This window comes from Capra hircus, chromosome 19 (genome assembly GCF_001704415.2).
Source record: "Capra hircus breed San Clemente chromosome 19, ASM170441v1, whole genome shotgun sequence".
NCBI lineage: Eukaryota > Metazoa > Chordata > Mammalia > Artiodactyla > Bovidae > Capra > Capra hircus.
This window is the reverse complement of record NC_030826.1, coordinates 31,243,378-31,387,556: the sequence shown is the minus strand read 5'-3', so window position 1 is coordinate 31,387,556 and position 144,179 is coordinate 31,243,378.

The following is a 144,179-nucleotide window of genomic DNA, read 5'->3' as shown; positions in this document are numbered from 1 at the left end:
CTTACAGACTCCTCTGAAGGTTATCTAGCCCGCCTATATAGGTTCGTCTGGCCACATGTGATTGTTTGCAGCCTCCCAACCTGAGAGGCACGAGATGTTTTAGACTTACTAAAGGCAAATTCCTTTGGGAAGTTGGAAATTGTCAGTATAGTGGGTTGGTTAGGAATTATATTGGTGAAGGTTTTTTTTCATTTGTTGTGCCAATAATTGCTGCTAATTCCCTGCCCTGGGTGTGACAAGGATGTCTCAGGTCAAACCTCTCTGCTGACAGACTAGCTTGTGTGACAGGATTATCCATACTCCTGCCACTAGGAACATGATTGTTTACTACCTCTCAACCATAAACAGCACAGAGAGTTTGGAGTATTTTGAAAGTCTTAATTAGCATAGGGCTTTTCTCATTGTTGAGTTAATGATTGCCGCCAGGCCTCCATATCCTTAGGCACTTGGGAATATATTAATCAATGTATTTGGAATATAGAAAAGGAAATATAGTAGTTTTTAAGGTTAGCAATACTAGACTTTTTGAGTTAATGAATTTTCTCTTTTGTAATAGATCACTGTACTTTGTTATAAATCGCTGTGTCCTTGCTATGTAAAAATATAACTATATCACTATCTTAAGACTAAATAGATCTTAAGGGGAACATTGGTGAAAGGATTTTCATTTGTTGGGCTGATGTTTGCTGCTAAATCTCCATGTTCCCTGCCCTTATAATGAATATAACTAACATATAGGAGAAATAAGTATTAACCTTTAAGCATATAGGAGAAATAAGTATTAACCTTTAAGATTAATCATGTTAACCTTGGGTTAAATAAATTCCTTTCTTGATTGTAACTCATTACACTCACCCTATAGGAATGCAACTTTATTTGGAGGGTGGTGCCTGGCTCAAGAAAAAACACCCTTGGAAAAAATGAGTTTTTTGGTTATCAGAAAGAAAGGGTTGTAAAATGTCAGCAGGTCTCATGGCCAGAAGATGATGTAAAACCCCTAAGACCTTTTTTAAAAATATACATGTATGTGAAGCACCTGATTTTGATAAAGGTCAGGACTGCTGACCCCCGCGTGACTCTGTATTCATCCCTATGTGTAACAAAAGGTATATAAGCAAACCCCAAAATAAAGAAATCGGATCAGTTTCCGGAAAGACTGATTCCCTCATGTCATTCTTTCTTGCTCCCTCTTTCTGCTAATTTTCTAATCCCTCTCTATCTGTAACTAAATAAGTTATTTCCAAGGACGCCGACTCCGTCTCCACCTTCGAATCACCCTGGATCCACCGGGGTTGGACCCCGGCAATTATCAGTTTCTGGGAGAAAAAAATGGCAAACATGAATTTTATGGACATTTAGCCATAATATAGATTCTGCATAGGCCATGTATATTGGTGCCAATTAAATGTTAATAATGGAATTCTATTGACAATTTCTATTTTTATTAGAAAATAAGATTACAGAGATTTAGGCTACATTAAAAGTCAGAAGTTATTACCTTAAAAGTATTTCTAGTCACACCTCAATTTAGTAAAGTGGAAGCATATTTAAAATTAGTCTCATATTAATCTCTTAAGTTGAGGAAAGTCAAACTAACTTCAATGGGAAAATCAACAGGTCATTGCACTGAGACAAAACCATTAAAGTAATGCACTGTAGGTCACCATCATATCCCTGAAAAGACAGGGAAAGCATGCTCTGGCCTCTTGCACTGACAAGATTGACCAGATCTTAATGGTTATGTGGTCTTGTTCCTATGTAAAAATTAGCTGGGATCACAAGGATTTGTGAAGCTCTCTGTAAGAGCAGCTGTCTAGTCTGAGTTCAACAACTAATATCGGGAAATAGGTCACTGTAGCATTTACACACGTATGCTTCTATTTAATCCCAAAGTCATCAGGGTTCAAGAAGTTTCCTTATGGATTTAATTTCCTTCACAAGGAAAAGATAAATGGGTCCAAGTCTTCCCAATTTAAAAATGAAAAACTGAGTGGCCATTTTACAAAGAGCTGACCAGAGAAGAGTTCTGAAGCTGCAATCTGCCTGTTTGCCTGGGCAGCCACCGCACAGCTGTGTGCCAGCCAGGACCACAGTGACAGGTCAGGCTGAGCGCCCACAGGACAAGCGGACAGAGCCACACTCCACTCAGGCATGAGACCTCTCCCTGGGGGTGTGTGGTGTCCAGCTGCTGCCTGGGAGGCAGTGGTTACAAGAGGAATGCAGGACATGGACCAAGTTGTCCTTAAACTGGGGGAGATCTCTGAAATCTGTGGCCAGAGATATCAAATCCCTTCTGGAGGAAAATGTGTTTGAGAGCTTAGGCTCCTGCCACAGTTACTCAGTTTTTAAGTTGTGTCCGACTCTCTGCAATCCCGCAGTCTGCAGCACGCCAGGCTTCTCTGTCCTTCACTGTCTTCTGGAGTTTGCTCAGATTCATGTCCATTGAGTCAGCAATGCTATCTGATTATCTCATCTTCTGCTGCCCCCTTTCCCATTTGCCCTCAATCTTTCCCAGCATCAGGGTCTTTTCCAATGAGTCGGCTCTTTGCATCAGGTGGCCAAAATATTGGAGCTTCAGCTGCAGCATCAGTCCTTCCAATGAATATTCAGGGTTGAAATCCTTAAAGTAAAAAAAAGGAATTAAGCTCCCAGTTATTTTTTTATTTTTCCCTTTGTTCATGCCTTCTTTGTGTATGCATGTGTGTGTATGGTTAAAAAAATGCATAATGTGAGATCTATCCTCTTAATAAATGCTTAAATGTACAACACAATATGTTAACTATTGTAGAATGTTGAATAAAGAATTCTAGAAGTTTTTCATGTTGCATAATTGAAATTTTGTACCACTGAAGAGTAACTCCCCATTTCACCCCTCCGCTAGCCTCTGGCAACCAGCATTCTACTTTCTGCAATGAGTTTGACTGATATAGATGTCTCTTATGAGAGAAATCAGGCAGAATTTGTCCTTACGTGACTGGATTATTTCACTTAGCAGCATGTCCTCTAGGTTGTAAAGACAGAATTTCTTTCTTTTTATGGCTGCATAATATTCCATTATATATATGTAAATATACCACATTTTCTTTATTCTTTCATTTGATGACATATATTTTATGCTGTTTCCAGCTCTTGGCCATTGTGAATAATATTGCAACTCACATGGGAATGTAGATATTTCTCAAACATCCTGACAGAAGTCCCAGTAGCTCAAGAGGTAAAGAATCCAGCTTCAATGCAAGAGATACAGGTTTGATCTCTGGATTGGGAAGATCCCCTGGAGAAGGAAATTGCAACCCACTTCAGTATTCTTACTGGGAAATCCCATGGATAGAAGAGTACGGTGGGCTACAGTCCATGGGGTCACTAAAGAGTCGGGCGTAACTGAGCAAGCACACACACAAAAGGTCTTGATTTTAATTCTTTAGGATAAATACACAGAAGTGGAACTTCTGGGTCATACGGTAGCTTGTTTTTTTTTTATTTTTTATATCAGATGCACCAGCTAAAGTACATAAGGGCTTCAGTTTCTCCACATCCTTGCCAAGACTTGCTATTTTCTGATTTTCTTGATAATGACCTTTCTTATATATGTGAGGTAATATCTCACATCAATGTGGTTTTGATTTGCATTTTCCTGATGATTACTGATGTTGAATGTCTTTGCATATACCTGTTGACCATCTGTACATCTTCTTTGGAGATATGTCTGTACAAGTCCTTTGCCTATTTGTTTTTTAATCAGAGCAATTTTGGTTTGTTATTTATTTTGAATTTTCATTTCTTGTCATATATATGATTTCATATATTTTCTTCCATTTTGTAGGTTGTTTTTTTTTTTTTTTTCACTCTGCTAAGGGTTTCATTCCTGCACAGTATTCTCTTGGTTTAATATACTCCCTCCTCCCCTCACCTTTTTTTTTTCTTTCTTTCTTTCATTGCTTGTGCTTTTGGTGTCATATTCAGGAAATCACTGCTAAGACCAATGCCATAAAGATTTTTGTCTATGTTTACTTCTAGGAGTTTCACAGTTTTAGGTCTTAAATTTAAGCATTTAACCCCTTTTGAGTTGATTTTTGTGTATGGGGTAAGATAAGGGTCCAACTTCATTTTTTTCCATGTGGATATCCAGTTTTCCCAACACCACCTATTAAGCAACTATCCTTTTCCCTATTGTGTATTCTTGGTATATTTGTAGACCAGTTGATTGTATAAGCATGGGTTTACTTCTGGGTTCTCTATCCTGTTTTAAGGATCTATATGCTTGTCTTTATGCTAGCACCATACTGTTCTGATTCCTGTAGCTTTGTAATATGCTTTGAAGTCAGGACCTCTGGGGCCTCTAGTTTTGTTGTTCTTCTTCAAGATGCTGTTGGATATTCTGTCTTTTGTGATTTTTGAGGAATTTTAGGATTTTTTTTTTCTATTTCTGTAAAAAAATCTCATTGGAATTTTGATAGGTTGATGAAAGTGAAAGAGGAGAGTGAAAAAGTTGGCTTAAAGCTCAACATTCAGAAAATGAAGATCATGGCATTTGGTCCCATCACTTCATGGCAAATAGATGGGGAAACAGTGGAAACAGTGTCAGACTTCATTTTTGGGGGGCTCCAAAATCACTGCAGATGGTGATTGCAGCCATGAAATTAAAAGATGCTTACTCCTTGAAAGGAAAGTTATGACCAACCTAGATAGCATATTTAAAGGCAGAGACATTACTTTGCCAAGAAAGGTCCATCTAGTCAAGGCTATGGTTTTTCCAGCAGTCATGTATGGATGTGAGAGTTGGACTGTGAACAAAGCTGAGCACGGAAGAATTGCTGCTTTTGAACTGTGGTGTTGGAGAAGACTCTTGAGAGTCCCTTGGACTGCAAGGAGATCCAACGAGTCCATTCTGAAGGAGATCAACCCTGGGATTTCTTTGGAGGGAATGATGCTGAAGCTGAAACTCCAGTACTTTGGCCACCTCATGCAAAGAGTTTACTCATTGGAAAAGACCCTGATGCTGGGAGGGTTTGGGGGCAGGAGGAGAAGGGGATGACAGAGGATAAGATGGCTGGATGGCATCACCGACTCAATGGACATGAGTCTGGGTGAACTCCAGAAGTTGGTGATGGACAGGGAGGCCTGGTGTGCTGCAATTCATGGGGTCAGAAAGAGTCGGACACGACTGAGCGACTGAACTGAACTGAACATTAGATCTGTATGTTGCTTTGTGTACTATGGATATTTAAACCATATTAACTCTTCCCATCTATAAACACAGGTTACTTTTCCATTTACTTGTGTCTTTTAAAATTTCTTTCAGCAATATTTTGTAGTTTTACAGAATAAACTCCTTAGTTGCTTTGGTAATGTTTATTCCCAAGCATTTGATTCTTTTCTATGAGCTTGTCTTTTAACTTTTATTTTTGGACTACTTGTTGCTAATACACAGAAATACAGCTGATCTTTTTATATTGATTTTATATCCTGAAGTTTCACTGAATTTATTAGTTCTAAAAGTGTTTGCATGAAGTGTTTCAGGGTTCTCTACTTATAAGATTCTGTCATCTGCAAATGAAGATAATTCCACATTTCTTCTTCAATTTGGAGGCCATTTCTTTCTTTTTCTTGTCTAAGTACTCAAGCAAGAACTACAAGTTCTATGTTGAACAGAAACGGTGAGAGTGAGCATTTTTGTCTTGTTCCTGATCTTAGAGGAAAAACCTTCAGTTTTTCACCATTGAGTGTGATGATATCTGTGGACAATTCAAACATGACTTTTATTATAGTGAATTAATTTCCTTTCAGTCCTAGTTTGTTGAATGTTTTACCATGAAATGATCTTGAATTATGTCAAGTGTTTTTTCTGCAACTATAGAGATGATCATGTGATTTTTATCCTTTGTCCTGTTAATATGGGCTATCACATTGATTGATTACATGTTAATTGATTACAGTCCCTGTAAAACTAAGGCCAAGTACACAAGAGACAGACTATTACTGGAATGAAGGGAAGCTGTTCAGTAGTTCTTTCCTGGGATCTGTCTCCTTTGCTTAATTTATTTCCTAGTGTCCTAACTAACTCATGACTCCTGATTCTAAAGTTTAAAGATGTATGAACCTTGGCCAAAGGTTTATGGTGAAGTTAGGAGTCAAAGCTGTCTGTCTCCAAAAAAGTCAGTCACATTTTATGTGAATTTGAATTAGACAAATTTAAAACAGTTCAGTACAGAATATTATTTAACATTCATGTTTTATACCCCTAAAATGTACAGATCTCAATTTTTAAACAACTATTAAGGACTGAAAAATTTTAAAACTGACTGACAGACCCAATTATAACTTTCTCTGTCATTGCCACAGGAAAAAGAAGTTTGTCTGGCTAAGGAAAAACCATCATTTTTGTCAGTATTTTATGAAGCATGTTCCAACAAACATGTATCAGTATTCTTCAACAATTTTCATAACCATTCTATTTCACTTAATATATAGTATTAATAATGTAATTTATCATTTAATATGTATTGTTATTATTAATAGAATCTTAAAAAAAAACACACTTTAACTATCCTATCCAAACATTTACTATGTTGTGGTGTTAGAGCTGCAGCTGAACATTGCACTTGGACATCACTAACTTCTAGAAACATGTTAGCTGTGATAAAACACTACAAAGCTGGTCAGACTACCAACATATGCTCTGCTGTTAGTTTTGAGAGACTATGAAGAGAGGCATTGAAGATTGCTGGGGAAATTAAAAAAAAAATGTGTAATAACGGTTGAAAGACTATATAGTCCCCAAATTTAATTTGCTCCTCCAGTCCACTTCTACATGTGTTCCCAAGGAAAATGAGTCTTGAATTCTGCAAGGTTTTCAGGAATGCACCTCTTACACAGAGTGTAACCACCCCACATTTTTCATTAAAAGCATCTGACAGTATTTTGCCATCTTGTCCAGTTTCATGAAAGAGTCCTGTGGTTTATCAGCAAGAATGGAATTTCCATGAGGACAAAGATTAATGTAGCCCCAGAACCTAATACCACATTTGCCTGGAAAATACTAGTATCTCATAAAAATTTGGTGGATGAATAAATGAATACGTACACAGCCTCAGATAATTTAGCACCACTACCCATCCCAAAGAGTTCGCGCTACATGTTTCCCTCTAGATCATGTAGAATGGTTTTCATTCCTGGGAAGCATAGGTTTTCATCTGAAAACTTGACAATTTATCCCTAGTCTTGCCTGCCAAGCAACAATTAAATTATTTAGCAATCCTTTAATGACTCAAATAAATAAATCTTTGGCACAAAACTATTTCAAAGTGTCAGAGTCTCCCCTCTATGGGATTGTTTTTTTATTAATACAATGCTTTGTTCTGATGCTTTCCACCAACATTAAATGTAAGAAATAGCTTTTTGAAACTTGGCCCTGTGTTCATCATAATAGATGATGAGAAATGGGTTAGTTACATTACATAGGGTCCCCTTTACAAGAACTCCCGGAATAAATTACTTCCTACTAGTATCAACAACAAATAGATTCTCCTGAGCAATTGATTTGCTTTCATCTCTTTGCAACTATAAATTATGTAACTGACAATGTTTCTTTTTGTGTGTATGCTGGACCAAAGTAAGGAGGGTTTAGATCAATTCCTGGTGATTGTTTTAATTCCTCTCTTTGCCTCTTTCTTGCTTTCTCTTTTAATTTAACTTGTGTTTTATTCATCTCTCCTAAGTGCCTTTGGAACAAGGTAGGGTCTCAAATAACATCAAGATAAATAAATGATGTCAAAATCTACCAGTTTTCATTAACCCTTTAGAGAGATGAATTAAAACACAAAGCACACCCTGGCTGATGAGACAGGCAAGTGTTGCTTTTTTACTAACCATGCTTGGCTTTTTCTAGGCTGGATGACATTTTAAGAAGCCAGTAAGTAACTTTGGTTATATGTGGCACTAACTTATCTAGTGGGCTTTCCCACTGGCTCACTGGTAAAGAATCCCCGCCAATGCAGGAGACCTGGGTTCAGTCCTTAGGTGGGGAAGAGCCCTTGGAGAAGGGAATGGCAACTCACTCCAGTATTCTTGCCTGGAGAATTCCATGGACAGAGGAGCCTGGCAGGCCATAGTCCATGGGGTCACAGAAGAGTCAGACAGGAATTAGTGACAAAACAACAGCAGCTTATCTAGTATGAAATCTGAACTCACTGCTCTGTAGTTTCCTCTGGGTTTAGGTAGTTTGGAGGTAAGGGATGGGTTGGGGCTGAGGCATAGATCATATTACCATCGCTTTTCCTCTGAGGCTGCGTGTCGAAACCACCGCAATTTTTCAATAACCCCTATACAGTTGTCAACTGTGTCTTTACCTGCTGTATGTATATCTGCCTTGACAGTTTACCCTGTGTATTTTCTAGGAATTGATCCAATAACTCTGATCTCTTTGGTAATTTCCTAGCAAAGTCTAAGGCACAGAATATGCAGACTCTAGACTCCAGCCTGCATTCATATCTCAAATCTGTTGCTTACCAGCTGTGTGATTTTGGGCAAATACTCAACCTCTCTGTGCCTCAATTTCTTCATTTGTAAAGTGAAATGAATAGGAGGAAATCGTGAGGATTAAATGAAGCCATGTATACAAAATGCTTGTCATGGTGCCTGGAGTATGACTAGCAGTCACTGAAATTGTTTTGCTGTACTATTGTTTATATTCTCCCTATGAATTCCAGCTTTGCACAAGACCCATTTACCCAGCTCCCTGAGCCTCTAGCTGACCTTGCCCTTTCTGTGGATATAAAGAGTCCATTATTTTTAGCCTTGGAGTCCCTTACCAATAGTCTCTTAAATTCTTTTTTTTTTAAGCATGTCTAATTTCTAGTGTATGCCTTCCTGTTTTCCTCACTTAGCCTGCCTTTCCATTTTTGAAAAATGGCAGGAGAAAAACCTATTTTATTTTGCCAGTTGACCATGAAGAGTTGTGTGTGTGTGCTTTTGTTGTTTTCTTTAAAGTGCCAGGTCTTTTGCTTCCTTGGCATGCCTTTATCCTGGACTTCTAGCAAGCTATTTGAAAATAGTCACCAGGCTGTCTTAGCTTTTAAACTCTTCCTTTCAGTTTTTCCCCTAACAAATGTTCCCACTTGGCCATTAAGCGCTTTTCATGAATAACAACATGAGGCATTTCTTTGGTTCTCCCATCTCCCTCTGGAAAGTAAAAATCGCCCTGACAACTGCGTACTGACGTTCCACCCTCAGTTCCTTCCTGCAAGGCTCCCAGTCATGTCTTGGGGCCAAGTTCCACCTATTGCTCCCCATCTGGCTTATTCTGCAAAGCTGCCTTCTCAAAACCTTTCTCTATTCCTATCGTTTGGTGTTTTGTTTTGTTTTTCCTACCAGTCTACTTGGATCCTCTTCTTGTCCGTTTCTTCATCCCCTCAAGTATTTGTACATAACGCTGCAATAAATGCAGGCATGCGTACATCTTTTTGGTGACCTGTTTTCATTTCCTTCGCATATTGACCCAGGAGTGGGATTGCTTCAGACTGTATGCTAGTTCTATTTTTAATTTTTTGAGGAAGCTCCATGCTGTTCTTTACTACAGCACTACAGCATTAATTCACAATAGCAGCAACAGGGACTTCCCTGACTGTCAGGTGGTTAGGACTTTGCCTTCCAATGTGCAGGGTGCACGTTTGATCCTTGGTTGGCCCTGGTGGCTCAGATGGTAAAGCATCTGCCCGCAATGCGGGAGGCCTGGGTTCAATCCCTGGGTCAGGAAGATCTCCTGGAGAAGGAAATGGCATCCCACTCCAGTATTCTTGCCTGGAAAATCCCATTGACGGAGGAGCCCTGGTAGGCTACATTTCATGGGGTCACAAAGAGTTGGACACGACTGAGTGACTTCACTTTCACTTGGGGAGCTAAGATCCCACATGCCTCAAGGCCAAAAAACCAGAGCATAAAGCAGAAGCAATATTGTAAAAAAAATTCAATAAAGACTCTAAAAATGGTCCACATCAAAAAAAAAAAAAAAAAAAAAAGACTTAGAGCTTCCCTGTAGTCCATGAGGCTGCAGAGTCAGACATGACTTAGTGATTAAACAACAATATTTGAGATATATATATATATATATATATATATATAATCAATCTGTTGTACAACTTAAAGTCACACAATGTTGTCTGTCAAATGTAACTAAAAGAAAAACTAATGAAGGATTTGAGGAGGTGGCTCAGATGGTAAAGCATATGCCCACAATGCGGGAGACCTGGGTTCGATCCCTGGGTTGGGAAGATCTCCTGGAGAAGGAAATAGCAATCCACTTCAGTACTCTTGCCTGGAAAATCCCACGGACAGAGGAACCTGGTAGGCTACAGTCCATGGAGTCGCAAAGAGTCGGACACGACTGAGCGACTTCACTTTCACTTTCACTTTATTGTTTGTAAAATTTTCTAAGTCAAAGGGACTTCTTTGTATACAAAATATCATTTCTGCTCTCAAGGAATTTACATTCTGGTAAGGATTAATGTTTGTGGCTGGTGAGTACAGTAAGTCCCTTACATACAAATGAGTTCCATTTTGTGAGCATGTTCAAAAGTCCAATTTGTACATAAGTCCCACAAAGTTAGCCTAGGTACCCAACTAACACAATAGGCTATATAGCACTGTACTGTAACAGGTTTATAATATTTGTCGCACAAATACTATGTACATAAAAACAAGCAATCACAAAAAAAATAAAGAAAGCATTTTTAATCTTACAGCACAGTACTTTGAAAAGTACAGTAGTCCAGTACAGCAGCTGGCACACAGGGGCTGGCATCGAGGGAACAGGCAGGAAGAGTTACTGGAGAAGGGAGAGGAGGTTGGAGGTGGCAGAGCTGAAAGACTGTCTGCAATGGGAGACAGAAGGCAAGCTGCAATTCCAATCATCAATGTCTGACATCGATGGAACATACGTTAGCATCTTTAAAAGTTCACAACTTGAGGGTTTGTTTGTAAGGGACTTACTCTACAGGTGTTACAGATGCCTTTATTAGAGGTGCCCCACTTGGTTATATTGATTTAGGCAAGGCTTCCCCAAAGCAGGTGATCTATTAGCCGAGAGAAAAGAAAAAAAAATGCAATTGCTGCACACGTTATCCCACAGTAGTGCCTACTGGGAGTAAAGAGACAAAGGAAGCTGAGTCATGTTTTTATAGACTGAGTGATAATGAAAGGAGAAATGAAATAATGAAATGAGAAACCACATTAGCCAACTCTCACCAGAAGCTTGGCCATGCAGGATGGGAAAGAAATAAGGTGGGAGAAAGAAAGCACAGGAGGGAACAGATGAAGGCAAAATCATTTGATGCATCAAGGCACTGGTGGTCTGGATACTATGACCCGAGGAATCTCTGTGACAGCTGAGGTGGGGGAGCAGTAAGGAGAAGAGGTGGTTGCCATTGGTAGTGGCAGTCGCTCAGTCATATCCGACTCTGCGACCCCATGGACTACACAGTCCTTGGAATTCTTCAAGCCTGAATATTGGAGTGGGTAGGCTTTCCCTTCTCCAGGGGATCTTCCCAACCTAGGCATCAAACCCACATCTCCCACATTGCAGATGGATTCTTTACCAGCTGAGCTATCAGGGAAGCCACAGGTAGGCGTGACCACAAAGAGCTGAAGCTGCGTCGTGAGAACTGAGGAGACACAAGCCAGTGGGTAGATGGTCCACAGAAGCTGAAGCCACTCAAGTAGCCTTGGAAGTGGGGAGAAGTCAGGAAGCCCTGTCTGTACCAAAGGTTTCAGAAACTAGAGAAGCCTGGGAGAGTCAGCCCATGCAAGAAGCAGTAGAGGGCAGCATCGTGGTAGTCTGGGCTCTCAAGCCCAAGAAGCATGGTCCCGCTTTGCTCCCTACTGTGTGACCTGGGACAATTTACCTCTCTGCTCTCTAGGAGGGCGACCTCCTCAGGCTGCAGGGCTAAAATCTGAGAGTAATGTCACATGCTACATGCTAAGAGGTCAAGACCCTTAGACAACAGACTGTGTGTGTGCTCAGTCACGACTGACTGCGACCCCGTGGACTGTACCCCACCAGGCTCCTCTGTCCGTGGTACTTGTCAGGCAAGAATACTGGAGTGGGTTGTTATGTCCTCCTCCAGAGGGTTTGCTCAACCCAGGGATCAAACCCAAGCCTCTTGAATGTTCTGCATTGGCAGGCAGATTCTTTACCTCTGAGCTACCAGGGAAACCTCCCCCCAACAAACACCAAATATATAGACTTCAGCAGAGATAGACTGGAGTTGGGATCCAGCTTCTCAACTTGCTAGCTCTGTGACTTCAGATCCCTGAGGAAAACTTTGTGCCTCCTATTCCTTGTCTGAAAAGAGCCTTAGTGAAATAATCTCCCCCATAGGGTTGTCTTAGGAATCAGGTGAGAAACTCTGTATAAAATTTTTAACTTGGTGACTGATAATCAGTAAAATGTTAGTAATTCATAATCATGGTGCTATTACTAAAAACTCCATGAGAGTTCCATGCTCATCACTAGTTTACAGATAAAGGAAAGTAGGCTCAGGAGGTTGAGGGGCTGGTTCCAGGTCACACAATGAAGAATTCATCTCCAAAAGCCAAACTCAGAGCTCTTTTCACTGTGTTTTGATTAACTCACCTCTCAGTATTCAGTGCCAGGTAATGCTGGCCATGATTGATCTGTACCTCCTTCTATCTACTCATCCATCAATCCATGTATATATCATCTATCTATCAATTATCCATCCATTCATTCACACACATATCTATCCATCCATTCATCTTTATCTTTCTATGCACCTATCATTTATCTATATCATGTATGCATTATCTATGTATGTGTCATCTAGTCATCCATCAGTCCATGTATCTATCATCTATCAATTATCCTTAAATTCATTCATCTATCTATCCAAGCTATCTATCTATCCATCCATCTATCTATCTATCTATCTATCCATCTATCAGACTTCCCTGGTGGCTGAGATGGTAAAGTGTCTGCCTATAATGCAGGAGACATTAGTTCAGTCCCTGGGTTGGGAAGATCTCCTGGAGGAGGAAATGGCAACCCACTCCAGTATTCTTGCCTGGAAAATCCCATGGATGGAGGAGTCTGGTAGGCTACAGTACATGGGGTTGCAAAGAGTCGGACACGACTGAGCGACTTCATTCATCTATCCAAGCATCCATCCTGATATGTATTTATTATCTGTCATTTATCCACCTATTATCCATCCCTCCCTCCATCTATCTGTTGTATTTGTTAATCATACAGTGATTAATTTTTTAATGCCATTAACCACCTGTTTGTGTGTCAGGCAAGCCTGAGCCAAGTCTAACTGGTCTTTACCTCACTGTTTCTTTAAAATAGGGTTTCTGTTTGGGTTTGATTTTCTTAAAACCTCAATGTTATGAAGCAACAGTGGAGCCTTCTCCCTTCGGACATTAATTTAGAAGAACTTGGCATTCAATCCACTTAGTATTGTAGGCATTTTAGCTGTCAAATGCAAAAGCACTACTTGCCTCCTCCAAAATGAACTGGGGGGGGGGGGGGGTGGGCAGTGTTGCGCATGTATTCATTTCTGGTTCCTGCACGACGTGATGTCTCATTGGCTTCCTGAATAGAGGGCCGCTCAGAAATGGAAAGAGACCTCATTGCAAGAACACAAGTCCAGGGTTGAATGTAAACACTCTTTAGTCAAATGTCATGTGACAGCTTGGGTTTCTGTGTTTTCTGAGTGTGATCTGAGTAAGGGAGCCTGGCTCGCCACCCACGTTTTTGGCAAGTGATGAGGTTTATAACCAACTGTCCTACTTCATGGGCTCCTGTATATTTTGAAGGCCTGCAAGAAGCCAAAAGTGACCTCAGCTCTGCTGGTATCAGATGGAAAGAGAGAGAGATCCTTATTTAAGGAGGGTTTAGGCTGCCTGACTTTGAATGGAGGAGGTCAAGGAATCTCAAGTGTACCCTTTGTACCAGATAGGTGCTCAGGTATTATTTGTGGATATGACCCACTGACCTTAAAAATCAGCTGAGTTGTTGGAACTTTCTATTCATTCTGTAGATAGCTCTTTTATTCTCTTGGTGACTAAAGCGTCTGGCTCCCTCTTTCCAACACCTCCTACAATGTCCACCATTCACAAAGGTCTGAGTGTTCCTCTGCCAGGCACACTTCATTTAGAAAAACTTATTTGATGAACTCATAATGTCAATTCAGGAAATGAAAGACATTTATCTAACATATCTATTGTATAGACACAATACCAAGGGTGCTTATCCTACCTTGAGGTACATATATGTAGCTTTCTTTATTTGACAATCTTATTGTCAGTCCCAGTTTCTACTAAATTCCACACATTTTCCTGAGTGAGATCATTATTCTATTTGCACCTACCATCTTCATGATGAAAAGTCTCACCTCTTTATCTCCAGACCTGGTTTGACTTTTGATCTCATTTCCTGTAACAGATATTTCAAGCCTTTACTCTCCTCCTGCCCGGTCACCTCTGATCTTATTCTTAGCCATCTAAAATGCCCTCCTGTTTCCCAGAGACACTGGAGCTAGCAGAAATAATAACCTTTTTCTCCTGGCATAGGCTGCATTTAAGCCCAGCCTCCATCACTGCTGTTACATCAGTGGTACCCAATGAGTGACTCCCTCTCTACCCAAAGACCCTGCATTGATTCCATCCTCCCTTCTCTCTGTCCAATCCTTCTGTTTTCTTTATGGTCAATATTTTATTTGCTCATCCCCAAAGGTCTGAGGGCTTCCCTAGTAGCTCAGTAGGTAGAGAAACTGCCTGAAATGCAGGAGACCCAGGTTCGATCCCTGGGTCGGGAAGATCCCCTGGAGAAGGAAATGTCAATCCACTCCAGCATTCTTGTCTGGGAAATTCCATGGACAGAGGCGCCTAGTGGACTACAGTCCATGGGGTTGCAAAGAATCGGACACGACTGAGTGACTGAAACACCACCACCAACCTCTTTGGGCTTCCCTGGTGGCTCAGATAGTAAAGAATCTACCTGCAATGTAGGAGACCTGGGTTCATTCCCTGAGTTGGGAAGATCCTCTTGAAGAAGGCATGGCAGTCCACTCCAGTATTCTTGCCTGAAGAATCCCCATGGACAGAGGAACCTAGAGGGCTACAGTTCATGGGGTCACAAAGAATCGGACATGACTGACTGATTAAGCACATAAAGCTCTGAGACCTTCTTCTCTTTTCCTTCGAAGTATTCCCTCAAGTTTTTCTTAATGACTCATATGACTTTAATTAGCCCCTGAAATATGCAGAGATTCTAGATACTTTTTCCCTGTTCATCTCTTCAGAGCTTCAAATTCATGTGTCCAATGGCCTAATGAGAATCTCCATTTGGAAGACTTTTCCAAATCAGCATGTCTGAGTTGAACCCAACTGACTCCTGCCCTCATGTCTCCAGTCTCAATGAATCCTACTACCAACTTACAGGTACCCAAGTCTGAATCTTAAACCACATCTTTGACTCTTGATCCTTTCTCCTTTTTTTAGACTTCAGGAGCTTTTGCCCCAGCTTCTAAATACATCTCAGTTCTGTCTATCTCTGTATCCTCAGTGTAAAATACCATGATTCAAGACAGCATCATCTTTCACCAGTAGTACTCTCAAAGAAAAATGATTCAGCAGACACTTGTTAAAAACTATAAGGCAGATTTTATTCAGTAGAGGAGACAGACAGAGCTCAACTCCAGTCAGTAATGGGCACAGGGAGGGAAGACAAAGGAGGGAAAGGAAGAGAGAACAGTTACCTAGGAGAGCCAGGAAAGTGGAAAATTGAAAACAACAACAACAACACGCAGGCAGAGGGTTGGTCTGTGTGCTTAAGCCACCTCTGGTTGGCTAACCGGTACTTATCAAAGTTAGGCTCCTACCTGCTCACTTTGAGATGATTACATTTCAATGAATGGCTCCCAAGTCCTTGAGAAAGACATTCTTAGGTGGTAGAAGATGCACCCCGAAGAATCAGAGAAACAATTTGCAATTGCAAGTTTTCTAAAGTAAATGCTCTAAGAAAGATGTCAGGGACCTATAGCCAGGTTTTGGCTAAAGCAAACAGTAAATTATTTCGGCAGCATGAAGTTTTCTCAGGTAGGCATTTAAGGAAGTTGAAGCCAGTAGCCTAAGGACAGAGCCTTGAACTGATAAGAACGATGTTAATATTTGTTTAAGTTTCTTAGTGCAGGAGGTGGAGGGAGTCATTTGTGCTGAAAGTTGCAATGCTTATTGGTCAAAGCTGAGGACCAACTGAAATGAGGGCTCACTTCTTGCAGCCTGACTAGTGTTTGTTCAAGGAGCGAGTCTTTTGCCTGCACTCTGGAAATATTTGTGTTCAAATATGGCTCCCAACAATGCCTCCCATTCCCCACCCCTGGACCCACAAGTCACTCCTCCCTACAGGAGGTAGGGTCCACTTTCCTCTTCTGGAATCTTGTCTTGTAATTCATTTTGATCAATAGAATCTACCAGAAATTTCTGCCCCGCACCGTGGCTGCCCCCCCGCCCCTCCATGAACCCTTTCATTCTCCTGGAAGCCAGAGGCAGGATATAAGTAGTCTGACCAGAGAGACGATTCCAGCCACCCCAGCTCGGACGCAAGACATGGAAGCAAAGCCACTTTGGATGCCCAGTCTCAGCCACGTTCCCAGGTTAATGAACCTTGTCAAGACCCAGCAAATGCTCCATAAAGTATAGATGGGACCCTTCTGCATCTCTGCAGAATCATGAGGAAATAACTGGTGCTTGTGTTAAGTCCTTAAGTTTGGTTTATTTCACCTCTGAGTACAGACACACTCGTGTACCTTCTCGTCTCCCCTCTCCTGAACTTTCCTCACTTTGCTTGAGAATTCGGGTGCTCACTGGACTATTTTCACTTTTCCATTATGATGCCATATCAGCTAACATTTTTGAACAAAAACGGTGAATATCAATTGTGTAACTCCAGGTATAGTGAGTTCAAACTTTGGATGGTTTTGCTTGTTCTCGGATCAATATTCTCTACATTTTCATTTTTAGGTTTACAAATAGCACATTTGTCCTCATTATGGGCTATTTCAGTGATGTCAACATGATTAGATCGATGGATAATATAAGACAATTCTTATGGTTTCTGAGTCATCTTCCCCAACAGCACAGTCGTAATGAAGTCTGTAATGTTAGCAGAAATACTTTTCTTCTAATTTCCCTGGTGAACCATGAGATATTTAAGGTTATTCAAAAAGACAATTTGTAATTCTGTCCTGTATATTAGGACAATGCAAGAGGAAGGATTGGAGGTTATATGGCAGCTTGGAGATGCCCAGCTAGTCTTCCGTAGAAAAACAAACTCAAAGATTGTGAGAACACAACCCACACCACAGAAGGGACAAGACCTCAACAAGAAAATCAGAGCTGAGAGTAGCCCCGTGTTTTCCTCCATATTGTCTTTATCAGGCCACTTTAATACCTGTGAAGAGAGGTGCAAACAGATGATGCACTGAAAGAGGGCTCAGTGAGGAACTTTCCCACAAGGTTCGGAGAGAAGTCAGGATGGTGTCTAGAGATAATGACAGTGACTGGGCAGCAGCGGGACACAGGAGGAGAGCTATCCCAAAGGACAGTGACCAGAAAGCCACCTAACACCAGCCAGCAGCTATTCACAGTCTGGGTGAGGACCAGGGCAGAGGAACTCCTGAGGACACGAGTTTGTATTAATGTGGCCTCAGACTTCCTCTTCTTGTGAGCCTTCCTAAGGCAGAGGTGGTGTCCAGCCCCTGACCAGATAAACACCCTTCCCAGAGGTGGGAAGGACCACCTCTTCCCACTGGCCTGGTTCTGTTCAAATTCCAGTAGGGCTATGAGGCAAGGCTTGAACCAGTTGGTGTAAATGACAGTGAACTTGGCCTATATGCAAAAATGACAGTTCACTAACACTATTCTTCTACTGCTCTGGAGACTGAGTATTCCTTTTGCCAATTAGATGAGAAAGACTCAGGGGCTTCCAAGGTGGCTCAGTGGTAAAGAACCCACCTGCCAGTGCAGGAGATGCAGAAACCTCAGGTTCAGTCCCCAGTTGGGGAAGAGCCCTGGAGAAGGAAATGGCAACCCACTCCAGTGTTCTTGCCTGGGATAATTCCATGGACAGAGGAGCCTGGTGGGCTATGGTCCTTGGGGTGACAAAGAGTCAGACATGACTAAGCACATATGCATCTCAGAAAGACTCAACTGGACACAAGAGAAGCTTCTAGAAGCCTGCATGCCTCTGGTTGGAGTGTTTCCATCCTGGAGCACGGCAGTTAAGGGAAGGGAAGGACAGGGGCTTGGGAGAACCTGGGCCATTACAGAAGGATTCAGACCACAGCCTTCTCGTGTTTTCCAGGGAAGCAGGAGAGAAACCAGCCGTTGTTGTGGCTGAACCTCATTTCCACAGCCCTGGGATTTGGTTTGTGAGAACCACCATACTCTCCCTCTCAGCCTGAACTGGCTGGGAACGCAGGGACAGAATGAAGTCCGGACGCTAGAGGTATAGGTTTGTCTGTCTGTGCTGCTCTTTCTCCTCATTGAGCATCCAGTGAGGAGGTGGTCAGGTCCAATTATTGCTAAACAGGAATTCAAAGAGGGCTTCCCAGGTGGCTCCAGGGTAAGGAATATGCCTGCCAATGTAGTAGACATGGGTTCGATCCCTGGGCCAGGAAGATTCCCTGGAGAGGAAAATGACAACCCACTCCAGTCTTCTTGCCAAGAGGATATCGTGGACAGAGGAACCTGGTGGGCTACAATCCATAGAGTTGCAAACAGACGCGACTGAAGTGACTTACTGTGCACCATCCCATGCATAATTCATTTATAATATATAATTATATTTGTGATATATAATTTTTAATATACAATTTATCAAATATATATATTTTTTAATGCAAAACATGTTCATTCATTTGTCACCCACAGGGTAGAATTTAATATTCTGAGTTTAGGACACAAAATTCGCCAGGAGTTGACAAAACGTGTCTGTAAAAGGGCCAGAGAATTAATATTTTAGGCTTTGTGGACCAAGAAGCAAAATCGAGTGGCAGTTCTTGCAGAAAGTCTAATATCCATGTTTGCAATTTACACTTAAAGCTGTGGAAATCATTCCCAGCTGGCAGGCTGGACCAGACTGGGCGGAGGTCGGATGGGGCCCCTGGGCGGTCGGGTGCGACCCTGACTCTTAGCATCCCCGCTTCTCCATCACCGTGGCCTGATCTCTGGTCATTCTCTCCAGCTGTCCTCACTCCAGGCTGTTTCAAGCCCTCCCCCCGACGTCAGCTCAGAGCTGCGTTCGGTCCGTGGCACTGGCCTCCCCAGCGTGCTGTTTGTTGGGGATGCTGCTTTCCATCCCCTTTTGGTGACTCTTCTGTACTGTGTACATCTTTCAAACCTTTCTCTATCGCAACAGTTGCGACTTGGCTTGCTTGTCTCCTGTATGAGATTTGGAAATTCTTGAGGGCATAGATGTTTTTGAATTATCTTTGAATTTGTTGGGCACAGCAGTGGACCTGTGACATTGTAAGTGGTCAGCCAGTGTTGCATTGGCCTGGCTTTCTTTGTCTCTACGGAAAACAGAAACACAAGTTTGATAGGGAAAGAAACAAGATTAAGTAAAAACTAGGACAACTGGATTTTGGAGGAGGCTTTTTTTTTTAATTTCCTTTTTTTCCCTAATTTTTTCCCCTAAAATAAACACATTCCTGTGGAAGCTTCACGGCATAAACAGATCCATTCACAAGAATGCTGCCTTGAGGACTGTATCCAATTTAAGGTTAAGGTCAGTTCTGGGTGCCAGTTTCAGCAAGTTCTGGTACTCAAAGAGGTCCTGATTTGATTTGAATTTAGTTTTGTGCCTCTTACTATTTTTTTAATGCAAAACATGCCTGAGAAAACACCTCAACTTTAAAAAAAGATGAATTAAACAGCACAAGGAATTTTTAAAATTTATCAACTTCTAAAATTTATGTTTTCAGAAAAATTAGGATATTATAGCTATAAAACTTAAATTAGGATATTATGGCTATAAAATTTGGACAAGATTTATTAAAAAAATAAAGAATTAGATTGTTTTTAAGCTAAGAAAATTTTATTTTTTAAAAAAATTTGATAATTTTCTGTGTTGGTAAGAACTAGATAAAGTGTGAGTAAATAAGAACTTGCAGCATATAATTTAGCAAAGCAGAGCAAACATCTAAAAAATTTTATCTGGAAACCAGAAATTCTATCTCTGAGAATTTTTCCTTAGTAAAACATTAAATATATTCACTAAGTTTTGTCTTTAAGATTGCCCAGGGCAATACTGTGATAACTAAAATCTAATAAGAAAAACATATCTGGTCCAGACTATCCTTTAGATCTTGAGTTGGAAGAGACTGTGAGGGCTCAGTTGATCAGTCTTGTTCGACTCTTTGTGACCCCATGGACTATAGCCTGCCAGGCTCCTCTGTCCATGGCATTCCCCAGGTAAGAATACTGGAGTGAGTTGCCGTTTCCTTCTCCAGGGGATCTTCCCAAAGCAGGGACTGAACCCCTGTCTCCTGCATTGCAGGTAGATTCTTTATCCGCTGAGCCATCAGTGGGGAGAAGACTATACTACTGTGTTTAAGGGCCTGAGGTCTGGCATCGAACAGCTGAATCTGACTTATGCTTCTGCCACTTACTGCCTGTGTGTGTGGGCAGATTACTTAGCTGAGAACCATAGTTTTCTCATCTCTAAAATGGGGATAATAACACCCTTTGGAGCTGTTTTGAGGATTACATAAGATGACGCGTGGCAAGCACTTAGCACAGCGCCTGCTACATGGTGAGAGCTCAGCAAGTTCAGTGTCATTATCATTTTCAATAGCCCTAAGTGCTTTGACTCACTTTCAGTCATCAGCATCTCTTTCATGCCCTCCCTTGGCATCCCTGCCCTGGCCTCCCTTTCTGCTTATCCCTCTGTCCTGACACTTCTCACAACAGCCATTGCCTGTGACTGAGGCTCCGTCTTGCTCCTTAAGTAGCATTTCCAGCCCCAGCCTGGACGCTCCTGGACTTCACAGCCACGACTGTCTCCCCCGTGGCTGATGCCTGTGGTCTCTTACGAAGGGCTTATGTGATTTTCAGTGTTAGTTTGAATGCCAGCTGCCATGAGGAAGGCAGGAGGCACTCTGTATGAACAAGGGGACCCCAGCTAGTGACTCTGGACAAATCACAAGGCTGAGGAGGATGGACTCTTAAAATAATAAGAAGTTGAATGCCGCCGACTGTGACCTTTTGTGGCAGGGATTCAAACAGGCTGGTACTAGTGTGACATCCATGAGAAAATCGGAGATGGTTACCTTAATGGTAAGTGCAATACAGGAGAATGTGGGACCATGCACAGCTGTAAGAATGTGATCAGATGCCAGGGAGAAAGAACTGGGTAAAGAAGAAAGAGCAGGGGCTTCCCTGGTGGCTCAGTGGTGAAGAGTCTGCCTGCCAATGCTAGAGACATAGGTTTGATCCCTGGTCCAGGGAGATCCCACATCCCCTGGAGCAACTGACTCTATGCACCACAAACACTGAGCCAGTACTCTAAGGCCTGGGAGCCACAGGACTAAAGTGTGTGCACCCTAGAGCCCAAGCTTTGCAACGAAAGAAGCCACGGCAGTGAGAAGCCCAAGAACGGCAGCTAGAGTAGCCTCCACTAGCCACAACTAGAGAAAAGCCCTTGCACCACTGAAGACCCAGCTAAAAATAAAAATAAATAAATAAGCATTCAAAAAAGAACACTTAGATGATAGAGTTCTTACTTTTCTAGAACCCTCCAGTCCAGCGGGGCTTCCCAGGTGACAAAGTGGTAAAGAATCTGCCTGCCAATGCAGGAGACACAAGAGACTTGGGTTCCCAGTCTAGGGAGGTGGGGATGGATAAATGGGTGAGCAGATGAAGCCCCATTTTACAGAAAACTGAGACTGAGCATTTAAGTAACCTTGCTCCTTATGGAGTAACAAAGACTCCACAGGTAGTATGTGTTCAGTGGACTGATTTGTAGATCACATCACGTGCTACGGCATATTGAAAGAAAAGTTGTATCTATGTGGTTTTCTTAGTTTTTTTTTTTTTTTAGTGAGAAGCATTATGTTAGAAAAATATAAGTGTGTAGACCTTATCAGCAGCCTACAGATACGTGAATTCATGAAATGAAGCCGCTGCCTTTCACCCACAACCTGGAGGGTGGCTTGTGGTTTCTGCTTCACAGTCTGATTTGGGGCCACTGTCCAGCTCAGGGCAGCGTTTCAACCCCATCAACCACTGGGCATCTGTAAACGTAGATGATTACTTCTCGGCCTTTTGGCTAAGATCAAGTGTAAGCGTAGATTAACGAGCAGCCTCAGAGAGGGGACACTGTAGATGGTCATAACGTCATCAGCGTTGCCAGAGAGACGTGTGTGACCCATTGAGCTGCCAGTATTTACTAATATGATGTTCAGAGCAGATGACAGCATAATGATGCCTCCCGACCCCTCATTTGGAGGAATGCCTTGGGACTGGATACTGAGAAGCTCATTTGACTGTGGAACAAAATACAAAACATAGACTTCAGCTGGAAATTGACCCTTCGTGCATCCTCACTTTTTTCCCCACGATCAGGCTGAGACGGTCCCATCTTCCTTTCTAGTGTCTTAAGTATATTCACAAGGAAGAAATATGTGTGCAGTATCTTTTGGCGCTTCCAAGTAAATGGAGCTGCAAAGTGAAATGTTGGAAACGAGGATGCTTATGTTCATCACACCTTTGTGTATAGCCCATTTCTTGGAAAGGAATTCATATGTAAAGTGTTAGTTGCTCAGTCGTGTCCAGCAACCTCACAGACTGTAGCCCACCAGATGGAATTCTCCAGGCAAGAGTACTGGAGTTGGTAGCCATTTCCTTCTCCAGGGGATCTTCCTGACCCTGGGTTAAACCTGGGTCTCCTGCATTGCAGGCAGATTCTTTATGGGAGAGCCACAAGGGAATGCTTAATAAATAATAATTTAAAAATCACCTGTATGCAAATTTCTAACCTTGTACACAAATTTCTAAACTAGTACTAGTATCCAAAATACCTTGCTTCTTGTTTTCTTGGTAGAATTTGTCACCATCCCACCTCCTACAAAGGTAAATGGATGAACACATGTAGTTCTGAAGGTTGATTGATTCCACTGTAGAGAACAGATATGTATCAAAAGGGATTTTATTTCTAGTCTTCAAAAAGAGGCAGAGAGGCTGGCATGCAATCTGCTTCTTCTGTTCATTTTTTAAGGGGAAAATAAACACTGTGAAAGGTAGGTTTATATTTATATCTTAAAAACAAAGTGCGAAATCACACCTGAAGAGGAACAGCCATCACTGGGGGCAAACCATGTCTTTCTCAGAGTGGGTGTAATTTGCAATGTGATTTTATATTTTGGCATTGAAAGGGAAAACTTCTGTGCTCCAACTACAGGAAAACTCCCCCCCCACCACCACCCTTCTTACTATCCACACCACTTCTGGTCACCAAACCTGTGGGTTTTCCCACACTGACTAATTCTGCTGAGGTTCCTAGAATTCAACTCCATCTGATACTATCTGTGTAGAGATGGCATCAGACCCCACAGGGTAATGGAAGCAGAATAGACCCTTCCAAATATGCCTCTTTGGCATGGGGATTCTTTTGAGATGTTTATTTTTGAGAGGCTGGAAAAACAGGCTAACCTCTGAAAACACAGTAGGAGTTATCTCTGAGAAGGGGCATCTTCATTTGTGACCTGATCCTTACGTACTGCCTTTTTACTGGCCACCTCCCTTAACTGACTCCCTACTTCCCAGTATCTTCTCCTGTCTTTAACTGGTGTTTAAGGTGATGGTTTCAACCATTTGAGGGAGTTACTCAGCTTTCCCATGTATCTTCCCTATATACAGGAGGTATACATATTATTGGGCTTCCCTGGTGGCTCATATGGTAAAGAATCTGCCTGTAATTTGGGAGATGTGGGTTCGATCCCTGGGTCGGGAAGATCCCCTGGAGGAGGGCATGGCAACCCACTCCAGTATTCTTGCTTGGAGAATCCCCATGGACAGAGAAGCCTCGTGGGCTACAGTTCCATGGGGTCTCAAAGAGTCAGACACGACTGAGTGACTATGTTATATAACATATAACACATATAATATAGAACACATATGCTATTAAAGGTCTATTTGCTTTTCTCCTATTGTTGTTTAGTCATTGAGTCATATCCGACTCTTTCTCCTGTTAGTCTGTCTTTTATTACAGGAGGTTCTCAGCCAAGAACCTGAAGGGCAGAGGGGAAATTATTTTTCATTTCCTACAGCTTAGTCCCACCAGACCGGCCCCACTCAGATGGGAAAACCACAAATCCCGTCCCTCTTGCATTTCTGTCTTGGCAACTATAAATCTAGACTTTCTCCCACCTGCTCCTCAGGTCTGATAATTTGCCAGGATGGCTCACAGGACTCAGGAAAGCCATTTCACTTACTAGATGACCAGTTTATTATCAGACAATACAGCTCAGGAACAACGCGATGGAAGACGCGCACAGGACGAGGTGTGTGAGAAGGGGTGGAGCACCCAGGTCCTCTCTGGGTGCACTGCTCCCCACCACCTCCACTTGTTCCCCAAACCAGAAGTTCTCCAAATCCTTTACATTAGCTTTTTCATGGAGGTTTCATTATGTCGGCATTTGACTAATGGAATCATTGGCCATCAGTGATTAGTTCAACCTCTAGCCTCCCTAGGAGTTGGAGGTCATGGGGGAGGTTGAAAGTTCCAACTCTCTAATGATGTGGTTGGTTTCCCTGGCAACCAGCTCCATCCTTAGCGGCCTTCCAAATGTCACCTCATTAATATAAACTCAGGTGCTATTGAAAGGGACTTGTTCTATGAATAACCAAAGTTCCTCCTCTCACCTTTATCACTCTTACTGTCACCACGACTGAGTGACTTCTCTTTCACTTTTCACTTTCATGCACTGGAGAAGGAAATGGCAACCCACTCCAGTGTTCTTGCCTGGAGAATCCCAAGGACGGGGGAGCCTGGTGGGCTGCCGTCTATGGGGTCGCAGAGAGTCGGACACGACTGAAGTGACTTAGCAGCAGCAGGGAATTCCAAAAGTCTATGCCAAGAATGAGGACAAAAACCAGTACATATTCCTTCTTACATATCATGAAAATCACAGGTACCCTTAAACTGCCAGGTTCAAACTTAATTTCATAGGCTCTTCTGTCAAATGTTCAAGTTAGATGGGACCTTACATCCAGTCCAACACTCTTAATTTGCTGAAGAGTAACTGGGGTGCAGACAGGGTAAGCAGACAGTGGCTTACGTTTTTTGAATATAAAAATGATATACCTCTAATGGGCATCTGTTATTATCCTGAATGGTGGGAAGTAGGTGGTCATGCGAGGTCTCACAAAGAAGGAGTTAGAAAGTGCCTTGTAGACAGTGGGGATTTTATAGGTGAAGGAGGACAATTTGTGTAATGGCCCAGGTGCAGAACCCTACAAATGGGTATTTATGGGACAGCAATTAGCCTCTCCATCCCAAAGTGTGTCTTTATCAAGGGCAGAAGCAGCATTGACATATATACACTGCTGCTGCTGCTAAGTCGCTTCATTCGTGTCCAACTCTGTGTATCCCCATAGACGGCAGCCCACCAGGCTCCCCCGTCCCTGGGATTCTCCAGGCAAGAACACTGGAGTAGGTTGCCATTTCCTTCTCCAATGCATGAAAGTGAAAGGTGAAAGTGCAGTCTCTCAGTCGTGTCCGACTCTTAGCAACCTCATGGACAGCAGCCTACCGGGATCCTCCGTCCATGGGATTTTCTAGGCAAGAGTCCTGGAGTGGGGTGCCATTGCCTTCTCCGATATACACACTACAGTGTGTAAAACTGCCAGTAGAAAGCGGCTGTCTAGCCCAGGGAGCTCAGCTCAAGGCTCTGTGATGACTGAGAGGGGTAGGATAGGGGGAGTCCAAGGTGGAGAGCATAGACATATACACATAGCTGATTCACTCTGTTGGACAGCAGAAAACACAATGTTGTAAAGCAATTATACTCCAATAATAAACAAAATAAACACGCCAAAAAAAAAAAAAAAAAGAGGGCAGGAAGCAATATGGAATTCAAAATTAAAGATAAACTAGGGATAGTTCATAGACAATCTTGAGTGCTTCCCCTGAACTATCTTCAACCCGGGTTTATCCACCAAGCAACAGGACACCTTTGAAAGTTGTTGAATTTGAGAGACATTCAGAACACCAGTGTGCCAGAAAGATTACCTGAGCATCCGTGTGGAGAATGGTCCAGGACAAGGACTTCTAGCTTCAATGCGGCTTGAAGAAGCACACCATCCCCACCTCTTCTGGTATCAGAAGTCCTCTTCCCCACAGGGAACACTTTTCACATGGCTAGGATGTGAAAAGTCCACCACAGCACACCATCACAGGTCTGGGTAAAGTAAACCCCATCTCTGGCCATAAATTCTCCTCTAGGCGAGTCAGGACAATCAGAGTCTTCCTTGGTGCTTTTCTGTCAGAACTATCAAGAAAATCTTTGATCTGGAACTGCTAAGGAGACAGTTGTGATTGAGGGGGCCACTGCAGCCACTTTGCACAACACACTGAGGAGGTGGTGAACAAGCTTAATCCAAGCCCTTAGAAGAGGTACCTTCTAAGCTTTAGTGGCAAAAGGAGGTTGAACTTTCTGAGAGCTGAATTGCTCTGCATGAGAAAATGGGAAGAATTTGTTTTTGTGTTTCTTAATGCCTCTTTTGAAAGACAGAAGAGAAGAATCTGAGCAAGAGAAAATGCAGGAACTGGGACCTCACTTTTGAACTTGGAAACTGAAAACTGAATTTAAAGTGACATGAACCTGAAGAGGTCAGTGCACCATGAAAAAAGGTCAGTGTGATACAAGAAGGAAAGGCCATTCACAGAAAAAGCCGACGCAAGAGGAAATAGGAACCCAAGCTTTCAGGGAATTCTCAGAAAAGTCCTTCCTAGGGACTTTCCACAAGTTGTGAGAAGCAGGGTTCAGGCCAGTCTTTTCTAGATTAAGGAGCATTATAATCCTGTGAGTTTATGGGAACATGTCAAAGTTTAGTAGAAAGAACACTGGCCTTGGGGTGAGAAGGCCTGGCTCCAGTATCAACTTTGTTCTATGTCAAGTTGTCTGAACTTTCTAGCTCAATTTCCTTCTCTACAAAAGGATGGATTTGGACTGAGGGAGCTTAAATACCCGTTTCAGTTTTAAAACACTACTGTGATTGCAAACCAGCTGTGTGGTGCACTGAACAGAAAATAAGGCAAGATCCACGAAGGCACACATGTCATGGGGGTGGTCAGAGGGTGGCTTTGTGGCTTTCTTCCGATTAGCCTGGAAAGACCCAGGAGGAAGACCTTTCTGAAAGTTCACGTTGTGCAATGGATGCAGGAACCCTATAGGGCTGGATGATGTGCTCACACCCAGTTGCTTAGTCGCTTCCAACCCTTTGTGACCCCAAGGCAGCCCACCAGGCTCCTCCGTCCATGGGGTTTCCTAGGTGAGAATACTGGAGTGGGTTGCCATTTCAGTCTCCAGGGGATCTTCCTGACCCAGGGATCGAACCCATGTCTCCTGCATCTCCTGCATTGGCGGGTCGACTCTACCACTGAGCCACCTGAGAAGCCTGAGGGCTAGATGATAGCACCAGTCAATAAGGTCTGTTTAATTACACTTGCTCTATGCCAGACACAAATATGATTTACATACATTAACTTTGCAACACGGCTTTAGGGCAAGGACTGGCAGTGTTCCCTTCCTAGGATACTGAGGCATGGTGATTAAGCAGCTTTCCAAGTACACACCTGCCGGGGTCAACGTGGGGATCCTCATCCTGTGGTCAGAGCCCAGTGGCTGTTTCCTGAACTCGGGCACCATCCTGTCCCATGGTCAGGACAGGTGAGTGCCACACACATGCACACGTTCTGTCTCCCATTTGAGCCTCCGAACAGCCCTTTATGGGGGTAAGACCAGGGTTATGGTCCCTATTCTACACTGAAGAGATGGAAGAATCTTCTCAGACCTCATAGAGGAAGCTCCAGGACCCAAACCTAGACTTCCTGATCGCAAAGCAGTCTCCTGCAGGGGTGCATACCAGGGTCACAGACAAATGTAGTAAAAGCTTCCAGATGTGCTTTGAGGAATCTGAGTTCCCCCAAACTGGAGGAGCCGAGAAGGACCTGCCTGTTCGGAGGCTGTGGATCCAAAGTCCCATCGCGTACACAATGAAATCTCTTACCCACTCACTCCTGCTCTAGAACAACCCTGTGACACACAGCTGAATTGAAACCAGCAGCCTTGGTCGTAATCTCCTGCCAGCATCACTCTCCTTTTCAGACCCAGAGTTCATAGTGCACGCTGAGTTCCTGGATCAGGACCAGGACGCTGAGAGTAGTGAGCAAAGATGACCAACAGGAGTAGGTAAGGGAGGCTCAGACGTAGGAGGCGTTTGGCATTGCCAGAGGGGGGCACACAGGCTCACAAGCACAAAGCTATCCTGGTCAACCCCTAGAAGCACACTGTCTCCACCGTGTCTGCCTGGGGTAGAAGAGCCCGCCTCACCACCACTTTCCAACCAGCGTTTTGTACCGACATTGACTCAGCTGTTGTAATGAGACCAAAATACCACCCAGCTTTCCATCCCGTCCTCAGATTAAGAACTGCTTACTGCCTCTGTCTGACATCAGTAATGTCGTTCACAGCTACCCTAATTTTAGCTGTGGTTATCAGCTCCCGTTTGTGTAAACTCAGCTGGATGACGTCAGCAGGGCCAGATTTAGCTCTCTGGCATTCATCGAGGTTTTCAAAAGGAACAACTGTACCTCAGGGACCACTTGAAAACTGCTTGAGCAATAGTTGATTCTAGCTTTGATTTCCATCTTCCTGGTAATTATAAGGGGCTTCCCTGGTGGCTCAATCGGTAAAGAATCCACCTGCAATGCAGGAGACCTGGGTTCTATTCCTGGATTGGGAAGATCCCCTGGAGGAGGGCATGGCAACCCACTCCAGTATTCTTGTCTGGAGAATCCCCATGGACAGAGGAGCCTGGCAGGCTGCAGTCTGTGGGGTCTCAAAGAGTTGGACATGACTGAGCAACTAAGTACATATAGAGGTTGGGGAGGGTGGGGTCTGATTCTCAGGCTGAAACAGGGGAAATACAAGATGAACCTGGAGGGTAACATAGTGCCAGAAAGCAATAAAGTACAAATAGATAGATGGATGGATGGATGGAAGGATGGAAGAATGGATGGATGTATAGATAGATAAGGCAGGTCAAAAAGACACGGTAGTTAAACCAGAAGAGAGCCCATTGACCAAGCTGGAACAAGATGAACAACAAAACAAACAATGAGAGCATTTAGTGTTGGGTTATAACCCGAAGAATAACAAAAATATCCTCAAGTCCATACTGATATAAAGAGCCAATTGAATAAATGAATAATAAGAGGTTTGTTTTTGTTCAGCCACTGAGTCGTGCCTGATTCTTTGCAACCCCATGGACTGCAGCACACCAGGCTTCCCTGTCCCTCACTATAATTAGAGGAGAAGGAACAAATATTCCTTACAGAAGAATTCCAATTAATAAACGTAAAAGGAATGAGGGGATTAAAATATCACAATCAGAATGCCACAGTAATTGCTGCGGGCAAGATCCACTGATGAATGCTAAAATTAGTGATTGAAACCTTAAGCAATTTTTAAAAATAGAATATTTACATAACCTCCAAGTTCTTCTCACTTTATTGTTATTTACTGTAGTGACTTTAGTTTATACCTGCAAATGATGACTCCACCTTCAAAGATGAGTCTTCATTTCCCTCCCCCCTGAATCTGAGCTGGACTTAGTGACTCTTTCTAGTAATAGCATATACAAAGGGAAATTAATGATTTCTAGTTCAGAACCTGGCAGACATCCTTTTTAGCAGGTATAATATCACCAACTAAATCACATTGATAGGGCTTCCCTTGTGGCTCAGCTGGTAAAGCATCTGCCTGCAATGCAGAAGACCTGGGTTTGATCCTTGGGTTGGGAAGATCCCCTGGAGAAGGGAAAGGCTACCTACTCCAATCTTCTGGCCTGGAGAACTCCATGGACTGTATACTATAGTATGTATGGGGTCACAAAGAGTCAGACATGACTGACTGACGTTCACGTCACAAGTCACATTGATACCATGTACTTTCTGAATCACATGTGATGAGTAGACACCATCTCCATAATATTATCCCCACAAAATCTGTAAGCTCAATGTCATCATCAGAAAACATGAGACAAACCTAAACTGAGGAAAATTCCACAAAGTACCTGAGGAGTGTTCTTCGAAAGTGCTGATATGAAAAAACAAAGAAAGATGAGGAAATGGTCACAGATTGGGGAGACCAAGGAAACAGGACAACTAAGTGTCCTGGATGAGATCCAGAAACAAGACAGAACATTCGTGGGAGAACTGGTGGGACCCTGATTAAGTATTACTTTAGTTAATAGTGCTGTGCCAACCATGGTTATTTAAGATGGTAAGATTAGCGGAAGCTGGGTAAAGAATGAATAGGAACTCTCTGTGACCTCTTTGAATCTTCTGTTAATCTAAAATTATTTCAAAACATTTTTAAAACCATAATCATATTTAAGAATTTCAGCTATGTGATGAATGTAAGAAACATATACCCAAAGCAAATTCACAGAAAAAAGTTATATACATGCACACTCACATATATATGTATATATACGTTTAATGCTAATGGTAATATAATATGCATGGTTATATAAACGTACATATTAGGTAAGTTCGAGCAAAAAAGAAAACAAAGTGACAACATTACCATTAGCATTAAATACAGGGCAAAATGTGTTAAAGAGGAAATAACTCATTTCAGCTTGATAATAATTCCCAACCTCAATAAAGATATAATTGCATGAAACTTTATCTGTCAAATGAACTATCTTCACAATATATAGAGTAAAAATTCTCATAAGTGGAAACAGCATTAACAGAAATATGAACATTGATGATTCTAACACACCAGATTTGGTCAAGTAGACATAACATGCATAATTGGATAATAAAAGAAATAAGGTTGATTTACTAGATATGTCAAATTTTTTAACCAACAGAGAATACATATTCTTTACAAATCCCTGGGGGGAATTTAAAAATTGATCAAAATCTACAATGCAAAAACCTTCGAAGATTTCTAAAAGGAAAAGAATGTAAGGGCTATCTTATGTGGTTACAATGCAATAAAACTTGAAATTGACAAAATGTAGCAATAACAACAAAATCTTAAATACTTAGAAATGGGGGAAATGAAGCTAATATTGTCCTATAGATATTGTGCAAAGAGGATAGGAAGAATTCACTGAGAGAACTTTTGAGCGAAAATAAAACAGAGACCATTACTTATAAAACCTCAAAATTTTGTGAAAACCATAGTCAGAGGTAAATCATAGATTAAATGCTTTCATTTCAAGAAAGAATAAGGAAAACTAAATTAAATGATCAAGTTAATAAGATGGAAATTGGGCAATGAAGCTACAAAATGCAAGAGAAAAAATTATTGAATATAAAAGCTGAAAAAAATTATATTTAAAAAGAAAATGAAATCAATAATTAAGGATGGTAAAAAAAGTAAATAAAATTGGTAAAGTTCTGCTTATTCCAACCAAAATTCCCCCAAAAAGAGAGTAATTATTAGTAAGAAAGGATGTAATAATAGAAAAAATGTAGACAAAAATTTAAATATTACCATCTAAATTAAATGGGTAATATACTGGAAAGAAGGTTAAAATAATTGATTTAGGAAGTGAAGCACTCATACTAAAAAAAAATAAAAAATTAAAGCTTAGTGAAGCAGATGTGTGAAAAAAAATCGCACATATTAGGAAAATTTACTCAAGAGAAAATTGAAACATTGAAAGCAAACTATGGTTACCAAAGGGGAAAGGAGTGGGGGAGGGATAAATTAGGAGGTTGGGATTAACATATACACACTATACAAAATAGACAATGAGCAAGGACTTATTGTATAGCACAGGGAACTATGCTCAATATTTTTTAATAACCTAGAAGGGAAAAGAATCTGAAAAGGAATATGTGTAGAACCGAATCACCATGCTAAACACCTGAAACTAACAGCATTGTAAATCAACTGTTGCTGTTTAGTCACCAAGTCACGGCCGACTCTTTGCTACCCCATGGACTGTAGCCTGCCAGGCTCCTCTGTCCATGGGATTCTCCAGGCAAGGCTACTGGAGTGGGTTGCCATTCCCTTCTCCAGGGGATCTTCCTGAACCAGGGATCAAACCCGCATCTCCTTCTTTGGCAGGTGGATTCTTTACCACTGAGCCACCAAGCAACTATACGGCAATTAAAAAAAAAAAAAGCTGAAAACTTAGCCAGACCACAAATACAATTATATAATATATAGTATATATAGCGCAATGTTACAGAAAAACTGGTATGACGTTTTTGGTCAATGCTACGTGACCTGCCTCTTGAGAAATCTGTATGCAGGTCAGGAAGCAACAGTTAGAACTGGACATGGAATAACAGACTGGTTCCAAATAGGAAAAGGAGTGCGTCAAGGCTATATATTGTCACTCTGCTTATTTAACTTATATGCAGAGTACATCATGAGAAACGCTGAGCTGGAAGATGCACAAGCTGGAATCAAGATTGCTGGGAGAAATATCAATCACCTCAGATATGCAGATGACACCACCCTTATGGCGGAAAAAGAAGAGGAACTAAAAAGCCTCTTGATGAAAGTGAAAGAGGAGAGTGAAAAAGTTGGCTTAAAGCTCAACATTCAGAAAACGAAGATCATGGCATCCGGTCCCACCACTTCATGGGAAATAGATGGGGAAACAGCGGAAACAGCGTCAGACTTTATTTTCCTGGGCTCCAAAATCACTGCAGATGGTGACGGCAGCCATGAAATTAAAAGACACTTGCTCCTTGGAAGAAAAGTTATGACCAACCTAGATAGCATATTCAAAAGCAGAGACATTACTTTGCCGACTAAGGTCCGTCTAGTCAAGGCTATGGGTTTTCCTGTGGTCATATATGGATGTGAGAGTTGGACTGTGAAGAAGGCTGAGCGCCGAAGAATTGGTGCTTTTGAACTGTGGTGTTGGAGAAGACTCTTGAGAGTCCCTTGGACTTCAAGGAGATCCAACCAGTCCATTCTGAAGGAGATCAGCCCTGGGATTTCTTTGGAAGGAATGATGCTAAAGCTGAAACTCCAGTACTTTTGGCCACCTCATGCGAAGAGTTGATTCATTGGAAAAGACTGTGATGCTGGGAGGGATTGGGAGCAGGAGGAGCAGGGGATGACAGAGGATGAGATGGCTGGATGGCATCACTGACTCGATGGGCATGAGTCTGAGTGAACTCCGAGAGTTGGTGATGGACAGGGAGGCCTGGCGTGCTACAATTCATGGGGTTGCAAAGAGTCGGACATGACTGAGGGACTGAACCGAACTGAACTGAAATATATATATATTTGTGTGTGTGTGTGTGTGTGTGTATACATACATACATATATATATATTCATTTGGAAGGGAGGAGAGAAAAGAATTCAGTATCATCTCTTCTTATTTTACCAGTGCATTTTTTTTTTAATTTATTTAACTTTACAATACTGTATTGGTTTTGGCATACATTGACATGAATCTGCCACGGGTGTACATGAGCTCCCAAACATGAACCCCCTTCCCACTTCCCACCCCACATTATCCCTCTGGATCATCCCCGTGCACCAGCCCCAAGCATCCTGCATCCTGCATCTTAATCACTAATAGATGTGGAAACTATTGAGATGATCCCAACAGCTTTCCGTTGGGGGCATTAAATTGATACACTTCCCGACTGTGGATTAACCTTGTGTCCCATGAACCTGCTTTGTTGCAGTGTTTTTGTCTCTGAGAATCATCCACGCTGTTGTGTGTATCAGTAGTTCATTTGTTTTGAGGGCTGAGTGATATTCAGTTCTGTAAGCAGAATTCCATTCCATTCAAGTCTGCTCTATCGTCTTCTATAGAACTCAGTTCAATTCTATTTAATAAGATATACCACAGTTTATTCACCCATTCTGCAGTCAGTGGACATGTGTAGGTTTTTGCCCCTCCCAATTTGGGGTTTATACAAATAAAGCTTCTATAAACATTGGTGGCTCAGTGGTAAAGAACACCTGCCAATACAAGAGAAGTGGGTTCAATACCTGGGTCAGGTAGATCGCCTGGAGAAGAAAATGGCAACCCACTTCAGTATTCTTGCTTGGGAAATTCCACTGACAGAGGAGCCTGGTGGGCTGCAGTACATGGGTTCACAAAAGAATTGGATACAACTTAGTGACTAAACAACAAAAACAAAACATTCTTATACAAGAAATTCTCGGAGTTGTGACCTGCTATTCTAGGTTAGGTCCCAGAGGCAGAGCCTGATACCTGGATTCTGGTGGAGATAATTTATTTCAGGTGCTCTCAAGGTGAAACCTATAAGGGACAGAGGAAGCAGAGTAAGAATGAGGCCTTAGGTCAAGTCTTGGATTATCCTTGAGACAAGAGGGCTGCCTTGTGTACCCTGTATCAGTCATCAGTTGTGCTGACCCCTTGGAGTACGGGGGTATAATTTCTTGAATGAGATGGCACCAATCAGCTGAGGACAAGTCTCTTGAGAGGGAGCAGCTGTGAGCCATCAACCCCCAATACCAACAGCAGATGTGGAAAGAGTTCCTTGACCTGGTAAAGTCTTTTTGTGGACATATGTTTTGACATCTCTTGGGTAAATACCTCAGAGTCAAACTGCCAGGTCAGAGGTTAGATACATGACTTCAAACATGTTTTCTGAACTAGTTTTAATCATTTTAACCCCACCAGTAAGCATCAGAGTAAAAGTTGCTTCACCTCTTCACCAATGTATGTGGTTGACAGTCATTTTAATATGAACCATTCTAGTGGATTGCAGAAGGAAATGTCAAGCCACTCCAGTATTCCTGCCTGGGAAATCCCATGGACAGAGGAGCCTGGTGGGCTACAGTCCATGAGGTGGACATGTCTTAGTGACTAAACAGCACCACCATTCTAGTGGATGTGAAGTGGTATCACACTGCAGGTTTAATTTTTATTTTCCTGATGCTCTTATATGTCTTCTTTTGTGAAGTTTTCTTCACGACGTTTGCCCATTTTTACATTTGAGTGTCTTTTAAATTATTAAAATTAATAATTCTACATATGTCTTTGTGATAAGGAAATGAAGTGAAAGTGAAAGTTGTTAAGTCATGTCCTACTCTTTTGTGGCCCCATGGACCGTAGACCTCCAGGTTCCTGTGTCGGTGAGATTCTCCAGGCAAGAATACGTCTCCAGGGGATCTTCCCAACCCAGGGATCAAACCTGGGTCTTTGTGATATGAAAGTATCAAATAACCAAGTATTTGCTGATTTTCTGTATTCTTTCTACTTTACTGAATTCTGTCTTCATTATTTTAGTCTTACTACTTACTCAGGGTGCAATTTGTTCTCCTTTTCAGTTTCTCTTTTTAAGATTTGTTTATTTCGTTTATTTCTGGTTGCACAGGGTCTTTGCTGCTGTGTGCAGACGTTCTCTAGCTGCAGCAAGCAGGGGCTACTCTTCGCTGCAGTGCAAGGGCTTCTCGCTGTGGCGGCTCCTCTTTGCAGAGCATGGGCTCCAGGCACACGGGCTTCAGCAGTTGTGGCTTGTGGGCTCGAGAGTGTGGGCTCAGTAGTTGTGGTGCATGGGCTCAGTTGATCCGTGGCATGTGGAATCTTCCCGGACCAGGGATCAAGCACATCTCTGCACTGGCAAGTGGATTTCCAACAATGAGACCATCAGGGAAGCTCCCGTAATTTCTTAAGACAGAACTAGATTCATGGTTTTAGATCTTGCTTCTCTTCTAATATGAATATTTTAACCTATTTAGTTCTCTTTAAACACTGCCTTAGCTGTGTCCCACAAACACATGTCATGTTTGTAATGTAATTTACTTTGAAATGTTTTCTGATTTATCTTGTGATTTCTTCTGTGATCCATGAATTACTTAGAAGTAAGTGTGCTTAATTTCAAAGTAGTTTGAAACTTTTCTTGGTACCTAAATGCTACTGATTCTAATTTAATTCCACTTGGATCATAAAATTTTATTTGCAAGATTCTAATCTTTTCAAATTTATTGAGATTTACTTCATGGCCTAGCATACAGCTTATCTTCTTCATAAGCATCCCACTTGCATTTGAAAATAACAGAATCAAGAGTTGTTGCATATGTGTGTGTTTTGTGTTCAGCCATATCCGACTTTTTGTGACACCATGGGCTGTAGCCCACTGGGCTCCTCTGTCCGGGGGACTTCCCAGGCAAGAATACTGGGGCGCGCTGCTGTTTTCTACCCTAAGAAACCTTCCCATCCCAGGGATGAACCCACATATCTGGTGCCTCCTGGATTGGCAGGTGGATTCTCTACCGCTCTGCCACCTGGGATGCCCCATTGTTACATACAGTGCTTCTAAATTGTCAGTTAGAACAAGTTCCAATTTTCTTCATCTTTCTTTGCTGATTTTTTGTCTGATTATCCTAGCCACTGCTGATGGAAAGGATATTAAAATTTCTGACTGTAATTTGTATATCTTTTAATCTTACTAGGTTTTTAAAACATGTATTTTAGCATCTTTATTGAAATACAATCCACATTAAAACTGTTCATAGATTTACATGCATTGGGGGTTAGAAGGTCAAACTGATGATTTATGTTACTTATGATGATTAAGTGTCCCTGTACATTCCCAGTAATACTCCCTATCTGAAATCCACTTTGACATTAGTATTGTCACTCCAGCTCTCCTAGGCTTAATGTATGCATATTACATCTTTTTTCTATTCTTTGGTTTAACCTGTCTGGTTCCTTAATATTTAAAATGCATCACTTGCTGACAGTACAGAACTAAGTCTTGCTTTTTATCTAAACTGATAATTTATACCTATTAACTGGATTTCATAGTCCATTTACATTTAATGTAGGTATTGTTATGAGTGGGTTTAATCTGAATTTTATTAAAATTTTTTTCCTGCTTCTTCCATTTTTTTTTAAATTCTTCTATGTTCCTTTTATCCTGTCACTTGGGGTCAATCGAATTTTTTTTTAAACTTTGTAGAATGTTTATTCTTTATTTATTTATTTTGCCTTCATGGCTTATGAGATCTTAGTTCCCCAACCAGGGATCGAACCTACGCCCTTTGTACTAGAAGGCAAATTCTTAGCCACAGGACCACCAGGGAAGTCACTGAATATTTTTAATATTTCATTTCATTTATCGTCTAGCTATATTTTTGTGTTGCTACTGCAGCATTATTTTGTAGCTCCCCCAAGGATTACAAAGTTCTTCCTTAATTTATCACAGCCTATTTAAAATTAATATTATACCACCATAAACTGTGTAAGAAGCTTACAACAGTGTAATTCCATTTTCCCTTTCCTTCTGTGCTACTGACATATATTTCACCTCTATATAATTAAAGTCACTCATCTTTTATTTTCCCACATACTTACTATTTCTGGTGCTCTTTTTGCCTTCTTGTACTTGCAATTTAGCATCTGGTATCATTTCCCGTCAACCCAAAGAGCATAGTTTAGTATATCTTGCAGTTCAGGTCCTTCCTAACAAATTCCTTTCCTTTTCATCTGTCTTTATTTCATCCTCACTTTAAAAGAATATTTTAAAAATACAGAATTTTGAGAGTCTTTCCTTCCAGAATGTTAAAAATGCTTGGCTGCCTTCTGACCTTGGTACAATGTAAAATGATGAGCAGTCCATTGATTTCATTTTCCCAGAGGGGATTGTATTTAATACACCGTTTACACAGACTTAGAGTAGGAAATCTCCCCTCCCTTGTCCGCTCATTGTCTCTTCCTGGTGAGTCCTCATGGCATGTCCCGCGGTCTGTCCTTGCTCCCGCCACTGACTGCGGTGCCTCTCTAAGTGTTAGGTATGTGACATCTTTCTATAAGCTCTGGCCATGACATAGAATTTTCTTTAATACATTGATTGGGCCGTTTTCATTGGGAACTGAGCCCGATGAGTCTCGACTGTAATGATGTTTTTTGGCTTGGAGTTATTTTTAATTACTTTAACTATTAATGTTGATTTGACTACTATGTTTTGTGATAGTAATAGTGTTCTACCTGCTTCCTTTTCACTGTTTTTGTCTGATAGGCTTTTGTATCCTTTGAATGTGAACTTTTACAGCTTCTCTTGTTTTCAGTGAACTCACAAACAGAATACAGTTAACTTCTATTTTATAAAAAGCTGCTGGGTTTTTTGTTTTTTATGTTTAATTAGTTTCCAATTAAAACTTGTCTACATGTCATCTTTATTCTTTCTTTTATATGCTTGTACATTGGCTTTCTTTCCCTACTTTTTGTTATATGCATTATGTGAATGTCTTTATTTTCCCTAGGGAACTGTAAGATCTAAGTCCTGTTCTTAATTCAATTACAGTTTAATTTTGATTTTTTAAAATAAACTACATTCTTTAGCTCTTTAATGATCAACCTCAGGTGAGAAATGATATCTACTGATTCCCTTCAATTCAGAGAGTAAAATTCCTTCTCTTTTCCCACATTCTATTTTGTTTATGAGATTTTAGAAGGTGCATATTATTTTTTTTTAATTTTAAAGCCTTTTAATCTTTCAAAATTACTTATGGCATTTTCATAGTGCTTTGCAACTTTCTTTTAAATTTATTGACTTAATTATATATTTAAACAATTTCAAATTTTACTTCTAGCCTCTTTTTCTACTTCATCATTATGGAGTCTGAGTTTTTATACATTGCTGCAGTTTCTGATTTCATGTGAGTTCAGCTTTGGGTAACATTTTTCTGAATAGATAGGACTTGCATACTTTGAGTATTTGAGTATCTGGAAACTCTTTACGTTATCTTCACACATGAATAACACTCTGTCCAGGAATTTGGAGGTTACTAAATTTTCCTCTCAAAACTCTTTATAGATTTCTCCAATGTCTTCAAGCATTTAATGTTATAGAAGAGAGATCTCAACCCTGCCTGCAAAAGAGTTTACTAGATAAGCTGCCCACCTTCCTTATGAACTTTACAATGCAATCTTCTAAAACTTTTTATTTCGTATTGGAGTATAGCCAATTAGAGCTTATCTCATCGCTCAGCTGGCAAAGAATCATCAGCCTGCAAAGCAGGAGACCCTGATTGAATTCCTGGGTCAGGAATATCTCCCGGAGCAGGAATAGGTATCCCACTCCAGTATTCTTGGCCCTGGTGGCTCAGACAGTAAAGAGTCTGCCTGCAATATGGGAGACATAGGTTCAATCCCTGGGTTGGGAAGGTCCCCTGGAAGAGGGCATGGCAACCCACTTCAGTATTCTTGCCTGGAGAATCCCCATGGACAGAGGAGCCTGGCAGACTGCAGTCCATGGGTTGAAAAGAGCTGGACATGACTAAGCAACTAAGCACAGCACAGAACAACAGAGCCAATTAACAATGCTGTGATAGTTTCAAGCTCAGTTCAGTTCAGGTGCTCAGTCATGTCTGACTCTTTGCGACCCCATGAACTGCAGCACTCCAGGCCTCCCTGTCCATCACCAACTCCCAGAGCTCACCCAAAACCCATGTTCATTGAGTGGGTGATGCCATCCAACTCTCTCATCCTCTGTTGTCCCCTTCTCCTGCTCTCAATCTTTCCCAGCATCAGGGTCTTTTCCAGTGAGTCAGCTCTTTGTATCAGGTGGCCAAAGTATTGGAGTTTCAGCTTCAACATCAGTCCTTCCAATGAACATCCAGGACTGATCTCCTTTAGGATGGACTGGTTGGATCTCCTTGCAGTCCAAGGAACTCTCAAGAGTCTTCTCCAACACCGCAGTTCAAAAGCAGCAATTCTTCTGTGCTCAGCTTTCTTTATAGTCCAACCCTCATATCCATACATGACCACTGGAAAAACCACAGCCTTAACTAGATGGACCTTTGTTGGCAAAGTAATGTCTCTGCTTTTTAATATGTTGTCTAGGTTGGTCATAACTTTCCTTCCAAGGAGTAAGTGTCTTTTAATTTCATGGCTGCAATCACCATCTGCAGTGATTTTGGAGCCCAGAAAAATAAAGTTAGCCACTTTTTCCCCATCTATTTCCCATGAAGTGATGGGACTGGATGCCATGATCTTCGTTTTCTGAATGTTGAGCTTTAAGCCAACTTTTTCACTCTCCTCTTTCACTTTCATCAAGAGGCTCTTTAGTTCTTCTTTCTGCCATAAGGGTGGTGCCATCTGCATAGCTGAGGTTACTGATATTTCTCCCTGGAATCTTTATTCCAGCTTGTGCTTCATCCAGCCCAGCGTTTCTCATGATGTACTCTGCATATAAGTGAAATAAGCAGGGTGACAATATACAGCCTTGACGTACTCCTTTTCCTATTTGGAACCAGTCTGTGGTTCCATGTCCAGTTCTAACTGTTGCTTCCTGACCTGCATACAGATTTCTCAAGAGGCAGGTCAGGTGGTCTGGTATTCCCCTCTCTTTCAGAATTTTCCACAGTTTATTGTGATCCACACAGTCAAGGCTTTGGCATAGTCGATAAAGCAGAAATAGACGTTTTTCTGGAACTCTCTCGCTTTTTCGAACAGCCAAGGGACTCAGCCATTCATACACATGTATCCATTCTCCCCCAAACTCCCCTCCCATCCAGGCTGCCACATAACTTTGAGCAGATTTCCCTGTGCTGTACAGTAGGTCCTTGCTGGTTATATCCATTTAAAATACAACAGTGTGGACATGCCCATCTCAAACTCTCTAAGCTATGCCATCCCCCCATTCTTCCCCCCGGCAACCGTCTCTTTCTCTAAGTCTGTGAGTCTGTTTCTGTTTTGCAAATAAATTCATTACTACACAACTTTAACTGTAAAAGTTTAATTTAGATTTCAACTGATAACATCATTAAACTAGAGAAAAACATGTTTAGATTTTTCCAAAGGATAGAGTAGGAGTCCAAGAGATACTGTCGTGTACATTAGGAAAACAATTTTCCTCCATAGAGCTCATAGTAAACAGGAAACGGGAGAGGAGGAGGGCAGCCGAGAGGAGAGAATAGGGGACCATGTTGGGAACGGCATGCTAGAATTGCTGGGCCCAGTTTTAATCAGTTTGGGTTTAGTTCCAATGTAAGCACTGGAAGGAAGATCCCAATAAAATTTCATAATATTTATTTCCTACAGGTATTAGTCTAGAAACATTTCTGAAAATGTGTGTATTTTACCATTTTGTGAAAGTTATCTTTCATGTTATAATTTATATCTAGAGCCTTCATGCTTCCCAGGTGGCTCAGCGGTAAAAAAAATCTGCCTGCAACGCAGAAGACATGGGTTCAATCCCTGGGTCAGGAAGATCCCCTGGAGAAAGAAATGGCAACCCACTCCAGTAGTCTTGTCTGGAAAATTCCATGGATATATCACCCTGGTGAGCTTCAGTCCACAGGGTCACAAAGAGTCGGACAGGATGGAACACACACAGAGGGAAGGTTCCTATGTTTTATAATTATATTTGCATATTATTTAAATGTATTTGTTTATTGGAATAATAATATTGTATACCATTTGCTACATTGCTATACTAGCGAAGATCATGTATTCTTACAGTAGGTAAATAGTAGAGATTACGGTATAACTGCAGAACCAAAAATAATACAACTATTGTGTTCCAAAGTATATTATACACTATAGAAATGATAACCTTTGGAGATAAATATACACGATGCTCTTCTGTTAACTCAGCTACTTCTTCCCCTGACACACATACACACAGAGAGGGAAATAATCTTTCATTTACTATGACTTTCTTACAATTTCCAGAGTTCCGCTGAGTCTAAACCCTGCTAGGATATTTCCTCTGGACAGACCCTGGCTTTAGAAAGACGCATAGTGAAACCAATTCTTGATAAGCCTGCATCTCTGTGACCTGAATATCTCCAAGCTGCTCTCTCAAAGAACTGCTCTTCCATGTTCTGGCAGGGAGCAAATGATGGGGGAGGGAGAAGGGGGCAGAAGTGTCGCCATCTATGCCCAGCTGGTCCAGATTATCCGACCTCTGAGCTGCATCCGCTGACTACCCCCATATCCCATTATAAATCATCTCCTTGTTGAACATCAGGCCAGACTGGGATCTGATTCATTGGCTGAACATTGCTACCTGGCTCCAGGAGAAGCCTGTGTCTCAGTCCTGTAATAGTCATCACGCTTTAAGAAACCTTCACATTTTTGAACAGTTACATAGTGTCCTCAGCTGAAGAAAGAGGAAGTCTGGAGTCCATTTCCGGCAACTCGCAGGGAGCTGCTTTCCTCTCCCTGACATTAGCAGAGTTTGTCAGCTTGTTAATCTTCAAGGGGATTTGGGGTTGAAATTTGGGGGTGGTGGTGGACAATATAGTCAAAACTCTTCAAAATGGTTTGAAGAAATAAAGTAGATGCCCGTGGTTTTTTTATGGCTATGATTCCCTCTTGGCATTGGATTTCAACTTCCAAGTTCATGTGAAAGAAAAACCACAAACTATCGGATAGTGTAAAGTACTATAGTAATAGTCTCCACCTTTTTTCATGATGACTTCCAAGTCTGTTTCCTTAATTCTGAGGTAAAAGAAGCAATCAATAACTGTCATAAAAATTATATGCAGACAGAGCATCCGAGCATTACAGAATCTGGGTCTTCTTGGTGGCTCAGGGGTAAAAACAAAAACAAAAACAAAACCCGCCTGCCGATACAGGAGATGCAGAAGACTCTGGTTCGATCCCTGGGTCAGGAAGATCTCCTGCACGAGGAAATGGAAACCCACTCCAGTATTCTTGCCTGGGAAATTCCATGGACAGAGGAGCCTGGTATGCTACAGTCCATGGGTTCACAAAGAGTCGGTCATGACTGAACACACACATGGAGCATTTGAGCATTACAGAGTCTGGGTCTTTAGAAGGCCAATGTGAGCTGACTAGTTTGGCCTGAAAACATTTACCTCCTTTTTCATTATTTCTCTGTCTGATGCCCAATACTCATTTAAGAAGATTTTGCAAGGAAAGCAGAAACAGGACATGGTTGAACTAACTCCCGTTCATGGAAAACCTTGATTTTGATAAAATTCCCTAACTTGCAAAGTTTTCTGTCAATCCTAAAGGAAATCAACCCTGAATATTCATTGGAAGGACTGATGCTGAAGCTGAAGCTTCAATGCTTTGACCACCTGATGCGAAGAGCTGACTCATTGGAAAAGACCCTGATGCTTGGAAAGATGGAAATCAAAAGGAGAAAAAGGGTGGCAGACGATGAGATGGCTGGATGGGATCATCGAATGGAGATGAGTTTGAGCAAACTCTGGGAGATGGTAAAGGACAGGGAGGCCAGGCACGTTGCAGTCCATGCAGTCGCAAAGAGTCGGACATGACTAAGTGACTGAATGACAACAACTTGCAAGGACCATATTTGCGATGAGATGAAACAGAGGGGAGGAAAAACTTCCCCCGCAGAGACTTGACTTTAGGAGTCACACTTACTAATTACTCTCTGACAAATATATATTTGCCTTCAACGAAACAGTAGAGATGGTCTACATCTGGCAAACTTCACAGGAGGCTTCTGTGTGGCTGGAACAGTAGAATCATTGTTTCTAATATTAAATGGTAGAGAGAGAGTCAGGATGACCTCTCCCGGGTTTCTGTAGAGACTGTGTCCAAGTCCTTTCTCCTTGGGGCAAAGAGATAAACCTTCTAAGAAGTCTCCTCTGTAGATTTTTTTTTTTTTTCAGAGAAATGCTATGCTTCGATTGTCATGCCTTTTCCATGAGAGTGCTATTTAAGCTGTTCCCCCAAACCATAGGGCTTCCCTGGTCACCAGGAAATTGAATCTGCCAGCAATGCAAAAGACCTGGGTTTTGATACCTGGGTCAGGAAAATCCCCTGGAGAAGGGAATGGCAACCCATTCCAGTATTCTTGCCTGGAGAATCCCGTGGACAGACAAGCCTGGCAGGCTACAGTCCATGGAGTCGCAAAGAGTCGGACACGACTGAGTGACTACACTTTCACTTTATTTTCTATAAACCATGGTGGGTGCTGAGGAGTTTAAGGGCCCCTGTGAAGGATAGAGGGGCAAAGAATTCAGATCTCTACTCTGTATTCAAGCTATAGCTGCTATGCTTTTTGAAAACAATTATTTTTTATTATTATTGATTGTGCTGCATGTGGGCTTTCTCTGGTTGCAGTGAGCAGGGACTGCTCACTAGCTGTGGTGTGCAGGCTTCTCATCGTGGTGGCTCCTCTAGCTGTGGAACACGGGTTTAGCTGCTCCAGGGTATGTGGAATCTTCCCAGACCAGGGATAGAACCCATGTCCTCTTCATGGGTTGGCAGGCAGATTCTTAGCCACCTGACCCCCAGGAAAGCCCAGAGTCACCTTCCTTTCATTTCTTTGACTATCAGCTTCCCACATAAGATCTAGTGTGAAGAAAGAGTTCCACTGCTCTTAAGGAAAAAAGAAGGTGGGGGGGATTTGAAAATCAGGTCTGCGACATGACACTTTGCCTTACAGGTCTTTGTTCCATCCTATAGGGGAGCAGTGGCAGTCAACACCAGTCTGTGACATGGGATGACTCTCTAGCAGAAACCTCTGTGACTCTGCTTTGAGAAGTCTCTGCAAAGTTTGAAATATGGCAAAGAAAAATGCCAGTGCTCAGCACTATAATAATTACCAACTTTTAATGAGTCCACTGAAGCAGATAATCAATGAGGTTTCCAAGAGGCATTTTTCTCCTCCAGGTCTTAGCATCATTACAAGCTCCTGAAGGATGGAAGTTGTTCTGAAAGACTTAAAAAGGATGAGACATACACATACTCCTTTTAAAAAGCTGTTTTTCTATGTTTTAAAAAAATAAAGTTCAAGAGTACTAGAAAGCTTTCTCTCAACATTTAGTCTTTTAGTCCGCCTTTGCTTAACTTTTTTTTTTTACTTTACAATATTGTATTGGTTTTGCCATACATCAACATGAATCCGCCACGGGTGTACACGTGTTCCCCATCCTGAACCCCCCTCCCACCTCCCTCCCCATACCATCCCTCTGGGTCATCCCAGTGCACCAGCCCCAAACATCCTGTATCCTGCATCAAACCTAGACTGGCGATTCATTTCTTATATGATATTATACATGTTTCACTGCCATTCTCCCAAATCATCCCACCCTCTCCCTCTCCCACAGAGTCCAAAAGACTGTTCGATACATCTGTGTCTCTTTTGCTGTCTCGCATACGCTTAACTTTTAAGGAGAGGCAGAAGGTAAAATAGACTGCACAGAACACTAGCAATCAGAACTGCATTTAAGTCTTAATTCTGCCCCTTATTATCTACATGTTTGAGGATAAGTTGTCTAACCTCTTTACATTTGAAGGCATTTATTACAAAATATTAATAGAAATATTTGTGCAGCCTACTTCCTGTGACTTAAATGGACAAAACACAGAACTGGTTACGGCAGAGTCTCAAACAGAGGTCTACATTCATGCTTTTTGTTTAATTTGAGGTTTTGACGTACAAACTGACAGTAGCATGGCCTCGTAGCTATGTGAGGTATTCAGAATGTAATTGGTTATCATTTTAATACCTGCACGTGTTGGGTGGTCTGAGATGATGAAAGAATTCAGGCTTCCCACAAGTTCAAAGGTGTTTAGTGGTAGACAGAAAATGAACCCACATAACTTGAGAAGATCTAAGGAAACAGAAAATCAAACGAGGTAATTCGCCTAGGTTCAAGTTTTAGGTGTGGATGAGAAGGAAAAAGAATTAGGTCATGCATGAGACATGACTGGAGAAGTCCTGTGTGTGTGAAAACCCCCTTTGAGTTATAGAGTCATTGACGTAATCAGTTACCAATACAAACTAATGCATCCCATCAAAGTTGCTGACAAGATGCAATTAGTGTCTTGGGTAAAATTTTTGTTTTTGCAACCGCAGGCATGCTGAGAAAGCAACCCATGTTACACATGGCATAACATAACAATGTCCTTAATTGCTGGAAAGTTGTCCTGAAATCATCTAATACTCACCAGAAATTGCTTGTCAAAATTCACATCAGTTACTTGAAAGGGTAATTATCTTTCTTAGGAGTAAGTATCTCATAACCCCTAGGGGAGTTAGAATTCAGCTTTTAAATGTGGAAGACAAGATATACCAGGGTTTTTAATATTTGGCGGCTGAGTGACTGAGCTTGTTCTTAAAACTTGTTTTATGTTTATGAAAAATTGGCATATTAGAGTGAAAATAACTGAAAATTAAAATGTGAATTGGATATTTCAAAGTGATCTCATGAGTTTAGTTTCAAATCTTTCCAAGTTTATATCCTCTATTGGGACATTTAAGAGAATTTGAAGTTTGTTATATTTATGTTTGCTTATTAGATTTATTAGGAATGGTTTGTTAAGTTAGACAATCAAAGCACTTAAGAAGGAAATCAAATATATCAAATTTAAATATGCACTCTAAAATATTTGAAGGAATTGAATTAGCTAAGTTTATAATCGAGACCAAGCATTATAAAAAGAATTCTAAGAGCAAATGTTAAAATTTGCTAAGAGAATACTACCATTTATAAGCAGAATTTAAAAGCATAAGGAAGAACTAGGGTTTTATCTTTGCATTGTATCTAATATTAATTTTAGAAACTAAATCAACTCTTTATAGTCTATTCTATGCAGATAAACTACACCCTCAAGTTAATTTAAAAAAATTTAAATGAACAACAATAACTCAAGAAAATGGTTCTGTCAATTGAATGGACTGGATTCAATGGAGTGTGGGTTGAAACCCACTGAATTCTTTTCTCACCACTTCCCATTAAACTTTTCTGTGGAAAAGTTCTTAATCTATTCCCCTCTCTCATCTCACATGGCTCTTTTCTGTCACTCTCATAAAAATAAAGAACCAAATCTCTTTAATAAACACATAATTCCCTTTCAGAGTGATTTAAAAACCCCAAATTCCATTCATGCTTAAAACTTTTCTCCTCCCTCAGCCTGGATTGCTTCAGGCCTGGAGCTCAGAACAGAGGGTGGGGTGGAGTAGGGAGTGGGTTTCTTCACTGGGCCCAGCTCCACACCACCCTGCCCTTATTTCCGAGCAGCAGCTCTTGGTTCCTGCAGCTCTGGACCCAGGAGGAGGGGACAAGGAGAGGTCCTTCTCTAGAACCTGGATGGCACAGGTAGGGTGTGTCTTGATGCCCTCTACCTGGGTCAGGTTCCACAGTCTGGTTCCCTGGCATGGCATTATTTGTGGGTTTTCCCAAGAGCCCTCCCTGGGGTTTTCCAGCTGTGCTTTCCCAGGGAGACTTAGGCAGCCTGGGCTTTGTATAACCCAACTCTTTGTTGAGAATCCTTCTCTGCTGCAAGAAGAAAAGCTAAGACAAACCTAGACAGCATATTAAAAAGCAGAGATATCACTTTTTCAACAAAGGTCCATATAGTCAAAGCTATGGTTTTTCCAGTAGTCATGTATGGATGTGAGAGTTGGACCATAAAGAAAGCTGAGAGCCGAAGAGTCGATGCTTTTGAATTATGGTGCTGGAGAAGACTCTTGAGAGTCCCCTGGACAGCAAGGAGATCAAACCAGTCAATCCTCAAGGAGAGCAACCCTGAATATTCATTGGAAGGACTGATGCTAAAGCTGAAGCTCCAATACTTTGGCCACCTGATGCAAAAAGCTGACTCTTTAGAAAAGACCCTGATGCTGGGAAAGATTGAAGGCAGGAGGAGAAGGGAATGACAGAGGATGAGATGGTTGGATGGCATCACTGACTCAATGGACATGAGTTTGAGCAGGCTCTGGGAGATGGTGAAGGACAGGGGAGCCTGGTATGCTGTAGTTCATGGGGTCGCAAAGAGTTGGGCACGACTTAGCAATTGAACAACAACAATGCAAGATAAGAATATTGTCTTCTTAACCTCCTTATTCATCTTCCCCATCCCATGTATTGAGTTCCATAAACCACATATGTGCTTGTACGTGTGAGATTGACATCACTAACATCCTATTCTAGAACATTATTCCACAATTTATCCATAAGTTGATTCTAAATATCACAAGCCATAAATACTACATGTGTACATGTATCTACATATAGGTATAATGTGAGTGAGTGATAGTCACCCATTTGTGTGTGACTCTTTGTGATCCCATGGACTGTAGCCTGCCAGGCTCCTTTAGCCATGGGAATTCTCCAGGCAAGAACACTGGAGTGGGTTGCCATTTCCTTCTCCAATATATGTATAATATTACATATATATTTAACACAGAGGGCGTATAATAATGTTTAAGAATCTTTCTTCACCACTTCATAACTTTTTGATCTTAAGTCGCTTAACTTCTTCTCATCTTAGTTCTTTGCCTCTAAGAAGAGGAAAATGATAGCCATCTCTTGAGGTTGTTGTGGGGGTTATGTAACTAACCCATGGCACATGTTAGTTATTTTTTACTGCTTACCCCAGTCACATGCAAGTGTTGTATTTCTTTTACTGCATCAATACAACAATCTCTGGACCACAGAAAGTAGAACCTTCTTGCATCAAGGTTATATGAATTTCTTTCTCTTATGCTTTAACAATAGCTTTTATGACAATGCCATTTTCAAATTTCATTCATATTCTGACCACAGATTTCCTGTATAGTTTTCTCCTCAGCTTGCTAGAGTCTCTAAATGCCTTATTTTTTTGTGGTTGTTCATTTTCAAAAATATAATGTGCCCCATTATATCTTCAAATCATTTCAGCCTTTCTGTTATGTGCACAATGACTGCTCAGAATCCATGTCTCCCTGGGGACACGTGCCAGCCCCTGACCTCCTGCTACGATCCAGACCAGACGCTTTCTAGGCTCCATGGGTACCACTGGAGTCTTTCCTTGTTTCCTGTATTCCATGATTTCCTCTCTTTGATCTCTCCCTATTTTTGCTGGTGTAAATCCTCAAATAATTTCCTCAGAATGGTAGTACATGCAAGGCAAATTTTCTTACTATTTGCATACCCAGAAACCTTATTATTTGCCACTGTGAAATCACAATAAAACTCTTAGCAGTATCTTTTAATTGACAGGATCATTTTAAAGTCCATAGGGAACACAAATAATAACCAAAATGAAAAAAAAAAAAAAAAAGCTAGTGCTACTTAACTTCAACACGTCTAAAGCTACAGTATTCAGCAAAGTGTGATATTTCATTGCTATATTTAAAATGATAACCAACAAGCACCTACTGCTGTGTAGCACAGGGAATTCTGTTCAGTGTTACATGGCAGCCTGGATGGGAGGGGACTCTGAGGGAGAATGGATACATGTCTACATATGGCTGAGTCCCTGTGCTATCCAACTGAAACTATCATAGCACTTAATTGGCTATACCCCAATTTAAAATTAAAAGTTAAAAAAATGTGATATTGGCATAAAAACAAATATTTCAGTGCCTGTGATATCTCCCAAAATCTCAGCCACTCTAGCTTGACACTTCTTTTCATTGAAGAAGACCTGTTCAATTGGTAATTGGGCATGACCATCCATAGCAAGGCATCTCTAGCAAAACATGTGTTCTAGATTTCAGCAGCCCCATCAGTAGTATGGGTCCAGCCTCTGCAGAGGAAGCTTCTAGCAACCAGGATGCAGTTAATATCTGGCGGTGATGCTGGACACCATGGGCCCTGCTGTGTCTCTTCGTCACACTGCTGCTACCTTGGTTCAGACATCTTCCTGTCTGGGTTTGGGTGCCAACCCCCCCAAATGTCCCAACTGCAGTCCTGTACCCTCCCATCCGTTCTGCATGCTGCAGCCATAGTGCTTTGCCTGAAAGATGTATCTAATAAATTCTCTCAACAAATACTGTACATTAAAGCATATAGATGGAATCTAGAGAAAGAGTACTGGTGATCATGTTTATAGAGAAGAAATGGAGATGCAGACATAGAGAACAGGTTGGTGGATGCCGCGGGGGAAGGAGAGGGTGAGACCGATTGGGAAAGCAGCGTTGACCTATATACACTGCCATGCGTGAGATAGCTAGCTCGTGGGAAGCAGCTGCATAGACAAGGAGCTCAGCCTGGTGCTCTGTGATGACAGAGAGGGGTGGAGAGGGGGGAGGAGGGAGGCTGAAGAGGGGTGATATATATATACATATATATACATATATATGTGACTGACTTCCCTGGTGGCTCAGACGGTAAAGTGTCTGTCTACAATGTGGGAGACCCAGGTTCGATCCCTGGGTTGGGAAGATCCCCTGGAGAAGGAAATGGCAATCCACTCCAGGACTATTGCCTGGAAAATCCCATGGACAGAGGAGCCTGGTAGGCTACAGTCCATGGGGTCGCAAAGAGTCGGACACGACTGAGCGACTGAGCGACGATGACTGACTCATGCTGATGTAGAGCAGAGACCACCACAATATTGTAAAGCAACTATCCTCCAATAAAATAAATAAATCAATAAATTTGCTCCTCCACGTAAGACCCCAGATCCCTAGCATGGCTTCGTATGACCTAATGTGCTTGCTCCCTGTTTTTCTTCTCCCCATTGGCCAGGGTTTCTAATATCCTCTCTCGCATTTGGATTCATGCACAGGCTTTCCTGCTCCTGGCCTCTGCTTTCTTCTCAGGCTCTCTCCTCTCCATTTCAATTCTCCATTTGGGCTGCACTTGCTCTAGCCAGCTGTCTTGACCCCCTCCCACCCCACCCCCGCCAGCAGCGGGGTCAAATGCTTCTCCGGGTGACCCTACAGCCCCTGCACTGATCCATCTTTCAGTAGCACTTCCCCGCTGCTTCCCCCAGCAGACTGTAAGCGCTTTGAGGGTGGGTACGATGGCCATCTTGCTCACAAGAGCAATCACTAGATATTTATTGAAATACTCAGAACGGACTTGCAGACACAAGTTGGGAAGGAGCGGGTAGGATGAACTGGGAGAGCAGCGTTGACATACACACTAAAGCAAGTCGTGTGAGTCGCTCAGTCATATCAACTCTATGCGACCCCATGGACCATAGCCCACCAGGCTCCTCCATCTGTGGAATTCTCCAGGCAAGAACACTGGACTGGGTTGCCACTTCCTTCTCCAGGGCATCTTCCCAACCCAGGGATCGAACCCGGGTCTCCCACATTGCAGGCACCATCTGAGCCACCAGGGAAGCCCCACCATCATGTAAAATAGTTTGTGGAAAGCTGCTGTATAGCTCAGGGCGCTTAGCTCAGTGCTCTGTGATGACCTAGAGGGATGGGAGGGAGGCTCAAGAGGGCGGGGATGTAGGTACAGTTACAGCTGATTCACACTGTCATATGGCAGAAACCAACACAACACTGTAAAGCAGTCAGTTTTTTACAATTACTCCATCTAGATCATGGAACTGTGTGTGCATGTTGTACGAGGGTTAAACTGAAAAAAATAAAATCAATAAATAAAATTTAAAAATGAAAGAAAAAGTGTGAAAGGAGATAGTTGTCTGAAATCACCACCTGACCTGTTTCCTGAGCTGTTGTTAAGGAGTGTGTCAGTCGCTCAGTCGTGTCCAGCTGTTTGCAACCCCATGGAGCCCTGCCAGGCTCCTCTGTCCATGGGATTCTCCAGGCAAGAATACTGGAGTGGGTTGCCATTTCCTCCTCCAGGGGATCTTCCTGACCCAGGGAGTGAACCCGGGTCTCCTGCAGTGCAGGCGGATTCTTTACCGTTGAGGAGTCTGTGGCATTATTTTCAGGCAGTTCCAAAGCCACTGGGCTGGTTTACCTTACTCTTTCATGAGGGCTAAAAGAGGAAACCAGGCTGTTGGCTGCATTTTCTCAATATGCTATTGGAGATGATCTCTTTTTAATGATGGCCAGCCCCATGCCATTTGGAACACTGGATGGCGGAGTCTGAGATCTACAGCCTCGTGGCCTTAGCATACGTTCCTCGCTGCCCAAACCTCTGGGAAGAAAATGTGCTCATTGCTTCAGAGGAAGGCGCCTCTTTGCCACGGGAGAGCCAAAGGGTGGCCGGTTGCCATGCGCTTGTGCACAGCTCTGTGTGACGATGTTGGCTGTTCGTGTTCAGAGAAGATGGTAAAACCATGAGGCTTCTTGCTGCGTTTGTAACTGATATTCACAGCGGTGAAAGGATTTGAGAGTCCAATAGCGAATTGGCCCTTTTTGGGGAATTTTATGAGAACTCTCACTCCTTCTCAAGCCACATTTGCATTCCTGCTGAATGGGCTTTTTCGATTTTCCTCGTGAACATGCATTAAAATCAACAGCCAAAGCAAATACATTTTGGAGATGGCTGTGTACCAGGATAAACACAGTTTGATTTTATTCGAAGATAATGAGATGGGGTGGGTTTTTTTCCCCAGTTTACTTGGGTCATGATTCTGATTCCTTTTATCAAACATACCAGACATTATGAGCATAAATGAGTTCAGGAATCTTGAGTGTAAGGCCCTTGGGACATCAAGCACTTATAGAAGCATGTTTCCCCTCCTTGCATCCTTTCTGGAGCCTTTTGTGTGCACGGCTCCTGAGTCTGTGATGCCTTCTTTTGAAAAGCTTCGAACATCACGCAGAACTGCAATGGTGAATATTGTTTGTTGTTCAGTCACTAAGACTTTGCAACCCCATGGACTGCTGCACAATTCTGTAACCCCATGGACTGCAGCACACCAGGCTCCTTTGTCCTTCCTTATCTCCCAGAGTTTGCTCAAATTCATGTCCGCTGAGTCAGTGATGCTATTTGACCATCTCATCCTCTGCCGCCCTCTTCTCCTTTTGCCTTTAGTTTTTCCCAGCATCGGTGTCTTTTCCATCGAGTCAACTCTTTGTATAGTTGGCCAAAGTACTGAAGCTTCAGCTGCAGCATCATTCCTTCCAATGAATATTCAGGGTTGATTTCCGTTAGGATTGACTGATTTGGTCTCCTTGCTATCCAAGGGACTCTCAGTAGTCTTCCCCAGCACCACAATGGTGACTAGGTTGAGAAGTAAGAAGGATACTTCTCTTATAGACCCAAGAATGAAAAGGAATAGAGAGCCATATGAGACGTAACTACAGTGCCGTGAGATGATTTGGTGCATGGGTGTGTCTTAACTTGGCTATGGAAGTTTGAGGCTGGTCTTTTAGCAAGAAGCTGATTTAATGCAAAGGGGGTTGTTGGTTTAAAGTAGCCAGTTGAAGCTCATTCAACAGCAGACAGGACTCACTATATCAGAGCAAGCTTCAAATTTTATCCTTAAAGAAAAATCTAAAGCAAGGGAAGAATTAAGTCCTTATAAATAATTATCTTTTCATTAACATATGGCTGTTATAGTCTCAGAGAAGTTCATGCTTATGAACTTCTCTCTCTTACTGGCCAGAGCAAAAATGGAGGCGCAGGACTTTCCTGGTAGTTGAATACAGCTGCCAGTGCTGGAGACACAGGTTCAATCCCTGGTCTGGGAAGATTCCACATGCCTCAGAGCAGCTAAGCCCATGCACCTCAGCTATTGAGACCTGTGTTCTAGAGTCCAGGAACCACAACTACTGAGTTTATGTGCTACAGCCACTGAAACCTGAGCACCCTAGAGCCTGTGCTCAGCAACAAGAGAAGCCCTGAAACAAGCTCATGAATTGCAGCTAAGAGTAGCCCCTGCTCGCTGCAACTAGAGAAAGAGCCCATGCAGCAAGGAAGACCCACACAGCCAAAACTAAGTAGATAAATGAAATAAAGGGAGGAAATGCTTCCCTGCGCTTTTTACTCTTCATAGCTTCCCTTGTGAGGTTGCTGCTGCTGGTGCTAAGTCACTTCCTGCTAAGGAAATGACAACCCACTCCAGTGTTCTTGCCTGGAAAATCCCATGGACAGAGGAGCCTGGTAAGCTGCAGTCCATGGGGTCGCAGAGAGTCGGACACGGCTAAGCGACTTCACTTTCACTTTTCACTTTCATGCATTGGAGAAGGAAATGGCAACCCACTCCAGTGTTGTTGCCTGGAGAATTCCAGGGACGGGGGAGCCTGGTGGGCTGCCGCCTATGGGGTCGCACAGAGTCGGACACGACTGAAGCGACTTAGCAGCAGCAGCAGCAGTGTTCATCAATCAAATTTTAGGTTTCCATACTCATGTTTCAGGAGAAAAAACCATGGCAACGCCTGAAAGAAGCTAAAACTTCGTGATCCTTCTCCAAAAATTTAACGCATCTGATACTGAAAGACATTGAGATGTAGAAGTAGAAATACATAGATATTCCAATATATGTGGAGGAGCCAAGATAAATATTTTGATAAGTTAAACTACAATACAAGGTATAAGTAAACCTTTTTGATCAATCCCAAAGTACATCCTTATTGCTTAAGAAATTTTGCCTTGGACTTCCATGGTAGTCCACTGATTGACTCTGCGCTTCCACTATAGGGCCCATGGGTCCAATCCCTGGTCAGAGAACTAAGATCCCATATGCTGTACAGCCAAAAAAAGAGAAAAAAAGAAAGAAAGAAATTTTGCCTAAAACTGACTCTAAAAGAGAGCCTTGTAATATATCCTCTTATTCTTCTAGTTTACATACCACTTAATTGAGCATTTGCAGTCCTGCCTGTAATTTAGCTAATTTTCATGTTTTAGGTCAACCTTCTCTTGTCACCTGAATCGAAGATAACGTGTGGTCTTCATGTCTTATTCCTTCCATAGGATGACTGCACAGTAGTGAACTGGGAGCACAGTCATTCACTCAAATACCTTTATTTACTGAGAACAGTTATTGTGCTTGACACAAAATAAATGTCGCACATAAAATGCTCTTACAGCCAGTCACAAATCACCATGTATTGTATAATTCTGTTTATGCAAAATACTCAGGCTTCACAAATCTAGAGACAGAAAGTAGTCCAGTGATTGCCTAGGGTTTGAAGAGTGAGTTGGGGTTTGATGGTCTCAGAGCTAAAGGAAATGGAGGGTCCTTTCAGAGGTGATGAAAATGTTTCAAAATTATATTGATAGTTGCACAACTCTGTGGGTATAATAAAAAGCCATCAGATTGTATACTTCAATGGATTAGTCATTTAATTCATTAATTATATCTCAATATAGCTCTTACCAAAAAATGCTGTTATTTATTCTCTCATGAGGAAAATATTGTATTCAATAAAGGGTGGAAAGTGCAATGTTGCAGTGTGTTTGAAGAACTTTGGATACAAAGAAAGAGTATTTTGTTCAAGAATGCCATTTGCAAGGACATAGATGGACTTAAAGATTGTTATATTGAGTGAAGTAAGTTGGAAAGAGAAAGACAACTATTATATGATACCACTTATATGTGGAATCTAAAAAAAAATTGATACAAATGAACTTATTTACAAAACAGAAATAGAGTCACCAACGTAGGGAAAAAACAACAACAACTTTATGTTTACCAAAGGGGAAAGGGGCAGAGGGATAAACTGGGAGACTGGGGTTGACATATACACAGTACTATATATATATGTCTATTTTGACATTGACAAGTTGCTCAGTCGTGTCTGACTTTTTGCAACCCTATGGACTGTAGCCTACCAGGCTCCTCTGTCCATGGGATTTTCCAGGCAAGAGTACTGGAGTAGGTTGCCATTTCCTTCTCCAGGGGATCTTCCTGACCCAGGGATCAAACTCGGGTCTCCCGCAGTGTAGGCAGATACTTTACCGTCTGAGCTACAAGGGAATCCCCACTATATATAGGATAAATAACTAATAAGAACCTACTATACAGCACAGGGAACTCTATTCAATATGGTGCAATGACTTATGTGGGAAAAGAATCTAAAAAAGAGTGGATACGTGTGTATATATATAACTGATTCACTATACTGTACCCCTGAAACTAACACAACATTGTAAATCAACAATACTCCAATAAAAACCGCGAAAAAGTAAAACAAGACTTACAGTAACGCTTGCAGCTTGGGGGAGAAAAGAAAGGTTTCAGGGGAGCTATTGGAATAACCATTGGCTAAGTGGTTGATGGATGGATTGATGACTCGCTGTGCCTACAGCCAGCTCTCAGCACCACGGTGCCTCCAGCCTCAATAGCTCTTGGCTTTCTCGGAGTGGGATATTATTAATTCATGAAACCAAGTCCTGCTGGCATGAGAGAGGAGACTGCCTTCTAGCCACCCGGAGTTCCCCGGAACATTTGCTTCATGTTCAAACCGAAACCCAGAAGAACAGGAAATCAAGCTCTGACATGTGGGCCTTTGGTCCACTGGCCGGAGCTTTCTTTCCTTCGAAGATTAATGAAGCGCAAAGATGCCAGCTCTTTCCTTTCAACTCCCCACAATAATCGACTCTCAGGAGCTTGCCAGTTTAATATTGCTTCACTTCAATGCTCAGGAACAGTCCCAATTGGAAAAGGCCAGGAAAACTTGATCCAAAGGTTTTTATGAAGAGCAGCTTAACTACCCCTCTAGAACATTCCATAAGCAATATTACAAGCGTTCCTTTCTTTTTATATCTAGGGATGGGGAGAAGGTTGGGGGAAGGGCATCGTAATCATGAGTCAAATTTCAAAGTCCGTACGTTGAACCTCTGAGAGGCCCTGGATATTTTCTAAATTAATTGACCATCAAATTCTTACCCTCTACATCTGTATTACATTAGGGATCATAAAACTATTTGGGGTTTTTTGCTACTTAAAGGAAAGATTGTGTGGGCATAATACTTTGAGAGGGCCTGTTCCTTTTCAAAAATTATTTTGAATTCACAAGAAGAAACAAGATTATCTTTTGCGTTTAAGCATCACTATTCCCCTCCAAAGAGCTCAAAGGACTTTGCATAGTTTTGCGGGTCTTGATAAGGAAAGAATGAAGACAGATTTCTCCTCTAGGAGCTGATTCTCAAGGAGCACTTGAATTTCCTGCTAAGTCTTTCTGTGTTCTCTGACGTTTCATTTGATAAATTTTGTAAGAGAGGTACATTCTTTTAGCCCATTTATTAATACTGGTCACTTAACTCATTCAACAAATACTCACTGAGGATTGTACCAGCCCCTACAGAGATTCTGAGGATACCAAGAGAAGAAGAGGAGCCTCTGCTCTCAGAGGGTTTACAGGCTGTGAGAGCAACAGGCAATCTAGAAGTAAATAAACAAGGAGACAGAAATTAACACCGTGATCGGAGACTGAACAGGAAGTAAGGTGGGACTTCCCTGGTGGTCCAGGGTTAAGAATCTACCTTCTGATGTAGGGGACGCAGGTTTGATCCCAGGTCGGGGATCTAAGAAACCACATGATGCAACGAAGATCTTCCTTAGACAGAATATGTCTTGCAGCTCTTTTAGTTGTGACCTCCTGTTACTACAGGGCTTCCCAGGTGGCTCAGTGGTAAAGAATCTGCCTTCCAAGCAGGAGACGTGGGTACCATCCCTGGGTCAGGAAAAGCCCCTGGAGAAGGAAATGGCAACCCACTCTAGTATTCTTGTCTGGAAAATCCCATGGAGAGAGGAGTCTGAAGGGTTACAATCCATGGAGTTGCAAAGAGTCGGACACAGCTGAACGACTGAGCACAACATACGTCTGTACTGGCAAAAGGCCACTTAGGATTGAAGCCTCATTCAAGTCTGGAAAGCCACCGGTCCATTCTCCTGAGTTGGGCAAGAACTACCCCAGGGTTACATCCCTCTCTCTGTATTAGACAAACCCCGTGCAGGGCTATCTCTGAATCTGCCTTCCTGAGTTCAGGGGTCTGTAAGTTGATTCCTGGGGGAACTGTCTTTTACTAACGATGATGCTAAATCTAGCTCTGGGCCAGTGTATGTGAAGTTAAGTGAGAAGCTAAAAGGTCAGGAAGGAAATGTCAGATTGGAGACGCCCTGGAAAGCCTTTGGAGTCACGCTCTCTCTTTATTGTGGTATCAGCCTGTGGCTATTTTCCCGTCTTTCTTCATTGTGCTCTGTTTGGCTGCAGGAACACGCCCTGTAGAGGCAGACTGGACCACAAGCTCGGTTCCCACAACAGCATCCCCTCTGTGAAGCATCCAGACCTAGAGGCCAAGGAGCCAGGCTGAGGGATTTCAGTGAGAGTCCCAGAAGTTCTGATTATTGTTTTGTCGCTCAGTTGTGTCCGACTCTTTGCAACCCCATGGACTGCCGGGCTTCTCTGTCCATGGGATTTTCCAGGCAAGAATACTGGAGCCAGTTGCCATTTCCTTCTCTAGGGGATCTTCAACCCAGGGATTGAACCTCTTTTCCTGCATTGGCAGGTGGATTCTTTACCACTGAGCTACCAGGGAAGCCCCCCAAAAGTTCTGCTCCTCCTCAAATTAAAGCATCCTGAGAAAGCCAGACAAAGCAAACAAAATTAGATATTAATCATCCATTGTTCATATTTCTTCTACTTTCTACAAATATTTTTTTTCTCAAGTAAAATCCATTTCTTATTGAAAACCTCTAAAAATGCAGAAAGACAAAAAAGATGCAAGTAAAAATCAACTGTGATCCCCATTATACTTTAACAGTTCAGTATAAATCTCTTCAGTCATTTTTATTTAACCATCTCATATGTTAATTTTTTCACAGAAACACATATTTTTATAAAAATATGTTTATATATGTATATAGGCTTCCCAGGTGGTGCTAGTGGTAAAGAATCTGCCTGCAATGCAGGAGACATAAGAGATACAAGTTCAATCCCTGAGTGGAGAAGATGCCCTTGAGGAGGGATGGCAGCCCACTCCAGTATTCTTGCCTGGAGAATCCCATGGACAGAGGAGCCTGGGGGAATATAGTCCATGGGGCCACAAAGAGTTGGTCACAACTGAAGCAACTTAGCACACATATATGTATACATGTATGTATATAGCACACGCATATGTACACATGTATACATATGTAGATCACAAAAAGTTTACCACATTACCTATATGGTATCCATTTCTCATTTTTCCAATATATTTTCTTAGCTATTTTATGAGTCCTTTGCCTATTAAGAGGTTGAATTCTTTCTTAGTTATGTATGTTGCAACATTTTTCCAATTTTTAATTAGTTTATTACTTTTTACATACAAATGTTTTTAATATGGATGTAGTTAAATCTACTGTATTTTTCTTTATGATTGACACTGTTAATATTGTTCACAGAAAACTCTTCAGCTACCCGAGATTATGTAAATAACCACCTGTCTTTTCATATTAAACTTGTATTGTTTTCTTTCCTAAGTCTAAATCATTAACTTCTCTGGAATTTATGCTGGTAAAAGAAGTGAAGAAAGCTCCGGCTTTGTGTTTTTCAAATTGGTGAGCCAATTACTTCAATACCATTATTGGCAATTCCATTCCTTCCCCCACTGAACTAAACACCACCTTTATGATGTAATAATTTTCCCATTCTCATTATCTGTTTCTGCCCCATCCAACAGTCTGTCTGCAAACACGTTATCTCACTCTTTTAATGAATGTCTTCTAACTGACGTGGAAAGACCCTCTTCATTACTCATTCTTAGTTATTTCTGAGCATTTATTGTTTCAATTTAAGAATCATGTTGGAAATTCCAAGTAAAATCCCTAAAATCCCCTTGGGATCTTTCTGGAAATGGTTGCAATCTGAGCTGGAGGCAGACACAGTTTTGGGACTCATGTTCTTTCTTTTCCTCTCCCTCTCTGATGTTTCTTCATTCTTTCAATCCAAGAACAGGGTGTATCTTTCCATCTGTTTGCATCATCTTTGATTTCTTTCATCAGCATCTTCATCAGAGTATAGGTCTTTTGTCTCCTTAGATAGGTTTATTACTGGGTATTTTATTCTTTTTGGTGCTATGGTACATGGGATTGTTTCTTGAATTTCTCTTCTGAATCTTTCATTGTTAGTGTAGAGACATGCAACAGATTTCTGTGTATTAATTTTTAACCTGCAACTTTAGCAAATTCCTTGATGAGCTCTAGTAGTTTTCTGGTAGTGTCTTTATGATCCATGCATAGCATCATGTCATTGGCAAACAGTGACAGTTCTAACTTCTCCTTTTCCAATTTGGATTGTTTTTTTTTTTCTTCTCTGATTGCAGTGGCTAAGACTTTTAAATTCTGTTAATCTTCATCCTCTTTGGCTTCCCTCTTCTGTTCTTGCTTTAGTAGTTACTCCCTGTGGCCGTCCTGGTTTCACAACATTTTTGTTCTCTCATTGCAGATTCTGGTCCAGGTGTTGTTTTTGTTTGTTTGTTTTTTTTTTTTTAGCATTTCTCAGTTGTCTTTTCTATTTGTCTATATTGTCCCTCTTTGTATCCAGTGCCTTCCCTGTTCTAATCACCTGGGGGAGGGGGGGAGGGATGAAGGAGTGATCTGAATAACAGAGTCAGGACTTCCCCGAGGCCCAGTGGTTAAGAATCTCCCTGCCAATGCAAGGGACACTGGTTCGATTCCTGGTCTAGGAAGATTCCACATGCCAGGGAGCAACTAAGCCCACACACCATGACTACTGAGCCCACGCCCTAGACCCTATGTGCCGCAGCAAGAGAAACCCCTCATGCAGCACTGAAGACCCACCACAGCCCCAAATAACTAATTTAAAATAAATAATTTTCAGGGTGGATGGGTGGAGTGAGTTTTCTCTGGCGGGGTGTGGGCATTAGAGATGTTCAGGCACTTGCCTGGACCAGCTCATAAATGTAAGCAGAATAAGTAGCAAATAGTTTTACCTTTGTAGGTATAAAGTTTGTAGGTATCTAATTTGTAAGGACAACTACAAATTTTAAATATATAAAAGTTAAATTATATGTATATTTATAATAACATTTACTGAGTCCTTAGAAACAGCCCTGGATGGTGCTCATTATTAATAAATTGTCCTCAGTGGTAAGTTAAACACTCTCATCATTCTACAGCTGGGAGAACTGAGACTCAGAGGAAAAAAAAATTTTTTTTAACTTACTCAAACTCACAAGGTTAGTGTCAAAACCAGAAATTGAACCATGCTCCTTATCTCCAAAGGGCAGAGTTTTTGATATTATACTGCCCAGAGAACTAACAGGGTTTACCTGTGGTCCACACAATTGGGACTGATGGAATTTTCCTAGAAGAGAGCCTAGTGTTTAAAAGCCTACATAACAACTTCCCTGGTGGTCCAGTGGCTAAATCTCCACACTGCCAAGGCAGGGGACCTGGGTTCATTCCCTGGTCAGGGAACTAGATCCTGCATGCTGCAACTAAGATTTGGCTTGGTCAAACAGATAAATATTTTAAAAAATAAAAATTTTAAAAAGCATACATAGGCTTCAGAATCTGACCTTTAAATCCTGACACTGTTGTTTACCTTGCTGTGTGTCCTCGGGCAAGGCACTTAAGCTAAGATTCACTTTTTCAGCTATCAAATGAAAAATTTAAAACATAGTTAAAATGCAAAAATCTATGTCAGGAGTAATTATAAGAATTAAATGAGATAATTCATATAAAGAACCACAGTGCACTGTCACAGAGCAAATTCAATAAATAGTAGCTTGCGTATCATAGTTTTCAGTATTTCCCCAAATTTCTCAATAAGTATACATTTCACCTCTGCCTAAGTGGAGAGTGAGGGGAGAAGTTAGTTTGCTTATCTATAATAATGAATAAATACAAGTTGAGGCAATATTGAATTACATAGAGCCATTTTCCAATTTCCCTGATGATAAATGCTGTGCATGTTTAAGAAAGCTAATGAGATTTTTATTTGCAGTTGAAGGTCCGGAAGTTCAACAGCAGAACTTTTTAGCTTCTGGGAAAAGCCTAACAGAGCTAGAAGGAAACTGCTTCCTCTCCTTCTCTGCTTTTACTCATTTGCTTAGCCAGGTACTCTCTGAATGCTGACCACTGTTCTATATTCTGTAAATGTCCTTTATGATGGTGTTTTCCAGAGGGAAATATTGAACTCCCAGATTCAGAATCCTTTCCTCTAAATGCAGATTCCTGGGACTTCCCTGGTGTTTAAGAATCGCCCTTCCAATGCAAGGGGTGTGGGTTCGATCCCTGGTCAGGGAATTAAGATCCCACATGCCTCCAGGCAACTAATTCCAGGTGCCCCAACTACTGACCCTGGAGCCCATGAGCCATAACTAGAGAGAAACACATTTTGCAATGAAAGATCCTACATATCGCAACCGAGACCCAACATAGCCAAATAAATAATAATAATAAAACTAAAAAGGATATGTTTTTAAAAAGAAGATGAAGAAAGAAAAAATAAAGCATGGTGTAATGACATGCATAATATATAAAAAAATAAAATAAATGCAGATATTTCTGAGCCCCAGCTCTCACCCACTGAATCTCAGTGGATGTGTCCCAGAAAACTTTAAAAGCAAACAAACAAATATCCCTGAGGACTGTATGCCCACTGGCACCAAGAATCACTACTCTAGGAGACATGAAATTGAGGGAAGAAAATGGGAGGTGGGTTTTAAGTCCAGTTCTTCCTTAACTCCAGTGTTCTTGCCTGGAGAATCCCCATGGACAGAGGAACCTGGCGGGTTACAGTCCACGAGATCACAAAGAGTCAGACATGACTGAGCGACTAAGCACAGCACAGCACCACCTTAACTAGTTGTGTGTCCTTGAAAAGTCCTTCAGCTCAGTCCATCAGCTTTGTCACCTGTGATGAATTCAAAGCCTTCTGATATCATTTTTTCTATCCATGTGAAAATGTATGGTACAAAGAGTAGTGTGCAAATATTTCATGGGGAATATAGGACTTAATCAAGTATCTGAATTTTTTTTTTAAAGGGAGAACTTACTTGTCAATGTTTATTGAGTATTTCAGACATCAATGAGCATGGGTTAGAAGGATAATGAGACAGTATTCCTAACCTGAACCACTGATGTCTTGTTGGAAAGTAACTAAGGGAAAATTATGGACAAAGAATACAGACAGCCTTGAATGTCAAGATAAAAACTTCTGATTTGTGTAAGTGAGTCATCCATCGTGATTGGCAGCTGATGCGCAGGGCAGTGACATAATGAAGCGATGTTTTGGATGTCCAGAAAAATAAAAGCCTTTTGGCAGATCAGGGAAGTTAGGAGATTCCTAGGAATCCCTGGATAAATGGGAGTAAAATGGAACACATCAGGACTCAGAAGTGATTAAAAAGCAAAAAGCTCCCAGTTTCAATGTTGACATGGGAAGGATTCAGCAAGCTGAGTGTTGTCACTCCCATCCTCGCAACAAAAAAAAAACCTGAATAAACTGAACATTGGTGTCTTTTCATGGATTTTATGGATTTTTAAGAGAGCTGAGATCACAGAGAAAACCCCCAGATTTGCTGAGACACATCCTGAGAGTCACAGCCCAGACTGAAGAGTCATAAAAAGCCCCTTGTGTCCCAGGCAGGGAGCGGGAAAAGGTGGCAGTTGTGGAATAAGCCCAAGCTGTCTCTACAACATAGATTGTATCAGAGGTGAATTCCACCTGGAGGTGGATGTTGCTGCCATTTCAGCCTCCTCTACAAGTTCTGTCTTATCCTAGAAATCCTGAACTGTGACACTGAAGATCACAGCCTGGGACACAGGCTAAGAACAGAGTCTAATCAAAGGTCACAGAATACTTTCCTTCACCCACACTGTGCCACCATGCCAACTGGGCTCTGGTACAATAACAGTTGTTTAGTTGCTAAGTCGTATCCAACTCTTTGCAAACACTTGGACTGTAGCCTGCTGGGCTCCTCCACCCATGGAGTTTCCTAGGCAAGAATGCTAGATTGGGTTGCCATCTCCTTCTCCAGGGGATCTTCCCAACCCAGGGATCAAACCTGCATCTCCTGTTTGGAAGGTGGATTCTTTACCTCTGAGCCACCAGGGAAGCCCTATAATAACAGTAGGTCACAGCTAAAATTGTGATCTTCTATCTAAGCGGAGAAGGCAATGGCACCCCACTCCAGTACTCTTGCCTTGAAAATCCCATGGACAAAGGAGCCTGGAAGGTTGCAGTCCACGGGATCACTGAGGGTCGGACACGACTGAGCAACTTCACTTTCACATTTTACTTTCATGCATTGGAGAAGGAAATGGCAACCCACTCCAGTGTTCTTGCCTGGAGAATCCCAGGGACAGGGGAGCCTGGTGGGCGGCTGTCTATGGGGTCGCACAGAGTCAGACACGACTGAAGTGACTTAGCAGCATTCTATCTAAGACATATTCTATCTAAGACATATTCTATCTAATGCAGAGTTCTTAGGAAAGCCCAAAGTCAACAGAGAATTCAGTGGTCCAGTGGTTGAGAATCTGTCTTGTAATGCAGGGGACAAGGATTTGATCCCTGCTCAGAGAACTAAGAGTCCACTCAGAGAACTAAGAGTCCACAGGCCTCAGGTCAACTAAGCCTGTGCCCCACAACTAGAGAGTCTGTGCACCACAACAAAAGGCCCCACATGATGCAGAGAAGATGCCCTGTGCCACAACTACACACCCAAGTCAATTAATTAACAATTTTTTAAAAAAGAACACTAGAGAAGGAAATTGAACCCTCTAGCATTTAAAGAGTGCAGTCATCATTTATGGCTCAATATCTAGCCAGATTATCTAGCCAGATTAACTTAACACTTTACACTAAAAGCCTACTTACTTCTGTTCACATTATGTCCATTCATACCATATTTCTGGCCTTCAACATAAAAATTATTTGATGTTCTAAAAATCAAGAAAATAAAAGAGCATGAAGACACAATACAAGTTTCTGAATCAGATTAAGATATAAAAACAGAATAGGAAATTATCAGCCTGGAAATTTTAAATAACTGTGACTAATATCAACAAACTAATCCATTGATGGAAACATTAAGAATCAGAAGGAAATGCTATTATATTCTATAATCCTCTAAAAACAGAGCTACATGAGGATGGAGAACAGGATGGATAGTTACAGAGATGGTTTCCCATATGAGATGAAGCTTTACTCAGAGTTTTCATTGTGTAAATATTTCAGGAGTCAGCTGTATTCCAGAGGTTTCAGACCCAAAGATCTACCAGGATCAGGAAGGTGATAGCAGAAGAGACCTAATATGATTCACAATTATTCAAGAATCTTGCAACCCAAATGTCCAACAACAGAGGAAGGGGTAAAGAAGTTGTGGTGTATGTATACAATGGAATAATAGTCATTAAAAGGGATGAAATAGTGCCATTTACAGAGATGTAGATAGGCCTAGAGACTATCATACAGGATGAAGTAAGCCAAAAGAGAAAAATTCAAAATCTTGAATTTCCACAAAGCAATGTGCTCTCTTGCATTTTTCTTGAAGTAGGTGATCCTCTTAGTTAATCTCTCACTTTCTCCATCTTGATAGAGACATGGTCAAAGAGCAGGGTTAGTTAACCAGAGCTCTATAGGTGTTTAAAATGCCACCCAACACTTGGTCTCAGGATGGAGGAGATAATACAAAGTAGTGAAGTCTGAGAGGAACTCAGATGCATGTTTAAAGGGGGCGGTTACTGCTCAGTTCCTACTCATCACTGTCATATGTTGGGGAGGGTGGTCAGGAGCTATCACATCACTCAATATTTTAAGAAAAGCCAGAACACTAGGTGTTTATGTGAAATATTCTGATTGTTGTATACCAGCTCAACTCAAAAACAAAACAAGAGTGGGTCAGCCATCTGGGCAGCAGACCAGCCCATATGTTAACCTGCATCCAATGTTGTACACACTCAATTCAACCTGTCATAAACCTGGGAGACAGCTTTTGATACCTGAGAGTCAGAGTTACTTGTGGTTTCCTTTGGTTACACTGATTAAAGGGAATAGGAAAAAAATCCATCAAAGTCAAGTGAGCAATGGGATTAGCGTTTTTAAAAAGCAGAGACGTCACTTAACTGCCAAAGGTCTCTATAGTCAAAGCTATGGTTTTTCCAGTAGTCATGTATGGATGTGACAGCTGGACCATAAAGAAGCCTGAGTGTCGAAGAATTGATGCTTTCGAACTGTGGTGCTGGATAAGACTCTTCAGAGTCCCTTGGATGGCGAGAAACCAAACGAGTCAATCCTCAAGGAAATCATCCCTGAATATTCATTGGAAGGACTGATGCTGAAGCTGAAACTCCAATACTTTGGCCACCTTATGTGAAGAGCCAACTCATTGGGAAAGGCCTTGATGCTGGGAAAGAGAGAAGGCAAGAGGAGAAGCAGGCAGCAGAAAATGAGACAGTTAGATAGTATCACCAACTCAGTGGACATGAATTTGAGCAAACTCTAGAAGATAGTGGAGAACAGGGGAGCCTGGCATGCTGCAGTCCATGGGAAAGAGTCAGACACGAGTTAGTGACTGAACAACAACAAAAAGCAACAGCCAGTTGACACTGGGAAGACAGACAAGAGGCTTAAAGTAAATGGGTTCTGCAGCAGCAATTGTTTGTTTGATTTTTATAATATGGCACATTCTCGTGGTCCTCAAATCAGGTTAAGCTAGAGGATGCTTTCACTAGCATGCTGAAGCCACATGTACACGATCATCCAGTTGAATTGGTAAAATGAATTATGGTGAAATGCTATGCAGATATTACAAACTTAATAATTTAGGAAGATTGAGAGTTTCTCACTTTATGCTGCTTACTTTTCCAAATATTGTTATCAATTTTTTAAGCTTTAATACAGATTAAAATAATGCATACAGCATGATTTCATGGATCCATAAATTACTATTTTTTTCTTTTCATTTTCTAAAATAAGAACCTCGTTTTCTCCTAGAGTCGTGTTGTTTACGTTCTGGCATAGGATAAATGAAGACTGTAGGGGACTGTCACTCTGACTGGAAGGATGTTAGGAGATCTTAGTTTGTATCATATTCATACTCACATCAAGGAACCAAAATATATCCCCTTCTATTCTATTTCAGAGAAGATTTCACAAAGACATTCTTTAAACCCAAATTATAATACCTTTCCAGATCTCCACCCTCAAAATTTCCTTTCCTTTGCGGTGAAAACTGCTGGTTATCTCCTAGAATCTATTCCCTCCAGGATATAGTAAGTCCTCTACATATGAACCTTTAAGTTTTGAACTTTCAAAGATGCCAATGTCAGGCATCCATCCATGTCAGGTGTGAGTGACATTGCAGCCTCCCCTCCATCTCCCATTGCTGACAATCCTTCAGCTCTACCATCTCCCACCCCTTCTCCCTCCTCCATCAGTAACTCCTCTTGCCTGTTCACTCAATGCCAGCCCGTGTGCCAGCTGTTGTATTACACTATCATACTTTTAAAAGTACTGTACTATAAGATTTGAAATGTTGTATTTTTGTCTTTTTAATGTATTATTTGTGTGAAAAGTACTGTAAACCTATTATAATACAGTACTATATAGGCGATTGTATGAGTTGGGTACCTAGGCTCTCTTTGTAGGACTTACCAACGCACTCTTGGAATGGACCTGTACATAGGGGACTTCAGTTCAGTCAGTCCAGTCGCTCAGTCATGTCCGACTCTTTGCGACCCCATGAATCGCAGCACGCCAGGCCTCCCTGTCCATCACCAACTCCCGGAGTTCACTCAAACTCACGTCCATCAAGTCGGTGATACTATCCAGCCATCTCATCCTCTGTCGTCCCCTTCTTCTCCTGCCCTCAATCCCTCCCAGCATCAGAGTCTTTTCCAATGAGTCAACTCTTCGTATGAGGTGGCCAAAGTACTGGAGTTTCAGCTTTAGCATCATTCCTTCCAAAGAACACCCAGGACTGATCTCCTTTAGAATGGACTGGTTGGATCTCCTTGCAGTCCAAGGAACTCTCAAGAGTCTTCTCCAACACCACAGTTCAAAAACATCAATTCTTCGGCTCTCAGCTTTCCTCATAGTCCAACCCTCACATCCATACATGATCACTGGAAAAACCATAGCCTTGACTAGATGGACCTTTGTTGGCAAAGTAATGTCTCTGCTTTTTAATATGCTGTCTAGGTTGGTCATAACTTTCCTTCCAAGGAGTAAGCATCTTTTAATTTCATGGCTGCAGTCACCATCTGCAGTGATTTTGGAGCCCCAAAATATAAAGTCTGACCCTGTTTCCACTGTTTCCCCATCTATTTCCCATGAAGTGATAGGACCAGATGCCATGATCTTCGTTTTCTGAATGTTGAGCTTTAAGCCAACTTTTTCACTCTCCTCTTTCACTTTCATCAAGAGGCTTTTTAGTTCCTCTTCTCTTTCTGCCATAAGGGTGGTGTCATCTGCATATCTGAGGTGATTGATATTTCTCCCAGCAATCTTGATTCCAGCTTGTGCTTCTTCCAGCCCAGCATTTCTCATGATGTACTCTACATAGAAGTTAAATAAGCAGGGTGACAATATACAGCCTTGACGAATTCCTTTTCCTATTTGGAACCAGTCTGTTGTCCCATGTCCAGTTCTAACTGTTGCTTCCTAATGTGCATACAGGTTTCTGAAGAGGCAGGTCAGGTGGTCTGGTATTCTCATCTCTTTAAGAATTTTCTACCGTTTATTGTGATCCGCACAGTCAAGGCTTTGGCATAGTCAATAAAACAGAAATATATATTTTTCTGGAACTCTCTAGCTTTTTCGATGATCCAGCAGATGTTGGCAATTTGATCTCTGCCTTTTCTAATACCAGCTTGAACATCAGGAAGTTCACAGTTCATGTATTGCTGAAGCCTGGCTTGGAGAATTTTGAGCATTACTTTACTAGCGTATGAGATGAGTGCAATTATACGGTAGTTTGAGCATTCTTTGGCATTGCCTTTCTTTGGGATTGGAATGAAAACTGACCTTTTCCAGTCCTGTGGCCACAGCTGAGTTTTCCAAATTTGCTGACATATTAATTGCAGCACTTTCACAGCATCATCTTCCAGGATTTGAAATAGCTCAACTGGAATTCCATCACCTCCACTAGCTTTGTTCATAGTGATGCTTTCTAAGGCCCACTTGACTTCACGTTTCCAGGATGTCTGGCTCTAGGTGAGTGATCACACCATCATGATTATCTTGGTCGTGAAGATTTTTTTGGTATAGTTCTTCTGTGTATTCTTGTCTCCTCTTTTTAATATCTTCTGCTTTTGTTAGGTCCATACCATTTCTGTCCTTTATCAAGCCCATCTTTGCATGAAATGTTCCCTTGGTATCTCTAATTTTCTTGAAGAGATCTCTAGTCTTTCCCATTCTGTTGTTTTTCTCTATTTCTTTGCATTGATCGCTGAGGAAGGCTTTCTCATCTCTCCTTGCTATTCTTTGGAACTCTGCATTCAGATGCTTGTATCTTTCCTTTTCTCCTTTGCTTTTCATTTCTCTTCTTTTCACAGCTATTTGTAAGGCCTCCCCAGACAGCCATTTTGCTTTTTTGCATTTCTTTTCCATGGGGATGGTCTTGATCCCTGTCTTCTGTACAATGTCACGAACCTCTGTCCATAGCTTATCAGGCACTCTATCCATCAGATCTAGTCCCTTAAATCTATTTCTCACTTCCACTGTAAGGGATTTGATTTAGGTCATACCTGAATGGTCTAGTGGTTTTCCTACTTTCTTCAATTTAAGTCTGAATTTGGCAATAAGGAGTTCATGATCTGAGTCACAGTCAGCTCCCGGTCTTGTTTTTGCTGACTGTATAGAGCTTCTCCATCTTTGGCTGCAAAGAATATAATCAATCTGATTTCGGTGTTGATCATCTGGTGATGTCCATGTGTAGAGTCTTCTCTTGTGTTGTTGGAAGAGGGTAGGGGACTTACTGTAGTAGAATTTTAGGTGGGTACTAGATTCCTCAGAAGAAGATGACATTTCTGGTACTTGTGTATCCACGTGACTGATAGATGACACAATTTGGGTCCATGTGATATAAAAAGAAGGCAAATTTCAGGAACTTTCCTTTAAGGCTATGGGTTTATGACTTTTGCCCTCTTCCTCTTCTTAGTCTCTTTCTACATTTTTTTGCCTAGTGTGTAGAGGCTGCCATCTTGGATCAAGAGGATGAGGGCTATATTCTTGGGATGACGAGATGTGATCTGGAATAAGAAGCCTAAGAATAGTTTGCAGCACAGGGCTCTTCCTAGCTCTGAGCTATATACTTAAAGCTGAATTCTGCCTTAAGTAATAGACCTTCCTACCTAATTATAATGACATCATTATTAGTGTTGGGATAAAGCATTTAATAAATCACAACCCTGCCTTCACCCTTGGTCTTAAGAGGTCTAATGTCATCCTGTACTCTCCAAACAAACCATGACCAGAATCTTTGATACTCCATTTAAATTTCTAGAACATTAAGTTGATACACTGGCTAAGCTGCTGCTGCTGCTGCTGCTGCTAAGTCGTTTCAGTCGTGTCCGACTCTGTGCAACCCCATAGACGGCAGCCCACTAGGCTCCCCCATCCCTGGGATTCTCCAGGCAAGAATACTGGAGTGGGTTGCCATTTCCTTCTTCAATGCATGACAGTGAAAAGTGAAAGTGAAGTGGCTCAGTAGTGCCGAACTCTTAGCGACCCCATGGACTGCAGCCTACCAGGCTCCTCTATCCATGGGATTTTCCAGGCAAGAGTACTGGAGTGGGTTGCCATTGCCTTCTTCGACTGGCTAAGCTAGAACACCTATTCTCTCTACCTTTTTCATCAAAACTCTACTTATACTTTTAAGAACAAAAATTAATAACACAACTGGAAATCTGGCAAGAGTTCTCCCACAAACCCATTTACTTTAATTTTTAAAAATTGCTTGTTCTTAGGATTTTATTCCTTCAAGTAGGCATTAAAATTCTCACAATGTTTCCCCAAAAACCACGTTGAAGTTTTTACTGACATTTCATTCAATTTATGTTAATTCCAAGGGAATTGATCACTTTTCTACAGTAACATTTCCTTCCAAAGAAATATTACCATGTACTTATTCAAGTTTTCTTTACTGCCCATAGAGTCCTCACATTTCTTGTTAAGTTACTTCCTGGACATTTTTATAGATTTTGTTGCTTTTGAAATGCCAATTTATTGTTGGATATTTTGACCCTAAATACATCATAAAACTAAACAAATCTTTGAAGGAAAAACAAAATTGATTGGATAATAAATGTACAAATCCTTAATAACCCAAGGTGAAAATCTCACTATAAATGTTCTGCTCTGTCTGTGAAAAAATTTTTTTAAATGGAACGTTCTATTTAATATGAAGGAAAATCATACCTAACTGTGTTTTCTGAAGGCTTTGTCTAATTTTGGTCGGCTTTCCTGGTGGCTCAGATGGTAAAACGTCTGCCTACAATGCAGGAGACTTAGGTTCGATTCCCTGGGTCTGCAAGATCCTCTGGAGAAGGAAATGGCAACCCACTCCAGTACCCTTGCCTGGAAAATCCCAGGGATGGAGGAACGTGGTAGTCTACAGTCCATGGGGTCGCAAAGAGTCAGACATGACTGAGCAACTTCACTTTCCCTGATATAAAAAATGACATTGATATTTGTATTCCTCTTTTATAAAATTAGAAGACTTATAAGATAAAAAGAATACTTAATGATTATTTAGTTCATCTTTTTCATTTTATGTACCATGATGTAAGAAAAATGATGTGACTTGGCCAAGATCACCCTTTTTTTTTTAAATGATGATCACCCAGTTATCATTATTTTTTTAATGATGGCATCAAGCAAATACAATGAGTGAAACATTAAAAGGAGAAATATTCTATTATCCGACAAACATGGGTTAGAGGGAACTCCCTGGAAGTCCAGTGGTTAGGACTCCACGCTTTCACTGCCAACAGTACAGGTTCAATCCCTGGTTGGGGAGGGAAGATCCTACAAGCCTTGTGGTGTGGCCAAACACCACCAACAACAAAAAACACATGGGTTTGAATCTTTGATTCCAACTACAAACTGGATAACTGTTCTCTCTGTGTCTCAGGAATCTGCTTTGTACAAACTATGAGCTGTAATGTCAAACTTGTAGTGCATTCCTGAGGATAAAATTGTTTCAACCACTAAGCCCTGTCCAACTCTTTGCGACCCCATGGACTGGAGCCCACCAAGCTCCTTCTGTCCATGGGATTCTCCAGGCAAGAATACTGGTGAGGGTTGCCATTTCCTATTCCAAGGGATCTTCCTGACCCAGGGATCGAACCCTCATCTCTTGCTTCTGCTGCACTGGCAGGAAGACTCTTTATCACTGTGCCACCTGGGAGGCCCCAAGCACAATAGAAAGTATTTGAACGTGAGGCCCTAAAGATAGTTAGTGGCAGGTGAGCTGGTGCTGGGTGAAGGTTCCCATTGAGCTGGAGCTTGTTTCCAAACCGAAGCAGAGTGTCCCTAAGGTGCACTCTGTAGGGAGTCTTAATGGCTTGAGTTTGGAGCTGTTTGAAAACTTGTAACCGTGGGTCAGAATTTTTGTCTCCCTAGTTTTCCAGGCCAGTTGTGGGAGATTATATAATTTACTTCTAACTTTCATCCATAGAGGGTCCAGTAGTCGATGGTGTTTTCTTCACACTGGATCCCCTCCCACGCAAATCTGTGCCACGAATCTTAGGTTTGCTTCCAGGGGCCCAGTCCTGGGAGGACACAGAGTGTCAGCACAGGCTGCCTGAAGAACCAGATCCTGGGAGACAGGCATTCCGCCAGGTCCAGAAAAACACCGCATCCGGCCGGCCCTTAAATAATCAATTCCGACAATTACAGACAGAACGGAATTTACACACAGGAAATGTCCGTCGGAGACTGTCTCTGTGTAATATCAGGCAGGTTCCCTTTGCTGACCCAGGAGCTTCAAGTGTCCTTGTTAGAAGAGGCTGATTATGTTTACGTTTGTTGTTTGTCTACCTGACAATTTCCCTTCTCTTCATGTCGTGTTCAGGTCAGGTTACTCCTGGAGGTATCTTACTTTGCTGATCATCTAGACATTAAAAGAATTATGCTCCTCAAATCCACAACTTCACAAACAGTTTTCAAAGAGCTATTTTATTGGTTAGGACAGGAAGTCCAGAAGTAAATAATCATCACAAGAAAGCATGGTTTGTAGTTCATTCAACTGGGGCTTGCCCTGGTACCCGAGAAGGATGTAGAAAGTGAGTAACTCTGCTCATGAAATGCTGCCTCAGCCCCATGAAAACAAAATTATGTGTGTTCTTAAAAATTCATGTAATATTTTTGTTTTTTCCCACGTCAACTATTACCTTTTACATATATTTTTGCCCACTATTCCATTTAAGAATGTTAAAGCTATTCACTATGTATTCTTTTTTAAAATTTCTTTTTCATCTAAAAATAGCTCTGAGGTCATATTAACCTCCATCGCATGCATTCAAATAGAGTAAGTATCCAATCAGTGGAAAAATCAGAACGGAAAAGGCTAATTTATAACTTCCCAGAAAGTTAATGTTTCGAAGTGTCCAAAACACCCCAAGAAAACTTTAAAGTAAAATATAAACTGGAACAAAATCAAGGCTAATATCTTCAGTAAATGTACTTCTATTAAAACACAAATAAGGATTTCCCTGGTTATCCAGTGGTTAAGAATCCACATTTTAATGCAGGGGACATGAGCTCAATCCCTGGTGGGAAGCTAATGAGAGGGTAACTGGCAGGAATGCTAGGAGGTCCCCAAGACCTTCTCCATACCCAGTTCCAGGTTCCTAGCACCTCTTCTCCAGCAGCTCTGAGCCCCGGGGCACTCCTTCCCCAACAGCTCTGGGTCCTGGCGCCCCAACCTGGCCCCCAGAGCAGCTCCAGTTCCCCAGCAGTGACACTCACGCCACAGAGCACTAAGCCCATGCTCCATAACTACTGAGCCAGCACCACAACCAGAGAGTCCATGCACACCAATGAAGATCTTGCATGCCATGCTAAGACCTGAGGCAGCCAAACAAATTAAATGAATAAATAAAAATGGATGTTTTTATAAAACATGAGTAAAAACTATTATCCCGAAAGAATAATGGGCAGAGAAAGATGTGGGAAATTTATAGATGAAGAAACAGGAAGTGACCATTATGCATAACAAATGTTGTACACATCCAAAATTAAGTGAATAAGTGACAGTATGCAAAAACAAAATCAGGTGAGTGCAAATTGAAACACAATTGTATATCTCATTCATCAGATTGATAAAGATTCTAATGTTTTGCAATGTCACTTGCTGGCAAGAATGTGGAGAAATGGATTTTACCAGACTTTGCTGGCAGGAGTATAAAGCGGTGTGACTAACTAAATGGCATTTTGTCAGCAGTCTGTGAAATTAAAATGCACATATCTTATCACTCAGAAATTCCACTTTTAGTAAATACTCTCCAGAAATACTTGCACACAAACATGGAGAGACATGTACAGGATGTTTATAAGCATTGCTTTTAATAGTCCAAACTCAGAAACACAATAGAGCATTAGTTGGCAATTACAAGGTTTTCAATAATCAAGTACACATGTGGAATATTTCTGGCAATTAAAAGAAACTTTAAATATATATGTATTTAACATACATAATTGAAGACTCTAAAGAGCACATTGTTGAGTAAAGAAGCAAATTGCAGAATATAGGTGTGGTATTTTATCATTTCCATAGATGATATCATTTCCAAACACACACAACATGAATAATATACTACTCGAGTTCACAGTTACCAAATTTAGTTATAAAGTATACTTCAATTTTATCTGCCATGTTTTATTTCTTCTATTAAAAGCAGGTAGAGAAAATATTACAAAATGTTAATCATCATCATTTTTAAGCATTGAGATGGTTTTTCTTATTCTCTCCATTTTAAAAAGTGAAAAAAAAAATATCATAACAAAAAGTCAAGAAAGAGACATTGGCCAAGGATAGAAACAGGTAATCTATAGAAGAGAATTAAGGGAAAAATATATTCAACATCACTGTCAGTCAAAGACCTGCAAATTTAAGCCATAAGAGGCACAGGGTTTTTTTTTCAACACTTACCATATTTAATTTTTGGTGTTTCAAGATCGTTGATATTGTGTTGGGGGGTCACTTTGAAAGTTTTATTTATAGGAAATGGTGGAGTGCTCTATAATTATCAATTAACTCAAGTTAATCAATAGTATTAGCTGCTTTTGTGGCACTGGAGAAGTCCCTTGGACTTTGGCCATCTGATGTAAAAAGCTGATTCATTGGAAAAGACCTTGATGCTGGGAAATATTGAAGGCAAAAAGAGAAGGGGGCAGCAGAAGATGAGACAGCATCACTGACTCAATGGACATGAATTTGGGCAAACTCTGGGAGATAGTAGAAGACAGAGGAGCTGGGCGTGCTGCAGTCCATAGGACTGCAGAGAGTCAGACAGATTAGTGACTGAACAACACCAACAATCTATAGTATTACTTCAGTCTTCTATATGCTCCTGATTTACTTTTACACTTCCTATTAATTGCTGAGGAGGGGGAGTGTTAAATTCTTCAGATATGATTGCAGTCTAATGACAATGAAATTTATGCTTTTGACAGTCTGTAAAGTCTTTATTTCACCTTCATTATATAAGATATTTTAGCTGAATATAGAATTCTAGGTTGATAGTATTTTTTTTTTTTTTTTGCTTTTATTGCTTTAAAGATGCTCCATTTCATCTGGCTTGCAAGGTCTCTAAGGTTTCATGTCATTCTTATCTTCATTCCTTTAACATAATGAGTCCTTTTTGTCTCTGTCTCCCTTTAAGACTTTCTCTTTTTCAGTAAATTCAGTATTTTGTTTCGTGGCACAGATTTTCGATTTAAAGAAAAGCATAGAGTGCCCGGTGGGTGCTCTGCCTGAAAAAGCTTGGGGGATGGGGGGACAGTGGCACAAGGACTTTTCCTGTAAACCTCTGTCCCCCTGCCCTGACCCTGGGGAGCTGGAGCCCTGGATTGAGGAGAGGAAGGAGGATTCAAAGAACAAAGAGGAAAGGAGTAGGATACACCTTTTCCCTCCTCCGGCCCCAAGGACCACAGTCAGAGCTGATATCTGGGAGTGGAAAAGCTCTGAATTAATTAGTCATTGTTGTTCAGTCGCTAAGTTGTGTCTGACCCTTGGTGACCCCATGGACTGCAGCACATCAGGCTGCTCTGTCTTCTGCTGTTTCCCAGAGTTTGCTCAAATTCATGTCCACTGAGTTGCTGATACTATGTAACCATCTCAACCTCGGCCGCTCCCTTTTTTCTGTTTTTACCAGCATCAGGGTCTTTTTCAACGAGTCGGCTCTTCACATCAGGTGGCTGAAGGATTGGAGCTTCAGCTACAGCATCAGCCCTTCCACTGAATATTCAATGCTGATTTCCTTTAGGATTTACTGGTTTGATCTCTCTGCAGTCCAAGGGACTCTCTCTGAATAATGTAAGAAGCATTAAACTTTACTCTAGGACTTTATGACATATGACCATGTGATTAATAACTTTAACAAGGCTATTCTGTGACAGATTCAAGATGACATCATGAGGTTTAAAAGGAGATTTGAGTCCTTATAGTTGAAGCAATGGTAGACAAATTGAAACAAGACACCAGCTTAGATAAGCTGCAGACCAAAACTTTGGAAGACGAATCACATTTTAATAGAGTAACTGTATGTCTGGTTTGCCTAGGCCAGTCCCTGATTCTCCTCATTTTTCCAGGAGTAATTATTAACAACACTCTCTTTTATTCTCAGATGTGCCTGGGTTTGGATGGCGACAAAACTCAGGAGGATTAAATCTTTTGTTGAAGGATAAGCAGCTAAAAGGTGGCAGCACTGCATTCAACCAAGGTCTGTCTGGCCCCAAACTCTGTGTCTTTGCACTGCTCTTAAGTATTCCTAACTGGACTAGTAGCCTGAGTCAGTAAGGTTTCACAAATGATGTTTAAGAAAATAAATTACGACTATTAGTTTCAAGACTATCTCAAACATAATACTTAAGCCAATAATTGTCAGCACATAGAAACTCTTGGAGACTGGTCTTAATAAGTATAAGAGTAAGAAGTACATACAATGTAAGCATCTGGTTCTAAAGAGATTGATACCTGTATTTTCTTAAGCATATCAGACACATAGGGGTTACATTTTCCAGTTGCATATAGGCTTCCCACATTAGCTAAACAAAGGTAAAAGGTCTATATTTGAATGGTCATGAATTTCATATTAGTACGGTTCAGATTAAATTGTTTTTATGTACATTCATAAAACTAATGAAATGGGATCACTATTCATAAAAGCTTAAAATATCAAGCAATAAGGTTAATACCAGGTAAAACAGTATAAACCGTGTAAAAATTATATATAACTTCCTTTCCAATATCAAATTACAAAATTGTGGCCTTTTTTAAAGAGAGAGAAACTGGAGTGTGTATTTGAAAAGAACGTATCCTTTGGGACATATTCTGAAATATTAAAAATATTTAAAACATTCCTGAAAACTACAGATGATGCATTGTGTAAATTATATTACACATGCTTATACACGAATGTTTGCTGATATATTTAATTTCACAGTTTATCTGTAAATATGCTATTATTTTCTTCTAGATCAAAAAGGAAACTTCCCAAACTAGGAAGCAGTTTTTCAGTTTCTGTCTCTCTAAACCACGTCTCGGAGAGAAATTACCAAGAGAACTGCATTGAGATGGGATAGCAGAGAAAACAGAGGTTTTGTTTCCCTCTCTATCCATCGTCAGCTGTGTGACCTTGGGTAAACTGTTCAACCTCTCTGAGTCTCAATTCCCTTTCATGCCAACCAAATCAGAATGTCACTTTCTCACCATTTTTAATTAGGCTGAAAACTCAAAGTGAGATAATATTTGCACAGCGACATCTTTCAAAGTACCTTTAGAAGGAATGACTCCCTTTGTCAAAGGATGGTACAAATTCATTATGTTGTTATTATTGGAATAAATGTCTTCCAAAAAAAAAAAACCCACTAACTTTAAACAGCAAAGAACACTGCATGGGGGTCTCAGAATTCCAAAAGAGCAGCAAAGGAAAGGGGGAGGGCAGGCTAGAAATGGTGAGAGGTGGAATGAGAAGGGCCCGCGGAGAAACAGGTCAATTCTCAGCAGAGCCCTGCTTTTCAAAATGTGCACGTGATGGGTGGAAGAATCCTGCGAAAGCGTCTGTTGTGACAAGTCCTCCCGCAGGTGCCCATCTCCGCTACTGAGACCTCTGGAGCTTGGGGAGGGAATCCCCACCTGGGCCCAGACTCACTAGTTCTGCAGCTATCTCCCCGTCCACCCTCCGCAGGAGCCCTCTAATGAAGGTTGACACTTGGCAGAGGCAGGAATAGAGGCACGCCCTTTTAACGGCTCCAGTTCCCAGAAGGTTTTAGCATCTCAGGAGCACACGTTCTGCCATATGCTTCCTCCCGTATCTGCTATGCACTCGCAGGGCTGGAGACTGTAGCTTGCTACAGGAAGAGATGCCACGTGTGGCTGGAGACCCTGGGTGTCTCATCCCCAGAGCTTGGTTGGAGGGCAAAACAGGGATGCTCAGTACAAAGCCCAGGACCCCTTCCTGGGCTGGGCACTCTGAGTGTCTTCTGCACAGGAGATGCTGTCTGGACAGCAAAAGAGTCAACCTCTGATGCGCACCAACTCGAAGGTGAGAGCTAGCCTGCTGTGTCACACCCCAATCATCTTGCGCTCTCCTCAAGGAGGGAGCATTCCCTTGTCCCTGAAGTCTCAACCAGTGGCTGCCTGGGGGCTGTTGGTCTGAAATGTAAACGATAGGTTTGTGGCTTCCCTGGTGGCTCTATCAGTAAAGAATCTGCCTGTGATGTGGGAGACCCAGGTTCAGTCCCTGGGTCGGGAAGATCTCCTGGAGAACGGAATGTCTACCCACTCCATTATTCTTGCCTGGGCAGTCTCATGGACAGAAGAGCCAGGCAGGCTACAGCCTATGGGGTCATGAAAAGTCGGACACCACTGAGCAGCTGAACAACAGCAACAATCCTGTATCCATCTGACAACAGAAGAAAGCCAGCTGGGTATGTGATGGTTCATCACCACCCCGACCCCCCTCCCTGTGCTCATATGCGTGGTGCCCTTTGTCCACCGTGCAGTGTGACACTAGGGGTTGTCCTTCCCCTCCTCCCCCTGTGACAGAGAGCTCTTTGAAGGCAGATGCTCTCTGCCTTTTGTTTTGGTGGTCCTAACTCCTACCAGAGCAATTTAGCATCAGATAGGTGTCTTATGAATATTTGGCAAATGAGTAGATGAGAGATGCAAAGTCTGTATGTGAGAGAATAGACTGCTTTCAAGGTGGCCCAGGAAGAGAGAGTAGCTGCAATTATTTTCTCCCTCCATTTTATTGAGATGTAACTGACCTGCAACAGGAATAAGTTTAAGGTGTATAACATAATGACTCATGAAATTATGACCACAAAGTGACAGGCAGAATTATTCCCAAGGATGTCTGTCATCACACAGACATCCCTGTAGCTCTGAGATTTCTCCCATCCACTTCTCCAGACATGGGTTAAATGAGCTAAAGGCTCTTCTTCAACTATTTTCTTTTTTTCCCCATTTGTAAGGAAGGATATCTTTACTTTATATAGGCAAAATTCAATCTCAACTAGTTATGAGACGAGGTATAAGGAAACACATGCTATGCAGAAGTGGAAAGAATGAACAAAAGAAAAGCTGAGAAAGTGTATGAGAAAAAAAAAATAGAAATTCTAGCCCTTTGATGATAATATGCTTTTTGACAATGGCCAATCAGTGATACCTTATTTCCATGAATGAAACTCCCAAGAACAAGTTTAGAATGCAGGTTGTATCTAGATAGGCTTGCATATCATACGGCGGTTATATTATATTATTTGAAATGCCAATTGATTATTAGAAACACATTTCTTTAGCTCTGACTACCATGTAATAGACAGGTAACTATTATATCGTTGTTAAACCCCAGTAAATACTGCTTATTGGAAACACATTTCTTTCCACTCAACAATATGATTGTATATATATCTATTACAGAAATCTTGAAACTCTACCAATTTGTGCCAAAAGCACATCTCTTTCCTTTAGAGCTCGTCAGGCTCAAGATATTGTCTCCAATGGAATACTATTAAATCCCCAGTAAGCATCTCAGTAATAAATGGTGACGGCAGCAGGAAGAGTTTGGCAGTTTGTTTAATCACTCAGAATAATAACTGGAAACAAGAGCACTCTGCACATTAAAAGCAGATTTGTTCAAAGCGTGTTGACCACTTTGTGTCTAGACTGAACTACTGCTGGATCAAATGTTCTGGACAAAAATTTGTAACAGCAAAACCCTTTTCGGGGGCCAATGAATCACTCTGTGGGTTGGATGCATTTTTCCAGCCCAGTGGATTTATCGTAGCATTCCTACGTTTTTGGATTTGGGCAGGCTCTGGGAGCCCTGGGCTGGAGCTCAGGCTGAGGTTGTGTAATTAAAGAAGAAAAAGGAACAGAGTTTAAAGAGCTGAGAGGATGTAAGCCCAGTCTAACACTCTCACACTAGACAAGTGAGGCGAGGAAGCTGAGCAAGCCGAGGTGACTGGTTAGTTCCGGTCCATTTACCCAGGTTCTGGTCCATTTACCCTTTTCGGAGAATGTAATAGATACACAAAATCTAAACACAGTTCTGTATTACATTTTTTTCTTCCCCACTAAAGGGAAAAAAGCTTTAATTCCTCTGGAACTGGATGGAGGGTAAAAGATATTCACTATTTTATAATTATATTTATTTCCAGCTTCATGATGGTTTAGGATAGTAAGAAAGAACGTGGTTCATATGGTAGTTATGAAGCCAGGCTAACATCTAGCTTGTCAGTGGGGGAAATAGTGAAATACCTTTTAATAGGATGGTAAATAGAGTGCATGAGGCACCACCTCAACATCCCAGCAGTGTGGTGCCCTCCCCAAGCCTCCCACAAACTGGCACCTAGAAAGTCAACACTACATGCTCCTTTAGAGCAGTGTCTGTCCACTACGACTGGGTTAGTGTCTGAACATTACCGGTTATCACATAGTTATGAATGTGATAATACGCTTTCCTAAAGACGCCAGTCCCAAGAATTGGGAGAGGTGGTCTCTAAGTTACATAAACTTAGTTAATGTAATGTACCTAAATACTGAACATGAGACTTCCACAACAATCTGGTCTTCCAATAATAATAGTAATGATAATAGCTATTGAGTGCTTGCTAGGTGACAAGTCGTCTTCCATGTTCCTGACATGCATTAACTGATTTAATTGACTCGTTTCACCTTCACTGCAGTTCAAGGAACTGAATTATCACATACTGGATATGGCAGAGTAGGATCAAATCAGCTGTTTTACGGTTTCTTTATTCATTTGGCTGTCCCGGGTCTTTATTGCAGTCCACGGGCTTTTTCTCCAGCTGTGGCAAGCTGGGACTACTCTCTAGCTGTCGTGCGCAAGCTTCTCACTGCGGCAGCTCCTCTTGTGTGGAGCACAGGCTCTAGGCGTGCGGGCTTCAGTAGTTGCAGCTCATGGGCTCAGGAGCTGTGGTGCACGGGCTTAGTCGCCCTGTGGCGTGTGGAATCTTCCCGGAACAGGAACTGAACCTGTGTCCCCTGCACTGGTGGGTGGATTCTCAACCACTGGACCAGCAGGGAAGCCCCTCAAGTCAGCTATATGTGAATTGAAGAATAGCAACTGAGGCAAATTTTGAGAAGGGATCTAAAACCCCACAGTTACATTCGCAGTCTGCATAATATGGGTGTCAGGATTGCTATCAGTGTTTTTGTGTCTTCACTCTCCTGAAGATTGCGGCATCCACGTTTCATAAAAATGGGATCTCCCCCATGCCTGTTACTTCGTGCCTGGTTATTGTCACCCAGCAACATCCTATGGGGGCTTCCCAGGAGGCTCAGTGCATACAGAATCCACCTGCAGTGCAGGAGACACAGGACATGCGGGTTTGATCCCTGGGTTGGGAAGATCCCCCGGAGGAGGGGATCTTCAGTACTCTTGCCTGGAGAACCACTTGCACAGAGGAGCCTGGTGGGTGACAGTCCATGGGGTCGCAAAAAGTCAGGCACAACTGAGCACACACACAGCATCCTGTGAACATTTCCTTGCCCTTTCGTCTTTTAGATCTCCAATGACTATGTAGCATCTCATTTTAGATAAATATTTGCTGAGGGACTAGATAAAAGAGTTCTATGTACACACTATAATTTATGCAATCCCTCTGATACTTCTGAACACTTAAACTTGGCCTGAATCCTCACGGTAATGAGACATAGAATAGTGAACATCTTTGCACAGATATTTTAATATACATCTAATCAATTCCTAAATGTGGCATTCCTGGGTGAAAAGATATGCACATGTTAATGTGTTTGACATGCACTGCCAAATCACCCTCCAGAAATGTGGTTCCAATTTACATACCCGCCTTTGGGATATGAGTGTCCATTTCTCTGTACTCTGCCCAGCACTCAATAATTACTCCTTTAACTCATTGCCAGTTTGAGACAAAAATGATATTTCATTGTTGCTGCAATTTTCATTTCTTTGGCTGTGAGTGTAGTTGAAAAAATTTTCAACTTGTTCATTTGTCATTTATATTTCTTAATTGGTGAATTGCTAGTTCACATCTTTGTCCTTAATTTCTACTGTGGTAGAAATTCTTATTGAAAATGTGTTTTTTTAAGTTGATTTGTAAGAGCTCAATATATTGAGAATAATAGTACTTTTCATCAATCTCTACCCCCAAAAAAATCTTTCCTTATTGATAATTTAATTTATTCTTTTTTTAGTTTGGGAAAAAATGTATTTTTAGGTAATCATATATATGGGCTTCCCTGCTGGCTCAGACGGTAAAGCATCTGCCTGCAATGCGGGAGACCCCAGTTCGGTACCTGGGTTAGGAAGATCACCTGGAGGAGGGCATGGAAACCCACTGCAGCATTCTTGCCTGGAGAATCCCATGGACAAAGGACTGGTAAGCTACAGTCCGTGGGGTCACAAAGAATCAGACACAACAGAGGACACTTTCACTCTCAATCACGTATATGAATACTTCCCCTTTCAATTGCTTAAAAGCTTTATGTTATTATTATGTAAATGTTTAAGTTGATGTTTTTAGTTTTCTTACATATTTATGTTTCATCATTTCTGTCTATAATCTACCTGTAATTATATTTTGCAATAGAGTTCATTGTAAGAAACTATGTTAATTTTTAAAGAAATATTAAATAAACATAATTTGGGGGTAAATCCATTCTTTATCCAATACTTAAAGAGCTAGCTTATTAAGTACTAAGTCATATATACAATAATATCTTATAGTATATTATATATGAATATATAAATAATACAGCACATGCATAAATATTTTACGGCTTTCCAAGTGGTGCTAGTAGTAAAGAACCCTTCTGCCAATGCAAAAGACACAACAGACACAAGTTCAGTCCCTGGATCAGGAAGATCCCCCGGAGGAGGGCACAGCAACCCACTCCAGTATTCTTGCCTGGAGAATCCCCATGGACAGAGGAGCCTGGTGGGCTACAGTCCGCAGGGTCCCAGAGCTGGACACGACTGAGCACACACACACACACACACCTTAATATCTAGTTAATAATATATTATATATGAGTTCTTATTATCCTCCTTGAGTAGTTAGTGCTATACTTTTGTAATTACTGTAGGTTCATGATAAATTATAAACAGACTACTTAACAGTGAAACAGTCTCATTCTTATTTTCTTGCCTCTTTCCCTCCACTTAGTCTTAAAATTTGGAAAGAAAATTACCCTGGCGTGACACTTGTTAAACTATCATTAAAATTAAAAACTTTTTTTAATTAATTAGGGGAAGAACTAATACATTTAATGTATTTTTGTCCCCATCCAGGAGGAAAGTAATCTTTTCTTTTTTAATATATTTTTATGTCACTCGAGAAAGTTTTGTGGTATTTGCCGTATGCATGTTTTTAAAGTATTCCTGTATGTTATTGTAAATGGAGTATATTTTGCTGTTTTATTTTAATCGCTAATTGCTGCATAAAAGAAAGTTGATTTTATAGTTAATTTTTTAATTTAATGATTTTTGTACAATTTTTCAGTAACTGACCCATTTATCAAAACTTCCTTTTCAAAACCTTCTATTTTTAGGTGGAAAATAATATAATTTACGCCCAACAATGTTTTTGTCTCTCTTTTTCCACTAGTAATATCATTTCTATTTTTCTTGACTTGCTGTATTACCTACAATGTCCAGGAAAAAAAAATCTTTTAAATTATGATGGTCAGCATACTGAGCTTGTTTATTTTAATAGAAATGCCTATGATATTTCACCCTAAAGTATATTTCAGTATATACATTTGAAGTGGTTTGAAGTAGTTAGGTTAAGGAAGTAACCTTCTGATCTTAGTTCCAAGTGGTTTTAGCTCGATTGGACTCATAGGTAAATAACTTAATCCAAGATAAAGGAAACAACATGAGTTCAAAGTCAAGCACCATGTCACCAAGACCAGTCAGACATCCTGTACATAACGGATTACCCTTGATTTCAATAACAACTGTGTCAGGATGTATAATCATTCTACATTTGATCTAGATCTGACACCTCCGATGACATCTGTTAGCTCATAATCTCCTTGCCAGCCAGAACACGCCCCGTGTTTGCCACAAACAGAATATGGCAACCATAATAAAAGGCAAACATGTAAACAAGATTGTCCCTCGGCGGGCTGGGTTTATTCAGATGGAGTCCTGGGGCTGTCATGCCCTCATTTCTTTAATCCTATAGTCATCACAATCCGGGTGCAATTTTGGACTTCGAGAAATGAATAGCAATTTAGGTAGTTACATTTTGAAATAATTACTCTGGAGAGACGTGAGCACATCTACTGAGCCATCTAGTGGCTGCAGAGAGCACCTGAAAAGGATGTCAACAGCAGTGCAGTCTTCAATTTCAGAACAAAAGTGACAGGAACAGAGACGCAGACACAGAAAACAGACGTGTGGACACGGGGAGGAAGGAGAGGTGTGGGACGAATTGAGAGAGCAGCGCTGATGTCTATCCACCGCCATGTGCAAAACAGCTAGTGGGAAGGTGCTGTGCAGCGCAGGGAGCTGGGCTCCGTGCCCTGGGATGACCTGGAGGGCCGGGATGGGAGGTGGGGAAGGAGGCTCAACAAGGAGGGGATGCTGCTGCTGCTGCTGCTGCTAAGTCGCTTCAGTCGTGTCCGACTCTGTGCGACCCCATAGATGGCAGCCCACCAGGCTCCCCCATCCCTGGGATTCTCCAGGCAAGAACACTGGAGTGGGTTGCCATTTCCTTCTCCAATGCATGAAAGTGAAAAGTGAAAGTGAAGTCACTCAGTCGTGTCCGACTCTTAGCGACCCCATGGACTGCAGCCCACCAGGCTCCTCCATCTATGGGATTTTCCAGGCAAGAGTACTGGGGTGGGGTGCCATTGCCTTCCCCAAGGAGGGGATATAGGTGTGCAAATAGCTGATTCACGTTGTTGTGCAGCAGAAACTAATACACTATTGTAAAGCTATTATCCTCCAACAACAACAGAAAATACTGAAAAGGAAAAATGAATGGGACGACATCCCCCACCCCCGTCATCCCCGCTAGACTGTCCAACACCAACAGTCCAGGACTTAACTTTGCACACAATAGGCGTGCCATTGTTTCTGATCTGCAAGGGATTTGATCAATGAATAGAAGAATAACTGGATTGATGCTTTAACAAATACAGTTTAGAGATGCATTTACGTTACCTGTGGAACAACAGCCAATAATGAAAAACAGAAAACGCAGGCAAACGCAGTATCATATTTAACTCAGGGCCACCAACAAGGTAAAGAATAACATGAGTAAAGATAAGCAGCTAGTGTGTGTGTATATGCACAAACCATGACTGCTCAGAGGGCAGCATTTTAGTTAGCAAAAATGCATTCCTAATGAAGGTGAAATTCATGGTTCTTAAAGTAACCCACCAGATTTTGACAGTGATATAATTACAAAAGCTATCTTTCATCTTTTCCTTAAATTTCTGCTTCTGTCTACATAAAAACACACGACCACAAAATCAAGCAAACAAAAAGAGAGTTAGCTTGGATCATAGCTGAGAATGCTGAAGAACAAAGATAAAGCAAATTGATAGCTTTTGAATCTTAATAGGGTTTGTCACCTCCTGGAGTGTGTAAATTGAAGACATCTGTCTGGTCTAAAATAAATTCCAAAAATCCCAAACTAATTGCCTCACATACACAATGCAAAACCTCAGAATTCCATGCGAAAATAAACCTTCATTTAGAAAATAAACTTCATACAATTATGATAAAAGGGGACCTGTCAATAAGCCAGTGCTTAATACAGAAGGATTATTTTGAAATAAACTTCTTCATTGCTCATTAGAATTGGAAAGAACTGTGAAAATAGATCCTTATACCCAGGTCCTTAGGCATGCGGTGGCATTTGAAGGGGCTTAGCTAAAACTAATACACGTTTACATCAGAAGCCTTGGTTGAATTTTTGGCAATTATGTTAATTTGTAACACACGAAAGAGGAAAATACTGTGTTTTTTTCTTATCTGACCGTTGAAAAACAAATAGAAATGCAGCAAAATCATTCCTGACATAAAGGCCAGACAAGTTGGATCACTGCATCTCACATCTGTGAAGAGCTGTTCCTCCTTGCGTCAGTTCATCCCGAAGGGACTTCGTGTTGCTTGCCAAGTGATGTGAAAGAAAAGGCTATTTAAAATTTTTAACACAGGGGCCAACATTGGCAAACTCTTTCCTAGAAAGCATCTGAATGTATTAGGAATACTTTGATATGATACTGCAGGATTGAGAGACAGAGGGAGAGGGTTTCATTCATTACTGTTCTAATTCAGATACAAGAGCACCGCACGGTCAGAGCCCTTTTTTAAATTTTTTTTTAATTGGGATATAATTGCTTTACAGTGTTGCTAGTTTCAGTTGTACTACGTCGTGAATCAGCCACATGTATACATATATCCCTTCCCTCATGAACCTCCCTCCCCCACCCCCCCATCCCACCCCTAGGTCATCTCAGAGCATCGAGCTGAGCTCCCAGGGCTGTGCCTCCCGCCAGCTATCTATTTTACACATGGTAGTGGGTTTACGTCTGTGTTACTCTCTCAGTTCATTCCCGCTCTCTCCTTCCCTGCCTGTGTCCACAAGTGCATTCTCTATATCTGTGCCTCTATTCCTGCCCTGCAAGTATGTCCATCTGTACCATTTTCTAGATTCCGTGTGGTGTGTGTGCTTAGTCGCTCAGTCACGTCTGATCCTTTGCAACCCCGTGGACTGTATAGCCCACCAGGCTCCTCTGTCCATGGGGATTCTCCAGGCAAGAATACCGAAGTGGGTTGCCATTCCCTTCTCCAGAGGATCTTCCCAACCCAGGGATCGAACCCAGGTCTCCTGCATTGCAGGCAGATTCTTTTCCATCTGAAGCACCAGGGAGCCCCCTAGATTCTATATATATGTGCGTTAATGCACAATAGTCATTCTTCTCTTTCTGACTTATGTCAGTCTGTATCACCAGCTCTAGGTTCATCCACATCACTTCAACTGATTCAATTTCATTCCTTTTAATGGCTGAGTAATATTTTGCATATATGTACCACACCTTCTTTATCCACTTATCTGTTGATGGACAGTCAGAACTCTTAATTGCAAGCCAATCACACTAAACTTTAGCAAGTTTAACAGGAAAATGTATTGATTCACGTAGCTAAGCTACAGGAAAGACAGAATCCTGGCGTTCCCAGGGGTGGCTGAATGGCTGCTGGAGTGGTCGAGGATGCTATTTGAACTAGCTTTACCTTGAAAAGATGCTACCGCATGCAGTTCAAAAGATCTCAAGGAAGGACTCCTACTGGCTTAGCTGAGCTTTCTGCTCTTTTCTCCAGTCCCTGTGGCTTCAGAGAGAAGTCTATGCAGAAGCTCGGTCACTACCCTGACCCCTAGATCAGGGTGAGTGGGATGGCAGGGGCGCAGTCAACACAGAAAGAGAGCAGGATGGCTACTCTCAGAAGGGAACCAGGCTTTCTACTTTTCCAAAACTGCAGAGCCCATGGGGTCTAAATGATCCCTTTCTTTGTTCCCTCCTGCCCTTTTATCCGATGCCTTTTCTATATTTGCCTCTACATATTATCTCTCTCTTGCTCTCTCTCTCTCCATCCTGCCCCAGTCTCAATAAACCTTGTCCCTTTAATTTTAGTCTTTTAAGTTTGTAATCAGTGTGTGATGCCAATTACAAGCTATACTCTGCTTCTGTTATCTCCCAGGCAGGCTCTTCAGGTAGCTGGATCACAGAATGATTCAAGCTATGATTCAAATAGGCAAAGAAAATGGAGTTTCTTTGGTCCTTCAACTGGATCCAATCTTTCCTAAAAGCTCCACCCACTGGGTAGCAAAAGACTGTGATAACATGTAAGTAAGATTTTCTGTTGTACTGAAGATCATGACGATGACAACAACGAGGGGGACAGGCTTCCGTCTTTTCCGTACTTCTCTTAGGAAATTAGTTCCCCCGGGCTGTCCTTATACTTGCAATCTCAGCACTGACATAAACACATTGTTGGCTTTTGTGACAGACTAAAAAAGTGTGAGATTCAGCATATTTTATTCCTCTAGATCTGAATAGACTGAGACCTGAGGTAGTAGACTGGAGGTGAAGCCCGCTCGTCTTCTTACAAAGAATGAAGACTTTGATAACAGGGAACCAACGGCAAGTACTAATTGATTTTGTAGAAGTCATATAATCATAAAACAGAGAAGAAGGAAGATCAAAATGATACCATTATCTTCCTAACTGAACTAAAGATAACCATCTAAGAGTCATTAACAGAGACTAGCAGAGCTATAGGTGTGAGGTTATCAAAGGAAACCGTACAGGTTCAGAAGAGAGGGAGAGATAACGGAATTTGTAGAACATCAATATTGTAGATGCAAAAAAATAGCAAAGCAAAAAAGAAGCTATGAGGTATGGTAGCAGCGAAAAAGGCAGGAAGAGAGCTTAAAAGAGAGTGCATGCTAAGTCACTTTAGTCATCTCCAGCTATTTGCGACTCTGAACTGTAGCCCGCCAGGCTCCAGTGTCCATGGGATTCTCTAGGCAAGAACACCAGAACGGGTTGCCATTTCCTTCTCCAGGAAATCTTCCCGGGCCAGGGATCAAACGTTGCTGGCAGTTTCTTTACCATCTGAGCCAATAGGGAAACCAACAACAGGTAAGTGCATATTAACAATGGTATATTGTGATTGACATAAACACGCAACTATATATAAAATGGGTAACTAATAGTATAGCGCAATGAGAAACTACAGTATGGTACAGGGAACTCTACTCAATCCTCCGTAATGACTCTGTTGAGATAGGAAAAGAAGTTGAAAACAGAGTGGATATGTGTATATGTATACACAACCGATTCACTTTGCTGTGCAGGAGAAACTAACATAGCATTTTTTTTTCCTAAATTAAATGTTTTATTTTGTATTGGAGTATAGTTAATTAGGAGAAGGCAATGGCAACCCACTCCAGTGCTCTTGCCTGGAGAATCCCATGGACAGAGGAGCCTGGTGGGCTGCCGTCTATGGGATCGCACAGAGTTGGACACAACAGAAGCGACTTAACAGCAGCAGCATAGTTAATTACCAGTGTTGTGATAGTTTCAGGTGAACAGCAAAGGGACTCAGCCATACATATACATGTATCCATTCTCCCCCAGGGTTCCCTGGTAGCTCAGTTGGTAAAGAAACCACCTGCAATGCAGGATAACCCTGTTTGGATTCCTGGGTGGCAAAGATCCGCTGGAGAAGGAATAGGCTACCCACTCCAGTATTCTTGGGTTTCACTTGTGGCTCAGCTGGTAAAGAATCCACCTGCAATGCAGGAGACCTAGGTTTGATTCCGGAGTTGGGAAGATCCCCCTGGAGAAGGGAAAGGTTACCCACTCCAGTATTCTGGCCTAGAGAATTCCAAGGACCGTATAGTTCATGGGGTTGCAAAGAGTCAGACACAACTGAGTGACTTTCACTTTCACTTTCATTCTCCCCAAAGGGGCTTCCCAAACCTTCCTGCCAATGCAGGAGGGTTGGGCTTCAAACCCTCAGTCAGGAAGATTCCCTGGTGGAGGGCATGGCAACCCACTCTACTATTCTTGCCTGGAGAATCCCATGGACAGAGGAGCCCAGCAGGCTACAGTCTATAGGATCCCAAAGAGCTGGACACGACTGAAGGGACATAGCACATACATTCTCCCCCAAATCCACCTCCCACCAAGACTGGTACATAACACTGAGTGGAGTTCTCTATGTATGCAGCAGATCCTTGCTGGTTATCCATTTTAAATGGATATTTAAATGCAGTGTAACACAGCACTTGAAATAAACTATACTCCAATAAAACATTCTTTTAAATGGTCTAGAAGAAAGTATCTAAATTGCTCATAGTAGTCACTGCAAAGGAGGGGATTGGTGTTGGAAAGGGTCATGAAAGTCACCTAGTGTACTTTCTCAGCATTTTATTTTTTTACAGAAATAATCTATTCATATATTGTTTAGCACTTAAATTTAAGACTTAAAAGGATCTGAGAAATAAACACCAATAATAGTGGCTTTCTCTTAGGAAGAGCCTACCATTTGGGCAGGAGGATATAAGTGAAAGAAGAATTGAAGTATATATTTAGTTCCACAATCTTAGTTGCTTTGGTTTTCAAATGCATAGGATTTTTCATGTAACTCAACAAATAAATTCTAAAATATGTCAGCCTACATGTGCCAATTCAAAAATGGATTACAGCACATAATAGATTCCATTTATATGAGGATTTTGTATAGAATAATTTAGCCAGCAATTTAGATCACTGAAGAAAGTGTGGACTGTTGACTAAATGGCTCTAAAATTATGGTATTTCTATTTAGAAAATAGAGTTTTGAGTTTCCACAGAAATAAATTCTAAGTGCAGTTAAGGAACTAAATGTAAAAGCAAAACCACATGTAAATATCAATGTGCTTATTAATTTCTAGATAGGGGTGGTCTTCTAAAACTTGACTCAAAGAAAATGCATATATAGAAAATCTATTAACATGTAAAATGTATTTATATGAGAAAAGATACAATAAGGAATATTAAGAAACTAAGAAACACTGTGAAAAATACTTGAAACGTTTAAACATAAAGAATTAATAACCAGATAAATATAGAAAATCTGCAGGAAGAAAAAGACAAATAAATGAAGGAAAAAGAAGAGGGAACACAAATGGCCAATGCACACAGAAAAAGATGCTCAATTTCTCTTTGTAATTCAGGGAACACAGCTTAATAGCATGGAATTTTCTTCTTCTTAGATTGGTAAAATAAAAGGGACCATTAATAGCCAGTACTGGTGGATGTCAATCAGTTCATCATATATAGTATTACCATTAGTTTACTTATTTTGGAAGATAAAAAAACTCAGAATTACTTATTACAGGATGAGATATAATTTCATCCTCCTATTATCAGAACAACTCAGAATTATTTATTACAGGATGAGATATAATTTCATCCTTCTAATATAAAAAAAAACAAAATAAAATTATCTCTCTCAAGGTACAAATGTATAAACTTGTACAGAAATGAGTTCACAGGGATCAGCGGTTGCCTCCAAGGTCCCTGGTCTTGAGAGATAGGTCACAGAGCTCGGGAAGACGTGCCAGAAAAACAAGGGAGTGATTCACTTTCTCTCACCGTTCAGGGTTTTAGAGAGAAAATAGAATCCGTATATTCCTCCCAGAATAAAAAGAGAAAAATTATTATGATATTGAAAAGTCACAGGTACATGTTTATGGAGGCTTAAGACGACAGTAGCTATTCGAATCCTCAGACACAGAACCTGGGGTCCCCAGCCTGGCTCTGCAGCATCTCTTCCATGAGACCTTGGGGAAATCATTCAGCTACTCTGGATGTTAATTTCCTCACCTGAAAAAATGGAAATTTCATAACTAGCACGTTATTATTTACCATTGCTTTGAGAACTAAGTGCATTTTTATATGAAAGGGTTTTACAATCTATAAAGTGCTATTCCAATGTCAGAATCAAGAATAGCTCTGCATATACTTTTCCATTAACATCTAGCTCTTGATGAATGGTTTTTAATATAATTATTTATTTATTTTTGGCTTTGCTGGGTCTTCATTGCTGCCTGGACTTTTCTCTAGTTGTGAGCAGGGGCCACTTTCTAGTAGCAGTGTGGAGGCTTCTCGTTGTGCTGGCTTCTTGGGTTGCAGAGCTCAGGTTCTAGGGCTCACAGCCTTCAGCAGTTGTGTCTCCTGGGCCCTACAGCACAGACTCAACAGTTGTGGTGCACGGGCTTGGTTGCTGTGAGGCATGAAGGATCTTCCTGCATCAGGAATTGAACCCATGTCTCTTGAATTGGCAGGAGGATCCTTTACCACTCAGTCACCAGGGAAGCCTACTGCTGAAGGCTTTAAAAACCATATTTCAAGTTCAAATAAAATCTGCTTAAAGTAGATTAATCCAACATCCGTTGGATCATCAAAAAAGCAAGAGAGTTCCAGAAAAACATCTATTTCTGCTTTATTGACTATGTCAAAGCCTTTGACTGTGTGGATCACAATAAACTGTGGAAAATTCTGAAAGAGAGGGGAATACCAGACCACCTGACCTGCCTCTTGAGAAACCTGTATGCAGGTCAGGAAGCAGCAGTTAGAACTGGACATGGAACAACAGACTGGTTCCAAATAGGAAAAGGAGTATGTCATGGCTGTATATTGTCACCCTGCTTATTTCACTTATATGCAGAGTACATCAGGAGACATGCTGGGCTGGATGAAGCACAGCTGGAATCAAGATTGCCGGAAGAAATATCAATAACCTCAGATATGCAGATGACACCACCCTTATGGCAGAAAGTGAAGAAGAACTAAAGAGCCTCTTGATGAAAGTGAAAGAGGAAAGCGAAAAAGTTGGCTGAAAGCTCTACATTCAAAAAACAAAGATCAAATTATCCGGTTCCATTGCTTCATGGCAAATAGATGGAGTAACAGTGGAAACAATGGCACGCTTTCTTTTCCTGGGCTTCAAAATCACTGCAGATGGTGACTGTAGCCATGAAATTAAAGGACGCTTACTCCTTGGAAGGAAAGTTATGACCAACCTAGACAGCATATTAAAAAGCAGAGACATTACTTTGTCAACAAAGGTCCGTATAGTCAAGGCTATGGTTTTTCCAGCCAGTATGTATGGATGTGAGAGTTGGACTATAAAGAAAGCTGAAAAAAAAAAAATCAAACAGAAAACACATACACACACAAAAGAAAGCTGAGCACTGAAGAATTGATGCTTTTGAACTGTGGTGTTGGAGAAGAGCCTTGAGAGTCCCTTGGACTGCAAGGAGATCCAACCAGTCCATCCTAAAGGAGATCAGTCCTGGATGTTCATTGGAAAGACTGATGTTGAAGCTGAAACTCCAATACTTTGGCCACCTGATGCAAAGAGCTGACTCATTTGAAAAGACTCTGATGCTGGTAAAGATTGAGGGCAGGAGGAGAAGGGGAGGACAGAGGATGAGATGGTTTGATGGCATCACCAACTCAATGGACATGAATTTGAATAAACTCTGGGAGTCAGGGATGGACAGGGAGGCCTGGCGTGCTGCAGTCCATGGGGTCTCAAAGAGTTGGACATGACTGAGCAACTGAACAGAACTGAACTGAAAGTAGATTACAGATTATCTGATTATCTGTTCTGTCTCTCTCTCTCTCCTTTCCTCTTTTCCTTCTCTTTTCTTTCCTCCTTACCTCTTTTGACTTTGTTGTTTAAATTTTTAAATGACAATTAAAATTTTAAAGGTTTTAGATATTATGAATAAAGCAAAATTAAGTGGAGAAAATCACTAGACCATTCAGGTATGACCTAAATCAAATCCCTTATGACTATACAGTGGAAGTGAGAAATAAATTTAAGGGACTAGATCTTATACACAGAGTGCCTGATGAACTATGGATGGAGGTTCATGACATTGTATAGGAGACAGGAATCAAGACCATCCCCAAGAAAAAGAAATGCAAAAAAGCAAAATGGCTGTCTGGGGAGGCCTTACAAATAGCTGTGAAAAGATGGGAAGCAAAAAGCAAAGGAGAAAAGGAAAGTTATACCCATTTGAATGCAGAGTTCCAAAGAACAGCAGGGAGAGATAAGAAAGCCTTCCTCAGTTATCAGTGCAAAGAAATAGAATAAAACAATAGAATGGGAAAGACTAGAGATCTCTTCAAGAAAATTAGAGATACCAAGGGAGAATTTCATGCAAAGATGGGCTCGATAAAGGACAGAAATGGTATGAACCTAACAGAAGCAGGAGATATTAAGAAGAGGTGGCAAGAATACACAGAAGAACTATACAAAATGATCTTCATGACCCAGATAATCATGATGGTGTGATCACTTACCTAGAGCCAGACATCCTGGAATGTGAAGTCAAGTGGGCCTTAGGAAGCATCACTACGAACAAAGCTAGTGGAGGTGATGGAATTCCAGTTGAGCTCTTTCAAATCCTGAAAGATGATACTGTGAAAGTGCTGCACTCAATATGCCAGCAAATTTGGAAAACTCAGCAGTGGCCACAGGACTGGAAAAGGTCAGTTTTCATTCCAATCCCAAAGAAAGGCAATGCCAAAGAATGCTCAGACTACTGCACAATTGCACTCATCTCCAGTACTCTTGCCTGGAAAATCCCATGGACAGAGGAGCCTGGTGGTCCATGGGGTCGTGAAGAGTCGGACACAACTGAGCGACTTCCCTTTCACTTTTCACTTTCATACATTGGAGGAGGAAATGGCAACCCACTCCAGTGTTGTTGCCTGGAGAATCCCAGGGACAGGGGAGCCGGGTGGGCTGCCATCTATGGGGTCACACAGAGTCGGACACAACTGAAGTGACTTAGCAGCAGCAGCAGCACACACTAGTAAAGTAATGCTTAAAATTCTCCAAGCCAGGCTTCAGCAATACGTGAACCATGAACTTCCAGGTGTCCAAGCTGGTTTCAGAAAAGGCAGAAGAACCAGAGATCAAATTGCCAACATCCGCTGGATCATTGAAAAAGCAAGAGAGTTACAGAAAAATATCTATTTAGGATTTATTGACTATGTCAAAGCCTTTGACTTTGTGGATCACAATAAACTGTGGAAAATTCTGAAAGAGATGGGCATACCAGACCACCTGACCTGCCTCCTGAGAAACTTGTATGCAGGTCAGGAAGCAACAGTTAGAACTGGACATGAAACAACAGACTGATTCTAAATAGGAAAAGGAGTACATCAAGGCTGTATATTGTCACTCTGCTTATTTAACTTATATGCAGAGTATATCATGAGACATGCTGGGCTGGATGAAGCACAGCTGGAATCAAGATTGCCGGGAGAAATATCAATCACCTCAGATATGCAGATGACACCACTCTTATGGCAGAAAGTGAAGAAGAACTAAAGAGCCTCTTGATGAAAGTGAAAGAGGAGAGTGAAAAAGTTGGCTTAAAGCTCAACATTCAGAAAATGAAGATCATGGCATCTGGTCACATCACTTCATGGCAGATAGATGGGGAAACAGTGGAAACAGTGTCAGACTTTATTTTTCTGGACTCCAAAATCACTGCAGATGGTGACTGTAGCCATGAAATTAAAAGATGCTTGCTCCTTGGAAGGAAAGTTATGACCAACCTAGATAGCATATTAAAAAGCAGAGACATTGCTTTGCCAACAAAGGTCCTTCTAGTCAAGGCTATGGTTTTTCCAGTGGTCATGTATGGATGTGAGAGTTGGACTATAAAGAAAGCTGAGGGCCAAAGAATTGCTGCTTTTGAACTGTGGTGTTGGGGAAGACTCTTGAGAGTCCCTTGGACTGCAAGGAGATCCAACCAGTCTATCCTAAAGGAGATCAGTCTTGGGTGTTCATTGGAAAGACTGATGTTTAAGCTGAAACTCCAATACTTTGGCCACCTGATGCGAAGAGCTGACTCATTGGGAAAGAACCTGATGCTGGTAAAGAGTGAGGGCAGGAGGAGAAGGGGATGACAGAGGATGAGTGTTGGATCCCATCATCGACTCGATGGACATGGGTTTGGGTGGGCTCCGGGAGTTGATGGACAGGGTGGCCTGGCGTGCTGCAGTTCATGGGTTTGCAAGGAGTCAGACATGACTGAGTGACTGAACTGAACTCTTGTTAATACCACCTAGACTTAACAACTATTGATATTTTTCTCTTGGTTGTTTTCAAAATAAAGAAAAAGGTATCATTCCTTTTATTTATTTATTTTTTAAGATTTAAAATGTTTTATTTTTTATTTATTTATTTTTTAATTTTAAAATCTTTAATTCTTACATGCGTTCCCAAACATGAACCCCCCTCCCACCTCCCTCCCCATAACATCTCTCTGGGTCATCCCCATGCACCAGCTCCAAGCATGCTGTATCCTGCATCAGACATAGACTGGCGATTCAATTCTTACATGATAGTATACATGTTAGAATGTCATTCTCCCAAATCATCCCACCCTCTCCCTCTCCCTCTGAGTCCAAAAGTCCATTATACACATCTGTGTCTCTTTCCCGGTCTTGCATACAGGGTCGTCATTGCCATCTTCCTAAATTCCATATATATGTGTTAGTGTACTGTATTGGTGTTTTTCTTTCTGGCTTACTTCACTCTGTATAATCGGCTCCAGTTTCATCCATCTCATCAGAACTGATTCAAATGAATTCTTTTTTACGGCTGAGTAATACTCCATTGTGTATATGTACCATTCCTTTTAAACACTATCTCTAGTCTGTTTCCTTTCTTTACTTACCAATAATGATCATAAGTCTACTTTATAAACTCCAGCACTATTTATAACTTCATGTACATAATATGTCCATTAAGACCCTATGGCTGTGAGTACTGTTCCTTATGGATGTTTTTAAAAAACCGTACACGAGTTATATATTACAGCTCCCAACTCTTTCTTTGAGTTGAAGTTACAACATTTGCAAAACCTTATGATTTTGCAAATTCTTATGGTTTCATGCACCACTTTTTAGGTCAGAAGCTTTGAAATAGAAAAGAATGAACATTTATGAATCCTCTATTATATGGGCAGTAGACACTGGCCTGCATTATTTCAGTTTTTAAGATAAATACATACAAGTTTTGTCTCCTCATTGGCCAAATTGGCTAAAGATGTTGTTGGGTTGTTGCAGAAGCTCTTCGCTTCCCAGATGAACACCAGGTCCGAGCCACCCTGGCTCCCTTGTACGGTTGCAGAGTCTAACTGGTTTGCCTGTGGCCTCTTTTGCCTCCTCTAGTTTCTTTCCACGTTAGTCAGAGTGAGGTCTTGACACTTCTACCCAAGGCCCTCTTATAGCTTGTCACCTAGAGTTAAGAATTCGGACAGTGGCTGCAAAAAGCCTGCACCACTCGGCGCCTGTTCTCTCTCTCTCTGACCTGTCTCCTGGTGCTTCCGTTACAGCTGCACTGGCCTCTGTGCATTTCCAAGGACACCCCAGGCGTGCGCCTGCCCAGAACATTGTCCAGGTGCTACCAGCTGTCTTCTTGTGCTTGAGCATTCTGCCCTCAGATATCCTCAAGTCATGCTCTCCATTTCATCGTAGCCGGCTGCTGCCTTCTGACACTCTGTGTATCTGTCTCTCCTTAGGAAGCATTGCTTTATGACACACTCACTGATTCCGCCTGTCCTTCTCCCCCAAAGATGTCCGTTTCATGAAGCCAGGGATTTTTGGTTTGGGTTTGTTTTGTTTTTAAAGCCCCAAGTAGCTAGACTAGTGCAGTCACGTAGTCAGTGCTCAGAAAATATTTACTAAACAAATGACTCTTCAAGTCTATTTAACCAGTTAGGTGTGGGTATGGAGTCCAAAATGAGTATCTAACTCCAAACAGTGGATTCTTTTGTGCCAAACAGCCTCCAAGAGAAGCTCCCCAGCAAAAGGTCATAGTTCACAGTGGGAACTGTTGCTGCAGACTTCAGAGAATAACTGAGTAATATCTTCATCAACAAGAGAGAACATGGGGAAGATTACACATGTGGAGAACCCAGTGGTTTCATCCTGCTCGGAGGATGGGGTGAGGGTGGGGGTGGGGAGTGGAGGGGGAGTTGCGTTTGACTCCCAGCACTTGAACCTGGAAGATTGAATCTATAAGCAGATAAACAGACACCTGCCCTTCACACTGTGAGACCGAGAACCAGATGTGAATGTTTCCATACCACTCAGAAAGGCCCTGTTTTTCTCCTGATTTAATTCAAACCTTCTCTTGCCTGGACATAAACTCAGAGAATCATTAGAAGAGTACCAATACATGAGGAAAAGATATCAAGGAAAGAAAATAAATAGCCAGATGTTTTAGAAATACCTTTGATTCATATCAAGCTTGAAGGACTTAAGCAGTTATTGGTCACGTGGGATAGAACTATTTGGGAGTTTCCTTTTTTTGTCTAAAGTCTCCCTTTTCCCTAAATCACGTACACGTCTTATTTTCAGGGTCACCCTGCTTCTTCTGCAGTTTGCTTCCTTTGACTGCAAGTTGATAGGGGTAGAGTTTTGGCAGGTTCTGCAGATCTAGAGGACAGAGTTAGAACCCCCCCAGGGAGCCCACTCTGTGTTTCAGGAGAAATCACGGCTCATCTGCTGAAAATCGTAGAAACCAGCCTATGAATTATTCTCCAAGGCCGTTCCACTCTCATGTGTCCACCACCAAGCACCATAGCTCACTTCTTTTGTTCCTTTTACACATCAAATTGTGACAAATGCAAGTGGAAACTTTCCAGGAAAAATAAGTTTATCTTTACAAAACTCCATGGTACCCCATGGCAATTCATTATTTTTCAATTAGATTTACTGCTCGCTGGCAGTTGCCCTAGTTTAATTTTCTGCTGTTTGTTTACCGAACAAGGAAACACATAATACAAAGCATAATAAAAGTCAGATTGAGTTAATTAAATGTGGAACCAGGAAACTCTAACTCTGCCTTTTGAACAGTTTTCTCATTAGATCTCCTTGAAAAATATCATTCTTAGCTGAAATTTATTTTGACATTTGCAATACATTATTCATTCGGGTCACATTTTCTTTTCTACAACCCCAGGAAAGGAGTTGACATTAATTCACATGAGTTTGTCAGGGGATGAAGGGGGTGACAGATAGAGTGGGGACACCCAAACACTGAGATCAACTTGGGGCTCTTCTAGGGCAAGGAAGGGGGTGGTGCTGTCCCCTCTTCCGCAGGGCTACAGTACTCCCAGTGACCAGGACACATCAAGAAGTATTAGAACGACTTCCCTGGTAGTCCAATGGCTAAGACTCTATGCTTCCAACAGAGGGGGCCTGGGTTCCATCCCTGGGCAGGGAACTAGATCATGCATACTGAAACTAAAAGATTCTGAGTGCTTCAACCAAGGCCCAATGCAGCCAAATAAATTTTTTTTAAAAAGAGGCACTATAGGACAGGCTCTATAATTAGATTGCTTCATTTCAAGACATCTTTAGAGACTCTCTGATGCCAGTCTTGTGACTATGTTGATTTTTGCATGCAGAATATCAGCATTTTGAAAGCAAGGACACAATACAAACCTGTAAGATTGCTTTGGAGAAGCATGGCAATGAATTCGGAAATTTCGAAAAATTCAATGGTGTTTCTTGGGTCAAATCTGTCATGTGGCTATAAAGTGCATTCGAATATATAACTTCAAAGGGCTTAGGATGGAAAGTTGAATAAACTTCTGTTTGTCTTATGGTATTGAACCACATATTTTCAATTAGAGTATATACATTATTTTCCAGGCCCATGGTTGGATTTTAATATGTACTAGGGTTATTTAGAGGTGTAGTTTTTAAGGAGATCCTTCTGGGAATCTCTCAGAAATTCTGTCACAATATATAGCTGCTGCTGCTGCTAAGTCACTTCAGTCGTGTCTGACTCTGTGCAACCCCATAGATGGCAGCCCACCAGGCTCCCCCGTCCCTGGGATTCTCCAGGCAAGAACACTGGAGTGGGTTGCCATTTCCTTCTCCAATCCATGAAAGTGAAAAGTGAAAGCGAAGTCGCTCAGTCGTGTCCGACTCTTAGTGACCCCATGGACCGCAGCCCACCAGACTCCTCCGTCCATGGGATTTTCCAGGCAAGAGTACTGGAGTGGGGTGCCATTGCCTTCTCCGACAATATATAGCAGTCTTATTCAAAAACCCCAATGCTGGGAAAGATTGAGGGCAAGGGGGAAAAGGGTGTGACAGAGGATGAGATGGTTGGATGGCATCACCAACTCAATGGACATAAAGATAGTGAAGGACAGGGAAACCTGGTGTGCTGCAGTCCATGGGGACACAAAGAGTCAGACACCACCTAGTGACTGAACAAAACAATGTACATGGAAAAAAACAAAAGTGATAGTCACTCAGTCGTATCCGACACTGCAACCCCATGGATTTTAGCCCACTAGGCTCCTTTGTCCACGGGATTCTCCAGGAAAGAATACTGGAGTGCATTGCCATTTCCTTCTACAGGGGATCTTCCTGACCCAGGGAGCAAACCCAGGTCTCCCGCATTACAGGAAGACTCTTTACTGTCTGAACCACCAGGGAAGGCCCAGGTAATATATATATATACATGTCAATCCTGATCTCCCAATTTGTCCTGCCTTGCCTTTCCCCTTCTGTGTCTACACATCCGTTCTCTATGTCTACAGAACCTGATTCTGAAAACTCAAGGAATAAAAACTTTTCAGAGGCTCAAGTGAGAATTCTTCCAGGCCAAAGGGGAGATTAAGTGGGACTAAGGACAAACACCCGAGGGGGCTTTCTAGAAATATGAGAAGGTCCTCATTGATGCAGAGAGCCCTTCAGTAGCTCTGAGGTTCCTGGATACTCTCACAAGCCATGGGATGTTTGTGAATCCCTGGAAGTGCTGCAGGTTAGCAACCAGGGGCACTGTCCCAGCTCACTGCATGTTGCCACAACAAACAAAGGAAATCAACTACTTGTCACTCAGGTGACACCCCACAGCCGGCTCCAGCTGGGGCTTCATCCTGACTCCTGACACACAGACGATTCTCTAATCTGACAAAGCTAGCAGAAATCTGAACTTCCCGACTGTCTTTATCTGGACCTTCAGTACTTAAAGAGAAACTCATGGTAGTTTTTAAAAGAATTTCTCTTAATTCTGGATGCAAGACAAACGTGTAAGATGAGCAAAAAGAGAAAAATAGCAAGCGTATGAAGAATTTGGGTGAGACTTAGAAAATGAAATTATGGTTGCCAGGAGAAAGGGATAGTTAGGGAGTTTGGAAAGGTCATGTACTATATTTAAAATGGATAACCAACAAGGATCTACTGTACAGTACATAGAACTCTGCTCAGTGTTATACGGCAGCCTGGATGGGAATTTTGGGGGAGAATGGATACATGTATATATGTATGGCTGAGTCCCTTTGCTATCCACCTGAAACTATCACAAAACTATTCATCAGCTATACCCCAAAACAAAATATAAAGTTCCAAAGAAAATTTAGGTGGTTCAAAAGAGGAGGTGTCATAAAGGAATAAATTTCTAGCATGAGATTATATTCCTTCTGAGGACAAAGCTCTACATCACCTTCAAGCAGACTTCTGGCTGTACTCAAGATGAACAAGGTGAAACTCACCAGGGGAGAGCTAAGCTCCCATCTTTGGATGCAAGGCGCTTGTTTTGCAAATGCAGCATCATTTTAGCATGTCTTGGAAGTGGAACAAAAGTGGAAATTCAAGTAAGTTTTAGTCAACAGTAAGTTTCAACTGCTTGCTGAGTGGTGTGAAAACAGTTAATACAACCTTATGCTGGATATAGGGCTTCCCAGGCGGTGCTAGTGGTAAAGAAAAAGTGAAAGTCACTCAGTCGTGTCCGACTCTTTGTGACCCCATGGACTATATAGTCCATGGAACTCTCCAGGCCAGAATACTGGAGTGGCAGCCTTTCCCTTCTCCAGGGGATCTTCCCAACCCAGGGACAGAACCCAGGTCTCCTGCATTACAGGCGGATTCTTTACCAGTTAAGCCACAAGGGAAGCCCAAGAATACTGGAGAGGGTAGCCTATCCCTTCTCCAGCGGATCTTCCAGACCCAGGAATCAAACCGGCGTCTCCTGCATTGCAGGCAGATTCTTTACCAGCTGAGCTACCAGGGATGCAGGAGACATGAGACTCAGCTGTGATCCCTGGGTCAGGAAGATCCCCTGGAGGAGGACATTCTTGCCCACTCCAGTATTCTTGCCTGGAGAATTCCATGGATAGAGGAGTCTGCAGGCTACAGCCCATGGGGTTGCGAAGAGTCAGAAATGACTGAAGCAACTTCGCATACACGCAAGCACGCATGCTGGATATACAGGAGTCGAACTGAGACTTCCATAGTGGTCCAGTGGTTAAGACTCCTTGCTTTCACTGCTGGGAGCATGGATTCAATCTTTGGTTGGGGAACTAAGATCTCACATGCTCTACAGTGTGGCCAAAATAAATAAATAAGTAAATTATATATATATATATATATGGTATATAAAAGTAAAATTGCAACCATAGTCTGACTCTGTTGGTCTCATCATTGCTGAAGCACAAAGAATGAAGGATGACCAGAATGGTGAGAAGAGGGCATATGTTTGAACGAAGCAGGATGCCAAGACGCTGTAGAAGTCTACCTTTTGTTTAGCCAAGAGAGGACATGAAACATCTTTCCATGAGTTGAATAGGGTGTCTGTATGGAAGGAGGATTGTACTTAAATTTTATGACTCAAGTGAAAAACTAGGTCAAAATAATGAGATATGTCGACCCACTAGAAAGAAAGGACTTCCTAGTATAGCTATTCAGGATAAACTAGGGCAGGGATTTGTATGTTCTGTTACTGGAAGGATCTAAGAATAGACAGGGTGAGAGTTGCTCAAACCTTGGAGTTGAACTTAATGGCCGTTACAGCTGTTCTGTTTCTATGATTGTTTGAGTCTTAATTATAAGCCCTTAAAGGGCCAGTGCTATGTAATGTATTTTTATATTCCAGAGAACCTTCCCTAGTTGAAGCATTTAACACAGCATGTTGATATTTATGGCTAGATTGTTTTTCCTTGAATCCTTGGGGCATGGGAGTTTTGCCAAGTTTTAAACAATTAGTTCCAAATAGAAAAGAGAAACTCCTAAAAGAAATATCAGAGGAAGATTATAGCATTTGTCAATCAAGTCAGCAAAATCTCGACTGATCATCAGAAAGCATATCAACCTTAAAAGATAAACATCATGACAGGTGGAACAGGAAAAGACCTCTTTTGCTGTATTTTCATATATAAGAGATACTCTGTGGCTCAGATAGTAAAGAATCTGCCTGCAATGTGGGAGACCCGGGTTCGATCCCTGGGTCGGGAAGATCCCCTGGAGAATGGAATGACAACCCACTCTGGTATTCTTGCCTGGAGAATCCCATGGACAGAGAAGTCTGGTGGGCAACAGTCCACAGGGCTGCAAAGAGTCAGACATGGCTGAGAACACGCAAAAAAATTTTTTTGAATGTGTAATACTATAAGATAATGATTGTTGTGTATGTTAGTCAGTCACGCCTGGCTCTTTGCAACCCCATGAACTATAGCCCTCCAGGCTCCTCTGTCCATGGGATTATCCAGGTAAGAATACTGGAGTGGGTTGCCATCTCCTTCTCCAGGGGATTTTCCCAACCACCAAACCCTTGTTATAGTTTACTTTTATTTAAGTTTTAAGCTTATGTTTTATAAATAAATTCATAGGATTTATTCTTGTGAAACAAATAACTTTATTAAAGGATCTGATTGAACAAAGAATGTGATTTTGATATTTTTAATATTTTGAAGACAAAGTATATCCCTTTGGTTATAATAATTCACCACAAGTTCAAAGCGCATTCTCCAATCTAAGAAGTAGTGATTCTGCTCACTTCCCTGAGCTCCTGGCTTGTTATCATAAAATTGATAATGGAGATTAGCCTGATGAAAGTAATTATCATTTAGAATTGTATATATTTATAAGAAAAGTCAAATATTTAAAATTCTATATTCCTAGGAAAGCCCACAAATAATAACTTACTTCTGTAGCAAAAAACGGGGAGGGGGAAGGGGAGAAAGAAACAAAAGAAAAAGAAGAATTAAGCTACAGAAAAATCTAAACAAACTTTTTGGCCAACCCAATAGATATGGTAAGACTAGCCATTCAAGTTATCATGCATTATTCTTACTCTGTCAATGAGGAGAAAGTGATAATAGCAGTGTCATAAGCCAGAAACAAATAAGTTGAACTTGCTTTGCTATATAGGTTTTAAAATACTTGTAGTATTTTTAAACATTTGAATTTAATGCCAGCATCAGAAAATCAGGAGACTTCATAATTTTGCATTATAAAATCTTCATTTTCATTTCATGTGAAAAATCGAAAGATCTGACCACACTGGGACTCCACTGCCTTACGGCAACAATGATCAGCAATTAAATTGTCCCCTCAGGAGAGCATGCTCTTGCCACTTTGCCAAACACTCCATGACCTTGGAATGCACTAGACCTGGCCTGCCTCACTTTGGCACATGCTTGCAGCTTCACCACTGCAGGGACTGAATTTCTGGCCCTGAGCTCAACCACACACATTTACACAAGCGAAGCGTTCAGAGAGCCTGCACCCCATCATTCCGCTAGCCAGCTCTGTATACACCCTTCATTGTGGAGTCTAGAGGGAGCTTCCGGGATGAAGGTGATTCTCAAGCACCAGCGCCCCCTCCCCCATGACCACTCCCACCACGAGAGTACTCTGAGAGGAGCCTCACATTCTACATGGGTAAGCAAGGAACTGGACCATCTGTCTGCTTGAAAAGGTTCAAGATGACCCACAGATTGCCGCAAACTGCTGTCCTTGGGAGCATCGAAGAAATTGTAAGCCCCCCTTCTCAACCCTTCTACCTATGAATAGCACAGGTGTTGGAGGGGGATAAAGGATCATGAGAAGCAGGAGACTCAATTCCTGTGATTCAGCAGTGGTGGGGCTGTGGGTTAATGATGAGGTTCATCAGTGCCCTAAGCCACGCCCAATGAAATAGCACCTGGAGTTGAAAGAATTGGGTTTATTTCTAACTACACAAGTGAGAACACACACTACAGAAAACTGGAGGTATCTCAGTAGATGGGTGGTAGAAAGAACCCAGTATAGGAATTTAGCTTTGGCTGGGTGAATTGGGGAACGGTCTAAAGATTCAGGGATTCCCTCTGGTTTGGGTGTGGGACAAATCTATGATTGGGTATTTTATGAGTGTCACCAGGAGCTTGCTTTTATCTGCACTTAGGTGGCTCTAGTGGTAAAGAACCCACCTGCCAATGCAGAAAACACGAGACGTGAGTTCCATCCCTGAGTTGGGAAGATCTCCTGGGCACAGCAACCCGTTCCAGTATTCTTGCCTGGAGAATCGCATGGACAGAGGACCCTGGCAGGCTATGGCCTGGGCCATAGTGTCACAAAGAGTCAGACATGACTGAAGTAACCTAGCAAGCAAGACAAAATTACACAGTAGCCTTGTTTTGTTTCCTTTTATCATGGTCTAGGCTTCCCTGGTGGCTCAGGGGTAAAGAATCTGGCTGCCAGTGCAGAAGACTGGGGGTCCCTAGGCTGGGAAGATCCCCTGGAGAAGGAAATGTCAACCCACTCTTGCCTGGAGAATCTCCACCTTGGATGGAGAAGCCTGGCAGTCTACAGTCCATGGGGTCAAAAAGAGTTGGACTCAACTCTTAGAAACTAAACAATGACAACAAAGTAACCTTGCCTGACGTTGCTGTTCCCTAAAACTATGTGTTGCAGGAAAACAAAATGGCCTGCTATGAGCATCAGATGAACTTGCAATAATACTGTATTGAAGTCCAGCTGTGAAGGTGGGTTAGTGGTAGAACAGGGGCTACTTCTCCAGCCCACTCCTAGGTTGTGTGAACCCCAAAGAGTTTTCAGTCTTAGCTGGAGAGTCACTCTTCCGAGACATTATCCATCAGCTATCTAAGCCAGGATCTTCCAAAGATCTCATCCTTATGCAGTTATGATAGCTTGCTAAAATCACAGTGCTGGCTTTGTCAGTACCTTACCAAATTAGGCTAAGAAAGGAACATTAATTTAGGATGGACATATGATTGAGGCCAACCATGGAGTCAGGCCTTTGAAAGAGAGATGTAAAAAAACCCACTTCTCCACCTCACTCTTGAGCAGAGATTTAAAGTTTCCAAAATGCTGTCACGGACATTAACTGATTTCATGGTAAAACAGAAAAATTATTGTCACCTGTGTGACAGGTGACACAGCAGGTCTTTGGATATCTTTCATACACTTACTACTCAGTAAAATGCAAGAGGGACCAGAGCTGACCTCCTTGCCTCTAACATAATTGCGAGTGGAGAAGAGAATGGGCAGGACAAGTGAGTTCTTGAAAGACACTGCTGGAACCACACCCAAAGCCTTGCATATCTTCACAGGATTACGTTGTAAAGAAGCAGTCCTTTCCCTCTAATCTCCTACCCTTTTTGTGGCAAGTGACCAGTAATCCACTCCAGAATCAGGGCTCTTGCTATGAACAGAGACTACAGTAGGTCCCCTACATACAAGCCTTGTGAGCTTTCAAAGATGCAAACGTGTGTTCCGTCAATATCAGGTGTGAGGGAAACTGAAGCTTGCCCTCCACCTCCAACTGCTGACGACGCTTCAGCTCTGCCATCTCCCACCTCTTCTCCCTGCTCCATCAGTAGCTCTTCCTCCCTGTTCACTCGATGCCAGCCCACGTGCCAGCTGTTGTGCTGTACTGCTATACTCTTCAAGGTGCTGTGCTGTAAGATCAAAAATGCTTTCCGTGTTTTTGTGTTTTTCTTTGTATTATTTCTGTGATAAGTATTATAAACCTATTATGGTACAGCACTACATAGCTAATTGTGTTGGACTTATGGGCAAACGGGACTTATGTGGCCTTGGAACGAGATTTCTTTTTCATATCATATTTTAAACCCTAATCAAAATCCTGTTCTGACTGAAGGGACATTCAGTCTCCTCCACCTCCTGCCTTCTGGGCTACACTTGAGAACCCATTTCCTTAAGTCTCCAAGTTCACCCCCAGCTTCTGCAGAAATAATTCTTCTTTCACTCCTACAACATCTTCTGCCTCCCCAGGAGAATAGACCTTTTTGATCTATAGCTCCTGCTGATCCAGAAGCATTTTCTATTCTACATTGTCCCAAAATATCTCTCTGGCCCCCCATCAATCAACTGATCAACACCTCTCAATATTGGTCATAAGTGAAAGTTGCTCAGTCGTGTCCGACTCTTTGCAACCCCATGAACTGTAGTCTGCCAGGCTCCTCTGTCCATGGGGATTCTCCAGGCAAGAATACTGGAGTGGTTGCCATTTCCTTCTCCAGGGGATCTTCCTGACCTAGGGATCAAACCCAGGTCTCCCACATTGCAGGCAGATTCTTTACCAGCTGAGCCACCAGGGAAACCCAAGAATACTGGAGTGGGTAGCCTATCCCTTCTCCAGCAGATCTCCCCAACCCAGGAATCAAACCAGAGTCTCCTGAATTGCAGGCAGATTCTTTACCAGCTAAACTACCAGGGAAGCCGATTTAATATGCTTCATTCTATCTTAAAATTAACACTTTCTTGTAAGATTTCTGACCTTGAACTTAAAGCATCTTATAATCTGAGGTTATATTTAATGAGGGTTTTGCCCCCACACTCTGGTGCTTGTTATAATTGATGGGGGATGAGAAATGAGTAAATATTAAATGTTGTCATGATATGCTAAGGAGCTCTGTGGGAGTGGGGAAAGTTGGCTGACATTGTAGAAATCTTTCCTCTTGTCATTTTCCCTAAATTTCTGTATTTCAGAATTTTAAGATTTCATTTTTTACCCTCCATACATTTAGAAGTTTGATTATTGCCTCTAAGATGATGCTTGTTGAAAGAAAATGAGTTTAGCAACACCAATAAGAAAAATTCCCGTTTATTGTACATTGTTCGAAATCACATGATGTTTATTTCATGGTGAAGCAATTCCTGCTTGCAGAAATTGACCCACTGCTTTCTTTGAAAGCGATGTGCACAGAGCACAAAGCTCTCAGAGCTTCACTACATTGAGTCAAAGTTCCCACCAGTGTAATCACAGAGGCATCACAGCTGGTCATGAAATTCCTACATGAAACCTTTGTATCTTCTCCATGACTAGGCTTCTGCAATGTTCTGTCTTACCCTCACTAGCTGCTTTCATTTATTTCTATAAACACTTTTTCTTATATTTTCTTTTTGAAAAGTATTATTTCTTTTTCCTTTTGACTTCTAAGAGCCTTTTATATATTCTAGATGTCAGTCTTTATCAGGTATACGATTTGCAAATCTTGTATGTTGCCTTCGCATTTTTTTTTCATTTATTTATGAAGGATAATCACTTTACAATATTGTGTTGGCCTCTGTCATATATCAACATGAATCAGCCATAGGTATACATTCGTCCCCTCCCTCTTGAACCTCCCTCCCACCTCCTACCCCGTCCCACCCATCTAGGCTATCACAGAACACTGGATCTGAGCTCCCTGTGTCATACAGTAAATTTCCACTGGCTATCTAATTTTACAAATGGTAATGTATGTGTTTCCATGTTACTCTCTCAATTTGTCCTACCCTCTGCTAATGGCATGTCTCCCTGTGGAAAAAGGGTGTGGCAGTGTTGGAGGAAAGGTTTCGGACTTAGTGCTAGGATTTTTCAAGTTTAGCCTTTAGTTTAAGAATTCTGTCACTTCACTTCCTACCCGTGGAAGGGACTCTGAGAAACTGAGAAAAATAATCCAAAAGATCCAATAATCATGTCATGAGAATTCTAGAAAGAAAGAACAAATAAAATGGAGGGGAGGAAATGATCAAGATAATTAAAGAATATCTGGCAGGACAGAATACATGAACTTCCAGATTCAAAGACCTGTTGTCTGAGTGACTAAGAGAGAGAATGAAAAGAGATACACTTCAAGCCTTTCACTGTGTTGTCTCAAAAGACTGGGAACAGAGAAGACACCCTATAGTCTCCTAGACAGGAAGAAAATGAAATACCAGTTTTATAGCAAGGATCAACAATCCCAGTGATTTCAGATTTCTTAATAGCAAATATGGAAAACTATAAGAAAAGCAAACAATATTTTCCAATTCCTATTTCTATCCTGAAAACTAGAAACCTAGCTCAACTGTCAATCAAGGGTTGGGTAAGAATATACAAACAGTTTCAGAAATTGAAGGTCTCAAAACATTTACCTCTTATACATCCTTCCAAGGAAAGTCACTGGAGGACGTGCTCCACCAAAACAAAGGAGTAAACCCAGAAAGAAGACATGAGACTGAAGAAACGGGGTATCCAGCAAGACAGAAGTGAAGAGAAATCTCCAGGAGGGTGAATAAGATAAGAGAAGCTAGGATAACCCTTGCAGAAGATAATCTTTCCACACTGCAACAAGTCATGGAGAAATTTCTCCAAAAAAAAAAAAAAAAAAAGAAAGCATTACAATGCCTAATATGTAGAAATTTATTGAGAAGAGATCCAGATCATTGCTGGAGAATATGGATTAAACTGGCAATAAATATGTGGAAAACTGAGGGAAAAAAAATGAACAAAAGGATAATTATTGCTTCCAGGCAGTGTAAAGAGTTGTGCAGGCAAGGAAAATGATCAGAGTTTACTAAGTTCAGCTCTAAGTAGTATTCCCATGACTGTAAGAATTTAAGCAATTTTTAAATTAATTTTTAAATTTCTCAGATTCTTTCTATCATTTGATTCATTTTCAAAATAAGCTTTCCTACCTATCTTTATATCCATCTACCTATTCATCTATCATCCGTCATCTATCTACTGGTCTATTTATTCACTATTTATCATATATTTTTGCTGATTCTACTTGAGTTGTTAAGTTATCCTCTCGTGCCTTTGTTAATATCTCAGAAATCATCTGCTCCACTGTCTATGTAGATGCTTCTTTTTACTGGTTTGCTTCTCCTCAAGGCTGCTTGTCTACCTATAATTATGATTGAAAGATGAGAGTGATGACTGTTGGTCACTCCACTGACTCCCTAGCAATTGTGGAAGGTACCATTCCTACCCAGATCCCTGCCCCAAACTGGAGCATGCTTCAGTCCTCTTTGGGTGGATGGGTGGGGGTGTTGCCACAAACAGACTTCTTTTCAGGTTGGGCAAGCAAGCAGATAGTACATCTGCAGTTTAAGAGCTCATCTCAATGAGTTGGAGCAAGCCAAGCAACTATTCCTCTTGGAGTAGAGAGTTTTAGGACATTTCCCCCATCTACAGAGCTGCTCTCCTATTATTTTTCCCTTTCTGGGAAGCAGAGCCTCCCCTTTATTTACAGAATTCACCTCATCTGCTATATCCTAGGAGAAAATGACATAGCCAGCCTTCTGTGTAGCAGAGCTGAGGACCAGTCCAGCTGGGTTGGCAACCCTTCAATTAATTAGGCTGCTAATTGCCACACAGTCTTCCCATTCATTCAACATCATTCAACAAATATTTCCAGCTCTTGCTGATGATCTTGGAGTTTTTCCAGGGCTCTGTGGGGAAGACTGGTACTTGCTTCTTCAGTGATCCATTGCAGGCGTCTCTGTTTGTTTGTGATTGTCTTGGCTCTATTTTCCTGGTCAAACCCGTCTGCTTTATAATCTTCCAAAATTCCTTAAAATTTCTGCAGATTAAAAAAAAATCTGCAAATAAAATCATCTGTTTCCCAGGACTGCTGCAGACTTAATCTCATTCTTATCCTTCTTTAGTCATTTTCCTGAGATTTGAAGAGAAATCAGAGAGGCATATATGTGCTTAAAGTCCCATCTTGATATAGAAGCTATGTTCCTAACATTTCTTCGTTTATTCGAGTTCTCAGGGCACATGTATAAGAAGTGTATGTTGATTGCTGTATTTTATGTGTCCTCACATTTCTGCCAATTTTCAGCACCCTATCACATAAACAACAGCTGGGTATAAAATTCCAGTCTCACACTCTTTCAACCTCAAAATGGATAACAGTGTTGCCCCTCTGGTGTCTGATATTTGGAGTCACCATCTGGCAACAAAATGCTTTTAGCTTCCATTTAAGTTGTTGACCTCCTTCTGCTTCTGTACTTAGTATAATTTTTCCACTAAAAATGACATTTAAAAAAATTATATCTAGAAGAGAACTTCCCTGGTGGTCCAGTGATTAAGAATCCCAGTTTCTGATGCAAGGGGCACAGGTTCGATCCCAGGCCAGGAATTAAGAGCCCACATGCCAATGTGGCCAAAAAAAAAAAAAAAAAAATCTAGAATATAACTCAATGTGGTTCTTATTTTACTCCACCGTGTCTAACTCATATCATTTCTCAATGCATGAGATGTAACACTTTGCCATCCATTAATCATCTCTTTGCTACATTCTTCTTTATAATTTCTCTTATATCTCTCCACTTTCTTCAAAGAAATTTCTACTCTGTCAACTGAAGCTCCTATTCAATGAGAAACTGACTCTCCTAAATCCTCTGTCACTCCACCTTCTTGACATTTTAAAAATGCACTTCCCCTTAGAACACTCTTCCTCGCTGTTTTCCACATATTTGGAGAGGAAGGAGGGAGGCAAATGTTCTTCAAGCCACTTAAAGCCTCAGTTTTTCAGCCACATCCTGACAGCTTTGTTGTTGTTCACTGGCTAAGTCATGCCTGCCTCTTTGCAACTCCAAGGACTGCAGCATGCCAGGCTTCCTTGTCTTCTGAAGAAGGCTTCACTATCTCCCGGAGCTTGCTCGAACCCATGTCCATTGAGTTAGTGATGCCATCCAACCATCTCATCCTCTGCTGCCCTCTTTTCCTCCTGCTCTCAACCTCTCCCAGCATCACGGTCTTTTCCAATGAGTCGACTCTTTACATCAGGTGGCCAAAGTACTGGAGCTTCTTCAGCTTCAGCATCAATCCTTCCAGTGAATATTCAGGGTTGATTTCCTTTTGAATTGACTGGTTTGACTTCCTTGCATTCATGGACTATAGCCCTCCAGGCTCCTCTGTCCATGGAATTTTCCAGGGAAGAATACTGGGTTGGGTTGTCATTTCCTCCTCCAAGGGATCTTACTGACCCAGGAATTGAACAAGCATCTTCTGTGTTTCCTGCATTGCAGGCAGATTCTTTATCTTCTGAGCCATCAGGGAAGGCCCACATTATCACTAGAGAACTCTTTTGAAAATATACGTGCAATCATTACTGGAAGTCCTTATCTTTTGGTTACGTCCTTCAGTTCAGTTCAGTTCAGTTCAGTTGCTCAGCTGTGTCCAACTTTGCAACCCCATGAATTGCAGCACATCAGGCCTCCCTATCCATCACCAACTCCCAGAGTTCACTCAAACTCATGTCCATCAAGTCGGTGATGCCATACAGCCATCTATCCACTGTCGTCCCCTTCTCCTCCTGCCCCCAATCCCTCCCAGCATCAGAGTCTTTTCCAAGGAGTCAACTCTTCGCATGAGGTGGCCAAAGTATTGGAGTTTCAGCTTTAGCATCATTCCTTCCAAAGAACACCCGGGACCGATCTCCTTTAGAATGGACTGGTTGGATCTCCTTGCAGTCCAAGGGACTCTCAAGAGTCTTCTCCAACACCACAGTTCAAAAGCAGCAATTCTTTGGCACTCAGCTTTCTTCACAGTCCAACTCTCGCATCCATACACGACCACTGGAAAAACCGTGGTTACATCCTTAGGGCTCCCCTAATAGTTCAGTTGGTAAAGAATCTGCCTGCAATGCAGAAGTCCCCAGTTCGATTCCTGGATCAGGAAGATCCGCTGGAGAAGGAATAGACTACCCACTCCAGTATTCTTGGGCTTCCCCTGTGGATCAGCTGGTAAAGAATCCACCTGCAATGCAGGAGACCTGGGTTCAATCCCTGGGCTGGGCTCCTGGAGAAGGGAAAGGCTACCCACTCCAGTATTCTGGCCTAGAAAATTCTCCATGGGGTTGCAAAGAGTCATACGCAACTGAGCAACTTTCACTTTCACTTTAGCCCTAGCATAGGGATTAAAGTGATTCATACAGACAAGATCATTTGCAAGACAGTCTCTTTTTCCACCCACTTCTTGCAGGAGGTTTTAAAATTTAACACGTTGGCTTTTCATCTGTAAACAATCTGTCTGACCTCAGATCTGTACCTTTTCATGACTCTATATCCACTGATGCCACCTCTTCTCAAACTTGATCAGAATACCAATAAGAGGGACTTTCCTGGCCATCCAGTGGTAAAGACTTCACCTTTCAATGCTAGGGTTGTGAGTTTGATCACTTGTTAGGGAACTAAGATCCCACATGCCTCAGGCCGCCCCCCCCCACAAAAAAACATAAAACAATACTGTAACAAATTCAAGAAAAACTTAAAAACAATATGAATTAGAAATTCTCATGTACTTTGTTCTATCTCCTGTAGGAATTTCATCTCACAGTCTGATTTTTCAGATTGTTTCTCTGCTTTGGCAGAATCTTTTCTGTGTGTGTGCTTTCCTCTGCTGACATTTATAGAGCTCCATCTACCTAAAAGGGGCTAAGTTTGAATCACTTTAACTATTGTATTTTAAATCTTTCAGAGTTAGGAAAAGGAAGAATGAAAAATCTAGTTTTGCTTTTTTGAAATTAAGGTCCACTTTCCTGTAAGAAGGAGGAAACAGCCAGTGTTAACAGGTGGTACTTTGAGCCTTTGAGCCTCAGGTGATACTTCCGGGTTTGTGGTAGAACAAGAAATCAGCTGGGCCAGCACCTATCTTCATGGTGGCACCATCCCTGCTACTACTGTAGGTCAAAACAGTGGTCACAGCTGGTTTCTCTGCCCTGTATGATTTCAGGTGCTTTGAGCTCATCACAGGTAGAAACAAAGCTCACCTTTCTCAGATGCCTACCTGTCCCAGATGATGAGCACATGACTCCTGGATACATGAGGGTCCTTTCAGGAAGCTCTGGGGCTTCCCAGGTGGTGCTAGTGGTAAAGAATCCATCTGCCAATGCGGGAGACATAAGATATGCAGGTTCAGTCCCTGAATCAGGAAGATCCCCTGGAGGAGGGCATGGCAACCCACTCCAGTATTCTTCCCTGGGAAATCCCACGTCCTGAGGAGCCTGGTGGGTTATGGTCCATTGGGTCTCAAAGAGTCAGACACAACTGAAACAACTTGGCATATGTGCAGGGAGTTCTAGCATCTTCTTCAGCCAGGCTGCGAACAGTGAAGCCCATGGACCGATAACTTCTCCTCTCCAATCTGTGCTGTGAAAGGGCCTTAAGATTTCTGACATAGTGAAGGCAACCATCAGCAGTTTCTAAGATTGGTAAAGATTTTTCTGATTTCATTCTTAGTCACATAAATGGGAATGTAAAGATAGCCACCTTTACCTCAACGTCCCTTCCAGAATCTCATGTCATTAGTGGTGTGTCACAAGTTATGGAACCCCTGCTGTGAATATCACCCATCCAAAGAAACAATCAACAATACTTCAATTTTTAAAGTCTGAATCCCTAAAACACCTTTATGTTATGGCTCCCCCTGCTGGTTTTACAACAAGCTGATAAAGTTTGAATAAAGTGGAGACATTTTCAGCTGGGGCCAGACACCTCTGAGCGGGTTAATTTAAACTCCTAACAAGCATTTAGCATTCCTTAGGAGACATTGGAGAAGGAAACGGCAACCCACTCCAGTGTTCTTGCCTGGAGAATCCCAGGGATGGGGAGCCTGGTGGACTGCCATCTATGGGATCGCACAGAGTTGGACACAACTGAAGTGACTTAGCAGCAGGAGACATTGGAGAAGGAAATGGCAACCCACTCCAGTGTTCTTGCCTGGAGAAGCCCAGGGATGGGGGAGCCTGGTGGGCTGCCATCTGTGGGGTCCCACAGAGTCAGACACGACTGACGCGACTTAGCAGCAACAGCAGCAGAGACTGACGGCAGGAATTGGAGGGCCGCATCTGCACTTCAGGGAAACTCTTCAGGTCTGAGCCCAGGGATGTGATGAAGGTCTTGGCTTGGTCTGGACTCTTGGAAGAGTCCACAGTGAAACACAACCCTGTGCCCCTAGAGGACATGTGTCCATGTTGTTGTTGTTCAGTCGCTTAGTCGTGTCCACCTCTTTGTGACCCCATGGACTGCAGCAAGCCAGGCTTCCATGTCCTTCACCATCTCCTGGCACTTGCTCAAACCCATGTCCATTGAGTTGGTGGTGCCATCCATCCATCTATCTCATCCTCCACAGCCATCTTTTCCTCCTGCTCTCAACCTTTCCCAGCATCAGGGTCTTTTCCAATGAGTCGGCTTTTTCCATCAGGTGGCCAAGTATTGGAGCTTCAGCCTCAGCATCAGTCCTTCCAATGAATATTCAGGGTTGATTTCCTTTAGGACTGACTGTTTTGATCTTCTTGATGTCTAAGGGAGTCTCAACAGTCTTCTCCAGCACCACAGCTCAAAAGCATAAATTCTTGGGTGCTCAGCCTTCTTTATGGTCTATCTCTCACATCCATACATGACTACCAGAAAAACCATAGCTTTCAATATACAGACCTTTGTCAACAAAGACATGTCTCTGCTTTTTAATATACAATCTATGTTTGTCATAGCTTTTCTTCCAAGGAGCAAGCGTCTTTTAATTTCATGCCTGCTGTCACCATCCACAGTGATTTTTCAGCCCAAGAAAACAGTCTGTCACTGTTTCCAGTTTTTCCCCATCTATTCACCAACAAGTGTCCATACACATGAAAAAATAAAAGAGTACCTGCTGCTCGCCTGTAAGATGCTGCCATAGAGAGCTGGAAACAGCTTCTGTGAGTTTAGCAGAAATGCTTCCTGTGATTGCAAACACACACATGCGTGCACAATTTCTAATTTTTCTTAACAAGATAAAGCTGGGATAATTGAATATTCAGTGACCCCTAACTTACTAATTCCATTTTCTCCTCATTATCTATAATGTTTATAAAAACTGCAGTCTGATGGGTGTTTTATGATTTGATCAAATTCAGAATTATGAAATTTAATCAATAAGAACGGTTTCTGCTATTCAAGACTCTAAAAAACTTGGTGAAAATATGAGAGTAAATTTGGTGTTTTCTTTCAGCTAATGGTGCTCTCAACATCCACACGTTTTGTCTTTGGAAGCTCGACCTTTTCTTTCCTCGCTACCTCAGGTTATTATTACAATTAGTAATAATAATTATGTGTATACGAGTGAGTGTGTATTTACATCATTGTTGTTTAGTCACTCAGTTGTGTCTGGTTCATTGGGATCCCACGGACTGGAGTCTGCCAGGCTCCTCCGTCCATGGGATTCTCCAGGCAAGAATACTAGAGTGGGTTGCCACTTCCTTCTCCAGGGGATCTTCTCCATCCAGATATTGAACCCAAGTCTCCTGCATTGGCTGGTGGATTCTTTACCACTGAGCCACATGGGAAGCCCACTTTTTAAATAGTCATTGCTGTGTGCATATGAAAGTGTTTCCATTTGAAATGACTGTCAAAATATTAAAGAAGACACTTTGGGAATTATTAACGAACTAAAATAATGTTTTTCTCATGCTAAACAGAGATTGCCTTTGGTTAACAAGGTCATTTTCCAGCACTCTTGTCTGGAAAATCCCATGGATGGAGGACCCTGGTAGGCTGCAGTCCATGGGGTCAACTAAGAGTCAGACACGACTTAGCGACTTCATTTTCTCTTTTCACTTTCATGCATTGGAGAAGGAAATGTCAACCCACTCCAGTGTTCTTGCCTGGAGAATCCCAGGGACAGGGGAGCCTGGTGGGCTCCCGTCTATGGGGTCCCACGGAGTCGGACACGACTGAAGCGACTTAGCAGCAGCAGCAGCAGAGGTCTCCATTGTATATAACCTGGCATAGTTACTATTTTTCATGCAACAGCACCCTCAGTCTCTGATTCTCTTCTTAATCTACTTGAGACTCAGTCTGTGGACTACCCTCTTCAGGGATTGCTTATGTAGTTCTGCTTAAGAGAGTATTGATGTATTTCCCCATAATTTGAAAATATTTGACATTTAAATTGAAAGGTATATTGCTCTATAAAAAAGCTTTGTTACAAGTATGTTATGTCAGAAAACTAAGCTGCAGAGAGGTAACATTTGTCTCTGATTATGTTTTCTAGGATTTCTTTTTGATGTGGACCATTTCTAAAGTCTTTCTTGAATTTGTTACAATATTGCTTCTACTTTATGTTTTGGTTTTTTGGCCTGAGGCATGTGGGATCTTAGTTCCCAGACCATGGATTGAACCCATAACCCCAGCATTGGAAGGAGAAGTCTTTACCACTGGAGGGCCAGGGAAGTCCCCTGATTCTTTCTTTGGACTCACAGAAGACAGAGGAGGCTACAGGTGTGGCCACCCAGGCCAGCCTATCCCCTACTGTTTTCATAACTTTTTGTAAAAGTAGTCAGAAGTGCCACTAGGGCGGGGGACCTACTGGTTTTTCTACATGTCAGGAAATTGTGCTCTAAATCAGAAGTCCAGTTCTCCCCTCCCCCACGATTGGGATCTAGAGGACCAAGGGCTACAGTTGGCCCAGTGAGTAAACCCTGGACTTTCAAGGAAGTGAGCAGAGAGAGATGACCAGAAAGGAATGTTCCACCTTACCCTGGATAGAACCTGAAGGCAGCCACCCGGTCATCACCTGGAACCTGAGAACAGGACAATGGGGGACACAGGATAAGAAGAGATGACACCAGTTGTATCACTCGTTGCACGGGATCCATCTAAGTTTAAAGCTCTCAACTCACAGTACATGAAAAAATACCATCCCTTTTAGAGTTTGTAAACGTCATTGGATTTTCCATCACTCGCCACAGGAAGAGTTCCCACTGATAAATAACAGTGCTTAATTTGAATTTCAAAACTAAAGAGTCACTTTTGTAGAGACGTGGACAGACGTAGTGTGTCATACAGAGTCAAGGAAGTCAGAAAGAGAAAAATAAACAGCACATATTAACACACATGCGTGGGATCTAGAAAAAGGGCACAAATGAACTTATTTGCAGGGAACGAATAGAGATGCAGGTGTAGAAAATGCACGGGCGGGTACAAGAGGGGAAGGGAAGGGTGGGATGAGCTGAGAGAGCAGTACTGACATGTATTCACTGCCATGTGTCGAACAGACAGCTAGCGAGAAGCTGCCGTACAGTGCAGGGAGCTCAGCTTGGTGCGCTGTGATGGTGCAGAGGGGCCAAATGGAGCGGCGGGGGTGGGAGGGAGGTTCAACAGGGAGGAGGCTATATGTGAACTTATAGCTGATTCACACTGTTGTATAGCAGAAGCTAACACAACATTGTAAAGCAATTGCACTCCAATGAAAATATACATAAAGAAAAAAACTAACGGATCATGACATGTCAGGTCAGGAGGAGACCTGCAGAGGCAACCCCAGCCCCGAGACACAAGGAACCAGGCAGAAGGAGGGCTGGATGTGGAGGTTCCTTCACTTTCTTTGCTGCCTCCTTCAACAGGCAGGACATGGCAGAGGTGGGAGCTGAGGGCTTCCACAGGCTTCCAGGTACACTGTACCTTTCAGCTCAGAGCTCACGACTTGCGGATCTGGAAGTTCCTCTTACTGGCTGCTCTGGTTTTGTTTGGACATTTTGTAGAACCAGAATTATTAGTAGTGAATTATTTAGCCCTGCATTTTTCAAACTTGGTTTAAGATCGAAGGACATCCATGAATTCCTCTTGCGGGCAATTTGAACAGGCTGGGGTCTTGGAGCACAATCGTCACACACTCACACACACACACACGCACACACACACACTCAGTTTTCTCTCTTGCCATCCTCTGATTCCTCATCTCTCTCTTCCCAGGAATGGAGTCTTGGCAGACAGCTTGACCAAGCACTGTCTCTTTCTGATGAGAAACTGGGTCCAGAAGCCTTCAGGAAATGTCCTAAATTGCTCAACTAGGCAGGCTTAGCACTCCTGTGAGGTCATCTTATCTGTATTACTGTATAATTTTTTTAAATGTTGTTAATATTCAATTTCTGGTGGTAACACATGAGAACATTCTAATAGGATAATATTGAACAAATAGTCCAATCATCTAAAAATAAACTTCTCTTAAGTCTTCTTCCCTCAAGAAGGTAACTACTGTGAATACAGTGGCGGGTTCACCTTCAGGCTCTTTCACGGCATATTTAGAAATCTGGAGGATGCCTTTGTGGGGTATTCATTCAGAAATGGTCAAAGAAAAAAGGACCTTGAGTATGTCTAGTACCCTGGTCTTAGTAATCATTCCATTATGAATTAGGACACTGAAACACTTTTTTTTTAGTGTTGAGATTTTAAAATAATTACTACAGATGTAAACAAATAAGGCATTACAGCATGAAATACATCTTTCAGACTATACTTCCCGCCCCCTCCATACACTGCTCCTCCCCGGCCCCTGCTGGTTGGACACAGCAGACGACTGTCCCTCCAGGTAGGGGCGCCCCTTTCACTCAGTGGCAAGACATCCCTGGAATATCCTACTTGCCATCTCAGAGGTGACTAGAGATGTATATCTCACATATGGTGATAATCATACATCCTGGAAAACGCATAACGGGCCTGCTAATAAAACGCAGACTGATAAACTCATCATGAAGGCTGGAGTGGGCCATTCTTGAGAATTAATGGGAAAATCCTACAAGATTCCCCATGGTGACTCAGACGACACAGCAAGGGGGCTGGGATAGTTTGATTTTCTGTTTGAGGACATTGCTACTTAGAGTTGACGTCTCTGGAATGTCATGTAGGAAAGAATGGAAGTCACTGATCACCTTGACTTCTGAACTGCTCCCCTGAAAATGTTTTTTTCTTTTTTTTCTCAACTCTGTAGAGTTCAACACAAAGTAAAAATGGCAGACACTGCAGATGAGGTGGTGGACACACTGTAAGGAGCTGAGACTGTTATCTGAAGACTGACCACAAAGGCCCTGAAATGGGGCTGTGATGTTTCAGGAAGATTCACCCACGAGGTCTCCGGGTCAGCTTACTGGGTCATGCTAGTTCTGCTGTGAGCTCAGCCTTGCCAGGGTCTCTGCAAGATCATGTCTCATGATTGACAAAACATGGGGAAAAAGGGGAAGAAAATCTGTGACATGTTGTTTAGGTGAGATTTTTGCTTCTTGGGGTAAAATGACTTATGAGTGAGCCAAAGAAAGGTGTATATGGATTTCTCCCAGTCTCCAAGATGCTTGCTCCTTGGAAGAATAGCCGTGACAGGCCAAGATAGCGTATTGAATCGCTCTGCCAACAAAGGTCTGTCTAGTAAAGTCTAAGGTTGTTCCAGTATTCGCGTACAGATGTGAGAGGCTTAGTTGTCGCGCTGCGTGTGGGATCTTCTTGGATCAGGGATTGATCCCATGTGTCCTGCACTGGCAGGTGGGTTCTTCACCACTGAGCCACCACACCAGGGAAGTCTATGTATGGTAAACACTGTACAGATATCGTTTATTTTCAGCCTCGCAATAACCATGTCATTTTTCTCTTTTTATAGAAAATGAAAATGAGGCTCAGAGAAAAAGAATAACCAAGAAACTTTTACAAAATCACATGAAGGGTACGTGTCTGGACCTAGAATTGTATCCAATTCTGCTTGACTCTGAAACCACGTTTTTTTCCCCTGATATGATATGTTCATGTGTTCCATCCCACCTCTCTTGGGTTCAGTTCAGTTCAGGCACTCAGTTGTGTCCAACTCTTTGCAACCTCATGAACCGCAGCACACCAGACCACCCTGTTCATCACCAACACCTGGAGTTCACCCAAATTCATGTCCATCGAGTCAGTGATGCCATCCAACCATCTCATCCTCTGTCGTCCCCTTCTCTTCCTGCCCTCAATCTTTCCCAGCATCAGGGTCTTTTCCAATGAGTCAACTCTTCGCATGAGGTGGCCAAAGTATTGGAGTATCAGCTTCAACATCAGTCTTTCCAATGAACACCCAGGACTGATCTCCTTTAGGATGGACTGGTTGGATCTCCTTGCAGTCCAACGGACTCTCAAGAGTCTTCCCCAACACCACAGTTCAAAAGCATCAGTTCTTTGGTGCTCAGCTTTCTTTATAGTCCAACTCTCATATCCATACATGACCACTGGAAAAACCATAGCCTTGACTAGATGGACCTTTGTTGGCAAAGTAATGTCTCTGCTTTTTAATATGCTGTCTAGGTTGGTCATAACTTTCCTTTCAAGGAGTAAGGTATCTTTTAATTTCATGGCTGCAATCACCATCTGCAGTGATTTTGGAGCCCCCCCAAATAAAGTTAGCCACTGTTGCCACTGTTTCCCCATCTATTTGCCATGAAGTGATGGGACTGGATGCCATGATCTTAGTTTTCTGAATATTGAGCTTTAAGCCAACTTTTTCACTCTCCTCTTTCACTTTCATCAAGAGGCTCTTTAGTTCTTCTTCACTTTCTGCCATAAGGGTGGTGTCATCTGCATATCTGAGGTGATTGATATTTCTCCCAGCAATCTTGATTCCAGCTTGTGTTTCTTCCAGCCCAGCATTTCTCATGATGTACTCTGCATAGAAGTTAAATAAGCAGGGTGACAATATACAGCCTTGACGTACTCCTTTTCTTGTTTGGAACCAGTCTGTTGTTCCATGTCCAGCTGTAGCTGTTGCTTCCTGACCTGCATATAGGTTTCTCAAGAGGCAAGTCAGGTGGTCTGGTATTCCGATCTCTTTCAGAATTTTCTGCAGTTTATTGTGATCCACACAGTCAAAGGCTTTGGCATAGTCAATAGAATCCCCTAAATAGAACTCATTAAGTCAATTCAATGAAAGACTCTTTCAAGGAAGATATCAGCAGCCTTGGACCACAGAAGCCACTGCTGCAATGAACTAATGTGTTAGGTCTCCTGACAGTGAATCTAAAGGAAACCTAGGACTTCATCTGTCCTTAGCATGCACAGATGTAGACTCCCACCTTCAACACACAGGCGCCCTTTCTCCTCCGGACCACAGTTGTTACTGTGTTCCTCTTCATCTGTCTGAGTGCTTTTTGACACTGATGGTGGCTCAGTGGATCTTATTCCTACTCCCTGAACCTCTCAAGAAGGTGCAGATCTGTTTGTTTGCTATGGGCTGGTTGGTGCCTGAGGTTAGATGCTGGTCAGAGATAGATGGACCTTGAGGTGGAGATTCTACAGCCTTGAAACATGCCAAGGCTGGGTACCAAGGCTGGGTACCTGGCTGGGTCCCTTTGGGTACCTAGCTGAGCTGCTGAGTCTGTTTTCTTGCACCTAGAAGCCAGTTATCTGGAGACCCACTCCCAGGTTTAGAGCAGCCCATCCCTCCATCATGTCAGTGTCTTTAAGGAGAACTCTGATCTTGCTGGTTTCTGAAGCTGAGGGCTTCCCAGGTGGCACAGTGGTAAAGAATCTGTCTGCCAATGCAGGAGACACCAGAGGTGAGTCTATGATCCCTGGGTCAAGAAGATGCTCTGGAGGAGGAAATGGCAACCCGCTCCAGTATTCTTGCCTGGGAAATCCCATGGACAGAGGAGCCTGGCTACAGTCCAGGGGGTCACAAAGAGTCGGATAAGACTGAGCATGCCTGCACGCACAAAGATCACACAGAACATAATAGATCTAATCAAACAGGATACCTGAATTACTCTACACTGGTGATCTAAATCTTAAATGTGGATCTGAAAAACAAAAAGCTCTAAATGGGAAAATTCCCATGCTTTTGTACATTTGGCAAATGAATAGATTGCCACCAAAAGAGGAATTCCTTCATTTCCTACAGAAGACCAACAAAACTCTACATCCTGATGGATTACTTCCCTTGCCATGCCATGCTGGGGTATGGATGGGAAGAAATTGGGAAATGTAGTTATCAATGATTGTGTGTTGCCTTGGGAAGAGAAAGAAGTCCCACTGGATGAGAGTGTGTAACATGGGAGAGGGGCTGAGTTCTGTTAAGTTCCTGTGTTTCCTACATTCAGAACTTGCTTGGGCTAAATGAACACAGATGACAATTCAGAATCAATAGGGAATTTTTTTCTCCCCAAATCTGTCAAATCCATGGGATCTTTCACATCATCACCACTTTATTATTCCTGTATTGAATCATTCCATGAGGACCTTATTCATATCCTACTTTCTTCTGTCCCAAGGCAAAGACAAAAGCTCTCTTGGGCTGTGAAGACACTGCTGCTTTCTTCCCAGTCTGCTCTCTCCGGCAGTAATCAACATTTATAGCTGCAGTTACAGTAAAAATAGCAAAAGTCAATATTTGTGCTCCCTATCTGTCAGATAATAAAGCTGGCTGGAGGCATGGTGACAAGACATCTGCGTGCAACACACAGAGGCTGGTTCCCCTCCCCCATCCTTCTAGATGGTTTGTCTAAAGATGGCGTCATATTTGTACAGCTGAGATTCCCAAATCCCCCATGTGTGTCCTTAGGGAAGCTCAAGATTTTTGTTTGATTTTTGATCCTGTTGATTCTGGCCTCTGGACTGGGAAAGATGTTAAAAAGAAGAAAAAAGGATAAAAAAAAATGAAAGTAAGAAAATGAAACGAGACAGAATAACCACTCAGAAAATCTGCTAATAACAATCCTCTTTGAACTAGATTTTTGCACCTTGCTACCTCTACAAAGAAGAGTAAGAGACAAAGCAATCCGATGGAAAAATTTAAAAGAAGGACCCTAAAACAACCTGGGAAATAAGAACTCCTTTAGAAGGTTTGGGTTTTAGACAAAGACGTGGGTTTCAGTTTTAGCTCTGTGATCTGGGTCAAGTATCTTAATGTAAATTAGCCTCAGATGTCTCATCTTTAAAGTGGGACTATTAATAGAATCCAATTTATATGGTTTTTGAAAAGATCAAGTGAGATAAGGTGAGCACAGCAGGTGGTTACAATACCAGGACTGTTATTATCAAAGCAAAGTGATTTTGAAGTGAACCAGTTTACTTTTCCTTCAAATACCCAGCCTCGTAAAATGAGTAAAACAAGGCATCAAAAAAAAAAAAATGTGGAAAGTAAAAACTCAATTTTTATAACTAATTTTCCTGTTGCATTTCTTTACTACTATTATTAATCGCCCATGACTTAATTCTTAGGCATTTCCATCTTGTTCAATATTCCCAAGTTAGAAGTCATTGTCCCAGCCTGGGGACACTATTGTTATAACTGTTCTGCAGTTTGAGGCACTCGCAAATCCTACAGGGTGTCACAGCCTCTGTGTGCTGTCCCTCTCATACAAGCTTTGTTCCCTTTTTCTCTTTTTTGAAGTCAATTGCGTCCAAAGTTCATCTGTCTCTAAAAATGACACATTCTATAATATGTGAAATAATTCTAGGTAAATGGACTTTCCTATTTCTAAAAGTCATTCATGCTAATATGTATTAGAGAAAATATAACAGAAGACCAAATCCATGATTTCCTAGATATTATCCTCTAGGTTGACGATAAAGCAGCATGAAGTTTAAAAATTGACAATGTATAAAAGACTAAATATTAGACTGTGGGTCCTTGCTCCTATTTCCCAGCTCCTTGCAGTTCAGTGGATTCATGTTTCATTGCTGAGCAGAAGCCTTCAGGAGCCTGCACGCAGGTCTCCAGTTAACTCTTACAGCCACAGTGACTGGTGAGGCTGCATGATCCAGGTGAGGCAGGCGTAAGATGCTAAGCCTCCATCAGCCTGGGTCCATGAGTGACTGTATAGAGCAAAATGCCTATTCACTCATGACCAATGTGTAGTATGAGTGGGAACACTTCTTTTGTGATCGTCTTCTGTTTTCAACTTATTCGGTTTTCATTTAATATTTTCTATTATCTTGTTCTGGGTTATTTCCTTCCAATTAATCAATGCCTTCTCTTCCCATTTCCTTTCTACACTCATTTTTTTTCCATTTAATTATATAGACATAGAGTATTTTATTAAAATACAAGCTTATTTATTTAGCAAATGCTTATCAGCACCAATTCTATGCCAGGGTCCCTTCTAGCCATAAAAATCAGTGACAGGCAAGATGAATCTGGTCACTGTCATTACAAAATTGAAAACGATACTTGGACAATCATTTATTTCTTTAGACACCCTTCTATTTTCCTCCCATCAGAATTATTGCCATTTGTGTGGTCAAAACTTTGAAGAATCTCTCATAAGTCATCACCCCACTCAAAATGTCACTAGCTGTACAATATCAATAGCGCTTCCCTGATGGCTCAGACAGTAAAGAATCTTCCTGCAGTGCAGGAGACCTGGGTTTGATCCCTGGGTTGGAAAGACCCCTGCAGAAGGAAATGGCTATCCACTCCAGTATTCTTGCCTGAAAAATCTCATGAATGGAGGATCCCGGTGGGGTACAGTCCATGGGGTCAAAATTACACATTCTCTGAAAACCCACCAAAGTCTCATTCTAAGGATTGGTGTCATCTTTTAAATATACTCTTGTGCTCCTGGCTGAGAAATCAGTCTACTTAAGCAGAAGGTGGGCATGCTTGACTTAGGTGAGGAAAGAAGAAAAACACCCCTGAGTGAACATCACTGTCCATGAACATAAAGGGCTTCTCAAAATCTACTTCCTTCTCATACTGAAGCCTGTCCTGTAGAACAACTTACGTGATGATTTTCCCAGCTGGTAGCTCTTTCAAAAGGAAAGCTCTGTTACGCTATTTCTTTCTGAACTAACATATTTCAAGAGACTCGCTGTATTATTATAACGACTTTTAGAGTTTTTACTGCAAATGTTCACTGAAGCAATATTTGAAAATATAAGTAGAAAGAGACAATAAACAGTACTGCGTGGCAGTGGCATAAAACTTGACCTAGAGATCAGTGGAATAGACTGGAGAGTCCAGAAATAAACTCAGGCTTTTATGATCACGTGGTTTAAACAATGTCCTTAAGATAATTCAGTGAGGAAAGAATACTCTGTACAACCAAAGAAATGAAGCGGAACTCCTACTTCACACCATATGCAAAAAGTTAACTAAAAAGAGATCAAAGACCTAAACATTAGAGCTAAAACTGTGAAAGTCTTGTAAGAAAACATAGGTGCAAATCTTGGATTAAGCAATGGTTTCATTGTTGTCAAACCCAAGTTCATGTGCCCAAGACATGGTGAGATCAGACAGACTAAAACATCAGTTTAGAGCAGAGAAAGGTTTACTAGTCAAGGAGGCACCAGTCGGGAAGATGGGAGACCTAGACTTACCTCAGATCCATATTTCTTTCTTTTCACTGAAACACAGCTGAAATTTTATCAGTTTTGTAAAATCAGCATAGGGTACTACATGGTAAAACAGAGCTCTGATCACCCATACTTAATTATTCACAGCCCATCTTGTCGAATATCAAAGAAACAAACCAATGCAATGCAAAACCATCTGTCAGGGTCCAGTTCCCTAGCCTTCCAGCCAATGCCCCATCAGAGACAAAGCCAAATGACCAACTTGGGTACAAAAAGAAGACCATCAACGATGCTCCATTGTAGGCAAAGCCAATACACTAGGGAAGAATGGTCTGACATCATCACAGAGGAGTCCTGTTACTTACCAGAGACATCTCAGCTTGCCACAGAATCAAAAGCACTGGGGCCACTGCCAGGTCTTTTGAAGATTAGCTGCCTGGACTCCTTTCTTGGTGCCTGCAGTAAACACTGTACTTTCCTTCACCACAACCCAGTGTCAGTATATGGGCTTTGCTGCCCATAAGAGATGGGACCCAAGCTTGGTTCAATAAGAAAATCACATCAAAAGCGTCACACCAAAAGCACAAGCAACCGAAAAATAAAAATAAATTAAAAAAATATAAACTTCGTGAGGATCCACTCATAGCATAAAGATTATTTTAAATGAAAACATTTGAGCTAAAGAAGATGCAGAAAGAAATTTATCTGATACCTTATCTGACTGAAGTGGAGCATCAGAAAATACAGCTGCCATTCACCCATGCTTAGAGCATTTTCTGTGAATTCAGCTCAGATGGAGACAGACTACCCTATTCCATTAGCACCAAAAAGTCCAATAGAATCTTTCGTACCTTCCCACTGAAGTCCTAAAAGCAAAAACAAACAAACAAAAAAAAGCCTTTGTTAAATTTTGTATATAGCACTTTAATCTCTGGCCATTGAGGGAGTTACTCTCCACTGAGAGTATAAAATAAAGCTTGATTTTTCTTCTTGCTAATCTGTTTACTGTTATTTAATTTGCACACCCAGGACCACAGGACCCAAGTTGGAAGAAGAAAAGTTTTCCTCCCAACAACCTCATCCAAAATAAAAACTTTCATGCTTCAAAGAAGGCCATCAAGATAGTGAAAGGATGACCCAAATAATAGGACAAAATATTTGTAAATCATGTCTTTAATAAGGGTGTAGCATCCAGAATGTATAAAGAACTCTTACAATAAAAAGACAAATAGCCCAATTAAAAATGAGCAAAGTATTTGAGTAGCTATTTCTCCAAAGAAGGTAGGCAAATGACCAATGAGCCATGTGAAAGGATGCTTAACATTACTAATCGCTGGGAAAATGCATATCAAAACCACGACAAGGAGAAATGGTGCTGTTTGGAGAGGAAACAGTTTTCCTCTACCCTCTTAGATTGGTCCTCGGGGTCCTGTAAATCGACAAAATATAGCCTGGCAAGGGAAAGGACATTTTTATTCATATACATGTAAATGTAGCAGTTCACAGAAAATTGGGACTCAAAGGTGCAGCTGGAACTGGGGGCTTGGGTACCATCTTGACGTTAGGAAGAGGGTGAGAAGGGCACTTATGGGAAAACAAACGACACTTGGAGAAAATAAAAGAGCCCTTAGGAGAAGAGGTGGACAATATGTTAGTTTTGAAATGATGTCTGTTTGGCTGTGATACTGATTTCCTCTCTCAGAGAAGAGAAAATATAACTTACTCCCCCAAAAGGGGGATTTATGACAATTAAGCTCTTTGGGGGGGTCTCTGCTTTTAGGCAGATAAAGGGATTTCAGAAACTCAAACGCCTTCAGTTCAAAATGATTTCTATGCCACAGTGCTTATTCTGGATCCTTTCAATGCCAATCACTCAAGTCAGCTAACTAGTTAGTAAGCAAAACAAAGAGCTAGAACCCATGCCTTCTGGCTCTGGTTACAAACTGAATTGTCTCCTCAATAAGCTAAAATTATCATCTTTTCTTATTTCTAAAGCCATTGAACAGTTTCCCTCAAAGACATACAAACCTTGGTTTTGTTCTATAGAGAAAAAAAAAAAAATCAGTGCACAAACATGAATGTAACAGCTCTTTAGGTCTTGAAACTGTTTCTGAATGTCAAATATTTTATTCTGTGACCTGCCAGGCATTTATCTTATTATAAATGCTTTCTGGTTTTTTTTTTTTTGTTTCTTTTGGAAAAACATTTGAGGAACAAAATAGAGAGAAAAGCATGTACCTTTCCATCCACCGCAGACTGGCCCTAGGTGTCTGCCCGCAGCTCTCACGGTTCGATTGACAAGCCCAGCTGTTGATAGGCTGCAGGGAGACAGAGAGAGAATGCGATTCATCAGGACACTGGGCAAATAGGCATGTCTTAATGTTACCATTTCCCTTATGGTTGTAATAACCCCCTGCATTGCACACCTGGAATAATTTAACCAAGTCTGACCGATCAGTTGAGGAATTATTTGGAAAGTATGCACTCTCTGTGCAAGGAGCCGGCGGATTCAGCAGTGAGCTAGCCAGCCAGAGCCCACTCTCAAGGCTGGTGATGTGCTGACATATATCTGAAAAGGATTCACTTCCCTCCCAACTGTGCCCCCGTTTCTCTCCCAGCCCCTGGTTCTTTATGCAGCAGACACGGGTCACAGATTGGCTGCAAAGAGGTCTATGTTGTTGTTGTCAACTGAATTAATTACCATCATGTAAAATTCATAAGTTCTTATTTTAAACTTATTTAAGTCTTATTTAAAACTTCCATCCTGGCTTCTCTTGAAATATCAGTATGTTGGGACCAACTGGGCTTCCATTAGCATGGGACAGTGCTTCATTGGAGCTGGGTAGCGGCTCTCACATTTAGTTGGAGGCACTGTCCTCTAGAGGGTTTCCCACATGGCTCAGTAGTAAAGAATCCTCCGGCCAATTCAGGAGACATAGGAGACATGTGTTCGATCCCTGCATGGGGAAGATACCCTGGAGAAGGAAATGGTAACCCATTCCAGTATTCTTGCCTGGGAAATCCCATGGACAGAGGAGCCTGGTGGACTACAGTCCATGGAGTGGCAAAGAGACATGATTGAGGAACTGAGCACACATGTATATGTGTGTGCATGTGCAAGCGTGCGCGTGCACACACACACACATGGACGCATGCCCTCTAGATTACTGGGGTCGCCACTACAACACTACCCACTATTTCTTCCATTTGCACTGTCTGCTTCAGCCCTGGAAATATTTGAGCTTGCTATTTCTGCAGCAGAAAGTGAAAATGAACTGCTTGGAAAATTTCTCTTGGCCCTAAGATTACAGATGATGTTTGTGTTATGACCAACCACTGTCTTTGCTAAGGTTGGAACTACTAGTTATTCATCCAGATTGGACTGTGGGGTTGTTTCTAATCTCATTTCTCCCTGTCTCTATCTCTCTCCCTCTCTCTGTGTACATACACTCATACACATATTTTTACTTCTTTTTGATGCCGTGAGAAATACCCAACTTCTAGTTGAGGGAGCCCCTTGCCTGAAAAGGGTGTTTGAAGTCACAGTCATTCATAACCTGATGCTTTATCTCAGTCTTACAAATGGAGAATATTTCTTACTGTCTCCAGCCATGTGTTAATGGTTTCTCTGAGGTCACCTGTACAGATAGATCTTTTGAATTTCGCTTGAAACACATGTGGTTTTAAGCTAGTTGTTAATTGGAAACATTTATAGTGTCAAACATTTGATTAATGCTCTGGGTTTTAATTGAAAGGAATAAGCATTTCTTAAATCAACTCTTCACAGTAATATGTTAAAAAAAAAAAGACTCGTAGAGTAAACATTTATTTGAAAACTGGGTAATATTTTAAAAAAAAAACAATCTTCACCGAGTATGGACTTGTTGGCATCCTTTTTAAAGAAACAATTTGAGGACAATCACCAGCCAGATGATCACTGAAAGTGAAGTGAAAGTTGCTCAGTCATGCCTGATTCTTTGCAACCCCACAGACTATACAGTTCATGGAATTCTCCAGGCCAGAATACTGGAGTGTGTAGCCTTTCCCTTCTCCAGGGAATCTTTCCAACCCAGGGATTGAACCCAGGCCTCTAGAAAAAGAAAATCATATGTCAGTAAATGCAACAGTACTGCTTTTGGCTGATGGTCAGTCACCACTCAGAAAACTGTTGAGTTTGGGGTATTCTCCATATTTATCCCTTGGACAGCATGGTCTAAGGAAGGGGAACCCATGGTCTACACAGTGAGAACTGCTCTGTATAGCTGAGACCCTCTGAACTGGAACAGTCAGGATGTGGTTTGGGGACTAAGCGTAGGGTATTAATAATATCCTCCAGGTGTGAGAAGTCCAAAGTGGGACTCAGTTGAGTTCAGAAGAAGGTGCATTTTTACTTTAATTTTTGTTCGTAAAGAATCCAAATTGGGTCTCCAGATGGTGCCCTGTAGACATAATTAACCATTGCAATAAATCACGTGCCAGTGACACAGCAATTATTCCTGGGCCCTCCTCCCCTGCCTTGTCAGGTGGGGGAGAGGCACCCGCATCCTTTCAGGTGTTCTCACACAGCGCTGTGCTGTCTATTAGAGGCCCGAAGGCGAATGCCACCGCTCACTCGTTACTGTCAGCCGGGCGGATAATAGGAGCAAGATGTCTTCTGTGCTGGGATATTCATTCTCACAGCTGCCCTGAACTTTGTATAGTCAGAGCCTCTAAATAGGGGGAAAAGTGTTACAAGGCCATGGCCACATAATTGCCACAGTTTGAAATGGAAAAAACTAAATATGCCCATTATGTCTTTGATTTCCCCATCACCAGACCACTCGCTTTACATTTATTCCCACTGAATTCTCTACCTGATTGATTGTTTCGGAAACACGTATTCTTCGGCCCTTTCTTCATTCAACGCATACGTATTTCAATGTCCTTCAAACCTGAGTAATGCATAAATATTTTTCAAAGTCCCAAGAATATGCCCACAGACATATCCAGGGATATACGGACAAATTCAGAAAACACGGGCTTGAGAACTTAAAATCTTACCCTATGAAAATATCTTATTAGAATCATCAAAATAGAAATAACTTTCATTTTTCAAGTGGGTAAAATATTTTCTGATATTTTTATGAAGTGGAGAACACGAAATGTGAAACATTCTCTTTAGTCTGAGAAAGGGCTTCCCAGGCGGTGCTAGTAGTAAAGGATCCGTTTGCCAATGCAGGAGACACGAGAGACACGGGTTCAATCGCTGAGTCGGGAAGGACCCCCGGAGGAGAAAATGGCAAGCCACTCCAGTATTCTTACCTGGAGAATCCCATGGACACAGGGGCCTGGTGGGCTACAGTCCATGGGGCCGCAGAGTCGAACATAATTGAGCACAGCCTTCTTTTTGTTTCCTATGTAGCAGAGACCATAACAGGGACTTTTTAAGGACTTCCCTGATCTCCAAAAGGAGAAAGAGGGTCAGAGGAAAAAAAAATAAGAGGGACATAGCAGACCATCTGTGCTCTTAGGAAGCCTGTGTGTGGTTCTGTCTTTGGGCCAATTAGTGGGATTACATGGTTCCCCACTACATTTTGAAACAGAACCGAAATATTCTGCAAGGACATTTTTCATCTGCAGGGTCTTCTCCTTCTAGTGTTAACTAGGAGCTTGTTTTAGTTTCTTGTGGCTGCTCTAACAAATGACCACAAACTTGGTGGCTTAAAACAACAAAAATGTATTACTTTACGGTCCTGCAGGTCAGAAGACTGAAATCTGTTTCATGGAGCTGAAGTCAGGGCGTTAACAAGGCTGGTTTCTTCTGGAGGCTTCAAGAGGGAATCTGTGTCCTTGCCATTGCCACACTCTCAAGGCTGCCTGTGTTCATTATCTTCTGACCCCTCCCTCATGTGTGTCCACTGTTGCTTCCATCATTTCTCTCTTACTTCCCTCTGATCTCCTTTATTCCCCTTGTAAGGACTGCAAGGAGATCAAGCCAGTCAATCCTAAAGGAAGTCAACCCTGGACATTCACTGGAAGGACTGATCTGAAGCTGAAGCTCCAACACTTTGGCCACCTGATGCAAAGAGCCAACTCACTGGAAAAGACCCTGATGCTGGGGAAGACTGAGGGCAGGAGGAGAAGCGGGTAACAGAGGACGAGATGGTTGGACGGCATCACTGACTCACTAGACATGAACTAGTCTAGGACAGAGTGAAGGACAGGGAAGCCTGGCGTGCTGCAGTCCATGGGGACTCAAAGAGTCAGGTATGACTTAGCGACTAAACAACAACCACATCAAAGGACACCTATAATTATATTCGGCCCACAGGACAAAGTATCTCAAGACCTTTAAGTTAATCCCACCTGTAAAGTTCCTTTGGCCACAGAAGGTAATGTTCTCAGGGTGTAGGGATGAAGATGTTAACGTCTTCAGAGTCATTATTCAGCCTGCCGAAGTGCTGAGAACTCAAATCTCTGTCTCTGGTTCTGACCCTTCACTTCCAGGTTCATGGCATCAACCACACATCCCAACTTCACTGTGACATCATTTCGTATAAAACGTCCTAGGCCAGTGACTTCCCTGGTGGTCCAGTGGCTGAGACTCTGAACTCCCAAGGCAGGTGGCTCAGGTTCGATCCCTGATAGGGAAACTAGATCCCACATGCAACTAAGACCCAGAGCAGCCAAATAAAATAATAATAAGTATTTTTTTAAAAGTCCCAGGCAGCTCACTTTCTCTTCCCCCTAAAATCTGTTCCACAACCCCAATTTTCTTTCTCTTCTGCCTTTCACACAACTTTGAAATTATAGTGCTATTCCATAACTCAATATGCTTGCTTTATCCCCTATTTTCTCCCTAAGATCCACCACTTGCCTTTGAAAGGCCCCCAGTTTATACCTTTGCTCATCTCAGCTGTGACCAAACTCCCCCCAGACCACTCAACATTCCTGCTAAGACATGACATTTCTAGTTAGATTTTCATGCTTTTGACTAGTGTGCTTTTTATCAAAATTGGTAGTATCCGGTAGAGAATAAATTTGAGGTCAAAAAATTTTTGCATGAAAATTAGTGGAATCTGTGACAAACTCTACATGAAAAATAGTAGCATGTTTCCAGCCATTTAATTGCTGGCTCTGCTGTTTTAGTTTTCCTTCAGAACGCCTTTGATGTGTCAAGTAGACACTACAATAGATACTGACCTCCACTGCAGAGCTTCTCTCCACTGGCCCATCACACTGCCCATTGCAGTGTGTGTATTCTTTGAAGCTTTCTCCCTGTTCCTATCCAGCGTGATCATCACAGGGGAGTGTCTTCATGTCCTCCTCTTTCATTCACTGACACAAAATATTGGAACTCAGCTCTACCATCTCCCCTTTTTAGCAGGCAGTTTTATCTCCCTTAATAAAAGAGCAATCTAGAATAATTTCTCACAAATAAGACTGAAGTGATAAGTAATTATATGTGCTCAGTTGTGCCTGACTCTTTGTGCCCCCAAGGACTGTAGCCCACCAGGCTCCTCAATCTATGGGATTCCCTAGACAAGAATACTGGAGTGGGTTGCTATGCCCTACTTCAGGGAATCTTCCTAACCCAGGGCTGGAACCTGCATCTCCTGCACTGGCCGGCGGATTCTCTTCCACTGCATCACCTGGGAAGCTCTAAACAAGACTTGCTCTTAATTAATCTAAGATGTGGAAGCCTTTGATGACCCAACCCCACAGAACAAGGGTCCCCAACCTCCAGGATCTAATGCCTAATGATTTGAGGTGGATTTGATGTAACAATAATATAAATAAAATGCACAATAAATGCAATGTGCTTGAAGCATCCTGAAACCACCTCTCCCTCCCCCTTTCATGGAAAACTGTCTTCCTTGAAACTGGTCCCTGGTGCCAAAAAGGTTGGGGACCACTGCCATAAAACCCTCAGAAACCAGCATGGGATGTGCAACAGTCAAAGCTCATGATTTAATGATTTCTTGGTTGAATGACTTGTCTCTTTCTTACATTCAGAAATTCTTTGAGGACAGGAACTGTGGCAACACAAGGCAAATACTATTACAGACAGAATAAAGCTACACAGAAGCATTTGCATTTATAAGATTTACTCCAGTGTTGGTAAGGAAGCTGATCTCATTGTTTAATTAAACTGCTACCAGCCATAAGCAAACCATATCTTTATAAGTAAAGGATATACTTACAAAGAGTAAGTGATTCATACTCCTTTGAGCATGTAAATTCACTGAGACATCAGTTTTCTGGAGTTTGTTCATCTTGGCTCATTCAGTTCAGTTCAGTTCAGTTCAGTCACTCACTCGTGTCCAACTCTTTGTGACCCCATGAATTGCAGCACACCAGGCCTCCCTGTCCATCACCAACTCCCAGAGTTCACCCAAACTCATGTCCATTGAGTCGGTGATGCCATCCAGCCATCTCATCCTCTGTCGTTCCCTTCTCCTCCTTCCCCCAGTCCCTCCCAACTACAGAGTCTTTTCCAATAAGTCAATGCTTCGCATGAGGTGGCCAAAGTATTGGAGTTTCAGCTTCAACATCAGTCCTTCCAAAGAACATCCAGGACTGATCTCCTTTAGAATGGACTGGTTGGATCTCCTTGCAGTCCAAGGGACTCTCAAGAATCTTCTCCAACACCACAGTTCAATAGCATCAATTCTTTGGCACTCAGCTTTCTTCACAGTCCAACTCTCACATCCATACATGACCACTGGAAAAACCATAGTCCTGACTAGATGGACCTTTGTTGGCAAAGTAATGTCTCTGCTTTTGAATATGCCATCTAGGTTGGTCATAACCTTCCTTCCAAAGAGTAACGTATCTTTTAATTTCATGGCTGCAATCACCATCTGCAGTGATTTTGGAGCCCCCCCCCCCAAAAATAAAGTCTGACACTGTTTCCACTGTTTCCCCATCTATTTGCCATGAAGTGATGGGACCAGATGCCACGATCTTCATTTTCTGAATGTTGAGCTTTAAGCCAACTTTTTCACTCTCCTCTTTCACCTTCATCAAGAGGCTTTTTAGTTCCTCTTCACTTTCTGCCATAAGAGTGGTGTCATCTGCATATCTGAGGTTATTGATATTTCTCCCGGCAATCTTGATTCCAGCTTGTGTTTCTTCCAGTCCAGCGTTTCTCATGATGTACACTGCATATAAGTTAATTAAGCAGAGTGACAATATACAGCCTTGACATACTCCTTTTCCTATTTGGAACCAGTCTGTTGTTCCATGTCCAGTTCTAACTGTTGCTTCCTGACCTGCATACAGATTTCTCAAGAGGCAGGTCAGGTGGTCTGGTATTCCCATCTCTTTCAGAATTTTCCACAGTTTATTGTGACCCACACAGTCAAAGGCTTTGGCATAGTCAATAAAGCAGAAATAGATGCTTTTCTGGAACTCTCTTCCTTTACCCATGATCCAGCAGATGTTGGCAATTTGATCTCTGGTTCCTCTGCCTTTTCTAAAACTAGCTTGAACATCTCATCCATCTCTTAATCCTAGTCCTGTGAATCATGTAAATCTTTAAAAATGAATTTTCCGTCCCTCAGTTTTAATCCATAATCTTAACTGTTGTATAACAGGAATAGCATAATAATGGATTTCTATCTCTAACTCACGTATGAAAAGAAAACTATGCCTTTATTTAAGCATTTCCTACCTAAAGATGTACTTTGAATTCCTGCTATACAACCTCCAGAATTTGTTCTTCATTGGAATGCTAATTGTACTACCTGTAAATTTTAATTTTGAAAAGAAAATGAAAGTGTTAGTCGCTCAGTCATGTTCAACTCTTTGCAACCCCATGAACTGTAGCTCACCAGGCTCCTCTGTCCATGGGATTCTCTGGGCAAGATTGCTGAAGTGGGTTGCCAAAATGCATCTCAGGATAGACTTCTGCTCCAAGAGTGTGTAAGTGCTTGTGTCTGGGGCTCAGGAAGAAGCAACATATCAAACTTAATGCTTTGCTGGCTTGATATTAGGTCTTCCCTAGAGGTGGCTGAAGTTTTAGAACAACAGAATTTACAGAGTTTTAAATCTGTCTTCCTTTCTAAAATTCATTTTATTAAACTCATTGATATTGTCTTAAAGACCTGCAGATGAGATCATACATGAAAAGCTCTTTATAATAAGAAATAAGAGCAACATTTTTAGAAGACTCAGCTAACCTGTCCGTCTTCATTAGTAAGCAGAGCTCTCTTCCTATAATGCACCGTCTTGCTGAGCCCTGAAGCCCACTGTCCCCAGGAAGAAGATGGATGGGGAACAGGAGTGAGCATGTGTGCTCAACTGCATTTGACTCTTCGTGAGCCCCATGGATGGTAGCCTGCCAGGCTCTTCTGTCCATTCCAGGCAAGAATACTGGAGCGGGTTGCTATTTGCTACTCCAGGGGATCTTCCGAACCCAAGGATCAAATCCCTGTCTCTTGTGTCTCCTGCAATGGCAGCCAGATTCTTTACCACTGCACCACCTGGGAAGCCCAGACGTAAGGGAAGAAAAAGAGCAATGAGATGAGGCATAAAGCCTATTTCTCATGCCCTTGGGGCTGAATCATAAGGAAGGGAGGTTGTAGAAATGTCCATACAACTGTGCGGAATCATTGAAGGTCAAGATTAGTGCCCTGCAGAAAAGCATAAGCTTCTAGGGGAGCAGTCATGAAAGGAGCAGCATGGATGGATGGAGACAACTAGAAGAATGGACTTGAGCTACCACTGTTGATGGAGAAGAAAATGGCAACCCACTCCAGTGTTCCTGCCTGGAGAATCCCATGGACAGAGGAGCCTGGCGGGCTACTGTCTGTGGGATCGCAAAGAGTCGGACACGACTGAGAGACTGTCAACTTCACCACCACTGTTGAAAGTGGCCCAGGTACCAGGTACAGTGGGCAGGGAATCAGATGTTTCTGCCTCCCCAGTGATGGTGCCAAATGCTAGAAGCACCAGGGATCTGATGTCCACTGGCTACGAAATGAAGACACAAAACATTGGGAATCAGTTACCAGAGGTGCAGAACCAAGATCACAGGACGCAGCTATGGGTACCCAAGAGGCACCACAAATGGCCAGTCCTCACCAAGAGACTGGACTGGGCTGGAGCAAGGTCAGCAGTGGCTCTCAGTTTCCTCCTGTCTTTGCCAGGAGGGCACAGAAATGTCCCCATGCGTATGAACAGAAGCAGGGGAGGGGAGAGAGAAAACCTATAGACTAAGAATTTATCTCCCAAAGATCTGATAAGTATAGAAAGACGTCAAGTCCCCAAATACTGCAATATTAACTGGTAAGTTTAGATACTACCCTCTGCTTCCAGCCAACAGACAGCAGGTAGGAAAGCCTATCAGTTAGGGAAAACAAAAAGCTACCCTTTTTTTGAATGTTTGAAAGATGAGCAGTGGGCTTTTTAAATTTTCTACCTCTCTGCATACATGTAAGGTTTTTATTTTGGCATCATTAACACCTGAGAGCAGAACAGTATATATCAGGGGTCCCCAACTTCTGAGATCTAATACCTTATTATCTGAGTTGGAGCTGATGTAATAAAAATAGAAATGAAGGGCACAATACATATAATGTTCTTGAGTCATCCTGAAGCCATCCCCTCCCAGTCCATGGCAAAATTGTCCCTATTACCAAAAAGATTAAGGATCGCTGATATACTCTCTCTCTATATATATATATATGTAATACAATTTATATATAATACTATACATATATATATTTAGATGTGTAACGAATTTTGTTAAATGACTCTGTAAACTCCATCACTGACCCAGTGGTATGCTGTTATAATGGTTAGTAAATGCCAACAGCTCACCACATCCCCCTTTTTCTCAATTAGAAGCAAGATCTTAGAAGGAACCATAAATACATAAAAGAATTTCCTGGGATGAGTTCCTTGTCAAATAGGCACATTGGAGCCATCATTCATAAATGTAGAGTCCAAAGAAATGAGTTAAAGCAGCATATATAATTCTCCAAGAGACGGACTATGACCTCATTAAGAGTGTTCAGTAAAAAAAGACTTCTTTTTTCTTTCTTTTCTTCCAACCACAACTGGAGAGGAAGGAGGCAGGCAGGGGAAAGAGAAGGAAGGGAAGCCATATGAGCACAGACCACCCAGCCCATCCCTTCTCCTTCCGAAGCCCCTGCAACCCACAGGTTTAGCCCACCCAGGCAGGAGGCAAAGACAGGGCTTAGTAGGCATTAGATTGAAGGCTTTAAATAAACAGGACTGATTCTACAGAACTTAAATGAGACACTGCAAAAAACCAGAAAGGGCTGAAAAGACATGGAATCTAGCTGAGATGTCATTAAGCATCCTTACTGCCCAGAATAGAGATTGTGGTTGGGGAGGTTATTAGGGAAAAATAAAACTGTTTCATGCTTGTCCCACAAAGAGCTTAGAGTCCTCAATAAACTGGTTGTCTGAGGCCCATGACTCTTACATCTTACAGTCGCTTAGAAAATTAAATGAGAGGAAAATGATGAGATCTAGTATGTAGGAGGCACTTCATAGATGTTGCAAACATTACTATTTTCTTCTAAATGGTTTTTTTATATACATTTATCTTTACCTAGTTTGATGACATATTTATAGTCATTTACACAAAATACTTAAAACAAAACTATATACTGATGCACAATGTCTATGCAAGTGTTTAAGTAAATCAGCACCCCCACCATCATTCACCCCTTTTTTCTAGGAGGCAAGTCTGCACATCTCTGTCTTGATTCAGAGACATCATTTGTCTATAGTTGCTGAAGGAAAAACCAAGAGATTTGAGTGATTTTAATCAAAAAAGGGATGGGGTCAAGGCTTCCCTGGTGGCTCAGATGGTAAAGAATCTGCCTGAAATGCAGGAGACATGTGTTCAATCCCTGGGCCAGGAAGATCCCCTGGAGAAGGAAATGGCAACCCACTCCAGTATTCTCACTTGGGAAATCCCATGGAGAGAAGAGCCTGGCAGGCTATAGTCCATGGGGTCGCAAAGAGCTGGACACAACTAAGCAACTAACATTTTCACACTTTCAGAGCATAAAATTGGCAATGAACAGTCTTTTTCTTTTTTGAGAAATAAATGTTTTTTCTTTTCTTTTTTATTGGTGTATAGTTGCTTTACAATGTTGTGGTAGGTTTTGCTGTACAACAAAATCAATCAACAATACATATGCATACACCCTCTTTCCCTTGGATTTCCTTCCCATTTACGTCATCACAGATTATTGAGTAGAGTTCCCTATGCTATACAGTAGGTTCTCATTGGTTATCTATTTTATACGTAACAGTCTGTTTCTCAACCCCAATCTCCCAATTCATCCCATACACCCCTTCCTCCCTTGGTATCCATATGTTTGATGAATAATTCATTGACAGATGGCTAAGGGACACAGTATCACATTAAAGAAGGTGGTTCCCATTGAGGTTAGTAGCAAGAGATAAAGATGGATAAATAAGGAGAATGGTATTATAGTTGGAGGATTAGAATCTGAACCTCTAGGCTTTTCAGCAGTTTCTTTCTCCCTTTCTTCTTTCCTTCCTTCTTTCTTTTCTTCTCTCTCCCCCCTCTCTTTTTTTTCTTTTTCTTTAAAATCAACAGGTAGTTTCTCTATGAATGCAATTTTGCTGGGGAGTGCAATACTTAACAGCAGGTAAAGGCAAACGTTCTGGTTGAAGCTGGGGTGAGGACCCAGGGCTGACTCTGCTGAGAAAACCCTCCCCCTTCAGTGATCCTACCCCAGAACACCTAAAAACCCTTAAAAGGGAAACAGCACTCTGGGCGGTGCCACACCTTTGGAAGTTTTTGAATAGTGTGCCTGTTAAGTCACTTCAGTCATGTCTGACTCTTTGCAACTCCATGGACTGTAGCCCACAGACTCCTCTGTCTATGGAATTCTCCAGGCAAGAATAATGGAGTTGGTAGCCATTCCTTTCTCCAGAGGATTTTCCCAACCCAGGAATCAAACCCAGGCCTCCTGCATTGCAGGCAGCTTCTTTACCATTTGAGCCACAGGGAAGCCCTTTTAGATAGAATGGTGGTTGAATAAAAACTCAACATTCCAGAAAGCAACTTGGTAGAAGTGTGTGAAACGATACGGAGGGGACGGTATGAGCCCTTGGTGGGGTGTTTGCACTTTGTCAACAAGAACTAGAACTCTGGGTCTCAGACTTCTCCTCCCAGTAGATGCCACAGGAGAGTCCTAAGTGAGATCTGATACAGCTTCCACGTATATGACCAGCTGCTTCAGGGGCCCCTGTCAGCTGAATGCACTCGGTCACTTCTCCAAGTGCTGGGCAGCTGTGTGCCTAGCTCCATAGCACAGGGCTCCCACATGTCAGCCACATGGCTGCCTTCTTTCTCATACTCCCCATCCATCCTTCCTTCCCAGCTGCTTGCTACTGAGTTCAAGCTCCAACATGAGAGACAAAAGCAACTCTGCAAACTGCTCACCCAGCTTTCACCATGTGTTGAAGTCAAATCCCCGAAATGAACCCCTTCTCCCACCCTAGAGCCTCAGCTTCCCCAGTAGAACCTGGGTGAGGTGCTCAGCCAAACTGCTGCTGCGGCAGGTGGTCACCTTCGATCGTGGTGAGTTGGTTTTAAAATCACAGTGAGAGACTTAGAGAATGAACTAACAGTTGCTGGGGGGAAGGGCAGGAGGAAGGGATAGTTAGGGAGATTAGGATGGACATGTGCACACTGCTATGTTTAAACTGGATCACCAACATAGACCTACTGTGCACAGCGAACATTGCTCAACGTTATGTGGCAGCCTGGGTGGGAGGGGAGTTTGGAGGAGAATGGATACATGAGTATCCACGGCTGCATCTCTTTGCTGTTCACCTGAACCACCACAACTTTGTTAACTGGCTGTACCCTGATACAAAATTAAGGTGTTTTTTTTTTTTTTAATTTAGAAAATAGAGAGATGACCTAGAGGGATGGTACGGGGAGGGAGGAGGGAGGGGGGTTCAGGATGGGGAACACATGTATACCTGCGGCGGATTCATGTTGATGTACGGCAAAAGCAATACAATGTTGTAAAGTAACTAACCTCCAATTAAAATAAATAAATTTATATTTTTAAAAAAAGAGAGAGAGAGAAAATAAAAGTGAAATCACAGTGAATCTTCCAAAAGTGTCCATCTGGACATGGCAGACTGAGACTCCAGGACAGAAGAGCCGTTGGTACTAGTTTAGGCATCTTAGGCGCCAAGATAAAGAATGAGGATGACGAAAGAGCCGGGGGGCTTCTGAGAGAAAAAGCAGAGGCACCACAGCAGGCTGAGAACACAGCCGCAGGGACATTTCAGAGCAGGGAGCAGGGAGAGAGAAACCAGCATGGGGTACGGGACAAGTCAGAGAAGGGAGTGAGGGTCCTGAAAGCAGCGGCGGGGAGATTAGAGAGGGAAGGCTCAAAAGCCTTACAGCTTCAGAGAAGTCGAGGAGGAGAATCTGCGATACCCAGGAGAGGACCAACACTGGGCTTTGCAAGAACAGCCACTGTGCCGGCTGGGATGCTCTGGCACGCAGGAACCCACAGGCGACCTGACCGACCTACACCCATGCAAGGCTGGGCTGCGGTCACTCTCACCTGCAATGCCAAAGCGGCTTCTCCCAGGTTGACTGCAGAGACTTGCCTTTGCCATGTCGCCTAGCAGTTCATCAAAACATCTCTCTTTCTTCTCTGAGAACAGGAGAAATGTAAGAAAACTGACCCAAGGAGTTAGGGGAGGAGGCAGGGAAGATGAAAAGGAAAAAAGAATACACTGCCTTCAGAAAACAGTAACCTCCTTCTGCTACTTTTTATATATGTGATTTCATTTAGTTATTCCATCAACAAATATTTACATCCAAAATGGGCAAAGCCCTTTCCTATTGGCTGTATGGTTCTGATCAGAGAAAATTGACCTGACTATCCATTAAACCCTGGGAGAATCTCATCAGTGGTTTCATTTTAGAGCCATGCCCAAGCCCCACAAAAAAGTCAATAAACATCTGAAAGGATGGTGGATAAATGACTATTAAACTGAGAAGACAAAGCACATGATTTCCTAGGCACAGAAATTCTAACCCAAGCAAAGGAAACAGCTTGTGGTGGAGAGAAGGTGATCACTCATGTAATTTCCACTGAAGTCTTCTTGAACTTAACTGCCTATTACCCCATTAATTATCCCAACAACTCCAGCCTTCCTCCCCCACACTTGATGGCTATCATGTGTGACCCATTACCATGGGCACACTCCGAATCATGCAGGACTCCCGCGTGCTCTCTGAGTCCATGCCTTTCTGTCAGGCTCAGGGAAGCATATTGGAATCCAAGTGAGAGACAGATTTCTTAATATGGGAAGAACCTCCAATCTGCTCAAATATATTTTTAGAAAGTAAATGATCACACATATTGACATGCAAACACAATTATTAGTGATACATGAGTTGACGAAGGCAATGGCATTTTGGTCCTCCAGAGCTGAGAACTGGTGGTTTATAAAAAAAGAAATGTAGGCATTCCTTCTGAGATTTTAAAGGACCACTTATATTGCCAACGTGGAAGGTTCAGGGGGTCCCATTGACTAAGGCTCCTAACCACTATAGTGATGAGCCTTCCAAAATTACAAATGCAGCCACACTCAGGCATCTTTATGAGACCTCCAGAGCACCTGGGTATCAAGGCTGAAGATATTGTTTGTTCTGGAAAGGCCAGATCTTGGGTGATGGGGCAAGCCTGGAGAGATGAGGCTGAAAAAAGCATACTTGTTCACTGGCGTCTGTTCTCTTCAGATTCTCAATAAAAGTGTCCATTAAAATGCCAAATAGCACCACTGCAAAGAGAACAGATGTGGGGCGCAGCGGTGAGTCAGGTTCACACCCGCGGGTCAGCTTGCACCGGGTTCTCCTCCCACGTGTGAGAAATCAGGCTCTTAGGAGTTAAAGATCAAAAAGACTTAACAGTTCATTGGATCCATCCCCAGACACCAAGGCAGGCGTGCCTGGGTCTCACGTTGGAGGGTCTGGTTTTGTGAGTTTGGGGTGAGAGCAGCTTTCTCTGAGAGTACAGCGCTTCAGCAGAAGGGAGTTCTAGTCCCCAAGGAAGGGGAGTTGGCACCGTAAACACAGGAGGAGTCTCTAGGTGTGCAAAGTCCTTTGTTTTCAAGGAACTCAGAAAACTGTTTCTATGTACACTGTTAAGGAAAAAAATACCATTTAAACAAAAACCAACTGCATATGGGTCTGCTTTCTCAGCCAGTGACATAACTTATCTTTGGAGAAAAGGGCTCTTTCAACCTGTTGTGGAGACATCCTATGGAGAAAAAAGGACTTGGGCACAGCGTGGATGAGTCAATAGACAAAAGTTTGGATGTCCATACACATGTACACACACAAACATGCACACACATTCACACACATGTACTTACACACATACCTGCACACACAAACACATACATGCATGCATGCATACTATGTACATGCATACATATTTACATATGTGTGTGGTTCTGTGCTCAGACACATACATGCTTACATACACATACATAATACTTATAGACACACATACATACTTACACACATACACATATTTACATACATACTTGCATATACACATACCTACACACACACATACATGCTTAAATGTACACACTGACACACATATATATGCCCATGTACAAGCACACATAGATCTATAGATAAAATACCTGAATTGCTCCTAATGACAGAGGAGGCAGTGGCACCCCGCTCCAGTACTCTTGCCTGGAAAATCCCATGGGCGGAGGAGCCTGGTAGGCTGCAGTCCATGGGGTCGCTAAGAGTCGGACAAGACTGAGTGACTTCACTTTCACTTTTCACTTTGCATTGGAGAAGGAAATGGCAACCCACTCCAGTGTTCTTGCCTGGAGAATCCCAGGGACGGGGGAGCCTGGTGAGCTGTCATCTATGGGGTTGCAGAGTTGGACACGACTGAAACAACTTAGCAGCAGCAGCAGCTCCTAATGAAATGAGAGAC